Source organism: Ruditapes philippinarum, unplaced genomic scaffold (genome assembly GCF_026571515.1).
Source record: "Ruditapes philippinarum isolate M1 unplaced genomic scaffold, ASM2657151v2 ctg869_1_1_1_1, whole genome shotgun sequence".
NCBI classification, from domain to species: domain Eukaryota; kingdom Metazoa; phylum Mollusca; class Bivalvia; order Venerida; family Veneridae; genus Ruditapes; species Ruditapes philippinarum.
In genome coordinates, this window is record NW_026853920.1 from 2,554 (window position 1) to 146,732 (window position 144,179).

General features: G+C 31.5%; 9 protein-coding genes and 1 long non-coding RNA gene across 14 annotated transcripts in view; 6 read left to right on the top strand and 4 right to left on the bottom strand.

Annotated features, from left to right (window-relative positions):
* Positions 1 to 3,923: 3,923 nt before the first annotated feature.
* Positions 3,924 to 10,741, top strand: LOC132738365 (protein inturned-like). Its single transcript, XM_060725851.1, has 3 exons — positions 3,924 to 4,107; positions 5,697 to 5,818; positions 6,606 to 10,741. Exons 1-3 carry the CDS (start codon positions 3,985 to 3,987, stop codon positions 6,706 to 6,708), a joined length of 348 nt encoding a protein of 115 aa, XP_060581834.1. The 5' UTR covers positions 3,924 to 3,984; the 3' UTR covers positions 6,709 to 10,741.
* A 3,925-nt stretch (positions 10,742 to 14,666) lies between these two features.
* Positions 14,667 to 30,417, bottom strand: LOC132738366 (uncharacterized). Of its 2 annotated transcripts, none has more exons than XM_060725852.1 (3): positions 30,218 to 30,417; positions 17,036 to 19,255; positions 14,667 to 16,764 (listed from the first exon to the last, which is right to left on the bottom strand). In XM_060725852.1, exons 2-3 carry the CDS (start codon positions 19,148 to 19,150, stop codon positions 15,778 to 15,780), a joined length of 3,102 nt encoding a protein of 1,033 aa, XP_060581835.1. In that variant the 5' UTR covers positions 19,151 to 19,255; positions 30,218 to 30,417; the 3' UTR covers positions 14,667 to 15,777. The 2 variants fall into 2 exon arrangements, with proteins under 2 accessions (XP_060581835.1, XP_060581836.1); XM_060725853.1 differs by lacking the exon at positions 30,218 to 30,417 and adding an exon at positions 23,135 to 23,279.
* A 12,486-nt stretch (positions 30,418 to 42,903) lies between these two features.
* Positions 42,904 to 46,554, top strand: LOC132738375 (uncharacterized). The gene is made up of 7 exons (XM_060725865.1): positions 42,904 to 42,908; positions 43,561 to 43,688; positions 44,068 to 44,433; positions 44,939 to 45,040; positions 45,397 to 45,500; positions 45,998 to 46,139; positions 46,418 to 46,554. The coding sequence occupies exons 1-7, from the start codon at positions 42,904 to 42,906 to the stop codon at positions 46,552 to 46,554; spliced, it is 984 nt and encodes a 327-aa protein (XP_060581848.1).
* A 258-nt stretch (positions 46,555 to 46,812) lies between these two features.
* LOC132738367 (uncharacterized) lies at positions 46,813 to 47,988 on the top strand. The gene is made up of 3 exons (XR_009626864.1): positions 46,813 to 46,888; positions 47,414 to 47,524; positions 47,847 to 47,988. It is a non-coding gene; the product is annotated as an uncharacterized LOC132738367 (long non-coding RNA).
* Positions 47,989 to 48,445: 457 nt separating this feature from the next.
* On the top strand, positions 48,446 to 50,145 carry LOC132738356 (coagulation factor VIII-like). Its single transcript, XM_060725842.1, has 3 exons — positions 48,446 to 48,545; positions 49,556 to 49,719; positions 49,966 to 50,145. The coding sequence occupies exons 1-3, from the start codon at positions 48,446 to 48,448 to the stop codon at positions 50,143 to 50,145; spliced, it is 444 nt and encodes a 147-aa protein (XP_060581825.1).
* A 2,016-nt stretch (positions 50,146 to 52,161) lies between these two features.
* On the top strand, positions 52,162 to 82,476 carry LOC132738357 (uncharacterized). The gene is made up of 35 exons (XM_060725843.1): positions 52,162 to 52,362; positions 52,484 to 52,706; positions 53,370 to 53,573; positions 53,735 to 53,965; positions 54,273 to 54,503; positions 55,018 to 55,215; positions 55,868 to 55,918; positions 56,805 to 56,972; positions 57,768 to 57,977; positions 58,143 to 58,334; positions 59,111 to 59,164; positions 59,546 to 59,719; positions 60,232 to 60,459; positions 60,911 to 60,989; positions 61,454 to 61,599; positions 62,188 to 62,496; positions 62,626 to 62,874; positions 64,886 to 65,131; positions 65,296 to 65,451; positions 65,742 to 65,924; positions 66,388 to 66,501; positions 67,066 to 67,182; positions 72,523 to 72,708; positions 73,158 to 73,351; positions 73,844 to 73,962; positions 74,466 to 74,635; positions 75,488 to 75,625; positions 76,004 to 76,120; positions 76,443 to 76,964; positions 77,342 to 78,389; positions 78,656 to 79,185; positions 79,489 to 79,616; positions 79,837 to 79,885; positions 81,445 to 81,686; positions 82,336 to 82,476. Exons 1-35 carry the CDS (start codon positions 52,174 to 52,176, stop codon positions 82,465 to 82,467), a joined length of 7,527 nt encoding a protein of 2,508 aa, XP_060581826.1. The 5' UTR covers positions 52,162 to 52,173; the 3' UTR covers positions 82,468 to 82,476.
* LOC132738368 (proton-coupled amino acid transporter 2-like) lies at positions 82,464 to 89,439 on the bottom strand. The gene is made up of 9 exons (XM_060725854.1): positions 88,689 to 89,439; positions 86,969 to 87,059; positions 86,621 to 86,709; positions 86,176 to 86,268; positions 85,873 to 85,957; positions 85,384 to 85,659; positions 84,283 to 84,461; positions 83,628 to 83,806; positions 82,464 to 83,352 (listed from the first exon to the last, which is right to left on the bottom strand). The coding sequence occupies exons 1-9, from the start codon at positions 88,922 to 88,924 to the stop codon at positions 83,129 to 83,131; spliced, it is 1,452 nt and encodes a 483-aa protein (XP_060581837.1). The 5' UTR covers positions 88,925 to 89,439; the 3' UTR covers positions 82,464 to 83,128.
* A 233-nt stretch (positions 89,440 to 89,672) lies between these two features.
* LOC132738369 (proton-coupled amino acid transporter 2-like) lies at positions 89,673 to 99,080 on the bottom strand. 3 transcript variants are annotated; one of them, XM_060725855.1, is made up of 10 exons: positions 98,928 to 99,080; positions 97,683 to 97,860; positions 94,851 to 94,941; positions 94,236 to 94,324; positions 93,874 to 93,963; positions 93,236 to 93,320; positions 92,349 to 92,627; positions 91,532 to 91,710; positions 90,792 to 90,958; positions 89,673 to 90,045 (listed from the first exon to the last, which is right to left on the bottom strand). In XM_060725855.1, the coding sequence occupies exons 2-10, from the start codon at positions 97,802 to 97,804 to the stop codon at positions 89,822 to 89,824; spliced, it is 1,326 nt and encodes a 441-aa protein (XP_060581838.1). In that variant the 5' UTR covers positions 97,805 to 97,860; positions 98,928 to 99,080; the 3' UTR covers positions 89,673 to 89,821. The 3 variants fall into 3 exon arrangements, with proteins under 3 accessions (XP_060581838.1, XP_060581839.1, XP_060581840.1); XM_060725856.1 differs by lacking the exon at positions 98,928 to 99,080 and having other exon boundaries at positions 94,847 to 94,941; positions 97,683 to 97,698; XM_060725857.1 differs by lacking the exon at positions 89,673 to 90,045 and having other exon boundaries at positions 90,798 to 90,958; positions 91,566 to 91,710.
* Positions 99,081 to 103,272: 4,192 nt separating this feature from the next.
* On the bottom strand, positions 103,273 to 121,430 carry LOC132738358 (proton-coupled amino acid transporter 1-like). The gene is made up of 11 exons (XM_060725845.1): positions 121,337 to 121,430; positions 116,268 to 117,082; positions 115,534 to 115,626; positions 115,158 to 115,221; positions 113,855 to 113,943; positions 113,255 to 113,347; positions 112,017 to 112,101; positions 110,240 to 110,524; positions 109,241 to 109,419; positions 108,373 to 108,551; positions 103,273 to 106,756 (listed from the first exon to the last, which is right to left on the bottom strand). Exons 2-11 carry the CDS (start codon positions 116,531 to 116,533, stop codon positions 106,533 to 106,535), a joined length of 1,557 nt encoding a protein of 518 aa, XP_060581828.1. The 5' UTR covers positions 116,534 to 117,082; positions 121,337 to 121,430; the 3' UTR covers positions 103,273 to 106,532.
* A 758-nt stretch (positions 121,431 to 122,188) lies between these two features.
* LOC132738371 (E3 ubiquitin-protein ligase SH3RF3-like) overlaps positions 122,189 to 144,179 on the top strand; it is a 22,587-nt gene continuing 596 nt past the window's right edge. Inside the window, exons 1-16 of one of the 2 annotated variants that reach the window (XM_060725859.1) lie at positions 122,189 to 122,344; positions 128,720 to 128,899; positions 129,875 to 130,069; positions 130,534 to 130,595; positions 131,086 to 131,200; positions 132,556 to 132,654; positions 134,394 to 134,489; positions 135,007 to 135,050; positions 135,308 to 135,645; positions 135,885 to 136,026; positions 136,623 to 136,790; positions 137,709 to 137,923; positions 139,982 to 140,214; positions 140,358 to 140,482; positions 141,298 to 141,432; positions 141,945 to 144,179. The exon at positions 141,945 to 144,179 is cut by the window's right edge and continues 595 nt beyond it. In XM_060725859.1, the coding sequence (XP_060581842.1) occupies positions 128,735 to 128,899; positions 129,875 to 130,069; positions 130,534 to 130,595; positions 131,086 to 131,200; positions 132,556 to 132,654; positions 134,394 to 134,489; positions 135,007 to 135,050; positions 135,308 to 135,645; positions 135,885 to 136,026; positions 136,623 to 136,790; positions 137,709 to 137,923; positions 139,982 to 140,214; positions 140,358 to 140,482; positions 141,298 to 141,432; positions 141,945 to 142,116 (2,304 nt within the window). In that variant the 5' untranslated portion in view covers positions 122,189 to 122,344; positions 128,720 to 128,734 and the 3' untranslated portion in view covers positions 142,117 to 144,179. Of the gene's footprint in view, positions 122,383 to 128,719; positions 128,900 to 129,874; positions 130,070 to 130,533; positions 130,596 to 131,085; positions 131,201 to 132,555; positions 132,655 to 134,393; positions 134,490 to 135,006; positions 135,051 to 135,307; positions 135,646 to 135,884; positions 136,027 to 136,622; positions 136,791 to 137,708; positions 137,924 to 139,981; positions 140,215 to 140,357; positions 140,483 to 141,297; positions 141,433 to 141,944 lie in introns of both variants that reach the window. The other variant, XM_060725860.1, reaches the window with a different exon arrangement.

The following is a 144,179-nucleotide window of genomic DNA, read 5'->3' on the forward strand; positions in this document are numbered from 1 at the left end:
ATTGATTTTCCTTATATGTGTATAGCAAAAACTTAAAAAATCTTCTTTGAATAAACCCAAATAGCTTGAGTTTAGATATTATACATGAAACATCTTTAAGTAAATATCTACAAAGTTTGTTCAAATTAAAGCCCGGGGGTCAAAACTGGCCCTGCCCCAGGGGTGTCTTTCCAAATGATAGTTTGAACAATTATACTTTTATTTCTGTATTTAATGTTTTTATTTTTTATCATGTGTTATATGTATTTCATTGTATCATGATTATTTGCCTCTAAAGTTACAGATAAAGTCAGGAAGTAAAAAAGGATCTATGTATCTATGTCATTGATTTTCCCTATATGCATATAGTAAAACTTAAAAAATCTTCTTTTAAAGAACCCAAAGAGCTAGAGCTAAGATATTTGGCATGAAACATCTTCTAGTGAGTGTCTACCAAGTTTGTTCAAATAAAAGCCTTGGGGTCAAAATTGGCCCCGGGTCGGGGGGTCATTGATTTTCCCTATATGCATATAGTAAAAACTTAAAAAATCTGCTTTTAAAGAACTGTAAAAGCTAGAGCTTAGATATTTGGCATGAAACATCTTCTAGTGAATGTCTACCAAGTTTGTTCAAATAAAAGCCCTGGGGTCAAAATTGGCCCTGCCCCAGGGGGTCATTGATTTTCCCTATATGCATATAGTAAAAACTTAAAAAATCTTCTTTTAAAGAACCCAAAGAGCTAGAGCTAAGATATTTAGCATGAAACATCTTTTAATGAGTGTCTACCAAGTTTGTTCAAATAAAAGCCCTGAGGTCAAAATTGGCCCTGCCTCAGGGGGTCATAGATTTTCCCTATATGCATATAGTAAAAACTTAAAAAATCTTCTTTTAAAGAACAAAAAGAGCTAGAGCTAAGATATTTGACATGAAATATCTTCTAGTGAGTGTCTACCAAGTTTGTTCAAATAAAAGCCCTGGGGTCAAAACTGGCCCCGCCCCGGGGGGTCATTGATTTTCCCTATATGCATATAGTAAAAACTTAAAAAATCTTCTTTTAAAGAACCCAAAGAGCTAGAGCTTAGATATTTGGCATGAAACATCTTCTAGTGAATGTCTACCAAGTTTGTTCAAATAAAAGCCCTGGGGTCAAAATTGATCCCCGCCCCAGGGGGTCATAGATTTTCCCTATATGCATATAGTAAAAACTTAAAAAATCTTCTTTTAAAGAACCCAAAGAGCTAGAGCTAAGATATTTAGCATGAAACATCTTCTAATGAGTGTCTACCAAGTTTGTTCAAATAAAAGCCCTGGGGTCAAAATTGGCCCCGCCCCAGGGGGTCATTGATTTTCCCTATATGCATATAGTAAAAACTTAAAAAATCTTCTTTTAAAGAACTCAAAGAGCTAGAGCTAAGATATTTAGCATGAAACATGTTCTAATGGGTGTCTACCAAGTATGTGCAAATAAAAGCCCTGGGGTCAAAACTGGCCCCGCCCCGGGTGTCATTGATTTTCCTTATATGTGTATAGCAAAAACTTAAAAATCTTCTTTGAATAAACCCAAATAGCTTGAGTTTAGATATTATACATGAAACATCTTTAAGTAAATATCTACAAAGTTTGTTCAAATTAAAGCCCGGGGGTCAAAACTGGCCCTGCCCCAGGGGTGTCTTTCCAAATGATAGTTTGAACAATTATACTTTTATTTCTGTATTTAATGTTTTATTTTTTATCATGTGTTATATGTATTTCATTGTATCATGATTATTTGCCTCTAAAGTTACAGATAAAGTCAGGAAGTAAAAAAGGATCTATGTATCTATGTCATTGATTTTCCCTATATGCATATAGTAAAAACTTAAAAAATCTTCTTTTAAAGAACCCAAAGAGCTAGAGCTAAGATATTTGGCATGAAACATCTTCTAGTGAGTGTCTACCAAGTTTGTTCAAATAAAAGCCTTGGGGTCAAAATTGGCCCCGGGTCGGGGGGTCATTGATTTTCCCTATATGCATATAGTAAAAACTTAAAAAATCTGCTTTTAAAGAACTGTAAAAGCTAGAGCTTAGATATTTGGCATGAAACATCTTCTAGTGAATGTCTACCAAGTTTGTTCAAATAAAAGCCCTGGGGTCAAAATTGGCCCCGCCCCAGGGGGGTCTTTGATTTACCCTATATGCATATAGTAAAAACTTAAAAAATCTTCTTTTAAAGAACCAAAAGAGTTAAAGCTAAGATATTTAGCATGAAACATGTTCTAATAAGTGTCTACCAAGTTTGTTCAAATAAAAGCCCTGGGGTCAAAATTGGCCCCGCCCCCGGGGGTCATTGATTTTCCCTATATGCATATAGTAACAACTTAAAAAAATCTTCTTTTAAAGAACCCAAAGAGCTAGAGCTTAGATTTTTAGCATGAAACATGTTCTAATAAGTTTGTTCAAATAAAAGCCCTGGGGTCAAAATTGGCCCCGCCCTGGGGGGTCATTGATTTTCCCTATATGCATATAGTAAAAACTTAAGAAATCTTCTTTTAAAGAACTAAAAGAGCTAGAACTGAAAAAACCCAAATAGCTAGAGTTAAGATATTAAGCATGAAACATCTTTTAGTGAGTGTCTACAAAGTTTGTTCAAATAAAAGGCCTGGGGTCAAAATTGGCCGGCCCCGGGGGTCATTGATTTTCTTTTTATGTGTATAGCAAAAACTTAAAAATCTTCTTTGAAAAAACCCAAATAGCTAGAGTTTAGATATTAAGCATGAAACATCTTCTAGTAAATGTCTACAAAGTTTGTTCAAATAAAAGCCCTGGGGTCAAAACTGGCCTGGCCCCAGGGGTGTCATTGTTTTTAACTATATGTGTATAGTAAAAACTAAAAAAAAATCTTCTTTCAATAAAGCCCAATGAGCTAGAGCTTAGATGTTTAGCATGAAACATCTTCTTATGGGTGTCTACCGAGTTTGCAAATAAAAGCCCTTGGTTAAATTGGCCCTGCAACATTGGGGGGGGGGGGGGGCGGGGGTGCGGGTTAGGGGGCCTATATACAGGTGAGCGACCTCAGGGCCATCATGGCCCTCTTGTTTTTATAAACTCATTTGAAAAAAATGGGTCTTATAATGGGATTGCCACTGGCATTCCAGTATTACTTGAGACATATTGTCACATGCGTTTAAAACAAGTCCCTAGGGCAAATGCTTCTACACATATGGAAGGATTTTAATATAGCTTGGCACAAATTTTACAACTATAATGCAGAGTTGCAGATGTCAAATGTCAGATGATAATAATGACAATGTTTGTATGAACTATTTAGTCATCAAGACTGCTTCATATAATTATCAATTAATTTCTGTATTCATCAAAGGAACCATTGTTCAGTATTATTTAGTTATAATGAGTTAAACATTTGATTGATGCATAATCCTTGCCTAACAATAAGCTTTCAACCATTTATACTGGGTCTTGTCACTGTCAAAGAAATTATGAATTAGATATGAATGGTTATTTGATCTTAACAAGACTCTGAAAGTGGTCAAGTTTGGTGATTTTTTAACAAGTTAAGAGTGGAATTATTGTTTTAAAAAAAAAATGTCTGTAAACACACCATATATGTCTGTAAACACTTCATATAATGTCTGTTAACACATTGTTTATGTCATTACACACATCATACATGTCCCAAAATGGCAAGTATATATCTCAAAACACATCATACTATGTCTGTTTTCACATTGTTTACACACTGTAAATGTCTGTTAACACATCATACTATGTCTGTTTTCACATTGTTTACACACTGTAAATGTCTGTTAACACATCATATATGTCTCAAAACACATCATATATGTCTCTAAATGCATTACATATGTTTGTCAACACATTGTATGTACATGTCTAATGAGTCTATAAACATATCATATATGTTTAAATGATTCTTATTTTAGATGGACTAGAGGATTAGGTAATCAGCTGTTTCACTATGTAAATTTTGACCAGTTTGAGTGTGTTTACATGAGTCCAACACCATATGATCTTGCCTCCACACAAGGTTCAACACATCAACATTTATTGTTTAACTTTTATGGTGGATGCTTGAGGATACATGAATCTTTTGAAAAGACTGTTAAGAAAAAGGTATGTAGCTTTGTTTGTTAGTATTTTGGTTAAAAGACCTACTACCCTTCGACTTCCGTATATCAGGTTTAGAACTTATATAACTTTTCATATATATTTATTTCACATACTTAAAATTGTCAATGTTATGATGCTAATTTGATCAATATATTACTATTATGAAGTATGAATAGCTGCAGTTATTTGAAGTATGAAATGTAAACATTTCTCATATGATGCTTATGAGATATATGTCAGAATAATCATGAAGTTTATATGTAGATATGTATCTTACAACGAGTTAATATTTCCCTACAGTGATATATTGTTGTAGATGAAACAACGAGTTAATATTTTTTTTACAGTGATACATTGTTTTCAATAGAGTGTAAATATCATGTTTAAACCAGTCGCTGTATGTATACATGTTTAAAGGTCAGATCGTTTAAGCTAGCAAATATGCGCGTTTTGAGAGAGATTTTACATCAGTTAGGAGAGACACGCTGATAGTGTGTAGCGGTTATTTTTTTATTGAGAAGAGAATTTTGTTGTTTTGAAGGGATTTTGTTTTGTTGAAGTTGGTTGAATATAATTGTGGTGATCTTAATTGATCAGGGTTTATTGGTTGTAATTAGTTGTTTTGGTTGTTGAGTTATATCTGTTTGTGAAGATATAATTGGTTGATATTGGTTGAATGTTTGTCTGATCAAGATTATATTAGTTGATGCTTTGTTTTGAGGATATATGTAAATATTGGGTGCTTTAGTTTGCTTTTCTGATGCTGATTAGATTGTGTGAAGTTAATATTGTTGGATGAATGTTTGTGGTTTATACTGTATCTTAGAGTTGTAAAAATATTCATTTTTGTGTTCTTCATTTTGTGGTGATTTTATTGTTTTGTTTGATCATAAGTTGTTTAGAGCTTGGGCTCGCCAGGTGTCTAGTATTGTTTCGTATAAAAGACGTATACGTGAAAAGATATTTCGTATAAGTGGCTGATAAATGATGTGTGTTTGTTTTGGGTGTAAATAATGATCAGAGTTCTGTGTTTTGGGTGTAAATAATAGTCAGAGGTTGTTGTTTAAATGTATATATTGATTTGAGACAGAAAAAGATAAAAAAACCTAAAAAAATAGTGTTAACTAAACAATTACATGCTAGTTTTCATACTGAGAATATTTCAATTTTATGTCAGGCGGTGCTGCCCAGCCTCCATATCTTGGAAATTGGTTCCAGTACTATTACTGAATCTTTCCTTAGATTAAATAACATCAAGGCAGACATTTCTCCTGACAATGTATTGCTTACAAAATACAAAAACTATAACTTTTCTAATAGCCAACAATCAGAAGACAGTAACATGTGTTTGTTTTGGAAACTGAAAGAGACCATCAAAAATAAAATGCTTTTGAGAAATGAAAATAAATGTATTTCAACTCTTAATGAGCCTTTAAAGAATTTATTTATTGCTGACCACAACAATGCAAATGTTAAAAAAGGAGAAGATATCAGAAGTTGATAGCAGATATGAGTAGTTAACTTTACCATTGTAAAAGTATTGTATTACATGTATGTATACATTATTGAACATTTATTTGTTGTTTATGTAGGTATCAGAAGAGAATATGTTTCCAGTGTGTAGTTTAGAAGAAGGTGTAATGTTTACTAGTCAGCTACCTGCATCCCCAGATCCTAAGAAACAACCACCATTGATTATGTATTGGGTCATAGGGTGAGTAAATGATGTTTGCCATTTTGTTTTTCTTTGCTACTTGGGGCGTCCGTGGCCGAGTGGTTAAGGTTGATGACTTCAAACCACTTGCCCCTCACCGCTGTGGGTTCGAATCCCGACAGGGACTTTGGATTCTTTCATGTGAGGAAGCTATCCAGCTAGCTGAGGGAACGTCTGCGGTTCTACTCAGGTGCTCGTTCCTGCCTGAAATAATGCACAGAAGGACACCTGTGGTCTTCCTCCACCAGTAAAGCTGGAGCGTCGCGATATTACCTATACTGTGTCGATGTGAGTAAAACCTAAAACAAACCAAAAATTCTTTGCTTCTTAACTATCCGTTTTTATACATCAATATTTATTTTCTGTAAAAAAACCCATATTACTAACTTTAATGGAAAGGTGCAAATATTATAATTAAAGTAAGTAAGATCTAGATAGGTAGGGCACATGTCTTGGTCTGATTGTGAATTTCATTTTTCTCCTGAAAAATCATCAAAAAGTACCCACCAAAATAACTCAACTAAAATTCACATACATATATATAGAATGTATGAAGACAGTGTGTATAGTAGAAATAAAAATTGAAATAGTTTTATCTTTCAGTGATAGATATTCTTCTCAAAAAATGTATAGATTTAACTTTCAGATTTTGAACTAGGAAATTCTCCTGTGTACCAGGAAAATTAAAAGTTGCTTAGTTAACATAAATGAGAGTCCTCCAAAATGAAAGTTGAATTTTTTAATTGTTTTGTAAGTAATTAGATTTCATATTACTTTGAACTTTCAGACGGAGATTTCCTGATGGTCATGAAATGTTTGTATGTTTAGAAGATGGTGTACCACAGTCGCTGTTAGAACTGGCATTTACCTACAACTTTGGATTGACTTGATCACTACTACATGTAATATATGTGTTATCTAAGAACTGGTGCTCAATGTGAAATGTAACAACTAGTCTTGTTATAACTATGCTGATAGAAGAGATTAAAGTTAAGTAGGTGAATTGTGAGGTATCTGTTACAGGATTTTTATGAAGAGATGGCTATGAAATATTTGCGTAAATGTAGTCAAAATAATTTTTCAAGCTGCATTTATATTGGGATTGCTTGAAGGATTCTTTTCAGGAAGAACACAAAGAAGGATAAACAGATGAAAATAACTGATTCAGGTTAATGTTTGGTTTATGTAATTGTAACATGAAGCTATAGAAATGGAAGGCCTGTATAACTAGTATAAAGTCATGGCCAGTATACACATTTATGTAACCTACATACACTCTATACGTTAGCAATGCAAAAAGTGTACTTTAATTTTATGAAAATAACTGAAAAGTATTCAAGATTAAATATACAGAACAATCTTTAAAATAAAATTAGCAGGGAAAGAAAACATGCTAAATGATAAGTCCTCTATTATGATTAAGTTAAACCCTACTGAGTTAACTTAAAATAATGATGTATAATCAATTAACTTTGTATATCTAAATAAAATTATTTGCAAATTTAAACACATAATGTAAGAACATTGCTAAAACCTTAGCTTAGAATAATATAGATTAATTTTCAATTATGCCATATATATTTCACCTTATGTTCTATGTACAGTGCATAAGAGATCAACAATAATTCTAGTTTGCCATTCCTTAAACTCAAAGTAACCAACAAAATAATTTGTCCTGAAACAAGACTGACAAATATTAAAACAGCCAGTGGGACTAGTATAGTTTTATAACAATGTACAAGGTGGATAGTGTGTGCATACACCTGATACCAGACTGTGCAGCTTGAATTGTAGCTAAAATATATGAGCTGTGTCACGACAAAACCAACATAATGCATTTGCGACCAGCATGGATCCAGACCAGCCTGCGCATCTGCGCAGGCTGATCAGGATCCATGCTGTTCGCTTACCAAAATCTATAACAAGTAGAGAAACTGAAAGCGAACAGCATGGATCCTGATCAGACTGTGCGGATGCGCAGGCTGGTCAGGATCCATGCTGGTCACAACCGCACTATGTTGGTTTTGTCATGACACGGCTCATATTGTAGTTCTCTAGCTAAAATAGCCAAAAACTTGCCACATACATCATCCAACAGAGATTGTAGTTAGTGATTTAAATACCAATGTGCAAATTTATAGTTTTCACAATGTTTTTGTAAAGAGAACAAAATGTATTTCTATAGATGTAAGTGAAATTTTACACTTACGTTTTATGTAGCTTAGTTCATATGTGAAGAAAAAGTAATCTACTTCAGATTCCTTTAAATTGCTATCCAATTACCAGACTGGCTAAAAGGGCTTTTATAAAATGATTAATTTAATTTTTCTTAAACATTTGTAGTAAATAGCTTTGATTAATGGTAGCTGATGTGAAATTGTATACATTGCATTTTTTGCTTTTACAATTTTAATTCACTACAAGTTGAAATTATTTTTTACAAAAAAAGGCAATTTGATATTCCTATGTACCATGAAGTAACGTAACTTTTTTATCAAATAGAAGGTATAATTATAATATAATACCAGATAACCTTTTCACAAAAAATTGTCTGTCTGAAATTACAGATAGATTTGACAAGACTATGTTGATAATTAAGATACACAAAAGAATAACACAAAGTATACAATGTAAATTTGAAAATAAACACCATCAAATTAATATTTTGTACAATATGATAAATTACATTTGGTATGGTCATGGATGTCTGGTTACAGAAGGCCCATCATATTTACTTTAACTTTATCTGCTATAAATGGATATACAAATTTGTTTGTAGAGAGAGACGAAATGATGTTTATTCTATGTTTTATATTTGGTTTATACAGAATTTCTTTTATTTGATTGTATAAGAAGCTATAAGCTTATAGACACACTCTTGAATCTGTTCCTGGAACTTTCCTAGGTAATGAGAATATTTTTCATTTGCAATCTTATTAAACATTATACCATGTGCCGCTCAATTTTTTCAATACCAGCTATTTGGTATGGAAACCCCTTAGAATTAGACAGTCCCCAATACAAAGCAGGGAAAGTCCCTTTTACAAATTGAATATGATAGTTTAGTTATGTTCCAGTCCCGAATATTAATGGAACAGATGGAAGTTAAAATTTAACAGTTTTTTATACAGTAAATGTGTTTATTCATGTAAGGGCTTATTATTGTCAGTAATCATATTTAATATTACTGTATTAAAATGCTACCATGTAGCCATCTATAAAAGGGTAGTTATAATTATATATTTGACATATCATATTTATATGTACAATACTTAAAACATCATACTCATTATGTCACACCGTCCAGTTGTTTTATTTAGTATAGTAAACACTAGTTCTTATATATCAATATACCATATTTTGTCTAGACTGTTAGTACATACTTAGATAAATGTTCTGTTGTTTTTTTACAATTACATGATAACATTAATGTGCCATTTTTATTTGACTAATTCCTGGCATGGTATATGCCCCTGATAATAGTTTTAATAATCTTATGTTAATAATTACAGCGTTTGGCACCGCACAGTAATTCGGTATGGCCAGTAATGTGTTGGTTTGCCGTTAAACCCAAACAAACAAACAAATTAATTTTTTGATTCTCTACCTGGAATGTATGTAAATCAGTATCAAATAATAAAGTTTTGAACAAGAGTACAAAAACTTTCAATGGGACCAACAATTAAACTTGATAAAACATTCCACTTTTATTTTGCAGTAAAATTTATTGAATGGTTGGCTAATAATCAGTTATTGTAGGCTTCAGGTGACAAAAATGCATTTATTTTTTTAAAATTTGTTTGATAGTGTTATTTATTCGTTATTTACATTTTCAATATCCAATAAGCCAAGTATAATCTTCACTTATTTTTATTTATTGCACTTTGTTAAAATGTAATTATTAATTCTAAAATATACATTGTTAAAAAGCACTAGATTTTTTTTTCTTCTAGACTTCTTAAATATTTCTATCTTTGTCTGAACATGATTATACTTGTAAGAAAGGAAAATGATGTAGGAGAAATATTTCCAGCAATTGGTCTAAATGATGTTATAATTGTATTTGTTATTTTGGTGTTTGAAATGAATTTTTAGCCATAATACCTTAAAAGATTGAATAACTGTATTAACTTGTTCATTAGTAAAGAATATTAAAAGTTAAATAAATAAAGCATGATACAGGATTAAGTAATATACATTTGTACCAGAGTATCTCCAATATCTTGTACAAGTGTATTTCTTTATGTAAGTATTATATCCATCATTATTTTGCCAAACACAAATACTTGAAAAGTTGTAAATATTTTCATGCAGGAATTGATGAATTATTTAAATACAACATTCCACATTGTTGCCTTAATTTAAAGGAAGATTTTACTTACAGATTGTGATAATATATATTTGTGCTGTTTATATACTTATATATACAATGTTTTCTTTGTGTTTGTAGTTATATTCATGTGTATAACCATGGTGCCAAACTATTTTAGAGCTTTAACCATCTAATATTTTGTAGTGTTTTTGTTCTAACATTGTTAATTTTAATGTTATTTGTTTTGTTTCTATATTTATATATATAATTTTGTCACTTATATTACCTCAGTTGATTTGAGCATTTACACTGATTCTGTTCCCTATACATGTATGTTTAGTTTTTAATTGTAATTTAAAACACTAGATGCATTGTATGGTTAAATAAATGGATTTTTTTTCTTGTAATGCCATAGACATACTTTTAAATGAAATAACTTTCTTTCTTTAGATTACCACAGACCTAGTAATTAATCCTCCTGACTAATATCCAAATATATATTGTGAATTCAAATCAGGGGGACCAAAAGGCATGTTATACAATTATTTCTGAAACAAAGGCCAATGATTCAAACTTAATAAGTTTAAGACCTGTATTGCAATAAAACCAAGAACAAGTACAAAATAAGTACTCATTTTACACTCTTAACTTTTCAAGACCTTTATCATTTTTTTCTCTTTATTTCATGATATATACAGAAACTGTACTGCCACGGATGTGCCAGTCAAATAACAGAGAAATGACAAGACTAATAAAGTTCTGTTTTTGTTGTTTTTAATCTTATCAACTTCGTAAGCAACTATTATGCCTTTATATATAAACATGCACAGTGCGTCCTGCAAATGTTTAACATAGTGTGTCATGTCATGCATAATCAAATAGGGGAAAACAGGGAAAGACTTTCTGGTTCCAAAATATTTGCGGGAATACTTGCGGTGTCAAATATCTTATAGCGTAAGAAAAAATACAAAGGTCCCTCTAAAAACCGCAACCATTATAAAAGCGATTCGGTACAGAAACATTATAAAATCTTGAAGGTCATATAGAACCAATTACAACTTAAATATCTTCTTAATAATTTTATTTATTTTGAATTTTTATTATTTTTTCACACAATTATCTTCACACTAAATTGATCCCAGGTTCATTTTAAATTCCTTCTTGTGTCAGTAAGGTTTAAATTACATTGCTTATTAGTTGTGTTTCCTTTGTGATATAACACAGTATATTTACATTCACATATTGAAACATTCCTTGTTTACATAATTTTATTATTGTCACTTGTTATTTCTTTAATTGAAGGTGGTCAATCTAATAGAATTTTATTCTTACCAATGAAACCCTGGGTTTTATGGTTAAGATGTTATATGATGTGTATCACTGCATGTTGGTCATGGACAAATTTTACTGTTTTTCTGTAATTTATTTGATAATATTGTGAAAAAGTAAAGTTGATTAGTTGAGTAACTATGGATAGCATTTTTCTTGAAAGTGAACATTTGGTGGAAATGGCTGGGGTAGTTTGGTACTTACATATGTTAAAATGTTCTTTTATACAGGTTGATATTAAACAGGTGATAGCTAGTAAAGTAATTCATTTTTTTTTTGCCAATATAGGAAGGTATTTGCTTTCTTTTTTAAAGATTAAATTACTTAGTATCTTTGAGTAAAATATTTTTTTTTCAGAAATTTTTCAAAAGTTCAAAAATTCTTCTACTAGAAAATATGTCTGATTTAAATAAAAAAAAACGTACAAACCATGTATGGGTATCTGCATTCCTTTTTATAGTTCAAGTAAACTGTGTCTTTTCTTACTAGATTTTGGTAATTATCAATATTTTCAAATATCAAATTTGAGCATAAAAATTTATTACTAAAAATGACTAAAAAGATAAACCATTGTTTCATTATCACGGGCTTTGTTTCACACATTAATGGTGTCTCTTGCCAAGCATTTTAAAGTTGCTGACATCAAATGAATTTTCTAGCAGTCATTTAATTTCAAAACTTAACCTTGATTCTTTAGTTAATAAAAGTTTACATACTTTTCTTACATTTCATATTTATACATAGATTATTGACCACATATTTTTTTTAATAATTTTCATTTATTTACATTGTCACATATTTACTGTTCACATGTTAATGATAAATGTATGTGATACATGACACCAAGTTGTTAAAGACTGCACTTTCATATATTTTCAGTTTAATTTTGTTTGATTTGCTTACCTATTTTTAGGAAAGAATAAATTTTGAAAGTATGTTAAATTTAAAACCTGTTTTGCATTTTCAAAATAATTATTATGAGGTTGCAATACAATTGAAATAATGGCACAAGGCACAATTTGTTACTTGCATAGATCTATATCTTTATTTTAAGCGTTTTAAACTTTATCTCTTCTGCATGAAGTGTACAAGTAAATTGTTTGAAATATGAAAAAAAATTGTTTGAAATATGAAAAAAAAAATTGTTTGAAATGTGAAAAAAAATGGTTTCAAATATGAAAAAACAAATTTGTTTGAAATATGAAAAAAATAATTCCAAAATGACTGTATGAAATATGTGAGAAATATGTTAATATAATTCATGAAAACAAAAGTCAAAGCCATACTTAAATGAAATAGCAGCCTATTACTATGACCTAGAACATTTTGTTCTGTTTGACATTTTTGCCATTCAAGGCACTTGTAACTTGATAAATAATCTGAATGTTTTCAGTATTTAGATAGTACCCATTGTTGTAATAAATCATTTACATAATCAATAAGATTTTTGATGAATGTATTATACAGCTTTGTAGAATTTAATATTAGGAGAAAAAACATATTTACAGGCATTTATATTTTGTTGAAATGAAAGATTATATGAAATTTTATTCTGAATAAATATTATCAGGGCTTTTTGCTATCTTCTTCATCATCAAGAATGGCTATGAAGTTATCATAGATTAATTAATTTGCTAGAGTTAAAATGAAATACTTTTTTAGAGAACACAAATATTTGTATTTATTTATAAATAATTTGGAATTATTCTGCTGATATGGTTGTTATTTTTGTACTCTGTTTTTGTATGTATTTATGAAATAAAAGCAAACCACAGAAATATTCTATTGTTGTTAATAGTTATTGTATTATAGTGCACTTGGAATTTAACAATTAGATATCACTGCAGTGAATCACGCATTACATGCATCTGTCATAGATCAGTCTGTTTTCCATACCAAATTTAATTAAATGAGCCGCGTCATAACAAAATCACATAACGCATTTGCAACCAGCATGAATCCAGACCAGCCTGCGCATCCGCGCAGTTTGATTAGGATCCATGCTGTTCGCTTACCAACCCTATTACAACTAGAGAAACTGATGCGCAGGCTGGTCTGGATCCATGCTGGTCGCAAACGCATTATGTTGGTTTTGTCGTGACGGGGCTCAAATGTCTGAATTACTGTTTATTTATGATAGCCCTTAGAATAGTTTTAAAAATAAGGTAGACATCTTTCCTATATTAACTCTGCAGTTACGTTTAATTGTATTGACAAAGATCATCTTTATGCCTCAAACTTCATATAATAAATTTAATTTGATAAAAAAAGTATGATAAGATGGAGGTCGTTATTTTGTATATTGAAAATATTTTACTTCCTTAAGACATTGAAATGACAGGGGCTATGTTAAATGATATTTGAGTTTCTAGTCAAATTGACAAAATACAGGTCAATTGGTGAGTTTCCTGTTCTCAAGATGGATGAAACCCTTGCTAAACCTTTTATTATTGCAAGCATGTATCTAGTATTTCACCCTGTAAAATTTGTAGTGCTTCTTGACTTCAAATCCGCTTGAACCTTGTGATCCGCACAGTGGCATATCTGTGTATTGTGCCGGTTATTTACGCTGTTTTTGCCTTTTATTGAATCACACATGGTGTTATCATTTATCTTAATAGGTAAGCGGGTATGATGCTTTTGCTCGAAAGTCAACAACTCAGAAGATACATGTGTAAGGCAAACGTAGCAAAAATCTACCTCAATGTATTATGACATGCATTTATTTTATTTTCAATCAAAACCAAACGGAAGTGATGAAACGCTGCAATATATTTTCCGGCAGGAGATATGCCGCTTGATGCAGCATAAATTTAATGTTGCTATTTTAAAGGGTTCACGTTTGACGTGCTCGAAGTTACAGTCTACCAATGCAGATAAAGATCAGTCGTGCGGCTTGATCATGGTCTTCAACGTTCACTATTCGGTCGGTATACATTAAAATAAAAATCCCTAAAAATGAATGATGAACGTTTTCATCTTGATAGAAAAATGGACGGGTCCATTTAAAATATTTAGCGCGACATCACCCATTTTATTGCTTTCAATGCGTACTTCATTTCAATCTTTTTGGGCGTATTTCTTTTACACATATATAATTAAACAATGTGTTAAACGGTACATTTAATACAGCTATTAAGAAAATTTGAAAATGATGTAGGTAAACATATAAAGCGATATAACACTCAATTTAGTATAAATGTAAACAGAGATACACTTCAACAGTCCCATCCTTAGCAAACATAAGGCACATTTCAAAATTTAGAACTTCGATTTTTTAAAACGAAAATTTAGAATAAAAATCTCATTAAAATGCGTGGGTTTTATAACATTCATTCACTTAACTTCAACATTATTTTAATTTATGTCAGGACCACGATAAGATAGAGATAACATTTGAAAAATATGTTTTTGAAGCATCCCGTTGACACATAAGTAACGTATTCTCATTGAAATAGGCCACTTATTCAAAAGTCATTCATCGTTATCTACATACGTATCTTTTATTCTACCCCGCCAATTTATAAACCCAGCAGGTATCTACAAATAGGCATAATGTCTGTTAAAACTATTTGCGACATCATTTCATCGTCTGTCACACAAACCCGTCATCTTGTACAAACATTAAATATTGCAAATGATTTTTGGATCATATATCTAAGTTAAGTTAACAATTGTCACTAAGTAACCACTCAAGTGTCTAAACGTTATAAATGAGGTCTAATCTAATCACGACATACTTGACACGTTCATTGTGAAGACACAACCACTGATAACAACTGTTTGAAATCACACTGGTCATATCAGTATCGGCGCTTCTAACGACACTGGTCAGTGTATTCAAAGTAACTTGACCGGGCTAATAGATACAAGAATGCACTCGTGTTATTTACATAGTCCAAAATTAGTAAAGGGATTGATAATTTACAAAACTTGATTGACCAATCATAACTCCTTTAATTCAATATGGGTCTATCCATGTCCATTTGCTAATGACCTTATAGGATGCAATTTATACAAACGAAATAATAAATACATTCTATAGGTTTTATTTAAAACAGAAAGAAAAGAAACGAGCAAAACATATTTAACGCATTAAAGCATGAACTCGTAAATTTGTTAAAAAGTCATAATTTCTTTATGATATATTATGAGATTTTTTTAGCAACAAGGCTTATAAAATATGAAGCAATCAAAAGTGTTAATACTTGATTAACTTACATGTGTATATTCTTAATACGAAAAGCTAATATTGTTTGCAAGATTCTTCTATGAATCATATTTACACAGAAATCTCATTTATGTTATAACTCTTTTTTCAGACAGCCTCAACATTATTGTTTATATGGTTATTTAGCTTCTGATTATATGGCATACGTTTATCTTCATCTGTATCTCCCAATTCATTCATCATCGTTATTGACTCGCCTAATGATTCACTGGAACCATACATCCAGTGCCAAGGCGAGTTTTCTTCTACTTCACTCATGTCAATGAATAAATCAACAAGATTGTCTTCTTGAGGGCAAACAGATAAACGTCGGAACCATTCCGGTCCTTTCTTAGTTGCTCCGATTGGACGTAGATCTTCCGTACTATCATGAAACGGATCAGGTGGTTTTAACATACCGCCTCCATTTGCCGCATTAAGCGCTAGTGTTGATCCAGATCTTGACATGGCAGGCGTGTCCAGATTCTTCTCTGGCTCTTCTTTATTCTGCTTTTCGTTTTCCTTTTCATCATCTGCTGTCTTTTCATTATTTTCAGTCTTACCCTTTTCGTCTTTATCTTTACTTTCTTCTTTTTCCTTTTCCTCCTCTTCTTCAGCTTTTGGATCATATTGTTTTAAAATAAGGTCGTATATCGGCCAGTTTTGTTTATACTCTGACACAATTTCATCTATCTGCCCTTTAAAACTAAGGGTCTTTAGATTAAGTTTTACACCTTTAGAAGATAAAACGTTTTTAAGCAACATAGGAACAAATCCGCCGGCCAGAGTTGCCAGTGTTTGATTAGTTGACGACATCTGTCCAGCACTACCAAAGGCCATAACAACAATCATGACAAAAAAGAGGAAAACTACAATTATTGAAAACTTTCCGGTAGCTTTCAATAGGTTAATATAAACCGGTCCGGGTGCCCCATGAACTCTTACTTCGCAAAGTCTTTTGAATAAATTTAATGGAATTCTCGGTGTATCAAACGAGTCAAAGAACAAGAGTAAATGCCCAATGCGCCATTGAGCCTCCTTCTTCTCTAGGTTTAAACTGGTTGGAATCTCATCGACTGCTTCAACAGGTTTCACCTGGAATAATATCATAATTTGAAATATCAAATACTAGAAGGTAAATTGCATGCAAAACAAAATATAAATTTATTGACAACAATGTCTAACAGTAATCAATAATCGAGTCTTTTTTGTTTAAGATGTTTTGGACAAGGCCTCCGAAAACTTTTGCAAATGTTAATTTAAAAGTATTAAGTTGATGTTTCTGTAATCGTCTCCTTTGAAAAGAAAATATTATATTTCAAACAAAACAGAATTAACAAAAGGGTGACACAATGTTGGATTTTACCTGAAATGCCGCATTTTCTTGCATACTGGAAGGCAAACTAGCAATTTTCTTCAGGTCTTCTACCCTATCCATCACATCGTCGATTATCGTCGCATTAAATTGTAAATAGTTATCATACACATTGTCATAGCAGCTGTGCATATAGACGATGACAAGAAGGACCATACTAACGTAACGTAACGTTGCTCCTGCATTCACTATTATACCCATCATGGTAAATACTAACACTTCTACAATAACACCACATGCTTCCACAAACAATAACACTGACGCTGTTAGAACAACGAGACAGAATATGCTGACAATAATTTGCACAAGTAATCTCCTTAAAGCAGACACCCTGCCGTACCCTGTAATGCATGGACTATGTTTTTCCTCATCAGGAAACGCTGCCCTCTTTATATGAACATTTTTGTCAATTTTAGCTAACTTTTTATGTACTTTGTATACTTTCTGTTTAGCTTTTCCAAATGGTTTGTCGGACTCAAAGAAACTGCTATCACTACCAAGTTTCTTTTTGGAGTGATAAATGAGTCTATACGCAAGATAAATTGTTGGCACCGAGTAGAGTACAAAAACAGAGCACCACAATGGCGCAGTAATTGCGCTGATTATTGGGCATGTTATTAAAGCTAGAAGACCGATCTTTCTGAAAGGCCAGAGCAGAAATCCAAGTACAATTTGAAGAACATTAGTACGGGAAACATTGGACATGTCATGAAATGCTGAACGAACAATAGATTTAAGTTTGTCTTTGATGTAATCCTCGGAAAATCCAATAACTACTCCGGAAATGACGTACATCGAGTATGCGGAGATAAACAGTGGATGTGTTGGAGTGAGGTATTGGACAATATTCATTCTAAAAGGGTTATATCTTTGCTTAAAGCCAAGCTCATGTATAAGGTCTTTACGTTGACTAAGTTCTTCCTCTTCAAACCGGTAGTAAATAAATGTTCTAAGGTAGAAAGGCAATGGTACAAGGAAAAGCACTACAACTTTTATGAAAATAAGGACTAGGTCCTCCCAAGTACATTCATGCCTTATCAATGGTTGCAGTTTTGCATATATGCTCGCACTACAGCAATCCTTAAATGGTTGTAAACCCCTAATTTTGCATCGTATTAGATTGTCATATGCTGTCCTAAGTAGGCCCGTTGGTGGCTCATTTGCTGGAATTATTCGTTTTCCTTTCACCTTGATTCTCAATTCCGGTACTTTAACATCACATATTGTGTCGAGTGGTAACTCAGCAATACTTTCCTTAAATCTATACCAATCTGCGAAATCTTCAGCAGAAAGCCGATTCTTATAACGCACTGAGGTTGTTTTACTCTCACTTACAAACACTTTCATTTTTAAATCTTTTGTCAACTTGACAACATATTCAGATGCCACGTAAGAGGCTGTATACATATTGGCTGGTACCACTAAAGGCGCAAACATAAACAACATGAGTTTGACAAGGAAAATACAGATGTATAGAACTGTTATCCAGAAATTATCTTCATGTTCGGAGCAGGTGACGTTTCCGTCGGAATCTCTGGCACAACATCGGTTAGCAAATTCACCATATCCGTTTTCATCTCTCACAATATTGTTACAAACGTATATGATTTCTGGTTCCTGCTCTACTTCCGATTGTAAATCCTCTTCATTAACGGGACCAGTCTTCTTATGTCTATTTCTTTTAAACTTATCAAACACTTTATCTCGTAAAAGGTCAACTCTTTCCTCCGCTGTCAAATTTCCGAAGCATCCTTCTGGTATGTCTTTTAAGTGAATTTTCACTCTTTCAACTCCTATTGTCAGAATCGATAGGGACAATACATCAAAGTTAAATGAAAGAGTTAGCAGTGTTTTACCATGTTCAGAAGTAGTTCGATACCATTTCCATGGTTTATAAGTTCGCGATATATCCGTTTGAAGAGGATCTGTTGTCTCTTTGTATATACTAATTTCAAAAATTTTCATCACCGAATAATCTCGCAGGAACTGGACATCATCTTTGTCTGATGGTCTGACGCGGCAGTTTTCCTGCGAGCTTCCGGCGGCGAACATCAAACATAAAACGTAGACTACAAAGAACATGGGAGCTCTATGCAAATTTGCCATTTTGCATCAGCGTTTTTTCTTCCTATGCTTCTCCGTCAATGTTCACAACATTGCATCTGTACTTCATTCCTGAACAACGTATCAGTGCAGTGCCACCTGCATGCTCTGCAAAATAGAAAGTAAAATACGTACTTGATTTATATGCGCTTTACTTTATGTGATTACGTTTTATTTACAAAAATGTAATTATACAGTTTATCCAAAACATGCAATTAATTTAACATTGTAAAGCGTTTTAAGCTATGACTTAGATTTTTGCTATTATGTTTATTTTAGGTGAATTTTGTGGTTCTTCTTCATTGAATTTACTTTTTATCCAATTATTTTGCACGATGACTGCAGATTACTAAATCTTACCGGCGGACATGTAAAATATTCATATTTAAATTGAATTTCATTAAGATTTAAGGATTTGCCTATTAAAACGAGATGTCGTATTAAGTTACACATACATTTATGAAAAGATTGAAGTAGCTTGGATGTTTAAATTTTTGATATTCAACAAATTTCTATTCATTCAAAACATTTAAACTAAACTGTAACGAAGGGAAATTCAAAACTTTTTTATTCATTGTATTATAAGACCCCTTAAGATGATAAATGCATGGTGTATTTTAAATATGTTTAGTCTGGAGTTTTTCAATTTTTTATTTGCTTTTTGAAAGCTGTGCAGGCATAATTAGACCCAAATGTTTGCAGAATTCGTCCATGCATATTGCTATTATAATGATATTGTACGGGTAAATGGGATATGTAAAAATATTTATGTAAAGTATTTTAATATTTTGACTTTGACGATAATAAAAGTTTGATGTATAAAAATTCTGACCGACTCTCGTAATGGTTTTTGTCTTTAAAGTGTTCATTTGTACCAGTATTACGTATACTTTAAACATAGTCAAATGTAAGAAACTAGATAAGATAACTGTAAGAATAGATATGCGTTTTTTTTGTAAGACAACGAAATATTTTGAAGTATTAATTTTGTTTCAATCTATGTGATGTCACTGTGTTATAAAACAATGGTCTACGTACATGTATGACGTATTAGACATACCATTCTTATGTAAATTGAAATATGAAACATCTAGTCTTCAGAGTTTCCCTTAATTCAATGAATAGAAATAAAAGCCGGCTAAACTGATAAGATACAAAATTTGCCCAAAACCAGATTGATAAAAGATGCACCATGGGCATGCTGTTAGCATTACATTACATTTATATTTCATATAAATACTTGTATATAGAACTGAATGACTGCTTAATCATTCAACATTCCAAGTAAGGATAAGTCCTTATTGTATGTATTGCATAACTTGATTTAAATACAAGTACTTTTTAAAATATTATATAATAATTGATCGTTGTATTAATTTACATATTGCATTTATAGTCAATGAACTGGAGATAAATTGTTGTACTCATGTCTGATTCATCAAAATCTGACACAATATGATGTGAACATATCATTAAATGGGTCATTATCGTAAGTCTATATCATCTAATGAATTTTGTCGTAAGTTTATAGATAATCGCAACTTTTCTGCCCTTTTCGTCAGTCTTCGCATATAAATAATAACCGAGATGTTCCGATTGTTGAATGGCTGTTGAACAAAAAATGTACGTATTTTGAAAATTAGAACAGCATTTATTTTCACTTGTCATGCTACACACGCAGTGACAGACTATGTTTTTGATTTGGGTCATTCCTTTTCTTCCATTTTTTCAAAATTGCACTAAAATTCTCTTTATATTCACATGCAATATATTAATCGTTTTCCCTATTTAAAGGTAAGAAAGAAAACACAGATAAATTATGGAAGAAAGAATTTACTTGAACATAAAAGGTTTTTAAAAAAGCTCAAATTCGCATACGAATTATGTAATTTAAATTTGTGCGCTGTAGTTAAACATAATATAAACGTTTTGAAGCTAAATCACCTTATCTTTATTGTCAAGGGATTTTTCATACTGACTATATTAAACAGAAGTTGCTGCAATGAACTAATATAAAAAGCGATTTTTAGATAAAAGTGAAAATTTAAATTAACGATAGGTTTAGTAATAACTATTAAACAGTTTTTGATTCACTTTTCTGTTCTTTCCATATCCATATTGCAATTTGCGGCTGTATTTAGCAAGGTGTGAAACGAACAAAAAATGGTTCAGAACTTAAAAGACATTTTATCTCCGGGTTTTAACTTATCGCTAAAACAACATATCATGGTTAATTATTTCCATGTCTTTTACACCCTAGTACTAAAAATAGATGAATAAACGTATCTGTCGGATATAAGTTAATTACAAAATCGATGACTCCCCCACACATGTTTAAAGATTGTGGTAGCTCGCCATGTATATGAGTATGTTTGTTCTTCGAATAGTGATTTTGATTTTAATTGATTTTTTCAAATATTTAGCTAGATTCATAAGTATAATTTTGTTGTTAGAAGAAATGATTTCAGTAAGTTTCCACATAGATGAAACAGTAAAAATATGCCACAGTAATATATACATGTATATTAAAGGCTACGATTATATATATATATACATGTATACATACAAACACTGTAATCTGCTAACTTTGCACGCAGTGCAATTTAAACACAGAAATAAAAGAGAGAAAAACAATAGACATGATAGGGGAAATTTATTAATTTGTCTTCTCTAGTGTAAGACTCAATATTCTCCAATAATTCTCTTTTTAAACATGATTTCATATTTTGTTTCCTGGTTTTAATATCATGATAGCCCTGCTATTTTAAACAGGGTTCTATTATAGTATAAACGGGATACTAGTGTACTTTAAATGGGGGTTCTATTACAGTATAAACGGCTATGGTGTAATTGTATTTTTGTCGTATCCGACATGAGCATCTTTGTCACGAAATTATAATTATATCATAAACGGAATTTGACAAACAATGCAAACGCAATAAAAATAAATTTTACTTGATGCTTTATAAATATCTGATACATTTACGTGTAACAACCATTTTTATCGAGCTCAAATAGTTTTAAAACCACATCAAGTGTTAGGTATAGATAGTACACTTATAGGAAACAACATTACTGCGCTGTAATTTACATTGTGTTTTTGTATGTAAAAGAGTGGTCACAGAAAATAGATGATTCCTGAATAAATTGATTGATACTCCTACTTAACTTGAATAAATTAGGGCACCAACTTAATAATATTTTGGTGTAAAACTTAGATGCATACAATTACAATATTTATTATGATTGATTACTAATAATTAATATATTTATTATAGCATAAACAATTGCTTATTTCGTAATACATTACCTCATGAAGTTTACTTGATACATATATGTACATAAGTGTGTTCCGTGTTAAAAAATACTAAACATTTCCTCCGTATTCACATTATTTCTTGTTTTATATTTTAAAACGAGGCTGAAAAATCTTATATCAAGAAATGACATCGCTTTGAAGTGATTTTCATAGGCTGAGCTTTATTGCATCTAATCCATTACATTACTGTGTATGCATTTATGATAGATATAACATTACCTCACATATAGCTGTCGATGATTAAACAAAAAGTAACTATGAATTATGAACTCAATAATTACTATTTGTTGTTTACTGAATAGATTCAAACGCGTAAAAAGTCATTGACATGTGGTTTGTAAAGGTTAAAGGAATAAGATTTTATTACCGATTTATAACATGTTTGGCACCTTTATATATCTCTTTATTACAACAATTATATAACTTTATAAAAAAAGTAAACATGCCATGAAAAAGAAAGATTTTATGTTGTTTTTTTGTTTTTGTTTTTTTATATAAAATATGTTAAACATTAAAGAAATAATTTTAAAAATGCACCGATGTAAAACAATTTGTTCGTAAATCCAGATTATAAACTCTATTTTGACAACTTGTGATGTATGCTTTTATTGTTACAGTATCTAAAACTTAAAATTAATTAAAAAAATATAGACAGAAAATATAGTCACCATAATCTGTTTAAACATCAACCTTAATTCCGCTTCTTTCTTATGACATCCTCTCAAATCAAAATGAAGAATGGAAGAGTTAGAGTGCATATGTTAAACATATTGACATAATGTTGAGGTATTGACATTAGAAAACCTAATACAAAACTCACGTACCAGAAAATTACGTCTATTCATAGAAACCTTTGTATTTACTGATGATGCGGAAACATTTTGAAAGAAAATTTAGGTATTAAATGAATATTATTTCAGTACCGTACTTACAGTGAATGTTTTTGCGGTTTTTATTCACATTTTTATACATATAATTACCTTCATAAAGCATTGGATCACCTCTCTCTAATAGCTGTTTTTTCCAACATATTTACATTATTTGTATATTTGTTAATGTTAGTTTTGACAGTTTATCTTATATTTATATCTCGATCTTTGTTACCTATTACTTTTATATTCCAACAGTAATATTTCATTACTTAGGAAATATATGTCACTTTTTAATATTTTTTCATATTTGCTTGATCCGAGCTCAGTTGCGCAGTGATATAATTAAAGTGAGTATTTTAGTACAAGCGATAAACCGTAAAATGTTATCAAATTGGCTTATAAAGTTAATAAATGATAAAACGTTTTATTGAACACCTTATAAAATGTTATCTTGTGGAATAGACTTCCAGCGTTTGCGCCTTCATCCAATATACATCATAAATGGATTTAATCTGATGAATTTAGCCTCGTTTTGATTTTTCCAATCCAAAAATTCCATATCAAATCGCTATCGTATTCCGTTTAGCCCCGTTATCATTTTTTAATCCAAAAGTCCCAAAATATTTCACTATTGTACTACGTCAAGTCACCTTACCAAATAATTTATATAAAATTCTAACTGTACTCAAAGTATCAAAGACTAGTCCCTCGTCCAATATAGGCTTGTCAGCTGCGTACTTGTCCAATAAAATTCTCTCAACAATGTATAATAACATCATTATAATTATTAAACTATATTCTCTATACATCGCGTAAGTTAAATTTTTTTGTATTTTGGAGTTATTATTGTTAAGTATGCATGTCATTTTGACATCTTATATAGAGGATATTTGTTTGTCTGTGTGTAAGATGAAATTTTATTTCATCGAGTGAGCTTTAAAAACAGTATTCTCACGAGTGGCGTAGCCACGAGTGAGAATACTGTTTTTAAAGTTCACGAGATGAAATAAAATTACATCTTACACAACAAACAGACAAATTTTCTTTTTATTTTATGCTTAAAAACAAGTTAAAACGAAATTTCCATAATTTTAACGTTAATATTAAAATCTGTTTCCCCATTGAGAGCCCCATTTAGACGGAATTTCTCATTTAAAACAAGAAGTCTTGAGCTGAAAAATAAGTCCGCCAATCAAGGTTAAATGACGGTGATATTTATTCATTTTATTAAAAAAATATGAATGATCGCTTGTTTTAATAATAAAAACAAACAATTCTTGCAGGAGAAAATTCCAACCATCCATCCATATTTCTGTTACTTACTGCGAATTTATATTAGACCTGGCTTTCTAAAATGTAAACGGCAGCCATTTTTTAAAGTTGTGTATTTCATGGGAGGAAAATAATTATGTAAGATTCAGAAGGATATAATTTGGATTTGTTAGTCATACACCTTTTTAAAAGAAAGAAAACTTATTTGAGGATTGTAACAGACAAAAAATAAGTGTTGACAGAAGTGAACACATTCAGAAAAGGCGCTAGGAAAATGGAAAACTTGGAAGCTTGCTGAAGGAACGCTGGGTTTTTTCACAGGCGCTAGTCACATAATCAAATATTTCACATAATCGGTCTATATATGTATATAAAGATATAAGGCCCCCAACGAGACAAAAACATCATGCAGAACAAACAAGAACACTGCTGAAAGAAACGACCAGATCACGGTTATCTCTTTCTGGTCGCCATCTGAAAGGATCAATCCAAGCGTTAAAGCTTTTTATTTCATTAAAATTCTTCAAATAGCAAAGAAATGAGTAAAAGTTTCAGAAAATGCCAATATTTTCAATCCATGTCGTTTTCGACGTCCAATCTATTCATGTATACAAACACGATTTCTGGTCGATTTCTACGAAATAAATGGAAAACATCTAAAATTTCCTCATAAAATTCATAAACAAACTATTTTTCTATCAATCTGCGAAGTCTAAATTGAACTAGAGCCCTCTTTGTACTCAAATATTTAAAAGATATTGGTTGTAGAAGCGGAGGTCAAGTAAAGTGCGCCATTTGTAATTTGAAGTGACAGATAAATGAAGCAAAGAAATAGTATTTTACGATTGGTCAATAGTATTCCGGTAATTATCTTAACCAATCAAATCCTTATATAATATTCAGAGCGGAACAGTATATACATGCGCTATACATGGCGATAAAATACTGTCACAAGCGAGAACCTTGTGTATTTTTTAATGAAATACGTACGATGAGGGCATTTGATCAGTGAAGATTTCGCAGATCGATAGGAAAAGAGTTTGTTTATGGAACGTGCGTGGAAATTCTAGCCGTTTTTTGTTTTTTTCCGTAAAAATCGATCAGAAATTGTGTTTGTATACATGAATGGACTGGACGTCGAAAACGACATGAATTGAAAATATTGGCATTTTTCGAAACTTTTTCCAATTTCTTTGCTATTTGAGGGATTTTAATGAAATAAAAAGCGTTGGCACTTGGATTGATCCTTTCAGATGGCGACCAGAAAGAGATAACCGTGATCTGGTCGTTTATTGCAGCAGTGTTCTTGTTTGTTCTGCATGATGTTTTTGTTTCGTTGGGGGCCTTATATCTTTATATACATATATAGACCGATTATGTAAAATATTTGATTATGTGACTAGCGCCTGTGGGTTTTTTTACTTATTTTACGAGTGATGGCTGTCAATGCTTTTCATTTTTTCATAAAGCATACGGCAGTTATTGCTCGTAGGATACTTTAATATGCCCAAATGTCATCAAGAGCAGTTTTGCATGGGGAAGGAATGTATTTTTCAGACTGTAAAAACGAAACAAAAAAAATTTAGAGACGAAATTTGGTGATTGGAATTTGAAGGAATAGAAGTAAGTTTTCTCTCTGTGTTACTTTTGACATTTAAGTTATTTATCTATTTCAGCTTTGCTATTTCTTTTAACAGCCTGACATTGTCAGAATTGTCCGTAAAAATAAAATTGAGGTACCACATGGGGAAAATCTTAAAAAAGTAGTTTCGTCATTGAAAAAAGTGAAATTATATTTTGATAATTTTCACTGTGAAATTATCAAATATAATTTTCACGGATAAATCAGTAATCCACTGAAAAGCATAAAATAAATCCTATCTAATATAAAATACATGATATTCAACGTTTGTTTTTATCTTATTTTTGAGGAAATTATGTGCTTTAGATGATAAAAATGATACACAAATTCTGTTATCTGTTGTGTAATATAACAATCCTAGGCATTTTTTTTCAGTTTTCTTATATTAGCTCAAATAAAGAAATGTTTAAATAAACAAGTTTAAAAAACTACTTTGACATATCAAGTGAAAGTCATAAAGCTGATAGATGTTAAGATGTTATACTTTATCAAAGGAACAATATCTAATCTTTAATGGCTTTTTTGTTATTTATTGACTTATTTTTTGCGTATTTGACGAGTTCATATTTAACAAGGGATTATTAGGTCATAAATCGTAGCAGCAATGTCATTAAATCAAAGTAAATTCACTGCACCCCATCCCCGGAAGCGTAATAGACTAGCTCTTCCTGGAAATTAACAATGACTTTTGTCCGCTAAAGAAACATTAGCATTAAAGTGGATTGGTCTACAGATGACACATTTTCAATTTAGATAATTACAATAGAAATGTATCATTTGGATATTCTTAAAATATTGCTTGGAAAAAAAATGTTCTAAATGATTTAGTATCTATTGAACAATTCTATTATGAATAATAATATTTTGTTCTAGAACATTCTATCATCTGCTAAATATCGGATCATGTTACTCACACTTGCCAACACCATCTATATATGAGCCGCGTCATGACAAAACCAATATAATGGGTTTGCGACCATCATGGATCCAGACCAGCCTGCGCATCCGCGCAGTCTGATCAGGATTCATGCTGTTCGCTATCAGTTTCTCTACTTGTAATACAGTTGGCAAGCGAACAGCATGAATCCTGATCAGACTGCGCGGATGCGCAGGCTGGTCTGGATCCATGCTGGTCGCAAACCCACTACGTTGGTTTTGTCATGGCGCGGCTCATATATTTTCCATGGTTTGTTGTTATGTCTGATACTAAATAATATCAACGTAATCATTTATTGTATAACAAACCTTCCATTTTAGACCAATTCACTTTAAGTCCACCAAACAGAAAAGGGATTACTTGAGACATTTCTATCCTTGCTAACGTTTAAATAGAGTTTTTAGGGAACTTGCTACAGACTCAATATTACATAAACAATCCTCGAAAAATGAATAAATCTTTCTCCCCGTTTTGTCTCTATTAGACATTTCATCTTTTATGAAATACAGAATTTTGAACATATTTTTATATAAAGGAATTCATAGCAGTTTTATAAAGCAATACTTCAAAACGAAATAGATAATTAACAGAAATAAAACACTTATTATTTGTGTCCCATTACAAAACTCTTGTATATCTTTCCTTACGTAAATATGAACCGTAAATAGTTATGTTTTTTGTTATGTTAAATTATAAGGTTCTATGCACATGTATAGGTGTTCATCTCTCTATTGTAATGTATTTAAGTTTTATGTTATATAATGATACTTTCACGGCTATATCATATTTCAATAGAGAAGTTTTAAGGCTTTGCTACATTTTTGTTTTAAAATAATGAATATAAACTTTATGTAAACGATCCTCACATTAATTAAAACGGGACGTCCGTGGCCGAGTGGTTAAGGTCGTTTACTTCAAACCACTTGCCTCTCAACGCTGTGGGTTCGAATCCCGACAGGGACTTTGGACTCTTTCATGTGAGGAAGCTATCCAGCTAGCTTACGGAACGTCCGTGGTTCTACTCAGGTGCCCTTTCGTGCCTGAAATAATGCACGGAATGGCACCTGAGGTCTTCCTCCACAAGTAAAGCTGGAACGTCGCGATATGACCTATACTGTGTCGATGTGACGTAAAACCCAATCAAAACAAAACAAAACAAACATTGATTAAAAATTTAATTGGTCAATTTAACTTTCTTAAAGGTCAACGCACCTCCCTAACAGACGCTTAATGCGATATGTGGGCATCATTTAAAGCATAGTATATATACTGATAGTAAGAGATATCTTGTAATTTATCAATCAATTGTTTAAACATCATCGATATACTGTCAATATAATTGATTTTCTGTTAACATACCCTTCTATTGACCTTTAAAGTCCCCTCAAGATAAAACTTCACTTTCTACTTTTCATTATGCTTTACTTGATTTAACAACTTGACTCGTCAATATAGTCACGTTACATTTTGTTGATTTTATAATGAATATATGCTGAATGTTTTTTTCTATTAAACTATATAATCAAATACTATATAATCCAATACTATATAATCAAATACTATATAATCAAATAATTTTTAAAAAATGTTATAAATATTAATTAACCAAGAGAACATTATTACATTTCGAAGTAAGCAAGTTTCATTGCAAGACGTGCGAGTTTAAAGGGTTGATGGAAAGTGCGTGTATGTACATAAACAGATAACTGAAAGAGGACATCTGTGTAGGAAACACGCACTTTCAATTACATTTAAAATGATTATTCGTGAGAGAAATTATATTTTCATTCACAAAACACCTATACAAGCTTGCACGGTACTTCAAAATAACACGGACATTGTCTACTGGCCATTTGACTTTCATCAAGTGAAACGAAGTATGGTCGAAAACCTCATGTCATGAATAATTTGTAACATACATAATAGAATTTAATTTGTTCACGCGGTAAGAAAGTAAAACTATTCTTCCGTTGAATTCATCTCACAATTTGTAATTCAATTATTTATCAACTATGTTTACCTAAACATGGTTCATTGAATGTAAATTGAAAAAAAGAAGGTAGACCCTCTTTTTATATATTTTTGTGTGTGTTTTCTTTTTATTTATTAAAATAATGCGTGCACATTCACTTTTTAAACATACAAATGAAAACACACTGTTAGCTTTTCCATCATATTGAATCAGGAAAATAAAATGCTAGTAAGATTTGTAAATTTGTCTTCTACTACAAGTTTCATTAACAGACATGTTAAATTTGTCTTTGATTTCACGATTATACCTTTTGCACTCATTTCAATTCTAATCCATACTCGCTACTTGATTCATCAACTGAAATCCGATGAATATTAACTATATGAGTGACTATTAAATCCCCTGAAATATCAATTTCCAAAATATTACACACTGGCCATATATATATATATATAGCTGTTGTATTTTTTTTGTTCTTCAAATCAAAACATAAATTTGTTTAAATTTTTCAACTTTTATGACAATTAATTTCACATTCAACAATACATGTAATTTTTTAGGTTATTAGTATCTCACATGTTCTAAATACATGTACATTATAACAACGTTATGAAACAATATTTGTCTTATCTGCAGAAGAAAAGAAGTTATTGATTTCTGAGATATAACCAGCCTTTAAACGCACTGTCGACGAAACAGAAAATAAAAAAAACAAATTAACTTATTCTATTATAATTAGGCCTGTCCGTCAGCTATTATAAGTGAACCCACTTCCAAATATGTTGAATAACTTTTCACAGTAAAATTAGTTGTAAAACACTAACTAGTGTAACTAGTATATTTGCAATTCAATGCTAAGTATCAAATTTTATTATTATATTGAATCATAATAATATAGTAACAAGCTTGTTACATACCTATCTTATTTGCATTTTAATTTTGAAACATTTTATCAAAATTTCATCTCCAGCAAAAATCATCAGAATAAATCTCATCAAAACAACAAATAAATTGATTCAAAAATATATTATAGCAAAATTGAAGTAATTGTCTCACCTGATTTCGGTTAGAGCCCTATAAAAATGCACACTATCACTCACACATATATTGAACTACTGATTTTAGTGTCCCCTCAATCATAATTTTACGAGTTCATTCCACTTTGTACCAAATAGTCAAATCATAATATCAATATTAAGTATCATGACAATATACAATGTAATAACCTTAACATTCACTATCTATTTATGATGAGTTTTAGGTGTGTTTGTAATACCTTACTCAGGCCCCTCATACATAAACCTCTTTTTCAAAGATGTTAATTCTTCTTTTTAAATAAAATTTATACAAACAATTTTGAGAAGAGCGCCTTTATTAAAGCGGCCCGTCTCATCTCTTAGATATAAGTTATCAAATAATTTCTTCTTCATTGGGACTCTAATATATCTGTTACTGTTATGAATCAAGAGATCTATATCTAGATACATTCGCTTAATTATTGTCGATCCAACGCGATTATGACAATTTCTTGGTGAAATATATTTCACAACAAGATATAGAAATGCAAGCTACACCTAATCCTCGTAGTTTTTGTTAAACAGCCTTCATATTGCATGTTAATGGTACGAAAAATGTATTGCCAATAAATTGTAAAAACGACTGATTTTCACCTTGTTTTAGTTACATTAAGTAAATAATATGGACGTTAATTTAAGTCGTGTGGGCTGATTTTAAGACGAAATAAAAGTGTCATGTCATTTATGCATATTAAATGGAACACGCTACAAAGTTAAAGCAAATATGAATTTCCATCTCTGTTAAAATTCAACACAGTGATAATTTTCCGTTGTTGCTGATGTTTATAACACCCTCTTTTCTTTCTGTTATTATCTATATGGTTGCATGGCTTTAAGGTTTTTGCAGGTTTATTATTATATTGTAGTGTATGTTTCAACCGCTTTCATTTACTCAGTTACAATACCATAGATATCTGTGTTACCAAGGGCTGTCCTACTCAGGTTTAATATTTACACATATTTATATAAGATTATAACGCAATTTGACATCATAAAGGCGGAACATTGTTTGCTTTCATTTCATAATTCAGTTCATTGAATTCAGAGACCGCCTACTAGCCCACTGCAATTCAATGGTTATATTCTATTAATATTTTTTTATATTTTTACGACGGGGTACAGCAAGTTTTTAGGTATTAAGTACGTTCCACTTAAAGCATGAACTGCACGAAATATCAAATTATAAAGAGATGAAAAAACCGGATAGGAATGAAATGCACTTGCGATGACAGTGATGAATCAACGTTATTAAGTTCTTATTTAACTATGTCAACTATGTTTAAATGTTCAAAATGCAATTTGCGCTATTGTAATTAATCACTTTCACAAAATGATGGAGTATTTGCATTATCATGAATGAAAAGAATTTATACGCTTGTTTTGTAAATATATGGACTGTGTGTAGGTTGTATCAGGAATGGAATGTGAGAGACTATAATGAGTTTCTGATAATAAACGGAAACAAGATGAAAATGAATAACACATGGACGGCGTTTATTTTTATTGGAACGGAAGCTGTCAGCAACTAGAGAAGTGTAGCACAAAAGAAATTAATATATTTTTTTTTGTTTGATTGGGTTTTAGGTCACACCGACACAGTAAAGGTCATATGGCGACGTTCCAGCTTTACTGGCGGAGGAAAACCTCAAGTGCCCTTCCGTGCATTATTTCAGGCACGAACGGTCACCTGAGTAGAACCACCGACGTTCCGTAAGCTAACCTCTCGGCCACGGACGTCCCAATTGATATTTGTGGTAATAAGATCGAATCATAACATTGTATAAGATATATTGGTGCCTTCTTAGACGAATCTTTGAATTCTAAAGATCATAAACGAAAATGTAAAACTGTTATGCTTAACTATCTTAAGATCAAGAGCATCCGACATTATTTGTCTTTCTGATGCCTCTGAAACATTTGTCTTAGCTCCTTAATACCTCATTTAGACATCATATTGTAAGGAATTTTGCAATCTGAGCTAGCGAAACTTCAACATATCCAAATCATTTGTGCTAAACTTGTATTGATCAAAATTGGATAGCTGGAAGCAAGCAATTTCCTGTTCATATTGCCTTCCCATTAAAGCTCGTATAAATTTAAGATCCTAGTGTATATGCACAATTGTTCTGTAGGAAATGCACCAACATCTCAAACCTCACCTCGCGATCAAAAGCTGGGTGATGTAGTAGTGCCATTAAATAGAAATAAGACCTGTTCAGCACAATAGGTTCATTATTGTGACATAAGCTTCTTAGTGACATTAGACGAAGGAAACCTGTAGAAAATTTCAAAAGACAAAAAGTCCCCTTTAGTTCAGAACTTCTTCTTCTTCCCTATTCTAAGTACGTTTGATCGTTGTTTTTTTTTCAAGTTTCAATTACAGAGATTTTGTGTCGTTATTGCGGAAATAAAGGAAACCAAAATGGAGATTCAATACATCTTAATATTACAATTATTCTTTTCTTTGATATGCATTTTGTTTCACCGCATTTTTGAAATAGTGAGATAAAAAGTGCTTAAAAATCAACCGTTTAGAATGCTGAAAAACTTGGTTTTACCAAATTTTCATCAAATTTCTATGTAATAGTTGATATTTCAGTCATCATCTCATGATGTTACATACACAGGTAAAATTTAAAACCATTTAGAATTTACGTAACATGTACAGTTACACATTCGAAAAAATCAGATTTTGTTACTTATGCCATAAGCTTTCACTAATGTGTGTTACAATGTAACACAAAGAACGTATCTTCATTAATGCTATTGAAATTTTTAGTTTATTATCATTTTCCTTATTTCGAGCACATTGAAATCGAAAATTTCATTAATAAATCATTCTCCAATCATTTCTTTTGTAACAGTTCAGTGAGACAAATGAGATATTTTTCAGGACTTATGTATAACGTATGTTGAAAACGTGAACCCATGCAAAGTTATCCAAAGAATAGTGTGATTCAATTTCTGTTTTGAACAAACATTAAATATAAAAGCAAATATAAACATAGGAGAGCGGCGTTTACGGAACGCAGCCCCCAACAATATGACACTGACTAATCACGAAGCAAATGTGCGTCCTTGTATGATATCATTATGTAAACCAATTAAGGCTTCAAGTTTGCAATCACATTAACCAATTTTATGTTTGATTAAGTAATAGTTTTAATGTAATACTTTCATTTTTTATAGCGATGATAAATAGAATGTAATGAAATGTCAATACATATTAGACATTTCGTTTTTGTGATGTAACTTGTTTTAAATTACATTTGATTTTTCTCACAAAATAAGCAAAATGTTATGAAGAACGTACAAAGAATAGCTTCAATTCAATTGATGCTCACTAAATACGTGCACTTATAAATGTGTTAACTCATTTGGAATAATTCACAAGTAATCGGATGCTCTGGGGCCTATTGTTGAGGTTTTATGATTTATGCATCATTGTTGTAAAAACTGGTTTTGTGACAATTTTCTGTTGTTTGCTAGAGTTGGATTCAATAATGATTTAGTTCAAAAGAAAATATTTAGGCATCGGAATACCTCTTCACTCAATAAAAGTATAAAAGCTCTCCTAAGCGTGACGCTGTAACTGTTGTTTTCAAGATAGGCCTAAACATGCTTGATAACAAAAAATAACAATAAAGTAAACATCAACTTTGAAAACTTACACTATATTATTTATAAACGTCATGGAAACTCGTAAATAGTAGAAAATCTCTCTGAAGAAATTTTCCACTCATTTCTTATAAATATCAATTCCAACAGACCAAGTGAGATGTGAGATTCATATGCTTAGATTTCAATTAAGTTCTCCGAGAACAGTTTTGAAAGTTGCCCTTTTGAAGTGCGGTTTTTCAGGTTGTTCTGATTTTATATTTTAACGGAGTTTTTTCAAGGTTTATATGTTATGTACTTCAGCAATACATCGATTAAACAAAGACTGGCTGGCTTCAATCCTTTTTTTTCTTTTTTTCTTTAGTCCTTAATTTATAGTTTGATAAGTGTCAGAAACATCAATTAACATGTCGATATTATTTCAGACAACGATTAAGAAGAGTGTATTAGTCTCCAAGGGATCATGAATTGTTATCACTACCTTAGAGATTACAACAGGTACAATATATGAAGCCATGCATAAGTAAAGATAATATCATTCTGAACCTTTCCACTTTATGATGTTTTCACAAGGGACTTGAAACTGTAATGAGTGACAAGGGATTGGAATGGAATAGCACATACGACGAAAATCATATTTTATTGTGATTGAAAGTATCACTGTACATTGTTACATAGTTAATATTTCTTTTTGAAGGGCCAATAATTTTAAGACTGATACCGTATAGAATTATTTATTTTTAATGCTTATCTGATGGACATCGCTTTATCAGAACCAATTATTGTAAGTAATATGAACTAAGGAAAATAAAATAAAATTATTTTAGCTAATAAACCTGAATAAAAATAAGACACATTCTAGAAAAAAGGGTCGGTCACAAAAATAACAAAATCTTATCACTAAAGCTTCTTGCGATCCATGCTACTATAGACATTCCAATGGGAACATTTGCTTTTTTCTGCTTACTATGTTTGATTTTGTTGATAAGATGTCAAATTATTTAAGGTATTGTGAAGTGCCGTGTAGCAACTGCAGAAAAAGTTTACCAGTACTTCACTTCAGTGTTATTATATTTTCCAGGTCCTTTGGGATCATTGATTACAGCCGTGTAAACAGTTGCCCCGTAATTCATTTAACTGTTATTTTTTTCTCTTTTTTTTTCTCTTTTTATTTTTTTTCTTGGTGGATGGGGGTCATTGGTTTCAGCACTTTTAAATATTGAAAACTGAGTAATTTGTTTTTGTCATAAATACTCATGTACAGACTTTACCTTTTACCACATGAGCATATTGTTTTCATTGAAAAGCCTCCTGTTAATAGTTCAAACTGCTATAAAACTATGACAAATACTGATGAAACTTGGCACAAATATTGACTTAACCATAAACTCTGTAACATCATGCTCAATATTAAATTTCCTGTTACCATGGCAACGGGGGACGTCTCAAAATTGTGAAAAATCACTATTTTGTATTGTTTTTTCCATCAAAACTACATCAAAACTGTAATTTCAAAGCGCTGCAAATTCTCAATGCATTGAGATAGAGTAAAAGGCTTTTCAGCGTTGGTTACACGTTACCTTAAGATCGACCTTGGGCCATTTTTAGCCTGTCGCATGTCCAAAACTTTCTTGGCGATGACGGGGACTGCCGCCCCCTTCAAACCCCCGAAACAGAATGGGGCACATCTTCCATCTGGCAAGCCTTGATGTGTCATTTTGATGGGGGCCTCACCGAAAAATCGATCACTTTTTTAAACAACATTTCTCAAACGAAAAACACTGTCTGTGACCTCAAACAGAGGGACAAAAAGCCGCCAAAACACGTCTATATGAGGGAAAATGTTAATCTAACAGAGTCTGCAACTTTTATGTAATTTTGTTTTGATAAATGCTGCTTTTTTCCTGATCATTTTTTTCAGTTGGCTTTCCATTGAAAGTCGGCTAAGGTTCTGGTAGCTCTAATTGGCAAACATTTTCAAAAGTATAGGATGCTATTTAAGTTTTTTCGTTTAACAGAATCCAGATATGATTTACCCTAAGCGATGATAACTGTTACAATCTTAAAATATGAATTTTAAGCTGTTAAGGACCAACCTTTTTTTGAAATCAAAATATAACTTGCTAAAAGTCAATCACATCACTCCTTGATTTTCAGTCTTTCCTCAATTCAAAATATACAAAAATTAATGATACTAAGAGCATGGTTCTAACAATTTACTGCCGCATTGTGACCAATAATCAGTTATGTTTATTACCGTATAATTATCATATTCACTCAGAAAAATGAACATTAAGTGATATCAATCTAAATAAAGTTGATCTTAGCAAAACAACAAGCATTTGATTTTAATCTTGCAAAGAAATGACCAAATTACTTTTACATTTTGAAATAAAAACATACAGAGTTATAATCTTAAAGAATCAGTAAGGAAATTGATGACAAAACTGAATACAAATTTTCTTTTGGTAATGTTGAATAAACATAGCTTGGTTTCATATGTTACTTTTTTCTGTATAAGATTTCATAAAACATGTACCATTTATCTAATCCAATATATTTTTTCTCTTTTCTTAATTAAGCAATAAAGTAATAATATACGAAATTCAAATATTTTGAAATGTCTTTTTAACAATTCTTCATCAATGCAGGAAAAGAAAATGCTAATATCTTAACATATTAGTAGCATTTCAAATGCTTTCGGGTTAATATCGACAAATATGATAATGGCTAAGTAATGATGTTAAACAATTGAATGGAAATACAAACATAAAATCGTTTTTATGACTATAGACTTTATTTTATTTTACTACGTTTCGGAATCAGAATATGTATTACAAAATGCTTCATGTTACATGTGTTTAGTTATATCTACTTGCTGATATTTCACATGACTCTTTCACCTCTATCACTTGGCCTTAACGGCTTTAGGCTTAAATCTTGTACAGGACTTTGATTTTCCTTAACTAGAGGAGGCTATTAAGTTAGGTAATGGAATGCTGATCATTCTACTCAAATGTCCATCTTTCCCGGAATATTGCACGCTCTGTCACTGAGGACCACACATGAACTCCTGAAAATCGCCGAAAAACCATTGCATTGTCGGTCTGACTTTAAACCAACTATGAATAGAAATTCACATATAATTCTATTTTAGGAGATTCTGTGAAAGTGAATACTTAATACTTATTTCATTCATTTCACATATTAATTCTTGAATAATTTATTTCCAAAACATAATGTCATTGACTTTTGACTACAGTTAAATTAATTATCTTTCTTTCTAGGTTAATGTTGTAAAACATTGTCAATAATTTAAATTTCTTTTATCAATTCAAGAATTGAAAGGCATTTACATATATTAATTATATATATATATAAAGAATATAATAGCTTTAAGTTATGAGATATTTTAATGCACCAAATATAAGAACTATCTGTTAAATAGAAAATGATAAATATAAAATTATTTTCTAATGTAACTTTAAGATTATTATAACAATATTGTAGAAGCTGTAGAAATATTTCAATTGTACGTAACCTATCGCATGTCGTGTATTATAAACATACATTTACGGTGACTTTCTACAAACTTAGACAACAGATATCGAACAATTTCAAAAAATATTTTGAGTAACGAAAAGTATTAAAATAACCAAAAGAAGTTTAAGGTCCATGGTCCATTATTTAATGAATCAGTTGCTTCACAGTTTCAACGTTGTATCACCTTTTTCCTTATTTAATTATATATCAACTGATAGCCCCACCCTTACATTGAGATATCCAATAGTTGTTATCCTGTGTTAAGTCGCTATATCATCCGCGCATAAATGGACCAATTTGAGAGATTCAGAAAACATCATTACCGAAGAACAGTTTGCGATAAAACAATATGTTTGCTATTTCGTGGATAATTATCTTGATAATGTGCTTCCTCAAAACAGGTAAAAGACTTTTTCCCAGATATAATCGAACATTATTGTATGAATTTATCTAAACAGATTATTTCGTTGTTGATAAATAAATCGATAAAATGATTGAAAATTAAATCAAACAAATTTTCTGAAGCTCTCTTTACTCAAGAAAAGTAAGGTTCTCGTTTGCCTTTTGTTTCCACTCGTCAAAAATATTTTGTCTTGTTATACGTCAATACAAATACATTTAGAACGTTAACTAATATTACAATAACTGCTAAAGTTTGAAACATTTTACCAGAGTAATTTCAAAATCAAAGGACGAAAATGATATATTTGATCACGATAATCAATATTGAGTTTGTTTATCAAAAGGTCGACAGGGATACTTCATCTTCATAAAGATGTGGTTTCTTTACCAAACACTAAACTTACTTATCTATCAATTTCAACGGCAACGTTTCTTTGAGCTCGTCCTTTTCATTAATTAGTAACACAGTAATAAACATCTTGTGACTACGGTTTCGTTTATATCATCCATATCTATTTTATTCAGTTTCATACTTAACATACATATTACTTTCATGTAAAGTCACATACCTATACATGTAGAATTTATACACATGTAACTACATATTGATCAAACAATTGCTTTGTTCAATAAATATCTGTATAAATTGACGATTCTTGATAATACGTCAATTAGTATAAAATACTATATTCACTGTAATAGCTGGCACTTTATCTATAGATGAGAGACTCGAATCTAATTGTTGTATTGTTATGAACAATTCAAACTCAATTGCAAGTTAATTATCTGATTTGATATCATACTATTTTTCAACAATATATGCTGTTGAAAAAGTGTTCTGGAATGGGGAAATCCTTTGAGAGAAAGTAAAACAGAGACAAATAGTTTAGAATCGATCATTGATCACGAAACTCCAAATAACTAACCAATTGTGATACCTAATACTGACAACAGTACTGAACTTACGTATGTTCAAACATCAATGTGAACGCATTTAGGCTTTAATCCTAGTAAGTAACTATTTATTTGTCGCATTTATTTAAGAACATTTACATAACAAACATTTATCAATATTATAAAAAAAAAAGAAAAAAAGATAAGAAGTGTTAGGAAAGAAAACCTGTTGTAACTTCTTGAGGTAAAATACTAAAAGAGGCAAAAGTTATTCACTGCAGATCTAAATTCTTTGTCTTCATTGATCAAGCATAAATTTGTATATGTTGCAAATACGGTTTGTGGTGTTTGCGTTATTATCACCTATTTAGCACAATTATTTTCAAATACTGAACACTTTTGTGAGCATATCAATGTAATTGGGGAAATAAACGTTTTTTTTTCAGTTGCATAAAATTTACGTCATACTCTAATCGTAGTTTCATTTAGGTGATTTGAATATCATACAGATAACAAATTTGTTGATAGTCTTAGAAATGAACTGATGTCGTCACAATTTAATTAATTATGTGATTATTGCTGAATGACGCATTAGTTTGATGCAAACATAAACGTTTGCGTGATAAAGATAAAGGGTTAGAAGGAATGATTTTAAATGAAAGCCACATACATGTTGTTGTTTTCATTTAAATCGATAATACCACAATATTATGAACGTTTTGCTTCATTTAAATTCTTTACATCAGATGTACTAGTACATTTTACAAAGTTTTATTGCAATATTTATAAGATCCTTATGCCAAGCTGAGCTTCTTTGAATATATTTAGTTTAAGTCGTTTCGGTATGATGTAACGAAGTTTATTTCTATCATGCTACAATCCAGTCCCTAGAACAAGCTAGTATTGGTATCTTTTAAGGAAACTTAATGTTTAGAATAATTTGAATAGCTTTAACGTAGATGGAACATATTGCTTCATGACAAATATTTACATATATAACTAACATGGCAATAATAATGACCAAAGCTGATATGTTTAATAGTAATAACTATTTAACTCAGACTAAACTTCCTTAAAAGTTGATAATTATTGCCATGACTTACAATTCGTGTACAATTAAGGAATTTGATTTTACAGTCTGATAAATACCATGCCAGGTATCAAGGTAACTAATGAAACAAATGAATTGTTTATCAGTGTAATGATACATACATTTAATTGGACATCATTAACTCTCTCCGAGGGAATTATTTGTGATATATGTGATCACGCATTTCTGAATGTGATTTTTTTTCTAAATGGAAAGGGTTTTGAAACAAAAAGGATGCTTTGTATTATCATTTATAGAGCTATAAGAGATGCATGTAGATATTGCTTGTATTGTGTCCATTTCTTCCTATTCTACAGTGATTGGCATTTCATATGTTAATGTCAATCGTAATAGCTCCACGAAGAACACTTTTATGGTTATTAAAACAATCAGTTACAGAAGGAATGATTGCCTTTGCTTTGAACTTTTATCAATAACTTTAATGAAAAGTTCAATTTGTTTAATCAATGACGAACATAAAAATCAATTTTATTTTTTTCAGATGAATAATTTCTTTCTGTTGAAAGCATTTCTGTGAAATTAAATCAAATTCAATATACAGCTTTATTTTACTTTAATCAACTACAAGTAAATGAAACAAGTTTTACCCATCAATGGATAGTTTATAACATGACTACTTGCATGATAATCGGTTGTTTTATACAGAATCGATTAACTTTGTAGCATTGAATGATTAGGGCTGAAAATAACATTTCCAAATGTATTGCATTATGATGTTGCTAAGTGTCCCACAGGAAAAAGGTTCACCATGACGAACTGAAGGTGATAGATATTTATGTAAAGCCATGTAAAGACTTTGTGGCGCCGTTATGGACACGGCCCAGTCAATTCTCGTCCTTCTGTATTCTATAGTAAATCTGTGTCATTTAAAGCTTCATTCTGGACTTCTATTAAACTCAGCAGAATTCTGTATTTCATAGCTTTAAACATCAACACTAGACAAGTTAGTCGAAGCCCGAGTTGTCCTATGTTAGCCATCTAGATTTCACAATATTTCTTAATTTGTTATGTCACTGTCAAATTATCAAAGTTTCAAATGTCATGTATGCTGGCGTGTAGTACTCGAATCCTTCCAACAAGAAATAAGATCCTGCATATACAAAAAGTATACAAAAAAAAACAACTTTTTAAGTCATCAGAAATTACACTTAATGTACACTGTTACAATAAATACACTTAAAATGTAACCAGTCACATAAAAAAAGACTTGAAATAGGGCACTTCAAAATGTCAAAGAACTATTATCTAGCCTACAACGGGCTGGGTCTTATTCCGTACCGGGTGAGACCTTATAAGTCGCAACGCCGCGAAATGTCGCACCTGCCGTTAAATGTCGCACCATTGCCGCTAAATGTCGCAACCGCCACAATATGTCTCAAAATTGTCTGCCCTTAAATGTCGCAATGGTAACTTTAAATGTCGCGCGAGTTTCACTTTCCGTTAAATGTCACAACCCTACCGTTAAATATCGCAAGATGTAAATTCATGTTATATATAATAAACTAATAGCTAATGATATTGCATTAGATTTGTCCGTATGTTATAGTTATCTGTTACTTATCATTAGTAAAGCAAAAATGAATGAGTTCATATTCAAAAGTGGGGGGGGGGGATTCCCAACTATCTTCTAGAAAAGGCTTTGAGGGGTATTCTAAAATGATTGGTTGAAATAAGAGTTTTCTTATTTGATTTTAAAATCTATAACTATCATTCATGCCACTTTATCTTTTGCACACATACGTGTGTTCATCTATGTGCCAAGGTTTTGAGCTACGATATAACCTATAGATAGATCTAAAAGACTAGAAAGCAAATTCTAGAAAGATTAGATAGAGATTTTATATTATGTCAGCATTTTCCCTAAATCTTCACCTTGAAAGGTTTTATGATATTGTCACTATCAACTTACGAATTACAATCTTTAAAATGTCTTTGATGCAAAAACCTGTTTATTTTTACTCCTGTTTTTTTTCTTTCATTACAATTTGAAATAGTGTTTCAATCATACACCTGCACCTACGGTATGTTAAAGATATTCAATAAATAATGTCAATAGCTTCAGTTAATTTATTTCATTATAAGAAATTAAAATGACAATTGTGTTATATGTTTTCTCAACACAGTGTAAGATGACGACATTAAATTAAATCTCGCTGATAAATAATTAAAATATTATTTTATATTATTAAGATCTTTGTGAACAACTTTTCCTGTTTTTACTCATTGGTTCCGGCTCGTGAAAATTTATCGAATTTTAGCGCATATTTCGTCAAAATATATTCCATATTTCACTCACACGAAATAATATCCTCTCAGTAGTATTTGCCAACAATGGCAACATATTTATGTCAGTCTCATTGCCGCGTATGAGATTGTTCAGTTTGAAATGTCTTTAATGATTCTTATCAACACTCTTTGGTCAAGGTACTATTAATTTAAAATACTTTGCAGCATACAACAATTGATTCTATAACAAAATTACGCATTATACAGGATCTGTTTATATTCATTTTCTATTGGGTTTTTGTACAATCTTAATCAGTTTTACAGGTGTTTTTACTTTATTTTTGTTATTTAACTGCTCTTTTAAAAAATATATTGCATCAACTCAATGTTGTCAATGACTATTACAAAAAAAGCCTGTTTATGTTTTGACGTCTTTGCTATTTACGTCATCTGACGTTGACATAATGTTCCTGTTTATTGTTTATAATTTGTTTACGTACTCTGAAAAAGGTTGTTTAGCTGAAACGTTGTTACTTGAAAGGGATGTTGTTTAAGAATTGTAATTGACTACTCTTTTTTACTATTACATATTTACAGTTCGTGAAGATTACTTTTTAGTCAAATACTTGTGCACAGAAATATATTTGTACTTCTCACTTATTAGCAGATTCGGCCAATAATTGTTTATAGCGAGGCCGAGACGATTTTTTGCAGAAACATCCCGAGATGTCGCCCAGCCTGTGTTATACCCCGTTACTAACGGGTTTTATATACTATAACTGTTTTATTGCAATTTCAAAAAATTGTTTTGTAATAGAAATCAGCAACAAAAAAACGAAACCCCAGATAAAATGAACCAATACCATGTAATGATGTCGTAAGCTTTTTCACAGCTTTTTTTATTTTAAGGTGTTTTCGCAGCCGCTAATAAAAGAAAACAGGGGGAAAAAACAGAAAAAAAAGATTTAAGGACTTTTCAAGAGAAAGTAATTCATTCAGTAGATGTACCTTTTGATTTTAGCGAATAAATTGTATTTAATTGATTATCTTTGTTGGTATTTTTCGTAATGTTCGTAACCATTGGAGCCTTTGTAAAAAAAATCAAACCATATATAGCAGGTGCAAAGAAACACAATTGCGATATAGTAGTCGAGTTTTTTCCCTATATGAATCAATGGAAAAGCTGTACTGCTATATATCAATACAGTTTTCAAATGTTCAGTGAAAGTGTACTGAGTATAATGGGTTAGTAAGAACAAAGAAAATGTTTCAAACCATGCGATAATAAAGTAAAAAGTCAAAATATTATGAAATATGGTAGAATATGCAAAAAAAAGCAAATCTGATACATGTTTGCTTTTCGGATCGGAATATCCGTCCCTCGGGAACCCACACATTGGCGGCAACTCGATATGCCTCGTTACCGCCCAATGAACAGGTCCCTTCGGGACGGATATTTTTATCCGAACCGCAACATATAACAGATATTATTATTCTTGCACGTTGTCAATTGTTCTGTATGATTGCAGATACTCAATTAGATTAATTGTTTATATTATAGATATAGCAAGCGGGGAAAGTACTAAAACGTTCAGACAAGCAACATGTAAACAGACAAAAGAGGGAGTGCAATGCGATGACATTACTCAAAATAACGGTTTGTTCCTCCATTACAGAAACCGGCATAACTTGTTATAAAATAGACATTAATTGTTTATTTGCTTAATGTATTTACAATTTTCCGTAACAAGAACTTCTCAAAGGTCCTTCCATGCATAATGACATGTACCATACATACATATAATTATAATGTATATAAATTTACTTCATTGTTTTCGTATTCAATCTTTAATAATAAGATATAGGCAATTGTCTTTATCAATGCTATGTCATTCAGTATTTTGTCATTGATACATTTCATCATTTTCAGTTCTTTTATATTAAAATTGTTTTCTTTTCTCATGAAAAAATTAAATTTTGTAAATGCGCCTTGCCTTGTAAAATAAACATGTTTTTGAATAAAGTTATTGTTTCAGTGCCTGAGACAAGTGATTGGCCACCAGGTGTGTACTCAATACCAATGCCAATTACCGGATGCCCTGAATCAGACAATAAAGGCTGGGATGTTGGCTTTATTTCTGTGAAATGGAAGTCTCTCCGTACACCTTATTCGGTGACATTCAATGTCTCTGATTTAGATCAAAGTGACAACGTAACAGACTCAAAGCGAATAACCGACGAAGAATGGCCTAAATTGGAAACCTATTTATTTGGACCGTTCAGGGACTACAATTTCAGATTGAATTTCTGTACGAAACAAAGAAAGTCCGATTCTATCGATATCGGCAAATGGCCTGATGGGAATTACAGTATTTATGGGGATATCGCAGGTTGTCCTGCAGGTAAACACTGTTATGATTTATTTATTAGTGTCTTCCAACCGCACAAATTATACAAAAGTCCTATTTGACATAAATTGAATGAATCATGAAAGATTATGATAAGTGCATGTATTGCTAAACCTAATTTCCATCACACCATTGAAATTATTATTTTGTTTTCTATATGCAAACGTGTCCAACTTAATACATTAACAAATGTTTGCGTTTATGAAATGTTTTAAACAACACATTTAACAAATTTAGGTCAGTTGAAAAACAACAACAACAGCAACAGCAAAATAAATGTTGAATCTTTTCGATTTGATTGGCGAAAAATGGAGTTGGTCTTAGATATTTAAAAAATGTGTATCAATCATTTCCAGACGATGGCCGATCGCTATTGTTGTAAGAACTTGGGCTCAACCCTTTTGTTATTTCGAAATCTTTTTTCTCTCTCTTTATATTTACATGTACACGAATATATTAGCAAAAAATATGGTTAGAAATCATTTTCATTTTTTTCAAGGATTTACAAACAAGACGATGACATTACATTTAGGCAATATTGAATATTGGACAAGTGGTGGCTATATTCCGGAGTTTACAGTGGAAACATTTCTTGATTCGGGTAAATATATCTATAGAATATTACGTAAATGGTACTAATGTTTGATCATTTGAAGTCATAGGAAACCTTAAGTTAACATTAAGATACATTAAACAATGGTGTGACGTTGATATAATATGCAACTTCGTTGGTTCATGTTTTAAAGCAATATCATTTATAGCCTTAATAATATATATATAATAAGTGCGTTATAAAACCCTCATGACGACAACGTTGTGTTAGTTTTACATAACCATCTTTTACTATATTACTGTATTCCGGTATATTGTAAATATAAAATCTGAATCTCTATAAAAAGTGAGTTACAGTAATTGTTTACATAGTTTGAGGCAATTTAATTTTCTTTTCTCCTTTAGTTACGCTACGCTTAACACTGTGCTCTCGAGATAGCTTATCAACTGATACAACAGATTCTGCAGAAACTGTTACCATGGCAAATAATGCTTTCTTGCTTATAAAGGTAAAGATGAGTACATATGTATGTATTTGATAATGATAATATCACATATTATGGGAATAAATGTTATGACAGAGAAAAGCATTGAAATGAGGTAAAAAAAATCTGGAAAGAAAGTGATCCCTCGGAAGCATTAATCACAACAAATTTACTTGAAAATTGCAGACCCAAAAAAAATTCTTGTTAGATAATGTTTTAAACTAAACTTTCCTCACCAAATGTTTACTTATATATATTTAAGGATAAAGTAATATGTTTATGTTTGTCATGTTTATTTATCTGCACTAATATCATGAAAAGTGAATCTACACTAAACCACATATATCATACAATTATGTTTCAAACATATCTTTTTCTTGGATAGAGTTTGTCTCATGTATGACACAAATATAATTATAGAGAAAACATGTACATTTGTATATCAAATACAGCACAAAACAAGCAATTGTCATGACATAAAGTCCTGAAAGTAATTTATCAACAACTTTTATGATTGGTAGGAGAGTTATTCGTCATGTCCGAGATTTAGTAGTTTTACCTTGACCGAGGAGAGCGTGTACCTAGATGGCTTTCCTGACAATCATACAGACTTTACACTTGTCCAATCACATTGCTTCTACATGCCAAAGATATGGAGTACAGGTTTATATTTTCCAATTGTTCATTACTCATTGTTGAATTACAAATAACGGAATTTCTGTTCATACACACTGGCAGATGATAACATATTACTAATACTGCTTGTATGTTTTTCTAATTTGAATAATCATATTTGAAGACAAGAATTTCGTGTATTATCATTTTTGTTATTTGAAACTCTCCTTAAGATTTAAAATCACTGTCAATTTCTTTTTATTCTATAAGTTCATAGTAGTAAGTGAATTACCAACCTTTTATGTGTCATTTATGTTCTCTTTCAGGAACTTATAAAGAACAACTGTCAGACCGTTTTGAGAGTTATGGTGGGCACATATTAACATTTTTATTGAAACATATTTTATTCGTCATATACAATACCAACTTTTACATGACATTTACAATCAATACAAAGAATTAGACTGGACGCAACCTTATGTTTTTTGAAGTTTTTTTCCAATTGCAATTTTGGTGACTTATGGTCACTTCTGTAGTGACTGTTTTAAGAATCTTGCTTTTCAATGAGACATTAACATTTCATGTGAAATTTAACAATAAAAAATGTTTGTTATGTGATTATCAATTTAAAACTTATAAATGCAGATGTACACACTTTAAATGAAATTATCCTGTAATTCCCTTGAAATTGTTTGATGATTTGTATGATTTGTATACTTCAGGAAACCTTGTATTAAATACAAATTTGTTGGAAGGAAATAAAACTATTGGTCAGCAGTCGAATACAAATAACTGGAGTGAGGCATTATTTCAATAACATATTTTGTTTAAAAAGCTCCAATACATTAATATATGATATGCAATGATAATATAAAATTATATTTTTAAATTTTAAATTATATAAAGAAATCAACCTGGACATAATTTGTTTTGTTGAGAGAGAAAATTTATCACTAAAGTGTGAAAATAGCTTTGAAAGGTTAAAGCTATAAAATATCCTAACAGAGTAATCCTTAGAGAGTAATGAAAACATATATTTCAGACACAAACTAATTGTTTCTGTTACTGTCATGTATGAACACATTAATTAGTACTTAGTCATCAAAAGGAATAATATACATGCTAACAACAGTCGATGACTTTAGACAAATATCGCAGTTCTTTACTTAATCAGGTATGGGACACATAATAGAAAAGTATATGTTTTGATATAAGATATTACAGTATTTATAATAATCATATCAATGCTTCTTTTCTCTGGAAAACACGCAACAGTGTAATGTGTTAAATGTTTAATTTTGAAAAGAATTATATAATTGAAGGTCTCTTGAAGGCAATAGAATCACAGGTTCAAACCTCAAGTTTGCCGTGGAAGTTGTTTGACTTGGGAAGATCCCTATCAATAACTGCAGTTTGGATCAAATTTTCCGATGGTGAGTAACTCAGTCAAAATGTTTTGAAAGTTTATATTCAGTCTGTATACCTATAAACGGCCAAGAAAAGTAAGTTATTTTGTTGTGTTTTTTTGCATTTTATGTACATATCAAATAGATAATAAATATGAAAAGGTTTTTATTTGCTTGTTTTTTTCAGTTATTTTACGTTATATTTGTAATGTATTAATTGTTTTTTATGATAAAACAAGAGCTTCTTTCCAAAGTAGACGACTAAATGTTTATTAAATGTTTTTGAGTCATTGTCATACTTACGATTATTCGAAATGTTATTTTATTTATATAATTTATTAAATTACAGCGGCATCGTACTTCAGTTTATCAGACGCGATACCAACATGCTTTATAAGTAACGACAAGTGGTGTTTTCTTCACTCATGTGCACTCAAATGTATTTTTTTCCCATATTACAAAACTGACACAAGCACTTTACAGTTACTGCTCGTTAGGTAAGTTCGGAAAGAAATGTTGATTGAATAATAAAGCACGCATGGTTGTGCATGTGAACATGGACATCCTATTGAACAGCTACGTTATCATGTAAATTATGTGTCTTTGCTACATATTGTGCGGTTTTCTTTGCTTAATTTTTTGTTCCGCTATTTATCATTTGATCAGTTAGTTAACGAAATGATAAATTATTTTGTTCGTAGAATTGTAAGAATATTTATTATATATTTTATTTTTGTCGAAAGTTGACCTTGCCTTTTTAATTTCTTTTAAAATAGTGTATTTGTTAGGATTTCATTTTATGTCATATATTCCTGGGAAAGGCTTAGTGTAATGTTGTTAGAACTTGTTGTCCAACCCATTTGCATTCGTTTTATTTTTTTCTATTTTGTGTGCATATTTGCATTTATAGGCAATTTAATATGCGTAAAGTAAATATTTTTCAGATCAATGACGGGAAGATATATCGCACTTGCTGCGGATGATCCAGATGATCATATACTTCATATTTCTACAGGCATCGATGTCTTTTCAGATAAGCTCATATACAGTAAGCAAATCATCTTAAATATATGTAACACTTATTTCAAACATTAATTATTAGATTCTGATTGTCTTTATTTCACGGCTGTGATATTATAAATGCAAGTGCACCATATGCGTTGTTAACTCTCCTTTTTTACAAATATTTTAAATTAAAAATGGGCATAACTCCAAAAATATATGTTTCATAATTATGTCCCTTCTTTTACAACTGCTTCTTGTCATGATAAGCAATCATTCCAATGTTTATATTGTTACCTTTAGAATTTTTCAAGTAATGACATACATTAAAGTTTTTGCAGGATGACACCGACAACGATGCTGCAGCGATCATTACAGTTTGACTTTTTCTTCTAAACAGACTAGCTGATAATATTTCTTTTCTCGTATTTAAATGTTTTTAATTTTTTATCTTTATAAGTATGTGTATAAGACATTATCATTTATGGAAAAAGACTTTATGCTTATGATTTCATAAAGTCTTGAAATCTTAGATATGGTTTATTATTCGTAATGGGATAACTATGATATGTGAACAAGTATCGGCTTTTAAATTTTCAAAACAAATGCCATGCGAAATTACAGGTATACATCCACGGCTTGACATAATTATGTCTTAAAAGAAATACATGATATATGGGCATTTGATATTATCTTTCGTTTGACATTGTTCGTGTTATATCTATTCTGCATGAAATAAAAAAATATGGTCATTATCTGAAATCTAATTTCATGACCGTAGCATGAATCAGAAAGAAAGTTTAACATATTTCATAAATCAAACAAATATCCGTGAAACTAAAAGCTAAAGCTAACTATTATTTTAAAAATTTTCATTAAGTCACAACAGAGTGAATAAATATTTTTATCATAAATAGTTCTTATGAGATAAGTGATTTTTGCCTAAATTAATGGAAAATAAATCAATAAAATAAAATCATAACAATAACAAGTAATTTGTATATTGTACAATGTTTATTTTTCTCCAAACTATTCTTCAATATTTATTTATTTCAGATGATAGTAGTGTTTGTAACATAGATCTTGGCATGACTGATGGCGGAATTCTTGATATGCAAATATCTGCATCGTCATTTCAGCGCATGTTTCCACCTTCACATTCACGACCTTTCTATAATGGTTGGTGTTCCGATTTAAACGATGCCAATCCTTTCATCCAGGTATCATATTAGACTTTATATCATATTTTACTATTTACAATATTGATATTATGGTTAACCATGACGCCTTTGACGAACATGTGCCCATTTTGCAAGACGAAATTTGCTTCAACCTTTTGTAATTTTAAGATGAAATACAATATTACTGCTGACGCCTTGTAAATGATCACAGATTTGTCAGGCCATGTTAACTTGTAAATGAGAAATCTAAGACATATATATTCTATCAGTCATCTTGTATTTTAGGTTGATTTGCTTGTTGAAACTAAAGTAGAAGGTATCAGTGTGTGGAATTGGCAAAAAACTATTACCACTATGAATGAAGTAATCTGGGACACTGTTGTGCATTTTGGTGTAGATGTACTAAATGTTTCATTTGGAAAGACTGAGAAGGATCTCCGTCTATACAAACAGGTCGGTCAATAATTTTTAAACAAAACACCTCCCCCCCCCCCCAAAAAAAAAAAAGTTCTTACATGTTGTTTAAGCAATAATATATTTTTAACATTTTAACTATATGATATTTTTATCAATGGAAGCCGATATTCTTAAATCAATATGTTTGGATAATCCAGTAAACTTTTATGCAAAGGTTAGGATACATTCAACAATTGCAAAGACGAAAACCCATACATTATCATTTCTTATAATAAGCATTTGTGGTATATTTCATAATGTTATTAATAACGATAAAAGAAATAGTCATAACCTCAAAAAGTAGCCGATTTTCACATCGAACTCAATGAATTACTGTCATATCTCAGCAGTAAGTCTACCTAGCAAGATTTCCTCCTGGATAACTAACCAGTAATTACCAATTTCTCCGCAAGTGTTAGGATACTAATATGATTTTTGCATCAGCGTTGACAGAACAATGACCATTAGACTTAATGTTTGATATCAATTGTCGTCATTCTCGCCCAAGAATCGAAAGTAAAATATTCAACCAGATGAAAGTCAATGTATGAATGAATTTATGATTGTACTCGACTGCAATATACTATCGACAAAAAAAACACCAATGTTAAAATTATTTGCAGGATTTCCAGTTTGATATGACCAGACCTTTGGATGAACCCCAAACATTTTGGTTCATGAAACCTGTCAAAGCACGTTTTGTAACACTACATATAATCAAAGCAATAACTGAAGGTCTCAATTGTCTACGGTTTGAGCTACATGGTTGCAGAGTATCAGGTGTGTTTTAGTCTTTCTTAAAGGAAAAAATATTAACACGATAATCAACTCTCATGATGGTTACAATTACTTCACAACAAAGTTAGGGACCGAATAGTACTGAGCTTTTTTATTTGTATATATCGTAAATATTACGCTACAATGGGATTCATATCTCAATTTATGCAATAAAGCAAGTAACTGTATTCAGTTAAGAGATAATTGTGTACAATAAGAGGAAGTATAACGTTGTTCGTACGTCTATAACGTAGTATTGCAACTACGTTGTATCAATGTATTGCACCGTTCGTTACTTTTTCTTTGTGATTCTTATCCAGGAATCCCTTCATTAAAGTGCACAAAGGATGTTGAGATGTTTCCTTTATCAAGAATTCCTATCTCGTCAAGATATCATGAGTTGCAAAACGTATCAACGTTCGAAGAATGTTCAACTTTATGCTTGCAGTCCAAGCTTTGTAGCTCTGCGTCATTTTCACCGATCTCGACCCACTGCTCATTTTACAGACAAACAAAAGACGAGAAATATCAAATTCACAACCAACAAACTGATGCCTTGTACTGGTCAACAAAACTCTGTTATCAAGGTATACTAGTTTTACAAATACAATTGTAGGTTAAATAATTAATTTCTATCTTTTATTTTACTGATTTACATGTAAGCTGGAAAAAAAACCAAGTCAGAGCCAATTTGTATATAAATATTTTCTAAATGAATTCTAAGGAGAAATGAATATCGTTTAGTTCAATAATTTTAGCTTAATATATATCTATCTATAGTTTTTACTTTAATGTGTAAGCAATCGGATTTATTCCAAATAAAATCTTTCAAATACATGAAGTCGCCTAGAAGAGAGCGATTATAAGTTATTTAATATATGAAACATTTGTCTTTTGACATGTCATGAACATCGTATACTAGAAAACTGTTTTTATGTTTACACTATATTTAAATTTAGAATTTACATGTCTTATGAACACATCTGCGGATGTTTCAAAATTCCAAATTTCACCAGTTCATGTTAAATGTTGAATACTGCTTAGGCCGGTGCTAGGGGGCGTGTACTGTAACTTGCACATTCCATTACTTCCATGAACAGGCTCAATCAAACCGAGCCTGCAACATTTTCAGATTTGTCGTTTTGTGCGTTTTTAAGGGATTCTATATTTCTCTCTATTTTATTGTTTATTATAATATAATACATTTTCTATACACCATATACATATTTCTGTCCAGACCAGTTTATTTCCGGACCCCGAATGCATGACTTTCAACAAGGAGACATAGCTAGTGCAAACATCTATGAGGTCGATGAAGAAAGCATAATTACAAGCCCAGTATATCCCTTTACATATGAAAGTGGTTATAATTGCAAGTGGATCATAACGTTTGAGCCGCAGTTTTACGTTAAACTTATCTTCACAAACATTTCACTCAATGTGTACGAGGTACGAATCTAATTGTCATTTCAATTAATTAATGATATATTAACATGTCTGAAATGTATTTTATTAAACCTGCACACTATTGAATCAATGATAATTAATTTCTCTATTTTTGATACTTTAGGATTCTACAAGTATTGAAAATGACTGTGAGGATTCAATTCTGATTTCTAATTCTATACGAAACACCATCGAGGTTGCCAGAGTGTTGGATAATAGGTTTAATGGAGCTTTGTCTGCCATTGAAACAAGTGAATCGGTGCTTATTGTCACCTTGAAAACTTGCCTACCACGATCTAAACGAAGAGTTGATGGCCATGGCTTCAGGGCAATCGTCGCAAAAAATTGTAATTTTTCTATTGTAATTTGTCTCCGATTTAAGTCATTTCAATTCCATTACAAAACTCTTTCAAGTCATGGTATTTATTACATTGGCATAAAATTAAGAGAACTGATAATGTTTTTAGATTTGTACTTTGTACATCATCTTATGTTTACATATAAATACATACATGTATATTTGTCTATGTAAGAAGTAATAAGACTAATGGTTTACATTGTTGTTAGATTGATAATAGGCAATGACATTATGTAAAATGGTCTTGTTGTGCATAAATGATATGATTGGTTTCAAAGATTGCTTATTATTGTAGGTGTTTTTATCGCGTTCAGTTCGTAACGTAATTTTTATCTCATTTGATACATTTTACAGCTTTGTTATGTTGGAAAAAAATGTTAGCAATTGTTAATATCCAATTTGAATTGATTGAGAATATTACATCTTGTTTATTTCAAATTATGACTTAATCATAGTCTGTTTCAATACAAAAATTGGAAATGAATTTAAAGCTTTAATAGCAACGGAAAAATATATAAAAGAAATCAGCCATTTATACGCTTTATATAAAATATTTTTTTCGATTAAATACATGTTCTTATTCCACAAGAAATGATCATCCGATGTTTGTTGTTTGAAGATTTCTAGTATAAAGTACAATTCATTTTTGCAGCTATTCCGGCATGTTTTACTCTTGATTCTACATTGGCATGGGAGAAGGGCAGAGAGGAAAGATGCACTCGGTCAAAAATGTCATTGACGTCAATGTCTTTACTCGGACTTCCTTTTTCTGAAACAACTGAAAGATGGACGATAACGTCTCAAGGAAAGAGGATCTTGATATCCTTTGTAGAATTCCTGGTCAAATGTAAAACTGGTTAGTAAATTAGACTTTATATGAACATGTTCTTCTCATTTATTTATGAACGAACTTGTGGTGAGTGATGCAGTAAATAATTTAACAAAAGAGACCCAGTAATAAATCTTTAAGTATAGTATACATACAAACCTTTTATTTTCATAATATTTTTTATTCAGACGAAGATGGTTCCGAATTTCTCATTCGTGACCTGGGAGTTGAGAAATCCTATTGCAACTTGAATAAACCTCCGTTAAAGATTTATTCTGCCTCCGATACTGTGACAGTTAGCTTCTATAAAGGTGTCGATCCACCATTTATAACATTCAAAGAGGGATTTCGGCTTACTTACATCATCGAGAGAGTTTCGATGGAGAATTTGATTTCATACCAAGCTTATCGATCAAACAGTAAGTAATTCTCTTCATATTTTACTATGTTTACCATTCAATTTGGATGTTGATGATTTGACTTTATGATTACTTTTTGATATATTGTTAGATCTAGTTGTATATTAAAATGAAGGCACCTTATGGAATTTTATCATGTTTTATTTGCATTATAATATTCAAACTTTTAAATTTGTAAATATTTTTTGAATGCTATCTTATTCTGTACGACTGACGATAGTAACACTTTCAAAGTGTATATCAATATATACTTTTGTGTGTTTTATTAACATATTTTAAGTTTATGAAAAATGATTTCTCCTTTAAGTTACAAATGTTGCCCTTGGTAAACCAGCAATTATGTCTAGTCTGTACATATACCAGTCGAAAGAATTTCTATCTGCTAATAAGGCAACTGACGGAACTGTTCATTTGGATGCCGCGTATGGGGCATGTTTCCATACGAAGTTGGAACCTGAGCCATGGTGGATGGTAGATTTACAAGGTATCTACATCATCGACCGGATAGTTCTTTATAATAAACAGGAAAATAGTGCAGGTAATTATGGTTTTATTTTTATCCTATATTATTGTTACCATTCTTTACAATCTTATACCGTTCCTTTACAACCTTATGATTCTAAAATGAATAACAAGTCTAATAATAAACTTATCATTTCTAAATTTGGTTTTATACACTTACTACTGATTATTTAATTGCATACTGTTTCAAAGTGCATGAAGCTATATCTCTGCAACCTGCAGCTTACAAAATTTATATTTAAATTTCGAGTACAATAATTCCGAAATGCCTGCATGAATATCTTGAAATATTTCCGTAAAAGGAATGTCGCAATGCAGAAATCATTGCATTATGGCTGAAAATTGGAAACAACAAATTGTACAATCTTTCAATTTTAATAAAATATTTCATTAGATATAGGTTTTTAAAGTCTGAAAATAATAAAGTAAAAACATAGTCAGAATATCTTCGTTTAAACTTGATATCACTTTTGTTGTTTCAACTGTTTAATACATTCAGTGAACCCACATTTTATGGTTTTATAACTTAGGGAGCCTTGCACGAAATATCGAGATATCTGTAGGAACAAGTACTGCTGATTTAAGAGTTACTAGCTATTTGTGCCGAAGTATGGCTTTTAGAAAATCATTTGACCAACATAACGTCAGAGGTAGATATGTTAAGCTGCAAGTGAGGCATTATATACAAAAGTTTCATCTTTGTGAAGTGGAGGTCTACGGTGTACTTGGTACGCATTTTATATTTGTCATTATTTTATTGATTTATTTTTGCCTTGTTTTTTAACAATGCGTAATGATATTGAGATTCTGACAATGTTCTAGAGAGAGACATAATATCTTTAGATTTAAGATTTGGATTTTACAGCGTGTCGCTTCCTGGGATACATAATGTTACATTATTCTACTATCAAAACGTAAAGAAACAGGGTCCGAACCCTTTTTACATTTTATTTTGACCTGAGGAAAAAACTGCAAAGCTATTGCATCTATCTTATCTAAATGATGTTAAATGTTATAATATCAATTAAGACTACACAGCTAATTTATATTATTATGCTGCATTTACATATAGACATATAGGTGACCTTCAATTTTGAATAAACTTTTACTGTTATAGTCTAAGGTGATGCAAAGTTTAAATAAATTATATTAGACTACATCGTTTTATTATGTCTATATGCATATGCTCTAAGGCAATAAAGGATCTTCAAATAATATTCCTCGAATAACCGTATCATCACTTATCTAGTTTTAATAGTTTGTATTATGTTCAGGATCAGCTGTTTTTTTCTGTTTTGTTCTTTATTTTATTGTACAGTTATGAACATAAATTAAAGACATTATGTATCTAACATAATTTCTTTTTTTTTTACTACGCAGAAACTGATATAGAACAAAAATTAAAGAAGGATTTCCCATTTCCTGACCCAGGTTTGTATGCTTAAAACATAAACATAACCTAATAAAAACAAATATATTAAGATCAGTTGACAGCTACATTTATATGTAATTAATGGAAGTTATATTATGTTTATAATTTAAACATTTAACATCAGTATTAGAGGCATGATGTTGCTATGCTAATCACATCAACAATAACTCTTTGGTATTTATAATTGCCTTAATTTCAGTTTTGATTCAATCAGTTATGTTATATTTCTCATCCCTGAAGGTCGTTCAGCCGACCTACTTCACTACTGTATAATCACCGACTGGATATGTTGCTTGCTTTCTGAATTTGTCTTTTGATGGCTTGTATGCGATGTGCATGCTTTATATCCTCTGAATCCCTTTAAGAATGTTTTACTGAGCTTTCGCCCATTGTTTAGCCGTTAAGTGCAGACGCACTTTTTTCATGGGCACCATCGCTAATTCTCCACGAAAGACCTGAAAGTGTCAAATTGAAAGTTCCACAAGCAAAGATGTATGTCATATCGGCGGAAATAAATGAAAAAATACTTTACGAATCAGATCATAGGTTATAAAAATGAGTGTCACAGGTACTTGAAAAGCAAGCAATCGATACTGTTTGGTTATAGAAACAGGAACCACCAAATTAGAAAAAATCAAATAGAAAAATGCAAAATGCCGTGTAGAGCGCTCTCCAATGATTGAAATAAAAATCTCCTTTTTGACATTTGCGGCAGTCGAAATGGGAATCTTATATGTCTTCCAATATGGCATAACTAAATTTGAATTTAAAGCTTAGATGCATTTGAAATTTAGTTCTTGTATCATTAATATCAGTCGCATTACAAAATTAATTATATTCAAGCTTTTACTAAAGTAGACACCTTTTTTATCTCCATTTTTAAAGTTCAAGGTAACTGGGGACTTTGGAGTGCATGGAGCAACTTATGTTATTGTGATGGTAAACAACCAAGAATAAGAGAATGTGACAATCCACCCCCTTCGTTTGGTGGACGTTCGTGTGCAGGCTCAAATATTGGTAACAGAGCGTGTTTACCAGACTTGAATTGCACATGTAAGTTGTAAACACATAGTAAAATGTAAAGGATCCATATGCCGTTCCTGTAAATGTAAATTAAGAATTATTTCATCAAAAATAGTTGCCAAAATCACCTACAAATAGAAGAAGACAAACTTTCTAACGAGTGTAATACTGAGACAACATCAGATATTTTGTACTTACACTAGAGCAACTATTTGTATTTGTAGATTGAATATTTCAAGTACTTTTCTCAAGTTTTTAATAGTTTTGCTACTCACACAGTGGCAGTGCAAATTGGACATTTGTATGGTACAAATGTATACTCAAGTTTAGAAGAAAAGAAAAAACATTCTTCACCTTCATGTCTCAATGTTAACAAAAGGGTGTAATTATTTTTCGATGTATATTTCGATGTTACTGGAATTGTTTATTAATTTACAATGCTTTATACTCTTATTACATAAGGCTGAAGTAGTTGTCTTTTACACGTTTAAGTATATTCATGTACATGTTTATGTTCATTAAAATGTAATATCGCCTTATTGTTAAGACTACTTGTGTTTGATATTAAAGTATAATGGTAGTATAAAGTATAATTGCAGACTTATTCATTCGCCTTTAAATGTATGACCTACTTGGTTGGTTTTTAACTGAAAGATAGTTGAGTAATTTGAAATTTAAATACAGTCACGGAGTACATTGTACTTTCTTAATCTCAATAATTATTAAAGTGTTTAATTGAAACTTCCAACTGTTTATAAAATGTACATTGTATTTTATGTATAAAATCAAATGTTACAGTAAAACAAACTATTTATTAATTTGCAGTGTCTAATGTTGCATTTGGTAAGCCTTCAAGCATCTCAAGTCAAGAATACAGTTGGTCAAGCCCTAACCTGGCAACGGATGGTTCAACTCGTCAAACAAAATTATCATGCTTTCAGACAAATTTCGAATATCAGCCATGGTGGAGAATTGATCTACAAGGAAACTACGAATTGGAAAGAATGAAAATTTTCTCAAGCACCGATTGTTGTCGTATGTTTAAATATGATTTTTGTGTGTGTTTTAATATTCCTAAATTAATTATATCTATATCTTGCAATTAGAAATTTCAATAAAGATTTAAATAACAATTATTATGTTATACTTTAAACAATTCTAGGAATTATATAGGTATGTATTATTATGTATATATTGCAGCTACAATAAATGCTGCAGTTTCTCTGGGAATTTCCTGTCCGTTATCAGTTGTTCACTATAAATGTGGAGCTGGATTGGGTAGTCAGAGAAATATTTGGTTAATTGGACACACTGCTAGATACGTAAAAATACAACTTATAGGAAGACACGAGTATCTTAGCTTATGTGAAATAGAAATCTATGGTCAACCAGGTACTTCATTGTTTTTATTTTAGAATTCAAACACACGTAATTTGCAAATGTATTACTAGATAATTATCTGAAATACATTACAGGTTACCAACATTAAATGCAAGTTTGCTCGTTAATTTTTGTTAATATACTTTTATATAGTATAATACAATAGCGGTTATAGTAGTGAAACCTTTTATACCTTTGAGTGATGTGATACTTTTTTTATTTTCAAAGGAATTTTTTTTACAATAAAACAACGAGAAAATTTCGTGACTTGGGCGGCCAATCCTGTTATATTTACTTAGTATATATTTATATATATTTATGGCTAATAAATAAACAATTAAGGAATCAATGTTTTATGTTTTTCTGCACTATTTATGGCCAATAAATAATTAGAAATCAATGATAATCGTTTTTTTTTTCAAAATGTAATTTTGAAGGATATAAAGCGATATCTTATTAAATATTAAAAAAAGACAAAATTATATGAATGCTCCAATAATCTTATGTTCGAATATCGAAAGAGTTTCGGATATCGAAATGGTTGTAACATAGAATGTTTCTGTCATTTATAACACATATGAATTATGAATATTGTAAATAAACAGGATCAAATGTTCTTGAACAAAATATTATTTTGCAATTTTAAGTAGGGATTTATCAGTTAAACAATGGTTTTGTATATGCGCCATTCTCCTTCACGGCCATATTTCTTTCATACAAACAGTTTGGAAGTATTATTACCTTTTAAAATTCAAACGATAATAGAGATCTATACACTTTTATTGCAGCAGTGAATTTCAATGCAACAGTTCCATTTGATGAAGCATGTGACGGCGCGCAAGGTACTTTTCTATTTCTCTATTGCTTAAAACAGTTTAAACAGTTTTATTAATCGAACGAAACCTTTTCGAATATGACGTGCTTCACCTTATACATCAGTGAACTATAACGTTTATTTGTTTGAGATTATATTGCCAGCAAACAAATGATAATCTTAATAAAACAGGAAAATTCAATTTTAACGCTGACCTTAAGCATAAGGTTTAACTAAAGAAATAAGTTCGTTACAAAAACAACAAAAACAACAACAACAACAGAAGCAAATGATTAAAAAACGAATTGCATGTACAGTTATGAAATATAAACATAAATAAGTATGCTTTAAATTCTATAAACTTAAACTGATCAATATTTGACTTTTTGTTTCTGTTTAAAATTCTTAGAAGACGGTCATTATAGTCCTTGGTCACAATGGAGTAGTTGTTCTGAAAAATGTGGAATAGGAAAGATGACTCGAACAAGAGTTTGTGACAGCCCTGCACCGTCTAATGGTGGTATAACGTGTTATGGGGATGATGTTGAAATACAAAATTGTGTTGGGAGAGGAATTTGTCCAAGCAAGTATTTACGCTTTTTCCGCAAAATTTTAGATGTCCTTGAAAACGAATGTGTGCGGTACACCGACCACATTGTCCATGAACATGTATTAATAGGAGTTTGATTATCTTATCCAAACATTACCATAAAATATATTGTAATTTATTGTTAAATAGGAATAATAAAGTTCACTTATTGTTACTAACTAAAACATTATTATCGTAACTGAAACTATAAACGTAACTGATTATATAATAGCCATTAATTACAAAATAATAAGTAACAAGAAAGTCATAAGAAATTGGAGTAAATGATGTGTAATGAAATTCATTTATTAAATACAAGTGCTTGAGAAAATTACTATGTTGCAACTGTAGTCCAATTATAATTCCCAATTCATTTTAGCATCATTGCCAATAGAATCACTTCTATCTGTGTTCCAAGATTCTTAATGTATAATTTTGAAACTATTACATTAAACATTCAAGGTTTGTTCAATTATAATAAGTTTACATATTTTTCCACATTATAGTATGCTCTGAGACCTTTGGTAAATGCTATAGTCTGTTTGCGAAGCTAACAAACTGGAAAGACGCAGGATTGGAATGTTGGGAAAGAAACCTGAAGCTAGTCTCAGTGAGGTCCAAACAAGAATTCCGTTTTGTCAAGTATTTGTTACGAGATCATAGATACGCAGATAAACAGCCATTGGCAACATTTGATAGTGTGTTTAGAAACGCCAGTTATTATGCTCATTTAGGTATAAATATACTTTAGTTAATGATGACAATTAGAAACATATTATTGGTTTAGATAATAATTCAATGACATCAGTGTTGTTCTGGAGAATGATTAGCTTATTGGTAATAACGATTTTGTTTCATCTTAACAAACATAGTATTTATAGAAATAATGATGATGATGATTACTGCTTACAAAAAAGATCAAGCTCATGCATACTCTTTTCTACTTGATCGACACAACTAATAAACGGCAATATTTATCTCTGTTTCATTTTCTTTTGCAATTTATTTATGCATACAGGTATATTTGTATAGGATTTTAAGACACAATATTTTTTATTATAAATATAGATTATACTTTAGTAAGTAATAATGAATCACCAGTGCCTATATACCGAACAGATGTTGGTAGCAAAGGAATTATTAGAAGTTTTGTGATGAAATGGTTCTCACCTTCTTTTTAAAAAGGTCTATATAGATATCCTATGGCTGATGGTTCAAAATTCGATGTATGGGAGGATATGACACCAGTTACATTTTCAGCTTGGTAAATAATATGACATTCCAATTTCTATGACATATTTATTGAACAAACGTTACACAGACACATACATAATAAATTGTAATTTTGGTTTAAAAAACAATATTTTCGTGTTAACAATTTGCGTTTGTTCATTCCTGATTTTGATTCTACTTAATATATTTAGAATACTATATAATATGTTTAAGGTTCTTTTTTAAATCTATAACATATTGCGATATGAAAACTTCATGCAATATGAATATATCATAATAATCCAAAGCAGTTATAACCTTCAAAGCATATTAGTCATATTTAATCTATACCATATTTTTAAATGATAAACAGTTCAAAGTCGTATAACTAATATGCTTTGTGATTTATTACTGCTTTGGATTATAATGTTATTGATGAAGCAGGGAAGTAGAGTATGTATCTCAATATTTTGTGATTTGATTAAGATTAAACTTTGTGTGTTTTTCCTTCTTAAGGAAAGTAGGCGAACCATCTGTGGGAAACTGTGTACGTATGAATTATGAATCATTTGAAGATATAGACACATGGGAATCAGAAGATTGTGAGAGTGTGTTAGCTGAATACTTCATCTGTGAACAAAAAATAATAAACGAGTCAATGGGTAAATATGATACATATATAATTATTGTCTGATATAACAATGTAAAAAAGCTTGTATGGTTGTGTGAAAATACTTGAAGTTTACAAATTAAAGTTGTCACCATTGACAGAGTAACTGTGTAAATGGAACAAATTGTTATCTTATAATTGTGTTTTTTATTGTATAAGCATTAGTAGACAAAATCGAAGACACCACGAAATTTATAACACTGCCTTTGTCGTGATTTTGTTAATGTCCAAACTTTTTGGTTACACTAAAAAGCAAATGTTGTTGTTTTTAAAAAAAATCGTTTGTAAAAGATTAGCATTTCTCTTTTTCATCTCATATAACTAATTCATCATTTGAAATTTTCCCACGCTTCATCTTGAACAAATCAGCAGTAATAACTTGCAATACATTCTAAGAAGTGTATTGACAAATATTGCACTTTGATTAAGAACTTTGTTTATGAACAGTTCAAAGTTGTATAATGTCGTTAATGATTGACGGAAATTGTTACTTAGACATCAAGAAAACTAGCTTAGTATTAGAGGTTTTCTTTGCATTCATATTGTCAACATATTTTATGTTCTTGCATTTTGCATACAGTGTTGCTAGACAAAGAAGTACCAAAAGTTCATGGTAGGGATTGGCAACGTGTCCCTGAACAAATTAAGTCGGGCCAGTATTCTGGGACAGCATCAACAACAAGATCTGGTTATAAGTGTATGTCTTGGGAAAAGCAAGCTAGCGAGAATTCTGTACTGTGGTGGCAAGCCTATACTGACAGATGGTGGCTGACCGAGAATACAAAAGAAGCTAAAAACTACTGCCGGGACCCGGCATGGGAAAATTTCATTTGGTGTCATTACAAAACATCTTCAAACATTACAAGTCGAGAGGAATGCAGTGTGACGCGTAAGTTTTGAATTATTTCATCCATATTTTTGATGTCTTATTCCCAAATTATTCCGTTATTAAATTAAAGTAGTATGGACGTATTATGTAAAATAATTGTATAAAGGAAACTTCTTAACTTTGTTCCAGTACCTGTAGTTGCAAACACTCAGCAATATCAATGGCGTTATTTGGGAAATAGGAATACGACATTCTCGGGCAAAACTTGTCAGTATTGGGATACCCTTTCTCCACATAGTCACCACACAACTGGTTATAATTTTCCTGGCGAGAACCTCAATAGTGTTGACAACTTCTGTCGCGATATTTGGAATAGCGGCTATCTTTGGTGTTATACCACAGATCAAGACACGCGGTGGGAAATGTGTATAGTTGAAGGTATGTTTTGTGTTATTTTCACGATATCATACCCCTGTCAATTTGAAATTCATTAAGGAAAATTAATTATTTGACAAAGTCGTTAAATATAAACTTTAATGATAGGCCTTTAGCTCACCCGGTCACAAAGTCCTCGTGGTGAGCTTTTGCGATCGAAATTGATCGATGAATGTCCGTTGGACTGTTAGTCGTCAACTTCTTATTCATACTAAATTTATGAAACTTGCCTTAAATGTTCCTAGACGAAGTCAGATGGACTTAAATATATTTTTAAAGTTTTCGATAGCACCACAATACATAGAGCTTAGATATATAGTACCCGCCACATTTAGTTTTCAGGTAGCTGCAATATTTACATTAAAATACGCACCTATATAATTGCTACAAATTGTTTAAAGTATAACTGAATTATTTTTATTATTATTATTATTTTGATCTTTATCGAAATTCTTAATTTCAAGACAAAGACATGAAGTCATCAAAGAAAACTGTAAGGTCTTTATCTCTATATTTTGTGTGTAACAACATATAGTAGACCTCCTCTTAGTTCGATAAAATCAAGTGACACTTTGGGTCAAATTTTACCTGCCCAAAGCGTTTTATGAGTTTTAGGAAAATATTATTAAATCGCATGTTTAAAGCCTCAATGCTTAGAACCTAAATATTTGAGTTAAACTAATTGGCCCTGAGGCGCCAGATGGGCCCGCCATTAGGTCACTTTTACACATTATCATTAAGAAAAGGCTTCCTCTACCAATCCAATGCCTGGAGCTTAGATATTAGGTATTTAACATTGTTTTGTAGACCCTTACCATTTTTGCCCGAATCGTGAACCGTAGGGCACTTGATTTATAAAGAATAATATAGGAAAATCTTAAATAAAACATTCACCTTTATATTATGTACAATGTCTAGATCTTAGATATTTTGTATGTATCATTGTCAAAAGGACCTTTACTCAGTTTGTTCAAATTATGATACGGGGCTAAAGATTGTTCCGAACAAAGATCGTTTTCTTTTACACGGAGTAATATAGGAAAACATTAAAAGGTTTCTTCTTTAGAGCTTTTTTGAAGCATTGACAATTGTACCGTTACAAAAGTGGTTTTAAATCATGCACATAAGTTCAGAATTGAATTAGCTCCTCCAAGGGTCATTTGATTTTACATGGAGTAGAAAAGTCCCATCAATCATACACGTAGTCAAGATTGGTCTCATTTCTGGGCTGCATTTATTAAGAATTTTTTTCCTCTGACACAATAAGGCCTAAACATGTAATTTTTCGGAAGGACCTTTATTTTGATTGTTCGAAACAATACCCCATTTTATATAATTAGACCAAGATATCTTGTCACAGTGACCTTGAAATTTGAACAACTAACACAGTATGAAATGCCATTAAATTTGATACCAGTTTGATTTGATTTTAACTTTCATTTTGTATTTTGATACACAGCTATGAAATGTAGACAATGTGCACATTTTCAGATTCAGTCTAAAATGTAACTTTATTTAACCTAGATTTCGATCTAATGCCCTACTCATATGTGATAGAAGGTACAACCTTCAAATTTTGGCAAGATAGTTAATTTGAAATGTTATTTCAGTTTAATATAACTTGACCAATAATTTGACTTTTTGGCGTTCTTATTGAATTTTGAGATAGAGTATTAAACTTTGGACCTTGTTAAACACAGTTTCAGAGATATAATTGAACTTAACTTCAGTCCTAGGCTCTAACGTTGTTCCTTCTTTTCATTTATAAATATCAATATCATACAACCTTTGTAATTAGAGATTTTAAAAACAGGTAAGCGGTCTTTGGTCATCATTTCCCTCTTATGTATCGTAATGTGGTTTGCCAAACACTTTAATTAAGACATTAGCATGAAATGCTTAAAAGATAATAATTATCATGTCGTAAATTTTATTTTTCGTTGAACTTCAGGAAGAAAAAAGTACAAAATGCAATCATATAAAAATCATATAAATCTTGCATTTATTTAATTAGATAATCCTGAAGAAAGATGCTTACATACACATAAGTTATATAACGGGAAATGGAACACAACTTACAGCGGTAAAGGGTGCTTACGTTGGGACGAAATGAAAGGTCACCTGAGAGGTCATCAGGGAGATTATAAGTTCCCAGATCAATCTGTGAGTGCTGCAGAAAATTCATGCCGGGATCCTTTCGGTGACGGATATTTGTGGTGTTATGTTACAGAATATTCTTGGGAACCTTGTCTTTTCATAGGTAAATCTTTAATTGAAAAATGACATCAGTAAAAAATAATGTATTCAATACAGCCATAAGAATGAAAGACATCTTTATAGTTATTGAAAAGGCAAATTTATATGTTTACTAAACTCAAAGTAATTTATATTTTCTTTACTTGTATCTTATATGTACTTTTTCAGACATCAAGCAAACGATAGTATTTCCGAGGGAATTTGAAGTTAGAGATGATGACCCGTTTACTTGCGCAAACGGAGACCTGTTATCTACAGAAAATGTTTGTGACGAAAAGTTTGACTGTCCTGATTTGTCCGATGAAACAGATTGTTCATACAAAGGTTATAATAGTTCTCTCATTTATTTTAGATAATATAAGAAGAAACAATTACATAATAAACTATACGATTAAGAAGCAAGAACCTCAACTTAAATTCCTATATACACACGGTATTGAGTGTAAACGTCTAGAAAATTAAAAGTAAAGGTGCCAATTCTTTTAAATAATTCCTTAGACATCCTCATATTTCGGTCGGATTTCTGGTGGACATATATTTATATTGAATCTGATGCCCGTAGTTCTATTTAATTGTTTTCTCTCAATAGAAGAGTTGATATACATGTATTGTAGAACATCGATTGACAGCTAATGCAGGCAGCTCTATTAGAGATATGCCGATGCCTGAAAGTTTTGTGTCGAGTTCGTATTTTCAATGTGGTACAAGTGACTGGGTATCTGTCACAGTAAGATGCGATGGTGTCAAAGATTGCATAGATGCAACAGATGAAATTAATTGTACAGAATCACATACCTGTAAGAAAGTATTGTATCATATGTGCTTATTTCGCAGATATTTTCGGGTTTATATGCCATATAGTTTAAATGTGCATGTGATATTATAACTAAACAAATACAAGAAGAATGTTAAGGTATAAAAACTTTTAATGATTATTAATTTTCATAAATGTGCCGCTGAACTAGATTTTATTTCCCCAGGAGATATTTAAATTGAATTCATAATATTCTGTCAATAATTTCAAAAATGGCATCAATTATATTAATCATTTATCGTTACATAATTTACTAGTATCAACATTTGCATAATTAATTTTGAACTTTACTATCAAAAGCGTTATTTCAAGTTAAAGTTTAAAAAGTTTATTTGATTTAAGTCTCATCACATGTAAACAGAATTATATTATACGAGTAAGTAAGGCGTACAGAAGTTAATGTACTAAACATCATATTGAGATAATTTTGCTTTTTAATATTTAAGTTATATCCGAATGTTCCAATGACCAATTTCGTTGTGATGATGGAGACTGTATTCATATCAGTCAAGTATGTAACTTCATCGAAGATTGTATAGATGGTTCCGATGAATATTGTGGTAAGTACATTAACCATTTAATTTCTGTAATAGTATTGAGATAATTGGTAGTACACTTAAAAATGTTGATTTCACGGGACAGGAGCGTGCTACAGAAATGTGGCAAATTGCATATCTGAATTTCATACAACATTTCTGGACATATATTGTAATCGTTCCGGTAATAGAGAAATATTATATATATAACTGTTTATTAAGTTTTGTAACCCTTGTTTTGAGTAGGATAAGGTTCATGAAATTTCCTTATGATGTTTATGTGCTAATTGCTTGTTTCTCATATAACAAAAAATATCACCCTGATATTTCATTCGGTATTATCAGAGAAATATTGTGGGTATGTAAAAGAAAAAAATAGTAAAGACTTTTACCATATCGACAGAAATAAGTTAAATGTCGATTAACTCCGTCCAAAAATTTAATATTTCTGTTTTATTAAGCTTTGTAGTTTTGAATTTAAACTGGAGTTTGGTCCTTCTTGAAACAATCATTTCGTAGGTAACGATAAATTGATTTTAAAGTGTTATATTGAATGAATACCATTAGGTCTTTGATATATTTCTCAAGATATTGATGAATGTGCGAAGACAGAGTTTTCATGTGATAACGGTCAGTGCGTTCCTCTTAGTGTACGTTGTAACGGGTCCCCGCAGTGTTTGGATGGCAGTGACGAGACATACTGTGGTAAATGCTTATGTTGATGAAATATATTAAGTAATCAATGCTTTTAAAGATTAACTGTTTTCAATGAGTTGAAAAAGTCCTTCTTAACAAACAGACATGACTTTGAACTATAGTCTAAAATATAAATTAAATAGAAATATCAAACTTCAAATTGCAGTATGGATGTTGTTTATGTTGTTGATGTTGCAATGAAATACATTCCTCATACGAAATAGCGGATATCTTCATACCACAATTGAAAAATATACATGGAAATTGATTTTATCCGCATTATGTTTGAACGAGCTGGTATGAAGTCACAGTCACGTGCATAATAAAGTGATAGAACGATGGTATCATTCTTTTAAATTCAAAAAATTTTTTATAGTTACTCGAATAAATTAATCGTTACAACAACGAATGCTCATTGAAATAGTTTAATGCACGTATGCTTAAAAATTTACGAACATATGTTAAAAGGTATATTAACACATTTTCTTCATGTCTGTGGAAACGAAAAATCAAAATAAAAAGCAAAATAAGAAGAAAAAGCGAAAACAAATTTCGCCATTATTTGACATATGTGTTGAACGCACGGATGAACATACTGACCATTCTAAAACCGGTCTAACTAGTGCGTCGATATCAGATTTGAACGATAGTGCGGACGACAATACACACAAACGTGTAAAGAACCAAAACAAAAACAATTTACAACCAGAGTACTTTGTTTATGGTTCTCCATTAACTAACATGAATAATATGAGTAACATGACCAATATTGGATATTCACCGGCTTTTCCAGGACAATACATGCAACCGTCACCAACTCAGTTCGGGATAACACCAGCTGCCACTCCACCTCAGTGGGCAATTGATATGATGGAAGACATTAAAATCATGTCAGATGACATAAAAAACATAAAAACAAGTGTTTCTAAAATCGATGGAATTGAAAAATCAGTTAATTTGATGACCGCTCAACTCAGTGATTTATCGATAAAAGTCAGTGACATAGACAAGCGGGTCAGTGATACGGAACAGCTCAACTCGTTTATTAATTCAGAATACGAAAGGCAATCATTAGAATTGAGTACAACAACAACAGATGTGAACTCTCTTAAAGAAAAATGTAACTCTATGAAACATACTATAAAAAGCCTTGAATGCACCAACGCTCAAATCCAAGCTAAGGTGGCCGAGAATGAATTCCGTAGTATGAGGGATAATCTCATATTTTATGGCATATCAGAAACTGCACCAATCCCAGTCTTGTCTACACAAAGTAACACGGATACTTTCAACGGAGCTACAAGTGATGACAACATCGGCATGGAACCTGACGAACAAGAAATATCACATATGGCAGCAAGTACAGACCTTGAAACGCAAGCGTGCGAGATTCTTGTCAAACAATTCATTAAGGACGTATTGAAAGTTAAAGCTGATAATATAGTGTTCGACCGAGCACACAGGCTAGGCAATGATCGCAAATCCAAGAAACCTCGACCCATAATTGTGAAATTCCACTATTATAATGACCGGAATACGAAAGGCATCTTTAGGACGTTAAGACTACATGAAAGCAAATAATGTTGGAGTTGGGGTGCAGCTTCTAAAAGAATGGCGCGAAGCTCGACAAAAATTATATCCTATCTTTAACGCTGAGAAACGGAAGGGAAATAATGTTAAATTCATAGGAGAAAAGCTTTTCATCAATGGCATTGAATTTAAATCACAGTCTACCAACAACACATCATAGGGAAGTCGTGAAGAGAACCCACTTTATTTATTGTCATGGAATGTCAACGGGTTAGTACGGAAAATCGCTGATCCAGATTTTGTGGATTTAATCAAAAAACATGACATAAACATCTTAACTGAAACTTGGTTATCACAAAAAACACATTACAACCTGAATATTCAAGGATATAATGCACATCATTTGTACGGAAACAAATCTGTAACCACACGTAAAGGACGCTACTCTGGTGGAATTACAATATATTATAAATCTGAATTGTGTGACAAGATTAACTTTATAGAAGAACATCAGTGTGGTATTATGTGGTTTAAACTATGTAAATCTATATTTAACTCTAATACGGATGTATTCATTTGCTGAACATATATTCCTCTTTTTGATTCAAATCTTCTTAATCGTTATCAAGAAGATTTATTTGAACTGATTGAAATAGGCATTGAAAAGTATAGCATTCAACGTCAAGTCTTCGTAACTGGCGACTTAAACACTAGAACATCTAAGGAATCTGATTTTATAGTATATGATAAATTAATAGATGACAATACTGATCTGATAGATAATGAGTATAACATTTTAATAAGAGCAAACAAAGACACAGTATTAGATAATCATGGTAAGCGATTGATACAAATGTATAAAACAACAAATTTATTAATATGTAACGGCCGACTTCACAGCGACAAGAATATAGGTGACTTTTCTTTTATCGGTAATAATGGATTGTCAACAGTTGATTACTTATTAACACATCGGGTAAACTTTGATATGATATCCCTCTTTGATATTATAAAACCGACCGAGTTTTCAGACCATAACGCTATACATATACATTTGCGATGTAAACCACGCCTTCGTCCGAATCGTGATGACGTAGTACCGAATAGCGAGTCGTATATTGCATGGGATAACACGCGTGTTGAATTATTTAGGAATGCTTTAATAGATAACAAAACGAATATAGATCAAATCGTGCAAAACTTACATTTGACAAGCGTTGATCAATCGGTCGAACAATTCACAGTTTATATGCAAGAACATGCTTTCAGTGTTTTTGGTAAAAACAGAAAAATAAATAAGCCGAGTTTATGTAAATTTTCAAAAGAAAAAAAGAAATGGTTTAATCAAGAGTGTTACAATGCCCGCAATGAATTCAATGTAGCGAGAAACTACTATTTAAGACATAAAACAACAGAAAATAAAAATAATGATTTGAATAAAAAATAAAATATAACAGTGTAAAGAATAAATGTAAAAAACTTTTTAAACGTAACGAGGGTAAACGTGTTTCAAAATTAGCAAGTTCAAATCCAAAGGCTTTTTGGAAGGACGTTAAATCGCAATATAAACAAAATAACGGAGGTCCAAATAATATATCTATTGATGATTTTTATATCCATTTTAATAATTTATATGGAACGCAACCTGTGTCAGATTATAACTTGAATGATCAACAAGAACAGATTGTCCAAAATGATTGTTTAGATGCGTTATTCACTATCTCAGAATTGAAATATGCTGTTTACAGTCAAAATAATTCAAAAAGTCCGGGTGAAGATCACTTGATAGCCGAAGTATTTAAACACTCTTTTGATATTATTTCCCCTTTCTTACTTCAATTATATAACAAATTATTCACCGAAGGTATCTTCCCTGAAACTTGGCAACAAGGCATTATAGTTCCGATTTTCAAAGGCGGAACAGCTGAAGCAAAAAACTTTCGAGGAATCACATTGAATAATATTTTATCTAAAATTTATTCTAAAATGCTAATAACTAGACTTACTAAATGGGCAGACGAAAATTCAATATTAATAGATAACCAATATGGTTTTCAAAAATCAAAATCAACCCATGATTGTGTATTCATTCTTCATGCTATTATATCGAAAACATTATCAATGAAAAAGAAGCTATATGTAGCATTTTTAGACTGGGAAAAAATGTTTGATCGAATAGATCGAGTAATGTTGTGGCAAAAATTAATTACTGCAAACGTAAGCACTAAACTTATGACAGCTTTTAAATCCATGTACTTAGTTGTAAAATCAGTAATTCGATATGAATCTAAGAATTCAGATCCCATAACATCCTTTATTGGAGTAAAGCAGGGAGACCCAGCTAGTAGCATACTCTGTCTTTTTTTCCTAAATGATATTGTAGAAAATATAAATAGTAACTTAAATGGTATTTTAAGTATTGATGACGTAAAAATATTTTTATTATTGTTCGCTGACGACGGTGCATTATTTGCTTATGACCCTCAATCTTTACAGTCAATGTTAAATGATGTACAAACTTACTGTAATACATGGAGACTTCGATTGAACGTCAGTAAGACAAAAATAATGATATTTGAAAACGGTCGTCATACATCATATGATTTTTATATATGTAACTCGCGTATTGACATCGTTCAGTCATTTAAATATCTTGGTGTTCATTTGTTTAAAAACGGGAATTGGAATCGCACGCAACAGAGAATCGCTCAACATGCTCAGTTTTCACTTCACAATTTATTTATTTATTGTTTACAACCAATTAGAACTACCTGTATCCCAAAAAATATATCTTTTTGATTCTCTTGTAATGTCTACTCTTAATTACTGTGCGGAGGTATGGGGTCATCACGCTGGACCAGATATTGAGATTGTACATACGAAATTTTGTAGGAAAGTCCTAAGCGTAAAACGCTCAACAAACGTAGATGCTCTATACGGCGAATTAGGGAGGACACCAATGAATGTGTATCGAAAAATTATATTGATAAAATACTGGGTTAAACTAATTACTTTGGATAATCAATCACTACTATTTAAAACTTATAATATGTTGATGAGGGATGTTGAATTAGGAAATACATATAATGGTAATAACTGGGCTGGTCAGATTAAAGAAATACTTTATAATCACGGTTTAATGTACTTATGGCAAAATCAATTTAACAGTCAAATTAACGTAAATATGATTAAACAACGGATATTGGATGTGTATTATCAACAGTGGTGCTCATCAATAAATAACTCTCCTCGTCTCGAAACGTATTGTTTATTTAAACATGAATGTAAATTAGAAAGTTATCTCGACTTTATTCAGGAAACAAAGTTCAGAATATCTTTAACGAAATTTCGTACATCCTCACATGATTTGGCAATAGAACGCGGACGCTACATAAATATTCCTAGGACGGAGAGAATCTGTTTAAATTGTAATTCTAATATGATCGAAAATGAATATCATTTTTTACTTATATGTCCAAAATTTAGAGAACTACGTAGAAAATATCTAAAACGTTATTATTATACCTGGCCTAACTTACAAAAATTCAAAAACTTGTTAAGTGAAACTAACCGAAAAATTATTCAGAATCTATGTAAATTTATATATTATGCTAATGTAATGAGAAACTAACAAACATTCTTTTATGTAATAAGCTCTTCAGAAAACTTTTGTTAATACTTTTTTCTATAAACATATAGGTAAAACCCATACATTTCCATTGTATTTTATATATTTTGTTTGCTATAGATATGTCACATGTTTTATGCAATAAATATATTGAATTGAATTGAACTTTACCTTTCATGTCATTTTAAAAGACACGTGCATCGAGGGTGTCGCATTTCATTGTGACATTGTAATGTGTATACCCGAGAGACTTGTGTGTGATAAATACAGAGACTGTCAAGACGGAAGTGACGAAATGTCGTGTAAGGAACCAGATTTCACTTCCTGTGAGCAATGGTGGGAAGCTGGCTATAGGGAGTCTAGAAATTATATTATCGGTAAAATTTTCTTTCTTTCTTTCTAAATTTACTCTTACGATAATACAAACTTATCTTAGCTAAATAACGTTTGCTTTCATCTGCAAAATAAGAATAGATGTGATACGTATTAGAACTTGGATAGGATTAAAGCTAAGATACATTTCTACACTGTGTGTGCGATAATTGGCAGATATTTGTTTTGTTGCAATTGAACACATAATTATAGAGAAAATTTAGTAATAATTCTAATAACGTTTCAGAATATTAGATAGAGATTGTATTAACTCGATATATACTGGTTATACTTGCGATTTTTTGTGTGAAAAATTCAGTGTAATAAACGAATTTAGAAAATTCATCGTAGAAGGATGCTGCAAAGGATTGTGTTGTTGTTGTTGTGATAAAAAAGCAATTATTGTTAAAACATGATATACATAACATATGTAAGACATTGTTATATTAAAAAGGTGGCCTAACCGTATTCTGTGATTTCGACTCGGTAGTGAAAAGCAAGAAAATGTCAACAATAATTAGAAACTTTGACATCCTTTGGCGGGATGGAGATGGGGTCGGATATTTGTATTCTAGAGACACGCTTCGGGAAGAGGATGTAAGGCTAGATGAAATAATTAGAAGAACAAACTATAACTGTGTTCAGGCGGTATTTGATTTTTGTTTTTCTTAATAACGCAGAGCAATTTTTTCCACATCAAAAGGTTTACATTTGTTGGTTTATAAAAGGCACATCGATGTATCAAATTACGTGTACTAAGGATAAAGTTTAATTTCACTGAAAAGTTGTTAATTTATGCCGATTTCTCTTTTTCATAACACATATTTTGTCTAAAGGTCTTATACTCTTATCATGTGGTATGGCATTGAAAATTTAAAATATTTGCATTTTTATACTAAGCCGGCATACAAAAATGATTGGGTGGTCAGTTGTATTTCTAATTTTATTATATCCATGAACATTTTCATGTTCATATAGATTGGTATTAACAATTATAATTAAATACAATCATTGAAAATGTAAACTTTTCAAATGTTGTGTATTGTTTCTTTACTGTTATAAATATTTTGTATCATGAAAAGTTCGAAAATGCTTCAGCGTTAGACTTGAAAAAATGACAACAAAATTACTGAATTTCAGGTAACACAAAGTTGTATTTCTTCCCATAAAACTGTAGCAGCGTATGATGATCCTCAATACTCGAATAGTTTCAAACATTGCAAGTGCTTTGACCACATCATTTCCATAGGCTTGTACAGGTACTTAAGTTCTCATTCTGTAAAAAGAACATTACATTGTATTTTGTATTGTTAATTCCAATGATTGGATTCTTTACAAACTTCAAATAGAATCGTGTTTAAATGTGGAATATTTCAATAACAGTTTATCTTGAACAAATATAAATCACGTGATCGTACCGTACTATGCAGTTGTTCCGTCACAGATAGTTCGTCCATGGACGCGTTGGTGCTTCTACTTTGGTACACATTCGTGCCTGAAATAATGAACAGAAAAGCTCCACAAACAATGCTAGAAAGTCGCTATATAACCTTTTAGTGTAACTGCATCTTAACACCAAATCGACAAAAATAATTGATATACTAAGATTGAACTTTGAATAAATAAATTGTACATACAAAATATTTATGTAAATGAATACAATAAACATAATATTTAATATTCAAATGGATAATGTCGATTTTCACAATTTTAATTTAACAATATCTCTTTTTTATTACAACCAACCAAATATTTTTTACAGCAAACTCGAGCGTTGTGACACAAATAGTGCAATACCTTTGAACTACAATAATTTAATATACACATACAACAACACAATAACTTTGTATCGAAAGATTGTCATTCAAAATAACATCAACTATGTGGAGCAAGGATATCAGTTAGTGCCTGGTGAGGCATATTGCGAATATGGTAAGTAGAGACATTGATATAGGTAAGCTTGTGATCTAAGTGTCTACATCCAAACCTAGTGACTGTTCGTTCCAGTTTTGATAGGACATGCTTGACAATATTTGCTAGACCAAATATTCTGTTCTTAGAGAGATTCAAATCAGGTAAAATAGTATATGCAAGTTTTTACACTGATATTTTAACAAGCATTAAGAAACAAAAACATCTTGCTTATTCCGATATGAATGTTGTGAAATGTTTTAACAGTTAACTTCACATAATATATGAAATCTAAAAAAATTTAACAATTCCAAAATTGCAAATCTTACCAAAGAATACATTTAGTTTCTCAATTGTTTCCTATGTAATATCATTAACCGCCTTGGGTGTTATTCCAGCTAACGGGTTGCTAATATGCACTATTATCCTTAGTGGTGTGTGTGTACTCAACGAAAATTTGAATGTAATTTGTCACCGCTATGTATCATTATTCATTACCCAGAGAGCCATTCATGTTTGACGTCACATTTGGCTATATAGTAAAAGGTTTACGTGACGTATACTAAATGATGATATTGATATTCATTTAAAATCTTCAATGTGAAATGTGGTTACATTGGATGGATAGATAGAAGAAAGAAAGAATTTTTACAGCTGGATATTATTTTGCTGGTAATGATTAAAAGTCTTCTTATAATGATGTGAAACCGGTTTTATTATCAAACCATTTGCGTATAATTAATTATCATAGCAGCATTATGTCATTTGTGCAAAGCTAAGTTAGTTGGCTCAGTGAGATTGTCGCACATTTAAAATTCATTGTGTATTCCTTTTTTAAACGCAATAAAATAGTGTTCTTATACTTCATTTTAGATTACGACTATCAGCTTAATGTTACAACTTGTGAAGGGGATGTAAAGATGATTGAAAGTTCTATGTATTGTGTCTACGACGTTGATGCTTCTGGGTATAAACTTGGCTGTAGATCTGGGAGTCATCTGCAGGATTGTGGTAATAACATCGTATCGATTTATTCCGGGAAAAATACATAAACACATAATATATTGTCACATATATCAGCATACATATAAAACACATCAAAATGCAAAAAGAAATTAATTATCAAATTAAGTAATATATTTTATGTTTCCCAAGAATTGCCCATTACGCTAAAAGTTTATTTCCATCAGAGCCAATTACTGAAATTTCAATACACTAAATTATATAATATTATATTTAATATATGAATTATTACGTACTTGAAATAAATGACATAATTATATGATTATTATAATGGACAACGTGTTTAACATAACTTTTTCAAATCTAGAATTTATAATTTTAGGTAACTCATTTACCATTCATTACAGTCATTGCCATTCATTACAGAAACGCATATTTGTCAGGAGGGTACGGTAAAATGTCCCGGCAGTTATTGTATACCTCTAAGATTTGTCTGCGACGGAGAACCGCAATGTCCAAAAGGAGAAGATGAGGAAGATTGTGGTTAGTAAAGCCGATGATTTTTATTATTTAATAAAATGTATTAATCCTGTTAGATTTGAAGAAAATAAAAGAAGTATTAAAGAGGAAACACAAATTATATAGAAGAATCCATACAACCTCTTTATTGATTTCACAAATTCAAAATAAATAATCATATCACTAAAACGACTTGTTCTTTGAAGTCTTTACTTTTGCTGATATTTCGTTTGTATTTTACACACACATTTACATACGTATAAATGATATGTAATTCAGAAAATGTATTGAAGTCATTGTTTATCATTACATGATAACTGTTGTTATTAAATCTAATTATTCATAGGTTGTAAAGAGAATGAACATGAGATATTAATACTGTATGATTCTGAGAGAACCTCCCAGACATTGGATGTTTACAATTTTGCAAAACAGTTTTCTACAACACACAATACCGTAAGGATGCTGAGCTTTGTTGTCACTCAACCATTGCTAGAATTCAATCTTGACGATGCAGTTTTACAGATTACCGATACAGTCATACAACCAATGTCCGCTTTAAATCGGATTCAAGAATGCCGTTATAACATCATGGCAAAAGACGTTATAGAAAGTATTCACTTCTCAACAAAAAAGACAAAAGGGATCATTTTTATACAAGACAGAAGCGCTTTCTCATTAGACCTTTCTAATACTATGTTTACAAATGTTGAGTGGAACAGTAAAAACATAACCGTATACAGAATAAGAGAATCCTGGAAAAATGATTCAGATATAATATCCACAACTAATGTTATAGAAGTAGGTGTCAGACGATGGAACATATTAAATACTATTGGAGCAGAATTTCTACCTAAGTTTTGTAAAGGTAAAATAGAAAACTTTTATATATTCATAATTTTATAATTATAGTTACATTTGTGTTAAGTTTTACTTATCTTTGCGATACTTGTAATGGTGCCGTTGTAGGCAAATAAAACAAATGTATTTTTATTTTATTATTCATATTTATGTATCATTATGTAACTGGAACTTACATGTATTCCGCCACAGAAGGGGTTGTATTTAAGTATTCAACATTTGTTTCGATGATTTGCACGTATTTAATGACCCTTTAATAAAGTTATAAAAATAATATTATAAGTAGAATTATGTTTATGATAACCAGAATAAAAATGTTATTGACAGTGATTTAATGGAGAAAAGTAACCATTTCTAATAATATTTTTGATTTAAATATTTCAGCAACAACAAAGGTTGGGTGCATTAACAAGTACAGATGTAAATGGAGCAAGATATGTTTACCACTGAATCAGATTTGCGATGGACTTTTACAATGTCCTCAAGGCGATGATGAACTATTGTGTAATTTTGAATGTCCAAATGATTGTTCATGTGTCGGATATAAAGTTAACTGCACGAACAATAATTTCACTTTGACCAGATTACAGTCAATACCAGTGACAACCCGACTGCTAGATCTGAGTTTTAATGCTAATCTACAAGATATATTTACAGGTTCATATCTTAATATTGTGATACTTGCAAAATTGAATCTTTCTTCTTGCGATATTACTGATGTTATCAAATACTCGTTCAGGAAAATCAGAAATCTTGTAAGTCTCGATTTAAGTTTCAACTCTATAAAGGTTCTTAAAAAACAAACATTTTCATACTTGAAACACCTACGTGTTCTAAGACTTGAAGGTAATTCTGATCTGTATAAAATTGAGCCTGGGGCTTTTGATGCGTTATCTCAAATATATGATCTAAACCTGGCTGAAGCACGACTCAAAATAATAAGATCAGATACATTTTCTGGACTTGTTTTACAAAGTATTGATTTATCGAACAACAGCATAGAAGAAATAGAAAATTTTGCATTCAGACATCTTTCCGTTAAAAGTATAAACTTTGAAAGTAATAAAATTGTAGTATTCAGAAAAGAAATATTTACTGGAGTTGACGGATTGGATACGCTTCGGACACCTGCATTTAAATTTTGTTGCATCAGACCAAACTACCTGCCAGAAGAAGGATGTTATCCTCCAAAAGACGAATTTTCATCATGTGAGGATCTGATGAGATTATCTGCTCTTCAGACCATGCTTTGGTTAATTGGCTTATCAGCTTTGGTTGGAAATGCTTTAACAATTTTGTACCGACTTGTCTATGACCGTTCAAGATTAAGACTCGGCTATGGAATCTTTGTAACAAACCTGGCTTTGGCGGATTTTCTGATGGGTATTTACCTTCTTATTATTGCCGTCGCAGACGCTTTCTTCAGGAAAAGGTATAGTTATTTTAAAAAGCTAAGATAATAATTTTAACATTTTAATTGTATTTGTGCTTGATATTATTCCAAACAAGTGAAATAGTTCTTCATCAGATAAAAATAAGTTTCTTTAAAAAATATTGTTTCATGCATATTTTTGGAAGTTTCTGCTTGAGGTATATCATTTTGTTTTGTTTCTCAATTATCCTTACTTTTCAACAGTTAATACTTTTGTTTTTGAAATTGTTAATCTAATGACGATTTGAAAATTTACTACATTATAGATATATATTTATGGACGAATACTGGAGAAACAGTGCATGGTGCAATCTTGCAGGCGTTCTTTCCACAATATCATCAGAGGCGAGCGTATTTTTTCTATGCCTTATTACTCTGGACAGGCTTTTTGTTATCAAATTTCCTTTTGGACAAATCAGATTTGACAAACGCAAGTCTCTTATTTGCGCTGGTGTAGTTTGGGTTGTTTCTACATGTCTCGCTGTATTGCCTATTCTGTACAAAAGCTACTTCCAAAACAAGTTCTATACTAAGTCTGGAGTGTGTATAGCTCTGCCACTGACTCGAGATCGACCACCAGGATGGGTGTATTCCGTTGCAATTTTTGTCGGACTGAACTTTGCAACATTTGTCTTGGTGGCATTTGGTCAATGGTCTATATTCATGGAAATAAGAAGTGTTAGTGGCGGGATGGAGATAACAAGTGCAGGAAGGAAGAATGACTTGACAGTTGCTCGTAATCTATTGCTGGTGGTACTCACTGACTTCCTTTGCTGGTTCCCGATCGGTGTAATGGGTAGGAGTATTTTGTTTTGATAATCCGTGCAATTCAAAATATCGTGGTTTTTTTTGTAGAGTTTCTAATTCGCTGAAATATTTCTATGAAAATTGTCAATACTAGTGTTAAACATTTTAACAATGTCAAAGCGGAAAAAAAAGTTTGATAAATTGAAATCATAGTTTGAATTTCAAAACTTTTAATGTAATCTTGATACACGAGATTTTTGTACTTATTTAATAAAATCGAATGAAATTCAATGTTTTTAAATCTAACTTTAAATCACAGTCAACATTCATAGTACATCTTATTTCTCTACAGGGATGATGGCTTTATACGGTCACGTGATTTCTGGCGATGTTTACGCATGGTCTGCAGTCTTCATATTACCAGTAAATTCTGCCCTGAATCCAATATTGTACACCGTCAGCTCGATCATTGGAAGAAAGGTTTATTTTTCCGCAATTCTTTTTTTTAATTTTCGCTTGCAATGATTTATTTTCATTGTAAATATTGAATAATTAATTATTTGTTATTATTTATAAATGATTATTACTCATATTTCCCTTAAACAAGGATTGTTTCATGTCGAAAATTATTTTGTGTTAGAATCGTTAAATTCAAATAGGGCTAGTTTGAATCTATATAACAATATATATTACATTATAGACATTCAACCCCAACACCGACGAGCAATCGAGAACTGAGATGACAAAAGGCAAGTCGAAGCTATTGAATTTAAAGTCAATTTTAATAATTTCGTAAAACCGTTGATATGATCTGTGCTGTGCTTGGCGTTAGTGGGACAGCTGAAAAAAAAAGAAATAAGTATCCCTAAAGAAAGCCCAACACGGCAAAATTGAAAATGTTGCAGGCTCGGTTTAATTGAGCCTGTTCATGGACGGTACTGTCAAGTGCAAACTACCGTCCACGCCCCCTAGCACCGGCTTAAGCAGAGTTCAACATTTAACATGAACTGGTCAATTTAGAATTTTGAAACATCCGCAGATGTATTCATATGGCGGTTATCATGGAACCTTCAATGTGACACGTAAGTGCCATTCCATGAAAAGCGGCATATGGTCCCCAAGTAAAAAAATGCGTGTGCAGCCCTAAACGAGAAAACAATGGGCGGAACTAAATAAAATGAAATTTTGAAAGGGGATCTGAGGTTATGAAGCCTGCATATCACAGATATTACGTCAAAAGACAAATTTAAAAAGCAGGCCACATATCCTAAGGGTGATTCAACAGTATTCAAGTTCGGAATACTGAAACCACCCAACTAGAAAGATGCCGAATAGAAAGAACTAAAATAAGACAAGCACAACAATTATGTCGTGCTGAACGATCTTTAAAGGTCGGAAATATAACATCCCTGATTGAATGTACGGGGCGACTTTTACGGCCTCCGCACGGCATAAACAACGCTGATGTGGCGATTAAATAGAGAAATAAGAATCCCTAAAGAAAGCCCAACACGGCAAAATTGAAAATGTTGCAGGCTCGGTTTGATTGAGCCTGTTCATGGACGGTACTGTCAAGTGCAAACTACCGTCCACGCCCGCTAGCACCGGCTTAAGCAGAATTCAACATTTAACATGAACTGGTAAATTTAGAATTTTGAAACATCCTCAGATGTATTGATATGGCGGTTATCATGGAACCTTCAATGTGACACGTTAGTGCCATTCCATGAAAAGCGGCATATGGTCCCCAAGTAATTCGTTGCCACCGTAATTTATCTAAATGTTTTCTGGTCCCTTGGGACAATTGATACGTTGAGAATTGAATGCCGATTAAGCCGATGAAAGGGTGTCGTGAGAATGATATTAATCATTACACTATCTGTCTTGAACAGGCTAAAAAAATCTCATATTCCACTATTTCTTTATCTTTTTTGTGTTGTTCTTTCATTGCGCTGAGTGATTTCAACTTCTTTCCAGTAATTTAATGGATTTTGACAATTATTTCGTATCACTGTTTTAATTGTTCTTATATTTATCCGTTTATTTCTTTTACGATGTCTGATAAACAGGTAAATTAGATAATTTGTTAAAATGTTAAATTTATAACTGTGTAAGGTATTGTATATTCAATAAGGAAATAACAATAAAAAAGGGTTTGTTTGTGGAATAGTTCTTCTATTGTATGAATTGATGTAAATGGAACTGTATAAACCCTACAGATAGATAGATACGTTTTAATATTGGATAATATTTAAATGGTTTAAAAATACTTACTTTTTGATCATAGTTTTTTTTTTCCTGTTTTCAGAGTTTGGTACTCAAATTCTTAAATTCCAGCGAATTAGTCGTCATTTTAGTGTTATTAAAAGATCACGAACAACGTACAAAGACATAGGCTCTTTACTGCAAACAGATGACATATTAAAACCGAAGATTGTCACGAAAGCTGTGTACCAACTGGTCAAATGTTTAAATGTTCTTCATAGCAGTTCGTTGGTGATCGGAGATTTGAGCACAAATAATGTATGTCTTGGTGTGGTTAAAGGGAAGGTATGATTATACATTTTACTCTAGCTATAGATAACCACATAATAAGTGTTATGTCAAAGTCCATTAAAAACAACAGTCACGGAAATGTTTTGAAAATCGATGACTGAGTAGTCCGGTGCTAGCGGGGACGTGTATAGTTGATATTATGATTGCGAAGTGACTAAATTTGTTTCTATTGAAACTGCAAATCTCATCATCTGATGAGAATGATAGTAACAGCATGAAAGTAAAATCGGTTCGTGTTCGATTCATGAAGAGTAAGTTGAAAACAAACTAGAACAATATAGAACAGTTGCTTATATTTTGGTCCGATTTTAAGTATTTAAAACTATCTGAGATAATTATCAAGCGATGTCCCAGACATCTTGTAAGGTCATGTGTGTAATTATCAATAAGCATGTTAAGCATAAATTATAATTATACAGCCGTAATTCCCCTTCGTAGTTTTTGCCATTTGCACAGTATTAAATATTTTATAAAAATTAATAATAATACAAGATTTAGACTCAACATGACATAAGTCTCATGTGATAGCAACTATAACACCAGGCAGTCACGTTCACACAAAGTTGTTCTCGATACTAGCCTACCTATCATCGATTGCTTAAAATTGATAATAATCACATTTATTCAATTTTGCACATTTCAGGTTACTGGTGACGTTCAGATAGAAAAGGAACCGCAAATTGCAAATACCTCGGAGGATGCACAAGACGAAATGTTCAACGTTGGGAAAATTGTTAGAGTTATGCTGTCAAAATGTCAGCAATCAAATAATTAACATTTGTTTATTGTTCATTGTTGTTATAATTATTAACATATCAAACGTTTTATTCTACTGAACATTTTCAACAATGTTTAAACAATTTTCGATTTTATTTAATGTAACTGCTTTTTATTATTAGCCTAAAACGACTAAATATTTCAGTATTCTAAGTAGCACTGTTATCAATAAGTTAAATTGCACAACCTTCTAAAACTATGATATGTAAATGTATACAAAATGATTAAGAAAACAGATCGAAAGAATGCTCATCAGCTACAATGTGTTCCATTGTTATTGTTGTAAACTTGCACATCTATTTTGTGGTATTCTTTATTGTTTTCTTAATTGCAATGTTTTTCTGATTAAACTAATGTATTCTATTGTAAAGTTATTTATAAGTTATATATCATGACTGAATCAGTCAATATACCTTGTACAAATAAACCTTGCTATGTCTACGAAGAAAGGTTATCACTCTATTCCATTATAAGGTCCACTGCGTATCCTGTGGACATGTAAATTAATTTAATAAGTTATCGGTTTTATTCTTTGTTTCGGTGATATATCATTTTGCTGCTTGATATCCAATCTGTGTAGCATTAGTACGCTGCATACCACAAATCATTCACTTTATCATATTGTGCTATTCTGTAACCATTGATTCACATTTACGTGTCTAAAATGTTCTACTTATTTCAAGAATACTGGTGTACGTTCCTGTTGTAAATCCAGTTAGTCCTACAAAAATTATAAGCCCGTTTTTTATCCAAACTTGCAGACGACATTGAAAGGTCAAAAGTTCTATAACTGCTGGAAGAATTATTGCTAAAAACGTACCAGCAAAAGCTCCAATTAATGCAATAAGGAGATCTAGATGAGGTATTAATGCAGATAAACCACCTGTCATACAAAATGTACAGATTTACTACAATAATTATAACAATTAAATTGCGAAACAAAAATTCATTTCAACTTTCCAAATTGTCTCTACGATAAAAACAGTACATATTATTTAACTCCTTATAACTAATTGTATGAAGGAAATGACACCTTTTTTATATATTACATTTCAGAAGATGAAAAATATATTTTACTAAACAGTTATAAATTAAGATTGTAATATAGAAAATGTTAGGTAAATTTATGTCATAGGAAATTTGACATTTGTCACTCACATGTCAGTAAAACAAGTGAAAATCGAAACAGATAATCACTATGTTTTGGTACCATTTTCCCGTTTTCTTTGGCTTTGTTTTCAATAATAGACCATAGAATTGTGACTGGAACATAAAACTGTAGTGGGTATGTGATATATACCGAAACAGAAAACACTACTTTCACAGAAAGGTATAACCTGAAATGTACAAATCAAAATTTATCTAATATAATTTCTTTATAAATCATTAATAAATTAGTTTCAGTAAACATTAATATGGTGAATAATGATATTTTGTTCCAGAATAATTTAGTATCTGCTATATAAAGACATGTCAAGATTTGATAAAATATCTCACATCGACATCCATACATGATTTCTTCTTGGTAAGGGTTCATGTTTGATACTTGTGGACCAATTCACTAAAAGCACTTTTTTACGGCGACATTCTATATCATTTCCTTTTCACTTCTTTAATTTACAGTCTGTTACACTTAATGTAATTTAGTGATTTCCAACTTTCTGATTGAGGCACCCAGTGACTGTACGTGAATACATGCACGAGTAACATGAAATCGTACAAAACTGATATCAGACATCCAATATTTGGTTATTAAGCTAACAAATAGGCAATATTGTAAAATAATTGTTTTATTAAAGTATTTTATACTAACCAATCGTCAGACGGTAAATTCACAGTTATGCTCGGTTGGGTATCCTCTCCAAATTTAAGGTAACCATAGAAACCGACAGCATTATATAACGCTACCGTTATAGTTAATCCGAGATTTAAAACACCTGCTTTACCAAGAAATGCTGGTTTGTCTATCATTTTCATATGCAACGGTAAAACCTGAAAGAAAGAAATCGTGGGCTTGCCTTTTAGAATGTATATCGTGATATCCTTGGATGAACATATTAACAAATGTACAAATAGTTTCAGAATGACATTAAATGTAATAGTTTGTACAATGGTTAATTTTATGCTTATGTATGACAGTATATTGTTACTTTTACTCATTGCTTAATACGTAATACAAGGACTGTTCATATATAAGCATGTAGAACGTTATTCTGCTGCATAATATAGAAATATGGATATCATGAGATAATCAAATTATTGATTCGATATACAAGTAAGCTTTACATAGATACCACATCCTCAAAATTCATTTAGTTGTAGCCCTTGCAAAACGTTGCCTACCATATTCTGATAACAAAAATCGGAGAGCGCCGTTTACGTACGGTCCTTTATACAGAATCGTTGTATTCTTGACAAAGGGTTTACATACAATTTTGGTTAGATATTTTCTTTTTATCGGCATTAGGCATTAAGTCATTAAAATGTGTGTTAATTTCAACAAAAGATGCATCAAATGACTGTCAGCCAAACACAGCAACGTTGCAAGGTTGGTAAAAGAAATGGTTGTTAATAATGAAAATAATATGCCAGGTAATAGGCTGGTATAGTTGCCGTATTATTAGGAGCAACTCATACAATTGTTTTAAGCGTTATTTGAAAATGAGATCGAATTGTGCTAAGTCGATTTCCCATCTTCTGACAGATGAGCAGGAAAAGTTACGCGTTTATTGCGCAAAAATGGTTCATATTAAATTGTTTCCAAATTTAAAAATGTCTTTTGCAAACGAAATATTCAGAATATATATGGACTTTTAAGATTATGCAAAGTGTATCATAAATCTCAAGAAGGTTATTTATTGTTAGGTAAATTTGCTGCTTCATATTGTTACACATTCAATCAAACTAGTCTTACCATGCCAATGGCTTCAAATGCAAACAGAGCTTGAGCAAAAAAGAGCGGAATGGTCTCAATATCAGCAACAGCTGGGCGTTCTCTAGTGTCTGGTAAATCTTGAAACAAATTTACCAAAATTACCAAGAATCCGATAAAGTTTAAGACATTTGCAAATGCTGAAAATGGTGCTAGTGTTTTTAATTTCTTCACCATCACAAGAGGTACAATAAGAGCTGTAATTATCACAACATAAACTCTGGAGTCCAACACCGTTAGTCCAGCTGTTTCCAAAACCTGAAATAAATAAATAACCAATAATAATTATGTCAATGTATATGCAAATATTATCTTTGGAACCTAATTTCAATTTTAAACAACGTTAAATCGAGATCGTTATGGCAGAAATTTTGCAAATGTCCAATTTTGTGTTTCACTCATAGTAGAGTATTTTACGACAGTATTTAACAATTTAAAATAAATAATTTTATAACTTAATAACTACTATACCTGTTTCATATTGTCGGTGATAAACACAATATATGTACAACAGATTCCAAGCTGTGTTATCACTAACAGCGTATTCACCAGATTCCTACAATTTAAGCTTATAAGATAAAAATGGCAATTCTTTGTCAACATATAGGAGAAAAATGATCCAAGAAACTTTTCCGTCAAAAGTGAATAACTCGTATCATAACAGAAATACATTAGAACTGTTTTAAATACAATAACTAAGAATATATTAGAAAAGAAAAAAATCAACTTTTAGATTGAAAGTCATATGAACATTAATTAAGCCATTTGTTTTACTCAGAACTTTTGCTCCAGTTTTTCAGCCAATCATTCCTAGTAGCACATGCTGTGGACATAACATTTGCATAATCAAGACCTTTAATCTTTGTTCTGAAAATAGAATAGTAAAGCACTAAATCATTTCTTACTTCCTTTAAAATAGATTTTTTCAAGCATTAATTGTGTGTTTGTTTTGTTTGGTTTAACGTCAAACAAACAGAGTAAAGGTAATGTTTCTGTTTGAGGTAGAGATCAGGTGCCCCTCCATGAATTTTTCCGGCACGAGCGGGCGCCTTAGAATAATCATTAACGTTCCGTAAACACGCTAGATAGCTTTAACATATAAAATAATCCAAAGATTCAAGCTCACATCTGTGAGGGACAAATCAGCTTCATGTGTATCTATTGGAATTGACATTTAAATATTTTTTTTCAGAAAGTGTGTGTGTAAAACAATGAATACCTGGCACATAATTCGTTCTCGGACTGTACAAGAATATGCATGCAGTGTGTACAAATTATTCCCATCAGTGTCACAACAGCCAGTCCCATCTATATTAAAACACATATAAGAAAATATTAACGTTCTAACTATGCATACTTACATGTTTTGATTGAACGTTAGAAATCAATTTAACCAGCCTAGTTGAGAATCTTTTTTTCTTCATATTATGTAAAGCAAAACCAAAAGACAAAACCAAATATTATCCATAATTCTGTCAAAGGCGGTCTGTTGCCTGTTTCAAAAATTCAAAATACCATGCACTGCATTTCTAAAAATATTTATCCATTTTCGAAATTAATTTGTTACCCACAATCCACCATTTTTATAAGCCATCGGAAGTCCCATGACCCCAGTTCCAATCATGCACTTTAAAAGATGCATTAGGCATTCTGTATTTCTGTAATATAACAATGTAACGTATATCTTACTACTTACTGAGTCCGACGTCCTGTTATAACCGTTAAATAAAGCTTTCATTTCTGTTCGCTTTTTAGTAAAAGCCGATAAATTCATTTACATTAATTAGGTTTTTGAGCCGTCATAACGTTATTTGTACATCTTATCAAAGCTATAGCTCATTCCATGCTAATAGAGATACAAATCAAACAAAGTGGGCTGCTAAAATTAAGCAATTGCTTCAACAATCAGGATTTAATGATGTTTGGTTATTTTCCAGAATCTGGAAATGTTGTTTTTTTTTCCAAATATTTAGAACAAGATTTATAGGTATTAATGCCAGCAATTTGCAGACAATATGTTAGTGATAAAAGCTCACTCTCTTTGTTTAAAGAACCTAAAAATTAACTTTGAAGTATCAAATTACTAAAATAGAATGCATGGCACGAAATTGAGAAATACTAATTGTCTATATAGAGACTGGCAGACATAGAAACATTGCGAGATCGGAAAGAAAATCAACATTTTGTAACCTTAACGATATGGAAGATGAATACCATTTCGTTAAATTTTGTCATATTTACTCTGACTTAAGAATATTGTATATACCACGTTATTACTATATGCATCCTAGTATGGTTGAATTTATTGATCTTTTAAATATATGTAGAATAAATAAGCAATATTTTGTAATTAATCATCTAGTATCATACAAGGAAATATGAAGAATGTATCAATGTATGAATGATAATACCAATGTTAAATTTGTATGTATGTATTTTCACTCCGCTTTATCAAATGTATGCTGTAAAAGATGGCTCAGTTATATGGCTCATTAGTTAAAGTTTGGAAGCTCTTATAGGGTTTCAAAATAAAAGGCTATTGAAAAGTAAAAATGTAAGCAATTTTAGGCTTAATGAACCTTGAATCTTATTGGACCAAGTACAAAATATTTCACTCAATAAAATGAAAGTTGGAATTATACGATCTGCGTTAATTCATAAAGACATTTATTTTGACCACACCATCGTAAATAAATGACTTATGCCGTCTTATTTATAAAATTTGAAATACAGTTTGCACATTTTCATTTCAGTGAATGTTAATTTACTAATACAATAAGTGACCAGTAAAAATACACCAGTGTTATCAGATTAAACATATAGTTTTTGAAGATTTACATAGAAATGTTTATCTACTTTTTGTACATTTATTTTTCCTTGACAAGTGAGAAGAGTTCAAAATCTGGCAGCGAACCTGCGGTAACTATATACACGTTCTGTGTTTTGTCCTTTTAATTAACCTTTCGTATTGCCTGTATAACAAATAAACGATTAGATGTGAACGGTAGTAATTGATATTCCACAAACACTTTAGAAAATATGACCTGAATTTTTTTTCTTTCTTGAGTCGACACCAAAACAAAAAGATTGCAGAACATGAACAATGATTTAGTTATGTTGATTTATTTGAAGAAGGGATGAAACGTTTCAATCTTGTCTTTATAAATTCATAAATATTTTAATGTATACTTTTTAAATTACTAAGCTCGGTGATCAAAATCGACAATTATGCTAAATTTTATATAAGACATGAGCATGAAATAGTTATTGCACTAACTAAAGCTTACGTCGTTCCAGTTGAAATTTCTTCTGGTTTTGTAACCATATGATTTCCAGACGCTGTGAAAATTTCATATTCTACCACTTCTGTTTTTAACAAATTCCCTTTAAACGTTACAATATCATCTGTGTCATCTTTCGTTTCATGATGTTTTAATTCTGTTTCATACTTTCCATGTTCAAATGATGAGCTATTTGATATAAGTGGTGTAGATTCCTCCATTAAAAATTCCCTGACAGGCATTTTATTCAGTTAAAATTTCTACACAAGATGACATCTAGATATTCTTTATTACCCGAATATATACTTCAGAATACTTATAAGTCACACAACATATTTAAAAACTGTTATCCTCGTAGTATATATAAGTCTGTAAGAATTAATATGACCTGTTTATTCACTCATAATGGCGTCTGACTATGCATATATGATATTTTATCTGAGAGTCGATTCAACACAGCTCATAATGACCGAAAGTTTGTGTATATCATGCTTGTCTATGAATTAACTACACACAAATGTTATTTTGACATTCATCAGTTACGTTTCATGCATAATTGTTATTTGGTATTTATTATGGAATTAAGTCCTACACTATTGAAATGGAAAGAAAATGAACGCATACATTTTTGGATTATTAAGATAATATGGTTTACAGTGGCTATAAGGCCTACTATTCAATTAGTTTTTCAATATTCAAAAAAGAGTTTCACCTACTTTCGCCGCTACAAACAAAATTAAATATCACTATCAGTAAAATAAACAAAAAGCAAAGTATTATAAAACAATTTTCAATAATGTACATGGTATATACAAAAGCAAAACATCACTGCATGTTCGTATCATTTAAAATTCAATTCTATTACGCAACAATATACGAAACAAAATTTTATATCTGAACTATTGAAAAAACACCAAAAAACATTATTTCAATAACATCTTTAACATCTATTTATGTAATCTAGAAGAAAATTTGATGTTCCAGCTAAAACAGAACAGAATATCAGTTAAAGAATAAGGAATTGAACATAAGTTCATTTACCTTCGTTTAATACAAACAGCACAAAGAATATAACTTTAATATCAGTTACGATTTCACGCATCACACATATTTCATTAAAATAACAAAGTCAGCATATATTAGAATGTTTTTGCTATTGCTGCAAGTGACGTGTATGTTCCCGTAACAAACCCTACAAGTCCCAGTAATATAATTATGACATCTTTGATAATGGCGAGTTTATTCAGTTTAAATGTGACTAGATGTATTGTTGCCGGTAGAATGAGCGCCAAAAACGAGCTTGCAAACGCTCCAATCAACGATATCAGAAGATCTAGATGAGGTACAAGAGCTGATAGTCCACCTGTAATATATCAATATATCATCAGTTTTAGGCTGTCTTCAGAAACAAATAGTTGATCAACAGGTAATTCAATGTGTAAATTTTTGTGAGATTTTTTAAATAGTAATTTCACTTCATAAGTATAAAAACTCTTGGGAAATATCGGCTACTAATTTGTTCTCATTACAATATTTTATACTTTGCAAGCTGGTAACGCCATTTCATTTTAGTAATGAATTGTACCTTATGGATAACTTTACCTGATTATTTATTGTAATAAAGTACTTCATTACTCAATGTAGCATAAGATATAATGATTAATTTCACATCATATAAGATATTACCGATGAACTTCAGGTATTTGCACCATGCGATGTTCCAATAAAAATCATGATTTGGTCGTAGCATCTTTCTCATAAGTCCAAAACAAACACAAAAAACACGTTTAATCTTGTTCTACATTTAACATTTTATTTTCATTTACAGAGTCAAAATAAAACCCATATCAAAACCATAATAGCCGGATCGCAGTAATTATTCTTTTTACTAGTTATCTCTCTTATATATGCGAGACTTAACATATTAATACAAAACAATATCAAGAGGTCAATATTGAGAACATTACTCCATTGTCACTGTTGGACTTGTAAAATCCATATTGGACGTACAGCTGTGCACTCGTCTCATAGAATCTCGTATTGTACTTAACAATTTGTAATAAGCTCATAGTATCGAAACAGTAAGTAAATAACACTGAATATACTTACAAATCATAAGAACAAACGCAAAACGAAGAACGTACTCCACTTTGTCAGGTATAAAATACCATTTATTTTTTATAAATGGCCAAATGATATGTACTGGTACATATAACATGAGGCCATACGATATGAATATAGCTACAGCAAACATCAGCTTCACTGATAAATATAACCTGTGGATAAAAATGCAATACACACAATTCAATTTATTTAAAAAAGGATTTCAGAATATATATTGATATAAATATTGCATATGAACAACAAAGTAATGGCTTGTCAAACGGTAGCACTCTACAAGAGTGAGACAGGCATACTATTGTAAACATGTACGTCAAACATGTACGGCACACATACTCTGTCAGTGAAAAACTAGCTCAGCACCGAGAGTGGTTTATGCCCTTACATAGTTATGGAATACTTTCCTATGTGTTAAGTCACCGCCTTTAGTTTTTTGCTTATTATGAGTATTATGACGTTCTACCAACGTTGTTACATTATCACTAGCAATTACAATGTGCAGTTTGTATAATTTTGTCGAGCACTGCTAAAAGTAAAACACAGTGACATATAATTTCCAATATTGCTGATAATGACAATATAGATATTTTACAGAGAATATGAAGGTAGATATGAAAAATAATGCGAATTGATTATATTTGAATGATCTAATTTTTTACAATTTGTGGATATTTTTAATTATAATTATAATTCGAAGAAGTTTAATCATGGTATTTCCTTCAACTAACCATTGATCGTTTGGTAAGTTTAAAGTGACACTACCTCTAGTATCATCTCCAAATTTAAGGTAACCATAGAAACCCACTGCACAATACAGTGAAATTGTTATTGTCAGACCCAGATTTAACACCCCTGCTTTACCCAGAAAAGCAGACTGGTCTCTCATCTGTCCATGTAGAGGGAGAATCTAGAAAATAAAAAAAACAACAAATTATTGCAAAGTTTAGCATGTTCTGTACATTAGGATTGTACAGACATTTATTTTTGTTTAATGTTCTGGTTCAGTCCAAACATTGCCACAATTTATGGCCCTAAATATGCGTTTCTTCTTTTTTTTGTTTGGACATTTCCAAACCAAACTATCATACACAAAAAAACAAAACTTTATCTTATACAAAGTGAACGTTGCTTTAAGGCTTGTAGCAACAGTTAGTTGTTACAATGTTCAATAATGCTTTATAACAATATCTGAAACTTTTAGTTTTCAACTCACTCGGCATGCAATCTTTAAAACTTTAGGTAAAGGAGGTAACTTATTCCTACAATTGTACAAAATGAAATGTGTTTTTTTTATATTTCTTTTAAACAAAACAACAGCAAAAACACAAGTGTCCATTGTTAGTGGATCTAATTCATTTTCTGTAGCGGGAATTCTCTTTCTAAGTTATATTAATTAAGTTGTGATAACTATCCAAGCATCTCCATTACAATTTAAAGAACTCAGATCTTTACACAAGGTCCCATTTCAAATCGAAAGCTTTCGTCAAATATTGTACAGATAACTTGCAATAATCCATTGAACCAAGATTTTATTATTTATCTTACCAAACCTATTCCTTCAAAAGAGAAAATAGCTTGTCCAAAGAAGAGCGGCATCGTTCCAAAGCTTGCAACTGATGGTCTGATACTTGTTGTCCCCGGAAGTCCTTGAAGCAAATTCACGATTACCAATGTTAGTCCAAGAAAATTGAGCACATTTGCGAATGATGAAAATGGCACAAGTGCTTTCAGACTTTTAATCATAACATAAGGTGAAAGGAGAGCCGATACCATCACGATATAAATCTTAATGTCCAATGAAACGAGGCCAGCGTGTTCCACTACCTTTAACAATAAAAAATATGAATTAAAAATGAATTTACAGCAAACCATGAAACATGACCCATATGACAAATAATTGCAATACTCAACATGTTTATAAAAAAAGAAAAGAGACATTTTTTCGAAGAAACAACATAAGGCCATGTTAGCATGAGCAAGATAAAATTCTATGAAAGTTGTTTGATAGATTTACGACTTGACTTGCATGAAATATCCCCTCCATCTAACATTTTCTTGGTTTTAACATATTTATTTTAGCTCGATTGCAAAACACTTTCTTGCAACTTATATTTATCACTTTCAAGTCCACTTCCTGGAGCCAACCAGTACTGGTGCCATATGAAGATACATGGTCGTGACCCGTTTAGGGCTAGAACCAATTATCCCTGGGTTGAGAGGCAGACACCTTAGCTACTAAGCGACAAATAGTTTTAATGTCCAGTAAATCTAATTGAAGATTGTCATTCCTTGCAGATATATGCACAAGACAAGATCAGGAGTTAGTAATACAAGATGTTTATATATACAAAAAGGTAAAACTGTCGATTCTAGGTTGTATATACCGTAAAGTAAAAAGATTCATGCTTAAACGATATAAGCAAACACTTCACCTGTTTCACATTTTCGGCTACAAACACAGCATATACACAGCAGAATCCAATCTGCGTGATGATCAAAAACATGTTGACCATGTTCCTGCGAATAAACATAATGAAAACATAGCAATAGCAAAAATGTTATATTTATAGAAAATATTACGCTAACTTGTTTATGGCTTTACATTTTTAACTAATACGTTCCGAATGTATGAAATTATATTATTATTACTGTTTAGACTTTGATTTTTTCATTATCATCGTAAGTGAAAAATATATTTATATCCAACTAAATATTTTATATTAACTTGGCTATTTATAATAGTCAATGTAATTTCTTTGATATAAATCCTGTTTCAGATTTTAAGACCAAGTGCTATGAAACTGACTTTTTTGTTTGTTACTTTTTGTGTAGATATCGTCATGATACAGTTACAAGCGAACATGTCCACAATGAATGATACTTTTCTATAGTTTTGAAATTATAAATTATAGAAAATAGTGAAAGTATAGCCAAGCAGTATGAAGCGTTATGTGCACCTTTTGCAAGTGAAATGAAAAATAATCATATTTTGATCAAAGTAATTATTGTAAATAAGTGTACACAAGTTTATATTCGTAATGAAAGTACTGGTTCTTTTGTATTTTTTTACCTGGCAAAATTTCCCCATTTTTCATATTTTACGAGTATTGCAGCCTCCATAACACTCGCGTAGTCCACTTGCTTTTTGTTGCTTTTAATACTAGAATAAACAACATATAATAATTTTAAATATTGAATAATTTTATATGTGCTAGATATCAATTCTATAATCATTTGTTTGAGAATAGATAGTATTTTGAAAATCAAAATGATAATCAGGTGTAATTTTCGAACAGTACAATAAAATTTAAGATTTTAAAACTAATGGTATATATAGTAGTTTAGCAGCCTAGCTCTGTTTGCTAAATAACCTTTGTTACCCATTAAGCTCGTAAGTTCAACAGGAAGAAGTCTCGATAAAACAAGAATTACCTGTCAGACAATTTATTCCCAGATAGAACAAGGAGATGCATACAATGTGTACAAATGAAGCCTATAACCAGTACCACGGTAATACTCAGCTGAAATTATAACAATAATTCCCGCTCTAATGATAAAATCAGTATAAGATCTTAAAAAAATAATAGTCGATGTGAATGATGCATACATCATATTTTGGACTTCATAACACAACTGTTGTCGCAGAAAATAATTATATTCCCTGGTTTGAATATGTATTCTACAGTTAAAATTGACATATTCCTCCCCCTCCTTCATCATGCATATCCGGTAACTACGAACCGCAGCGGTACAATATGAATTTGGTAGTTATATACTTTCATTCCAGTGTACACAATGATAAGTGAAGTTTCATTTACCCGGCAAAGTCTACTATTAAATCGTTTTTTTTAAAAGCAAACAAGAAACTGCTATTCGTAAAAATTTACATCTGTAGACGAATGGCCTGTTATTTAGACGAAATTTAGAGCACTTTCATACTGATAAATATCACATCTTCACTAAAGAACATAAGAACTCCAAACAAAAGTAGCAACCAATTTATCATAACTAACTTTTTAAACTTAGGAGTAACAACAACCTACCTACCCAAATACCTCCATTTTTGAAAGCTACGGGCATTGCTAGAATGCCCGTTCCTAACATTCCCTTGAGAAGATGCATGAGACATTCTGTATTTCTGTAATATGTTAAACCAATTCACTTATATTCTGTGGTTGCCATGAAAATACGTCTTTTAATTTTACTTTATAAAATTCATGACTTGCAATGCTTTGTAGGAGCACATTTGTCTCGGAGCATATTTGTCTCACGAAGTGTGACCGATGTGTTCGTAAACATTCATATTTGCGACAAATAGGAAATGAGACAGATGTGTTCGACACACAAAAGAAAGGACACTCGAAGCACATTTGTCTCACATTTTTCCATAAAATTCTTAAAAGGTAATAATTATGCCCGTCCGTTTACCGGCAACCAGCCATTGTTCTGTGTTTTCTGTATTTATAAAACCGTTTTTAGGTCACTTCCGGTCAGTCAAAAACTTCCTGCCTCTGCATAGGAGTCATATATTAAATTAAAGAATATCCCTGTTCTGCATGTCACAATGAAAATTTCTACAAGTGCAGCATCCAGAACCTAAACACATATGCAGCAAGTCTATTCTTATCGTTATCAATTGTGATACGTTTATTTTCAATGCTTAAAGTTTTATAAATGATTTATGGCACTAGAAATATTCTTAGCAAAAACAAGGTAGTATCTACGGTGGCATAAAGGGGACATACAATTTTCTTATTTATTACGTGCGCACACGATAGCTTTTACGTGGCCACGCGATACTATTACGTGCGCACGCGATAGCTATGACGTGCGCACGCGGATATGTATTCCGCATTTGGACACTGACCGGGATCCTCGCAAAGTTCGATGAATAGTTCGATGCCCCGTGTATATGTCGAACCTACAGCGGTTAGGGACAAGTGTTTTTTTTTTAATCAATCGGCCACGGAGGCCCTTAAATGATCTATGGAAGAAAATAAGAAGACCATTACACACGTAATTTGTTTTCATCAGAAATATATGTATGTAAAAATCGTCATTTTCCAAGAATTGCGGCTTTCAGATCCGCTATTGAAAAAGCACTTACAACATGTACGAGTTCCTAAAATAACCCGGGTAATGCCATAATTATGGAATATCGGACCACTCAGAATTGTGCGCCGATGAGACACGAAGCGAGGCACGATATTGTAACACGAGATCTCGCAATGTCGAAGTATCCCGTACCACGAGATTTCAGAAATAAATAAAAATTTCTTCTTTAGATAGAGCAAGTGTGAATTAATTGATATATAAATAATGTTTTCTGAGGGGTTAGATGCTTGTAATCTAAAGAAATTCGCGAAACATGTGAAATAATGCGGCATAAAAGTAGCAAAATGTAAACAATGTAGTATTTTGACTTCAATACAAAATTCTAAATCACTTCAACTGTACAAACTGCAAAAAAGCAGCAGGTGAAAAATGCTTTAGGTAATTAGTCAATGATTACTTTTTTGGAGCTATAAAAGTATACCAAAAATACAAAGCTTTTAAGGAATACAAATGAAAGCATTTCTCAGGCATAATGGGCCTTTAAGTGATTTTATGTAGACTATAAAGGGAATACTACTTAGCGGTATATGACCTGGAATCAATTTCTTGTCTCGCGTCGACGAATGAGATGCGAAGCGAGACGCGAGATTTCGGCGAGATGCGAAACGAGTCACGATATTGTATCATTCAATATCAACCGATTACGGTGTTCCGTTTGGACAAAAGTAACATTTTTGACTCCCTGAACAGCTATGCGCAATGGTACAAAGGTGAAATTGAGATGGTACGATGAATAAAACACGATGGTGAAGTCACGATGATGCGATGACACGATAGAGAAAATAATATCGCGTTTTCATCATCATGCCATCGCAGTTTCATCATATCGTACTATCGTATTTTCGCCATCGTAAACATCGTCTTTCACCATAGTATCATCACGTTTTCATCATCGAACCTTCGTTGTTTCACCATCGTACAATCGTTGTTTCACCATCGTACAGTCGTTGTTTCACGTTCGTACCATTATGTTTTCACCATCGCACCATCGCGTTTTCATCAACGTAACATCGTGCCACCGCGCTGTCACCATTGTACCATCGTGAACGGGATTTAGTTTGTTTCAGTGTACGCTTTCAGGTTAAGCCAATCAATTACTTGAATTAAAGATATTATGATTAATAGTTGTCTTTAGGTTTTCATAAAGAAAGCATAAGCAAACCTATTGATGATTACACTTGACATGACGTAAAACGGCGAACCTCGATTCTAAAAAAGAATTTCTGCCTTGGGAATAATGTGACAAATAATTCATAAAAATGACATGAGACAAATGTGCTTTCTTGTCCCTTAAAAACACATGAGACAAATGTGCTTTCTTGTCCCTTAAAAAACTTGATCGGAGCACATTTGTCACACAAATGAGTTTTTTGGGGTAGACATTTGAGGTCCCATTTGCCTCATGTAGGACAAATGCGACCGCATTGGTCTTACGTAAGACAAATGTGCTGCGAGACAAATGTGCTCCTACAATGCTTGGTTGGAATTCTAATAGTTTATCTGGGAGTGTAAGAAAATATGTCTATTTAAACAATTTACCTAAAACTTTATGCGACTGAATGGCCGTTTTTCTTTCGTATGAAAATGAATACACACAACTTAAATAAAAAGATAAATATTCCAGTGAAATAATAATATAATAATAATAATAAAAATAATAAATATAATAATAATAAAATCATAGATAATAACAATGAATTTATAATAATGAATTAATAATTATGGTAACTACAATAATTATAATAATATAAATATGTTACCTACGTCGTTTTTAACTTATCCTGATCTTGATCCGATATGTCCTGTACATGTGGGGCTAATTGAACATCTGTTGACATTGTTACATTTGTACTAGGATCTTCAAATCTTACATGTTTGGTTGCCATAGTTTAGATATATGTCTTTAATTTACATGGATATTCTACCTTAATTTGCAAGAAATCTGAAAGAATTATTTTCAATATTTTAATAAAAAATATATGATATCAAAAATTCTTATATGTATTTAAAACAAAGAAAATTGTATATTGGTATAAGATCAAACCGGCCAATTAGGTAACATTGGAACTTTGAGAAGCTAAGCAATAGTTGTAGTGGCACAGTCGTTACACGTTTTTAATTATTTTTTCTCTCTCTCTTTCTTAAAATAAGCAAAGTTACTAGGGCCCGTTTTAATAACATTTCGTAAGTTTTTCGTAAGTATTCTTTATGCAAATCTTGAGCGGAAATATACGTTTATGAAACGGGCCTCTGATGTGGAATATTTAAAGTAAATGACTAAAAGTAATTAAATAATGTCATGAAGTTATGTATGTCATTATCTATATGATAATTTCACTTGTCTAACATGTAATTATTTGATATTATCCTCTATCTCTGATTCAACTTTGTTATTATTCAATTATATGTTTACAATAGATGTTAACTTATATTCAAGGGTGCAGTATTAAATGATAACCTATAAATAGTATATCAGCTCTAATCTGTTAAAAACTGACAAAGTGCGCAAAGTTTATTCAGTTGTTTGACATACATGTTGAACTATGACAAATTGTTCTTGGAGAATAACATAGGACTCAGTTTACTTCATGATAAGTTTTGTTTGAATTATAAATGCATTAGAGGTGCATAAGAGGTATTGTAATTATGGAGTATTAAGGAACTGACTAGTTTTTGTTTATAGACATCCTGCATGGTAAGTTATATAACCGTTTTTAACAAAGTAAAGAAATTCTTGAAGTGGTTTATTTATTTATATTTTTTATTTTTTTTTTTTTGTATTGTCAAATTACCACCGCTAGTAATACCAATATTTCATATCTACTTGAATATTTAACTTTGAGAAGACTGTTTCGAATGAACATTGCATAGCAAAAGATCAACGCTACATTGTAGTAATCATATTCCAATTACAAGCTGTATATTACATAAAGTATATAACATTAACATTATTAGTTACATTATTAGATATTCATTTGTTACAATATCTTAACAATAAACTAATCATACCAATGTGACAAGTAGTGTTATCTTCCATAACTTCCTTGATTCCGTACAACTTTAAAACTGACAGCAACATAAACTAGTTACATCCTATCGCATGAGTAAATTACAATATAACAATTCCCTTACATGTAATCTATATAGTCAACAGATAACATTGTCAACATGATTAGGACTGATGTCACATTTTTTATTTATATCATAAGGTGAATCATATATGTGATACGTTGAATCTCTAACAATAGGAGAGTATTTTAGGTTTCATGTAGTTTCTGACAATTAAGAAGCTAACCTGACGACTGTCTTCGCTGAATTCAAATCTAATGTAAGTGGCAAGTGATTGACGGCAAAAAATACTTATTCATAAACAAGAAATGTGTCCAAAGGACACGGATGTCCCCAAAGTCGGCTGTATTGTCAAAAGAATTCTGTACATTTACTATTATTATATTACCAAGACACGTAAATGGCATAATTATGCGACAGTTTCATCTCTCTAGCAGATATTCTTTTAAACAAGAGTTGTCACCCAAGTGACGAATGCCCCCGAAAAGGTTTCTTAAGCATGCAGGTATTATGAAAAGAAAAGAGAATGAAAGTAACTACTTGCTTAATATTGTTCTTTGTATTATTGTACCTGTAATCTCTAATTGTGATAGCGTGAACCTTCAAAATATAAGAGTGATGTTGACCTTTGAAAAAGGGGCTGGTTCCTGGACGCGACATAATGTTGTTAAGAGATAGACATCTGTACCAAGTTATTTCAAAATCCCTCAATGCATGACAAAGTTACAGTCTGGACATGATTGTTGTGTAATTTTATGGGGACACACGGACGGACATGAGCCTTAATCGCAACACATTGTCTTGATGTGGTAGACATTTGTGTCAAGTAATTTTAAAATCCTTCCATGTATGACAAAGTGACAGTCCGGGCAAGAAAGTATATCTTCACACTCTTCTTCAAACAGTAAGTGTGACCATGGACTTGAAGGTAAGGGACATGGGTCTAAGTCGCGACATGTCGTCTTCTTGATGCGGTAGACATTTATGCCAAGTTGTTTTAAAATCCTTTGATGCATAACAAAGTTACAGTCCGGACACGAATGTGTGTACATATAAACTCTAATTGTGATAAAGTAAAGTGAACTTCAAAATGGCAGTGTGACGACCTTTGAGGTAGGTACGTGATTATTGGACGCGACACGTCGTCTTGATGTGGTAGACACTAATGCCAAGTTATTCTAAAATCCTTCCATGCATGACAAAGTTCGGTCCGGACACAAATGTGTGTACCTGTGATAAAGTGACACTTAAAAATGTTAGTGTGACCTTGACTTTTGAGGTAGGGGCGTGATTAATCAATAAATTAGTACTTAGATAGTTTACATACAATGGATATGGTCAATTTTGGCCTCTTCTTATGATAAGGTATAATAATTATAACATAAATAATTACTGTAACGCATTTTATCACTACTGTAACATATGAATGTAGGACAAAACCCCACCAGTTAAAACCCCACCACTCAAAATTTTATAGAGTGGACAAAACCCCAACACTAAATTTTATAGAGTGGACAAAACCCCACCACTTAATTTTATAGAGTGGACAAAACCCCACCACTCAAAATTTTATAGAGTGGACAAAACCCCAACACTAAATTTTATAGAGTGGACAAAACCCCACCACTTAATTTTATAGAGTGGACAAAACCCCACCACTTCAGTTTTATAGAGTGGACAAAACTTTCTTGTAAACATGTTAAAAAACAAACAATTGTGCAGCAGATGAAACTCAAAAGAATGTGTGAACAACTCATCAATAAGGAGACAACTGTACCCGAGTTTCTTCAGGCTATCAGCCACAGTATCCACTTAAACTAAGTACAATGAAGTACAATGAAGGAAAATTGTCTGAACTGAATAAATTAGAAATGTGCTATTAAAATGTGCTATTTTCTAATCATTAATTGATGAAAATGTGCTACATTCTTGATTAATAGTAAGTAGTTTATTTTTTATATAAATAAATTGAAGACATGAATTTGAAGAAACTTAAAATAATGGATAATTCAAGGTCATAAATGTGACACAGTCTCAAATAAATGACTACTCTTTGATGTTGATTTAACAGTTTGTAAATTATTTGTATAATCTCTTATACCAGTATTACACAAATGTTATATTGAAATTAAAAAATAAAATGTGAAAATGTGTACTGTATATTATATATATTTTAATTCATCAAATCTTGCCCAATAATTGGTAAGTGGTGGGGTTTTGTCCACTCTGTAAAATTTAGTGGTGGGGTTTTGTCCACTCTATAAAATTTAGTGGTGGGGTTTTGTTCACTCTATAAAATTTTGAGTGGTGGGGTTTTAACTGGTGGGGTTTTGTCCGTCTTCCGTAACATATATTATGCAAAATGGGTATCATTTATATCATATGATTTAAAAAGTAAACCATTATTTCTAATGTATAATCTATAGATTTTAATAGGTTTGTACAGTAAATTTCAAGGACTTTTCTACAAAATACACTTTTTAATCAACTGATGTTTATTTTATATATATTTACTGTAACTTATTTGGTCACTACGTACTGTTACAAAATTAGTTGTAACAGAAGTGACTGTTACATGAGTGACATATTCAATGTAAATCTCAGTAAAAGTAATAACAAGTGTATCCCTTATAGATGTGAATCGTTCTTAATGACTTTTACCACATATTTTACAAAATTCTCAGTGGGACTGTTAATGCACAGTACTGACAATTAAAACATACTACTCGTTACAGGAGTGACGGGAATAAAAATTACACATTTACTTGCGTACAGAAGTATGCATTTTCCAAAATATACAAACGAGACAATCCCCTGTGGCACCTCGTGTGTTACTATTTAGATACTTCTCTTTATATTAGAGGCTTTGTTTTATTCTTAATAGCTAGGGATCAGTTATTACTTTTACTGATCATGACTATGTTACAGGAGTGACATAAACTTTAGGGACAGATTTCAAATTTTAAAAAATAATACAAAAACTGTTGTAAATGTGCGTTTTACATCATAGTTGACTGGCTTAAACATAAGATAATGCAAAAAGGGTATGTTTTTGACATTTAAATTGTCAATAGATTTGTAACATTTTCACAAATGCTATTATTTTTGTATACGGACAGCACTAATTGGCACTTCTGATATTTTTTTCAAGGGTTTATATAACCGTTAAAGAACTGGAAACTGTTGAAAATATGAGATTTCAGCTACACATTTCGTGTCCATTTGCATTTTCAGTAAAATATCTTAAATATACAAAGTTTTGGCCGTAGGACAGAAAATGCTACGAAAATATAGAATGACTCATATACGACATGTTTAGGATGAGGAATCCTTAGGATAATGATGCCGAAATATATATAGAAAATTAAATAGCAATGTTTAATTTGAAAATATGCATGGTCCTCCTCGTCTCGAGTCACGGTCCGCCCTGTCCCAATATATGGTCCGCCCCGTCCAAACATACGGTCCGCCTGGTACGGTCCGTCCTGTCCCACGGTCCGCCCTGACGTACGTCCATTTATGCCAATGTTATTCTAAAATTCTTCAATGCATGACAAAATTACAGTCCGGACATAATTGTGTGTACCTATTAATTTTAATTCTGATAATGTGAAACTTCAAAATGTTATTGTGACCTTGATCTTTGAGGTAGGGAAGTAATTCTTAGACGCGACACATCGTCTTGATGTTGTAAACTTCATGTTGTCATGATGTTGTAGACATTTATGCCTAGTAATTTTAAAATCAGTCGATGCATGACAAAGTTATAGTCCCGACACCATTTACCATTTTACTCTTATTGCGACAATGTGAAACTTCAAAATGATAGTGTGACCTTGACCTTTGAGCGAGGGACGTGTTACTTGGACGCGACACGTCGTCTTGGTGTGGTAGACATTTGTGCCAAGTTATTTCAAAATCCCTCAATGTATGACAAAGTTACAGACCGGACAATAATGAAGCGGGACGCACAGACGGACGGACAGACGGCGCGATTTTAATATGCCTGGGGTGGGGCATAAAAATATACGCGTCATGTCTAAAGTGCGATATATTTTTGCTTTATAACGGAAATAACTAGGCTTATCTTCAAACAAATTGCTTAGTATATTTACCTCTAAGTCACCTGTTATGACCACGATGGGATAAATGTAGACTGCAATTCCGATGTCTCAAACCCTTAAGTCAACCCCTCAACCTAAAGGGGGATAGATGTCAGCACCAAATGCCAGACATCATGTTAATGGACCTGTTGTCAGGAACCAAGACAGATGAAAACAAAAAGTAATATCAACAGTTTAATCTTTAATTTATCATTGAATGCTTCATATAAACTACTAAAATATCATTGTTACCTAGTAAAACGCAAAAAATATCAATGATAATTAAAGAATGTTTACATATAATGGCAATTTTTAATATATATTCTTAAAAATGCTCTAAATAATCTCTATACTGAAAGAGATTATTTGACAATACTAACTACTTACAGGGATACAAATAGTATCTTCAACACCAAACAAAGTGTGGAGTTATAATAACAGAAAAAAGGTGATCACTTTCAGCACCTTGTGCTAAGGTGAGCTACAAAAGACCATGTTAAAACTAAGAGAAACATAATGACAAGCTTGCATAAAAGGTAAATCAAATATATTGAAAGGTAGAAAAGTGTGGTATGAATTCATTTGAGCAGTATTTCAGGTATCTACACAAATAAAATGTACCTATTTTTAGGTGCAAAAACCCATATAATAGCATTTTTGCTTTAAATAGCATTTTCACTTCCGCCTATCAATGAGATTCTCCAGAAAGTTGATCTTAATAAAAGTTATTAACAGCCAAACATGTCATAACATAATATTTACATGTCTAAATTTAAGCAGATACCAAAGGTCAATATGTCAAGTTGAAAGAATTGATATGTGGAATTCATCGAAATGTATTTAACATTTGAGACGCGTCACGACAAAACCAACATAGTGCGTTTGCGACCAGCATGGATCCAGACCAGCCTGCCATCCGCGCAGTCTGATCAGGATCCATGCTGTTCGCTATCAGTTTCTCTACTTGTAAAAGAGTTGGTAAGCGAACAGCATGGATCCTGATCAGACGGCGCGGATGCGCAGGCTGGTCTGGATCCATGCTGGTCGCAAATGCATTACGTTGGTTTTGTCATGACGCGGCTCAAATGTGTTACTTTGTTGAATCATAAAAGAAAATGTATGCAAATTAATATCAGAATAAATGTCCATATCAAACAATCTACATTTACCCATAAAATATCAGAATCAAGATATCACAGTTTGGTATATTATATAACAAAAAGAATATCACTAAAGCTGACAGATGCTTCAAAATACTGCAAATTTGTCAAGGTATTTCTATGCAAATCGGTCAATAAATAAAGGCTGTGTAAGTAAGTACATATATTGCCTGATTTTCTGTTTGACCAAACTCATTAATGAGACCAACCCGCTATTAAGACCAGATTTGTAAAGTCCCTTCATTGGTCTCATTAGCGAGTTTTTACTGTATAATTTATTTTCTGCAAAGGTGACCTTGAGGACAGTGACCTGTGTGACCTACTGATTAACAAGGTGGTGTATATTATGCTCACCTTTTGGGGAGCTTAAAATATAACAACTGATGAAGAATGTATATTTCTTATATCTCTATAAATGAGCTGCGCATCCGCGCAGACTGATCAGGATCCATGCTTTTCGCTCACAAACCCTATAACAAGTAGAGACACTGATAGCGAACAGTATGGATCCTGATCAGACTGCGCGGATGCGCAGGCTGGTCTGGATCCATGCTGGTCGCAAACCCATTATGTTGGTTTTGTCATGGCACGGCTCAAATAACAATTACTAGTAACACTGTAAGTTTTTAACATGTCATGCAGTATTTAAGATAATATAAATAATATACAAGGAATTTATATGGTGAAATATATTCAATATGTAACAACTATACAATTTAATATAAGTGTAAACATTTGTCAAGCAAAGAAAGTGTAAAGACAAATTGCAACATAGAAGTCATGTTCATATACGCTCATCAACAATAACGTAAAAGATGTGTAAAGAAGAATTTAAACTTGTACATCAAGTGATTTTTTTTTTACTTTCTTTTTCTCTAAAATGCATGTACCTTCAAAATTTGGAAAATATCATTAAGTAACCAGTTAAATTGGGAAATTTTAACAAAACATTTTAAAACAATTAGTTTTAGCCTGATGAAAATAAGCATAAAAGATTGTGGTTTTCATAAGCAAGCATATAGTCTAGCTAATTGGGATAAGATTAAGATTCACATTTTCAAGGTTTAATTGGGAATTTTTACCTATTTTATCAGTTAGGAAAATATCAACTTTCTACATGTCATGTGCAAAGTAATCATCGTTATCTAACAACTTTTAATACAGCTTTATAAATATTGTCCAGTTTTTATATAAATCATTCTAAACAAAAAGCAAATTTAAAGTAAAACAAAAATGACTCATTCACAAATTCAAATTAATTGCTACAGTATAGGCATGATAACGTTATCACTAAAATAATTTTATATCACAGACATTTTACCAGTTACAGTCAAGCTAAATAAAAGTGTCATTCTCCACACACCTATAGCTCTAAAACATTACTTTGTTAATTTAAAGGAACTCCACTGAGGTCAAAAGGCCTAACAACAAAAAATTTGAAAATCTGAAAAATATCAAATGAAGCACTTAAAATGGAAATTTATGCTAAGGAGAACAAAGAAATATAATAAGAATTAAATTGAACATCAAGTTTTTTTTGCAAGACTTTTAGCAAAATTGGAGTGAAAAGAGTTGCAACGCTTTCAATGTTTGGGTCAATTTGCGCAATTAAAATGATTATTGTGGAAACACAGGGTAAGGGAATGACCTGAAATTTAGCACACAAGTTATTGGTTCAGACCATCATCAAATGGTACACAAATCTCGGAAAAATATTTTCAGTCTCGACAAGGCAGTGGAGTCTCCTTAGATATCTTACATAAGACATGGGTAAAAATAACTCTACTATATAAAAATATAAAAGTGTGGCATAAAATAGATAACATGCAATAACATACACAATATATAATGTTATAAACTAAAACAATTTTCATGGTCAACATATGGTAAAATATTCATATCTAGTCTAAGAAAGATATGTAAACCTTAGCACAGCAATAATAAAGTTATTCAGCATTATAAAGTACATATGAAATGGAATACAAGCGAGATCTTAAGCAGTAACAACAATATTAGCAAGATCAATATGCTACCTGGTACAGAATCTGGCAAGTTTATATAACAGTGTAATCTTATTAGACTCTGGATATATGACAAATAGTTGCTTGTTTCGGTGAATAAGATCATAATATCCCTGAATATTTTACAACTGGTTCGTCACCACATTACACAAAGCGTATGGTTTCAATATTGGAATGTCCTTCAACATTAGCAACACAAATTGCGCGGCAAAATCAAAGTAGTAGAAGTCCGTTATAACTAAAATCAGAGCAGGTAAAAGATTAAAATGTTTTAGCTATTTCAACAAGTGAGGAATAAGTGCCTGTGGCAAATCCAACCAGGCCCATCACTATAATGAACCAGTTTTTAAAACATATAAGTTTATTGGCTGGAAATGTGACCAGATCTATGACTGCTGGAAGAATCAGAGCCAGGAATGAGCTGGCAAATGCTCCTATAAGTGATATCAGAAGATCAAGATGTGGTACAAGAGCAGATAATCCACCTGAAATGAAAATTAAACAAGAATAATGATTATAATCATTATAATAGGCTACATGTCAAACAGCTAGATACATAGATTTATGTTTCATCATTTGTTAATTAGGAGGATGTATAGTCCAAATGTCAGTAGTTAGGTTTATATAACACTGCTTTTTAAGTTTTCATGATGAAGAAAAGAATATCAAGACAAGTTAGCTTTACAGAATGTTCAAATGAAAGATTAGAAGAACATCATATTAGAAGCTGGTACAGATGTGAATATCTGGGTTGATGGCAACTGATTAAAGCAGTAACAAGCTCTGCAGTTACCTAGAAGCCAAATATACCAGTCTGTACTAGTAGACAGACAGTGTTTGATCCTCTTTTTTATATGTAATTATTTACTTTTATTTCTCATGTTCATTGCGCTTTAAAATGTTTTAAATGTTAAGAAACAAAGTTTGTTTTATAAGTAAATGTTAAGAAGATAAAATATGAGATGTTATTCAACTTCTATGAAAGAAATGTACTTTAAACCTTTTGTCTTGATGGAATAAAGGTCAAAGGTCTAAGAACAATAAACTTTTAAACAAGTCAAAGTTAGTCACACATCAAGGGTCAATAGCGTTTATTCCTTTTTATAAATTTACAAAAATAAAACAGGATTTCTTTATACATAAAATCATATTCAAGGGGTGAAAAGGAACATTTAAAAATAGAAACAGTAATTGAGAATGTAGTTTGCCACATAGGCTCAAGTCTAAAGCCCTATATGAGCATTTTTTATTATTGGTTTAGCACTTAAATTTCATGAAGAGACTCACCTTCTCCTGTCGCATAGGTCAAGTTATGAGTTCAAGTATTTATGTATCTAGTATTTTGGAGTACATGTACTTATAAGTTTTGAGTACTGAACTTAATTTGTTGCAGTGCTAGAGAAGTATTTAAGTGCTAAAGAAGAATTTAAGTACTATTGAGTATTTATAAGTACTGTGATTATTTACTGTTGATAAAAAAAATTACAGCTCAAATTTAATACTGATTTCTTAACTAGATATCATTGTGAAAATATTCATACACTATTACTATAATATTATGCTATAATATAAGCAATAAAAAGTTTATGGCATCATTATTATACACTGTACATATTCAGAATAAACTTTTCAGATTTTTGAATATTTTTTTACCAGTCAAGTCTTGTCCCACTTTAATACATTTACTCTTCTAAAAATGCTCCAAGGTTTAAATACAACTAATTTAACATTAAACAAAAAAATTGTCAAGTCAAAATTTAAAACCTAAAAAAGGTCTTAGAATTGCCCAATGAACAATATTTAAATGATTTTATGAAACTGAAAATGTACAATATCAACTGGGTTATAAATTTGCTTTTCAAACATTGTCACACGCTCAATTTTTCTGTAAACTATTACACACATTTTTTCACAAAATACATTTTGTATCTTGAAATCTTATTGACAATCCTGCAATTGTAAATGTACTAAATTTATAAGTTTAGCCATTTACCAATCAATAAGGTTTTACAAAATTAAAAGCAAAATTTACAAATTCTTGCTTAAAATATAGAAAGTAAAATCTATGAAAGTAAAATCAATTTTTTTTTTAAACACTTACATGTGAAAACAACTAAACCGATTCGAAAAAAATATTCAGCAATTTTTGGCACTTCTTTTCCTCTTTGTTCCGCTTTCTCCAATATAAATGGCCATATAATGTTGATAGGTACATAGAACTGTAGACCGTAAGAGATAAACAATGATACTGCAAACATCAGCTTCACTGATAAATACAACCTGAAATGTATGAAAACATTGTTTAGAATTTTCAAATTTTGTGTATTTAGTCTTTGGACCTCAGTGGAGTTCCTTCTTTATCAGGTTGAAGAAGCAACATAATACTAGACTTCTAATTTGCAGTATACTTTAAGCACAATAATATTCCAGTTACTGTTAGCTCTAAATTTCACAGAACTGAGAAATGCCCAACAGAAATTCACTAAGCACTAATAAATTTACACACATGTGTCAAGCCTTTATAAGTAGTATAAAAGGCAAAAATTAAATTCATACTTTTTAAATTTTTTTTAGATTTTGAAGTTTGTTTTGTTGGGTTTTATGTCAAAGGTCATACAGTAATTTTTCAGGTATACTGGTTAAGGAAACTGTACGGTGCCCCTCCATGCATTATTTCAGGCACAAGTCAGCACCAAAGTAGAACTACCAATGTTCTATAAGCCAGCTAAATAGCTTCCTCACATGAAAGAATACAAAGTCCCTGGTGGTATTCTTACCCATAGTGGTAACGGGCAAGTGAGTCAACAACCTTGACCATACTGACCACAGACGTCACATTTTATAGAGGAGATACTTAACAGAAGATGCTAACAATTTTCTATTATATTTATTAATAAACTTATTTCTATTGCTTCACTTCAAAATTATGAAACCTATTCAATTTGTTTTGAGGAGAAAAGAAACTTTACCAATCATCATTGGGTAAATTTAAGGTTACACTGCCTCTTGTTTCATCTCCAAACTTCAGGTAACCATAGAAACCCACAGCATTATATAGTGCAATTGTTATTGTTAGCCCTAGATTCAATACTCCAGCTTTTCCCAGAAATGCTGGTTTGTCTGCCATCTTATTGTGTAATGGAAGGACCTAAAATAAAACAAACATAAATTCAATAATTCATTTTGTCAAAATTTTGAAAATAAGTGCAAAACCACTAAATTGTTGCATATGTAGGAACTTATGGTATAATCATACACGCCATACTGTCCCGTATGTATGGGAAAGTCCTGGAAATAAGGTGTCTGTCCCGGAGATGATTTATGTCACGGAAAAAAAACAAACTAAAATAATCTACTTTGAAGCAAGAAATTTTACTTTTTTATATAATTTTATTGTCAAAATTTTATAAACTAGTCTAGAAAGCTTATAATGAATGATTATCCCCTTACAGCATTGCAATGGTGACGCTAATTAATCCTTTGATTGGTATATCTATGTGCCCCTTCCAACAAACAATTATCGGCAATAATTTTGAACAATTAAAAGATTAATTGTTTACCCCCTGTGGCTTCCTGGGTGAAGGTGTCATACACTGTAATTAACAACTGGCCAGTATAAATTTAATCTTCCCTACAGGCAGTTGTTAGTTTATTAGTGGTCAAAGTTTATGGCCATGAACTTCACAGTATTATGAATATTAATAGTCTTTAATTTATTGCTAGTATATACATTTTGTACAATTTTGTTCAATTCCCATTATACATGTTTAATACATTATGTGTCAAAAAATTATAATTGAAAACGGACCAAATATCATGATTGTTCTATAATTAGATCATAATGTCTAGTCTATCAGATAAACAATAAACTAAAATGGGAGTTTCTTTGAGGTCAGTAAATAAGTTTCTTCAATGATGTGGCATGCTGTGCATTTTTATTGACATTTCGTAGAAATAAAGTTTCTTACCAGTCCTATTCCTTCAAATGCAAATATTGCCTGACCGAAGAACAAGGGAATTGTTTTCAGTTCTCCAACAGAAGCCCGTTCTTTTATATCATGAAGTCCCTGTAGTAAGTTGACAATGATCAATGTTAGTCCTACAAAGTTGAGCAAGTTAGCGAAGGTCGAGAATGGTGCAAGAGCTTTCAAACTTTTCACCATCACATATGGTATAAGGAATGCTGATACGATGATGATGTATATCTTCGGATCTAGTGCATGTAGTGATTGAGTATCTTTATACTCAGCAACCTGCAATGGTAATATGGCATATTTAAATCACAAATTAAATTTCCTTTAAACCATGGGTATGTTATATAGGTCAACTAAACTGTTGGACATCTAAAGTCCCTCCATGAATTAATTCAGGCACATAACGGCACCTAAGTAGAACCATCAAACTTCAGTGTGCGTGGTATACAATTTTCACCAATGAAAAATAACAACAACAAAAAGAGTTTCATGCAAGATTCAAATTCACAACAGTGGGGGCAAGCATTTAGATGTCAGAAATCTAAAAGAAGAGGACAACTCTCACGCTTGTAACGTTGAAAACTAAATGTATTTTTTGTTTGTTTGTTAACTGTGTAGATAGTTTATTATATTTCTTTTATCAATGTACAGTAAAGTGCAGGGATGATAGCAAACTGAGTGTTTCTCCCTCTCAATGTCTGAACCACATACTTTACAAACACTTAAAATGTTCAAGGATTTAATCTGTAGCTTATAAGCATACAGTATGGTTGAAGCATGTCAGAGAAGTATTAAGTTTGTGGCCAAGATATTTTAAGAAATACACTCACTTCGCTGTGTTATCTGCAATTTATCTCTCAGAATCAAAGTTACATAACTCAGCTTTAGTAGAAGGGGCAACAATGAAATGGACCATACACTAGCCTCACAAGCACAGTGAACCACCATTTTTTTCTTTGCTTAAAAATGTTTCTGCTATCATATTCTAAGATCATGCTAATTCTAAATTAATTCTATGATACAGTTTTTATTCTGCTTATAAATTATGTAAATATGTAACTGCAGAATATGCAAAGAAGTGGTAATGCATTGTCAAAATTTCTTAAGCCAATGAGCAACTTTTTAACATAATTAATCAATGTCCTATCTATATGTAAGGAAAATTCATTTACATTAGAATTAACGAGTAAAGTTTGAAAAAATTAAGACCAAAGACATTTATTTTCCTTTTCATCTTTTTCTCCCTCCTTTTTTATACTAAGATGTAACTTTGCTTGCAACTGTATGTATTTTTTTGTAAAATATAAAACAAATATTGTGTAAAACAGGAATATCTAAACACTATGACCCAACCAGAAGCAGCTTAACTGTAATTACCCCTCACTATTTTAGTAACATTAATTTCCCATAGACCAATAGGTGTCGTCCTACTGTTAATTCATGTGTACCATGTGACTAAAAATTTTGTACTGTTACAAAGGTAACAGTAATTTTTCACAGTACAAATTTGAAAAATAAAAACCTATAGAAACAGTGTCCAAGTGAAGTATTTGTTGAGGGTAATAAAATAAATGATGCCCCAGGTAACAGTATTTTCCTTTGGTGGTATTTTTTACCTTTACTCACAAATCTATGCATAATTTATATAATAACAGCAATAGGTGGGCTAAATCAAAGGTTCACACCAGCAGTCCATACTGACAGTAAATAGTTCAATAATTTCTACTTGATAATTTATATTATACAATTGAAAAAATGAATTTAAACTCACTTGTTTTATGTTTTGAGCAACAAACACTGTGTAAACACAACAAAAGCCATACTGAGTGATGATCAAGAAGGCATTTACAAGATTTCTGCAAAATTAAAATATAAATGTACACTGTGCAGCTAAATCAACAGATAGTAAATCTAACATTGGTGTAAAACTAGTTAAGACTATCCAAAATGTATTTATAATCCTAGTACATGTAACACTAATATAAGCCAGTGAAGACTTTCTAAATTCATTTATAAGTTTTATTTTTTGGAAAATCAGTGTAAGAATTGACCTACAGGTTACTTTTTTTTCAGTGTAGGAAATGACCTTCAGGTTGTTATTTTCTGGATTTTCAATGTAAGAACTGACCTTCAGGTTGTTATTTTCTGGATTTTCAGTGTAAGAACTGACCTACAGGTTGTTGTTTTCTGGATTTTCAGTGTAAGAACTGACCTTCAGGTTGTTATTTTCTGGATTTTCAGTGTAAGAACTGACCTACAGGTTGTTATTTTCTGGATTTTCAGTGTAAAAACTGACCTACAGGTTGTTATTTTCTGGATTTTCAGTGTAAGAACTGACCTACAGGTTGTTATTTTCTGGATTTTCAGTGTAAGAACTGACCTTCAGGTTGTTATTTTCTGGATTTTCAGTGTAAGAACTGACCTACAGGTTGTTGTTTTCTGGATTTTCAGTGTAAGAACTGACCTACAGGTTGTTATTTTCTGGATTTTCAGTGTAAGAACTGACCTACAGGTTGTTATTTTCTGGATTTTCAGTGTGAAAACTGACCTACAGGTTGTTATTTTCTGGATTTTCAGTGTAAGAACTGACCTTCAGGCTGATATTTTCTGGATTTTTAGTGTAAGAACTGACCTTCAGGTTTTTGATATGAGTACATATAATTATATGACCTTCACTTTATATTGCTATATATTTGAAGACAACATGTCAATAGCCATCAAACACCTTGAACCTATTCAAGAAGTTCATACATATAGAAAGAACACAATTACTTAGGGTAAACAGTAAAGTACTTATATATACTTATATACATGTAATGGTAGAAATTCATGTCCAAAACAAAGTTCAAATCTGCATTTGTGAAATTTAAAAGATTACAGACTAGAATCATAGAATACAATTTTTCATTGCTACAGAAAGTCTTGATATACAAGTAATAAAATTGATATTGATTGATATTAACACTGTTGATTAATTAGACTAAACACTGAACACTGAACTACAAGTACCTTGCAAATTTACTCCAATTTTTCAACCTATCTTCTCTGGTTTCAAATGCCTTTTCCATCACACTGGCATAGTCTAAATGAGAGTTTTGGGTTCTGAAATTAAAGCTCATACTAATTAACAATTAAAGTTAGGCACAGTATACTATTATAAAAGTATATTGCGGGGGTTATTTTAAGATACAGTGTTATAACATTTTAGCAATCTAAATCCTCTCTAACATTTATACCGGAGGATAGTGAGGATATAAATTTTGAGTACCTGGAAGGATGTACATGATAGCCATACAATGCTCACCTGAGATCCAGCGTTAAAAAATGTCATTATTATTCAGGCAACAGTGGGAAGGGCAATTTTCGACCCAAGGTAATGATAGATATAATTTTGTAGAAGTCCACATTTTTGTAAGCATCATTTCTGTGAAGTTTGTTCAAAATTGATGTTGTTTAAAAAAATGTTTGGATAACAACAACCATTATGCTATCATAAAAGCTCACCTTTGACAAAAACAAGTTACATCAAAAACATTTCAAGCCCTATTGTGTCATGGCAGAATTTTAGGAAGTGTATCAATGAATTTAATAGAAAAATAGAAAACTTACCTCCTACAAAGCTCATTACCAGACAGTACCAGTATATGCATACAGTGTGTACAAATGATACCAATAATAGACACAACTGCCAGACTCACCTAAAATATATAATACAGCTTTATCCAACTGACAATATAATGAACTTACCATACTCTTAATTGAAAATGTCCATTGTTAATACTGGAGATTTTAAAATCAAATACAAGATGTATATGAAATTAAACAGTGAATAGTATTCAGTGCGAGAAATCTGGCGATGTATGTAAGTACAGATTGACTTGTTATGTATACTTATGATTGGCCTGTTTATGTCTGAAGGTATGACTGCTGACCACTAAAAGCTAGTTTCTTCTAACATGGAAATAAAACCAAGAAAAAAAATTACATGTGACTTTCCCTCTTTTATTACTTTCACTATAATTTGGTTTTTTTATGGGGTTATAGTCAAACTGTCTATTTGGGTATAATGAACCTTTGGAAAGAACATATATTGTCAAAGCCCCAATTAACAATCATTCCCTTTAACCTGTTTTCATCGAAAATAAAAAAAATTACTTTAATATTTTGTTTAAAATTAAAATAGTTTTTTTTCTGCAAAAATTGGTTGATTTAAACGACGAAATGTCATTTATCACATTAAATTTTCAAGAAAAACATAATTTTTTGAATTTTTTAATTTTGCTGAAACATGCAAAGTTAAAATAGGTAAAGTAATGTGACTTAGACTTTGATAAGATGAGCCGCAGAATTTAAATCACATTTTGTCCAAAGAATGTGCCGCAGAAATTAAGTCCGCAGAAATAAAAACATGCCAAAATTTTGAAAAACCGCAGAATTTGGAGCCCGCAGAAAAAACCACTTATACGGTATTAAGGTATAGTGACACCTGCAATCATAAATTAATTGTTAAATAATTCAATAAAATTTAATGAGAAATGACAACGCAATGGATTGCACGATACATTTTTGCCAGATACTGGCATCATAAACAACGCAATGGATTGCATGATACATTTTTGCCAGATACTGGCATCATAAACAATGCAATGAATTGCATGATACATTTTTGCTAGATACTGGCATCATAAACAACGCAATGGATTGCATGATACATTTTTGCCAGATACTGGCATCATAAACAACGCAATGGATTGCATGATACATTTTTGCCAGATACTGGCATCATAAACAATGCAATGGATTGCATGATGCATTTTTGCTAGATACTGGCATCATAAACAATGCAATGGATTGCATGATACATTTTTGCCAGATACTGGCATCATAAACAACACAATGGATTGCATGATACATTTTTGCCAGATACTGGCATCATAAACAATGCAATGGATTGCATGATACATTTTTGCCAGATACTGGCATCATAAACAATGCAATGGATAAAAACATTAAGCATGTATAGTTCCAGTTTTTGATTCGCCTAGTTTAATTATTAATATTCTGTCCTTTGATCACACAATGGCTTAACGAAATGTGCAGATCATGTGTAATTTTGAATACAAGTAAAGTTGGCATATTAAATTAATAGATAAGTAGATTAAAATGCTAAATTAAGCATACAAACTGTGACCCTTAAAAATACTGTCGGTCCCCAGAATAAATTCATAAGCTCAGTATGATGCCATACCAACAATTCACTACTTATGCAATCTCACAATTCAACTTACGCCAAAAGTCCTCCATTTTTGTATGCAACTGGCATAGCAAGTATTCCAGTGCCTATCATTCCTTTTAGCAGATGCATCAGACACTCCATATTTCTAGAAAAATACAACAAAAATCATTGCTCAAGCAATGATGCAATGTTCTGAATAAAAAAAAGAAAATAAAGTTTCTATTTAAATTTAAAATCATTAACTCATCTTTTGTATTATTTTTATTTACATTTTAACACAAAAATAATAACATCTAGGCCTTCAAGTAAAATCAGACCTTTAGATATAATAAACTTAAAGGTCAGATCAAATCCCTTAATTTGTCCACAATTATCACTTTTAAATTGTGCAAAATGACCTAAACTTGCACTACTGATTTTCAGTGTAATTCTTAGTATATTTCTTTATAAACATTTTCATAAATTTGTTTATAAGGCCCCAGGAGAACTTTATAATTTTAATTTTCAAAGCTTTTAACCCCAATGGAGCTTGATCTTTCATTATGTAGAAAAATTAGATAAAGAAATAAACACCAGAATCTGGAATTTAAGTTTTGAGAAAGTTAAGATTTTCAAGAGGTTAATGAAACACATTGAATTGAAACATTTCAATTAAATAATTTGATTTAGTTCTGTCAGTGCTGTTTTTATTAAGGCAAAAAAAAAAGAATTTTCTCTTTGAGGAAATTAATATATTAAGGCATCAATATGTTGCAGAGCCTTAAGTTTTTCAAACTGAACACTTACGTTGTTGTTGCTCCTAAAGCATCTGTAGGTATATCAGATTTCACTACAATATGACTCCCAGAAGCTGTCAGTAAATGGTACTCCATATCCTTCTTGCTTGATTCATCAGGACATGATATCTGTCTATCAGCTGGCACTGTATTCACAGAATCTTCTGGCTGCAAGTCACCTATCGCGGTTTCATTCTCTATCGGTGACCCGCTTGACAGTAGCGGTGATGACTCTCCAGCTTTCTCGAGACTTTGTTCCGGCGTTCTTAGAGGCATTTTCTGTTTTAAATCTAGCTTATACTATCAGATAACAGCTAATGTACTCAAATAATGTTGTGAAATATTAATCCAAAAATTAAATATTGTATCTAAATTTTCACTAATATATGTGTACTCTTTTTCAGACACAATTAAATAAAATATTGTATCTTAATTGTCACTAATATGTGTGTACTCATTTTTGGACACATTTACAGCATACAGGTCTATATAAGCTAGTTGTTATATTATCATGATGAGGACTGTTACTAAAATTACCACAAATTAAAAAAATTTACCACAGATAAATAATCTCAACGTCACTGATATAAACAGTCCCTCTATTTCTTACTGATTTTATAAATATATCACCTACACTGTCAGTAAATACTTTTGTCACCAATCCAGGACAACATGTTTAAATCAAAGCATGTTATACACTGTATGATCCTATATGTAATATTACACAAACATTGATAATTAAAAGTTTTCCCACATAGGGTATTTTCAAATATCCACTTTAATTAATGAACCGTATAAACTTCAGTCCGCCTTTAATATCACCATCTGTAAGTATACAACAAGAGATAAAATATTTGATAGATACTTGTATTAATATGACTTATCCCACTTTAGGTAGTGATTGTCACATTTTAAGGATTTCCTGTCAAAAAAATAGGACAAAGGCCACTGACTTTCAACACTAATTTAAGGCAATACTATGTTAATTATTTGTTTGTACAATCAAATGCAAATGATATTATGTTAACCTACAATGCATATGAATACTAAATTATTATAGCGAAAAAAAACCCATTGATTATCCTTCTCAGTTGACAATCAATTTTAGACATTATAAAATATTTAAATAATAAATTATTAACTTCAATACTTATTGGGGGCCAAGTGCTATATTTATTGTTACTTGTCTTTGATAATACAAATGTCACAAAGTTAAAAAAAAATACTGACTTAAAGTCACTTTGTATAGTAAAACTGGGTTTAATTTAATTAAATGACCAATATTTAATGAACCAGTTATTCCTGCATAAGACTACTTAAAATATTTTTTTTTAAAAACTAGGACTGTCATTGAATATCACAATATCTATATATCATCAATATCCATCATCTGATACAATACTGAAACACATTTTCAAATATCGATACATAAGCTAAAATTGTATACCTCTCTTTTTTGCCTAATAAGATAAATCACTTTTTTCCAGTTTTCTTGGTAAACTTGACCTTTAAACTTCCTTTTCAACTTTCTGTTAGTTTTTAGTATTTGTAATGTCTAATACAAGCATGCATTACACATAGACTTTAATTTATAACACTTATTTAAATGTATTTAATTGTATCTATTGTCCAAGTCGATATATCGATTTATCGTTTATATTTGTCTCTTGATATATCGATACAAAATTTTCCATCAATGACAGCCCTAAAAAAAAACACCACAACATGGACAGAAGCCAACTTGAAATCAAAACAAAGATTTTAGAACATAATGAAGATAATATTGTCTTACCAAAATTTTACACCTGAATGATAAGGATTACAAGAGTAAAGAATGAGAACATTATAAAGGACTTTAAATTTTCACTCACTTTCCCTTAGATGTGATTCCTGCATATCTAAATTAAAGTTCATCAATTCATTATTTTTATAGTATTCAACGCTAGATAATCGTACTTTATTAGTTTATTACAGTTGTATTCATCGCAATATTTTCTATTACAGTTTGAATAACTACATGAATTTTCTTTTTTAATTCTGACCTAACCTCTGCAAAATTTATGCAAAAATATGTGTAATAGTGACTCTTTTTTATTAAATCGACTAACTAAAAGTCAGGTTTAAGTTCTTACAGACTGAACAAAACAATTGAAGAGTTAATGAAGTTTTGAAAAAAAAGATATTTTAATATAAATATAGTATAAATACAATGTAGTTAACATTTAATACTTCAATATTTTTAAATACAATTGGAAATCTGAGAGTTTTTCAGCAATTTTGGAAAAGGCTCCTGGCTAAAAAAAATTTTTGTTTTTGCTTTTTATGAAAATTAGAAATTTAAAATAAAGTTATTAATTAACCTACCTTTAAATCATGAATTAGTATTACAATTTTTATTCATGTGAATATCATATACATGTAATCTGTAACTTTTTTCAATACCTATTTCTTTCCTCAGAAGTTGAAATAGGTTTTAATTTAATTACATATCCTATATCAAGATAGCTGTTTAATATAGAATATAGTATTTATAATAATCTTAAAGATATCTGATCACAAAAATATTATGTCAGTTCAAATACTACAAAATGTAGCTGATAATATTAAACTATGATGATATGTAAACCATTTGAGAATGTGAATGAGTTTATGTGCTATCTACCATGTATATGTTAGCTTAAAACAGAAATCAATTATCATGAAGTGTGCATGATTCAAATGTAATTATGCTGGTATTTACAATTGGAATGAAAAGAGAATTATTATCAATCTAATCTTAGAGTCAAAAGCATTTCATTAGTAACAGCAAAATGCTTAGCTTTATTGTATGCCTACAGCTAGTACAACTGTCAGTTTCAGTGTCATCAGAAAATTAAGAGTCAGGGCACAGTATGTGATCTAATGTTAATGTAACCCATTACTTCATGAGCATTTTGTGAAAAATGGCTGTTTTCATTGAAAAGTCTCCCGTTACAAGTTCAAATTGCTATAAAACTATAAAAACTGCTTCAATACTAATCAAACTTGGCACAAATGTTGACTGGACCATTGCCTTTGCAACAACATGCTCAGGCTTAAAATTCCTGTTACCAGGGCAACGAGGGGACATCTCAAAATTGATTTTTTCCATCAAAATTGATTTCAAAGTGCAACTTCTCAATGGATTGAGATCATAGAGTCAAATGCTTTCAGTGTTGGTTAAGTCCAAAATTTTCTTGGCAAAATTTTCTTGGCAATGAGGGGGACTGCCGCCCCCCTTCAAAACTCCCCAAACAGAAGGGGGCACATGGGGCCCCTTCTGGCAACCCCCTGATGTATCTTTTGGTTGGGGGGTTGCGCCGAAAAAGTGGTCACTTTTTTAAACAACATTTCTCAAACAAAAACAAGTGTTGGGGGCCTAAATAAGGCATTTTTCACCATTTGAGACAACAAAAAAAGGGGGGTGAAAAAGGCGTTAAAAGGCGTATATATTGTGTAATGGGAAATAACACATCCTCACTTAAAATCAAGTTACAAGTTTGACCCCCCACATTAAAAATAATACATATCTATATATAATACAGGGCTACAGATAATGTTTTGTGTATATTGGGTAATTACCCCTTGTTTTGTGATCTATTGGGTTTTTTCTATTTTCTTTGAGTTATTTCTGTATTTTTTACCCTACCCCCTCTAACCAATTTGGGTTATATGAAGCACGAGTTTTTGTATTTTAACCAAAATTTCTGACCTTCGTTGTAGACCTTTGTAGGTTTTGTATGGTTATAAAAAAGCTACTAATACTACTTTGCGTTATAGTTTGTTGGCCTGGGAGATTTCCAAGCTGCCTGATATAATTTAAAGGTTAAACAGTCTGAAACAGTATGATCTGCCTGATGTACGTGTTAAGTAATAATTTACGTCATTACCCACCAGTTTAAATGTAGTTTGCATAAATAAGAATTTCATTTACTTTTTCTTACCCTGAGTTAAATAATTAATTTCTATTGGGTTTTTAGACATTTTAATTGGGTAATAACGCAAATACGCATGTTATCTGCAGCCCTGTAATATGTGCACATAATTATACATATTTACTGTTGAATATTAGGTGTAACATTTTTTTACACATAGTTTATGTTTTTAACCCATTTAATAACATTGCAAAATTTTACTAGTATTTTACTAGTAAATAATATCAAGTCTGTACTGGTGTACTGGTAAGAAATCCAGGTAATCCTCGCATGTATCAGTGCTATACACTGGGCATGTAAAAGAACCAAGGGGTCTATTCAATAAGAGCTAGGGACTGGTTCCCGGATTCCCTTGTATCTTAAAGCTGTTTCTTAAATGTATACAATGTATACCTGCCTGTAACACTCGTAAGAGGGGTTGGCAGTATCCAGAGATAGATAGATAGATAGAAGTCTGCTGCCATATGAATATTATATATTGTTATTTATATATGTGGGCATTATTATCCTTGTAGACTCAATGATTGTCCCATAAATGGCCATGAAATATATTACTATAGTGAATTAAGTGACTGAACTGTCTTCTAAACCGAAGTTAATGAAGTTGTAAAGCTCCATTTGTTTATGGTATTTCTTTAGTGGTATGATATCTTGTGGATTCAAAGTTTAAGTATATTAGTAATAAATTACTATTTCATTATATCATTGACAAATACACCCTTTTAAGGTTTCAAAGTTTAATTTGATTTTAAGTGAATTACAAGTTGTTAGACAGTTAGAGAATTGTTACAGTGGCAGTCTACCCAAAACGTCATTCTCGCGGTTAATACTTTTTACTATTATATTTATATTCTATGTTTATTTATATATACAGTAAATATTTTTTCTAGATTTACTTTTTTTACACTATCCCAACACTGTGCCGGGTCCTTGTGTGTTTCTTGTATCACAACAGCACAAAACTGCAAAACACTTGTGTGAGTGTGTTGGAACTGAATTTGAAAAGTAACAGTTCCAATCAAATGCTCATAAAATCATAATTAATGTAAAAAGGCTAAAAAATGTGTAAGTTTAAAAACACAAATAGCTAAATTACTCAATTTATGTAATGTCAACAGAGATTTACCATTCATTCAACAAAACGAAAGTAAGGCGTCTGTATGTTGTGGGTTGGCACGTGCTTATTCCTCCGCATATTATGAATACACTATATCGGCCATGATTTCGAGACGTTTCGGCCCCAAGACGTATCGGCCCCAAATTACCCAAGACGGTTCGGCCCCAGACGTTTCGGCCCTTTACCAAATCGGCCCCAGAATAAGTACTGTGTTTTAAACCGGTATATTAAAATTTCATAGTTATAATAATCATAAATGACAATTTTCATGAAGTGGAACGCCAATTTCCAAGTACCTTGAAAGATTTACGATACGTCTTATATATTTTACGTAAAAGATTAAATCTTTACCAAAACCATCAACGATTAGATACTTGTTACATAAAGCTATAAACAGTTAATTAGTTACACTTTGAAAAAAATACGTAGGCCTATAGTTTAATTAAGATAAAAAATAATGTTTTCTAAGGAATAATTGTAATTAACTTTCTTAATCAAGAAGTTTTAGTGGTTTGTTTTATAAATTAAGGATTAACCTGCCTTTATTGTTTGTTAAAAACCTTTAAAAACATTAACGTATATCTAAATGGTTCAAGAGATCAAAAGATAATAAATAATTATTTAAAGAATTAAAGGGTAATAATTGTTTAATTGTAATTAAATCAATTGTTGTTAATTAATTGTCTGTACTATATAGTAGGGCCGAAACGTCTCGCGGAAAAGGGCCGAAACGTCCAGGGGCCGATTTTTCTACTGGGGCCGATTTGGTTTGGGGCCGAAACGTCCTGTTTGCTCGGCCATTCCGTTTACGTCTTGACTGAAACTGATTCTTTAATAACACAAAATAAATATTTTAACTGTAATACAGGTATTCGATTATATAAATCATTGTTTCACTATTTGGAACAAATAAAACAGGTACTACTTTTTACCTGACTCATGCAAAATCCAAGATGGACGACTGCCTGCGAAAGGAAGTAAATTTGGAGATTTATTAAGTTGTATGGCGTTTGTGAGGTAACGAAAAAGTTTTTAACGGATGCAATTACTTCATTGTAATGTTTGGTTTTGAATTTTAGATATGTATGTCAATATATAAAATACACAAAAAATAATATACTCGGAAACTATAATCGGATATGAAATTTCGGATGCATACACATCTTAAGAAATTTGTAGGCCTAATGGTCTGATGATAGTAATTACAAGATACGTAACCTATTTCATTTTTATCTTTCATTTATGCAATTTTCATTTTCCATTTCAGTTGAAAAAGCCTTGATTATAATATAAAATGAAAACAGAACAGTCAGACCAATTTTTTTTATCTTTTGGTGAAATAACGTTAACTTTGGTTTCTATAGCAAATATATACTGTTTTTTTGGAGATATTTTGACAAAATCATGACATATTCATCGGTTTTACCGATTCAGAGTCAACTCGTCCCCTGGTCAACTCGTCCTCTGGTCAACTCGTCCCTTGGACAACTCGGCCCCTGGTCAACTCGTCCCCAACTCGTCCCCTATATTTCATTATTATTTGTTTTTCATATATTCCATAAATTATTATAGACTGTTAAAATATATTATAAAATGACTGAATTGGACATATTTTGACGCTTTTTGTATGCGAATATTTGGAGTTTTTTTTTATCTAATAATAAGTATATTTATGCATAAATCTGATTAAATTACGTACAGAAAAAAACAACACGAAGACGATCAATAGCAACAATATTTACTGTATAAAAACATGTTTCATATGCAATGATGAAATATCATTGTTGTATTATGGGTATATTTATTAATATGTACACAGAGCGTGCACTTGTAATATATAACACAGACACGTGTTACTAGTTCTAATTAGGATATGAAATACAAAAATTTCAAATTTTCACTGAACAAAGACGTGTCTATCAAAACTGTAAGGAAAAAACCGCGAGAAGACTATATAAAGCTGTACGCGTAGTGATATACAAATCAGTGAAGCAGAAAAATATTAACCAATGAAAAATTATGTAACATTCAATAATTAGAAGATTTTGTAAGTAAACAAAATGCTATATATCGTTTAATGATAACTGAATATCCCAAGTATATAAGTGGCGGGAAGATAATGGACATGCGCATTACAGTATAAGATATTATTAAGATGAAACATATGTTTACAATATACAACATTCCCCTTGTTTAAAAATATAAGCACATTTAGTATATTTCAAATTAATCTGTAAAAAACAATTATTTAAGTATATCAAATATAATTAATGATCTTTTAATTATGACATTGAAATATACATGTATTATTAATATATACAAGTAAATTTTTTTATCCTTTCTAAATGTAACTGATTTACAGTTTTACTAATGGCTATTTCAACAATTCAACAATTGTTATCACTTTGTCCAATCTTTTCCACAGTAATGCTTATTCGGTTTCACCTCTCTACCTGACCTAGTGATTGTGAATGGTCTCGATTTACCTGGCACATTTGCAAGAGATGGGGACTCTGTAGGGGTATTTTGACTTGTTTGTTCACTTAAAATAGATTCCTGGTGTTCATCGACTTTAGATGGTTGCTGTGTTTGTTTTGACAGGTCAGATAATTCAGGAGCTTTGTTTAGGAAACGGCGATTTCTACGATAAACAGCACCGTCAGGGGTCTGCACGTGAAATGAGTGTTCATTATGCTGGGTTATAACCTTGGCTGGTTCCCAGTACTTATCTTTTCGAATTCTGACAGATTCACCGATTTTTAGAGGTTTCATTTTTATCGTAATGATTCTTGCTAATAAATTGTAATTCTTCCATTTTCTTTCTTGCTTCACAATGATTTACTGTTTGTGGCAGAAGCTGATTGTTAGTTGTTGGGAGAAGCGACTTGAGGCGTCTGCCCATTAAAAGTTGAGCGGGTGACCATCCACATTTAAGTGGTGTATTCCTATATTCTAAAAGGGGCAAATAAGGATCTTTATTATCATCCTTAGCTTTCTGAAGAATGCGTTTTGCAATTTTAACATATACTTCACTAAGTCCATTTGAACTTGCATGCGTGGGACTTGAAGTTTCGTGTTTAATGTTCCATTGTTTAAGGAAGTTCTGAAATTGTTCGCTAGTAAAGCATGTCCCATTGTCAGTTTTTAACTTCTCACAGATACCAAATCTGCTGAGATGTACCTTAAGTTTTCTTAAAATACAAGTACTAGAAGTGCTAGTCAATAGGTCGAACTCAAAATATCGACTGTAAGCGTCAACAAGAACCATAAAATCTTGACCATTCCACGTAAATAAATCACATGATAAATATTGCCATGGTCTTTGGGGTGTATCATGAGGATGTAATGGTTCTTTTTTATTTGAGTCTCTATGTTTACAACAAATCTGGCACTTAAGTACATAATCTGTAATTTGTTTTGACATTGATGGCCAAAACATTATATCCCTAGCCCGTCTTGTCGTTTTTTCTACACCAAAATGACCCACATGTACTGCGTTAGTCATGTCCTGTCTTAATGATTTTGGTATTACAATTTTTTGACCCTTGAACACAATATTGTCTTCAAAAGCCAATTCTTCTCTATGATTCCAGTATTCTGATACAGTCGTAGGGCAATTTTGTCTGTCGTCAGGCCATCCGTTAGAAATGACACTAATAAGCGTTTGTAACTGAGCATCATTTTGCGTTGCTGTTTGAATTTCCTGCAATTTTAAATCACTTATCGGTAGTGATTTCAGTACAGTGTGTACATGTGTTTCTAAGCCGTCAATCAGATTAGGAAAAGTGTCAGTTACGTAATTCCGGCTGAGAGCATCTCCAAACTGAATATCCCAAGTATATAAGTGGCGGGAAGATAATGGACATGCGCATTACAGTATAAGATATTATTAAGATGAAACATATGTTTACAATATACAACAATCATATAGTATGTCTTTTTTGTCAATATTATATCATATATATTCACTTTCACTTTCATTGTTTTTTTGCATGCACATATTTCATTGTCTTTTTTTTTTGACATCTTGCGACTCTTGGGGATTATATAAGTTCCCGAATTCTCTTAGAAGTCCCGTTGATGACAACTCCCCATTCCTGTACCTGTCCCACAGCTGGTGCGTCTGTCCCTGGAGAAAGGTGTATTTTTTACCGTTGGTAGCGGCATTGGTCAACTATAAAAGATATATTTATCTCTTTAATGCTACAAATTTGTCTAAGACATATACAGTCTAAAAATCAAAGAGTTGGACCTAATTTAAGTTTTAATTAACATTAAAAATCCGATTGATTAAACATTAATTGAATGTTTGCAAATTTTAAAATTTTACGTAAAAAAGACGTTATTTTATTAATATTTCGATATCAATCAAATTCATTATTAATTCTACATAAAAAGAACTATTTAAAGACATTGGTTTACAACATAATAGTGACGAATAGATCGAAAGTAGGGGACGAGTTGACCATATTAGGGACGAGTTGACTCTTTGAGGACGAGTTGACCAAAAGTAGGGGACGAGTTGACCAAAAAGGTGACGAGTTGACCAGAGGACGAGTTGACCAGGGGACGAGTTGACCGGATTGCGGTTTTACCTGCTTCTGTCTCATTTTCTTTCTTGTACTATCGAATAACAATGAGTGCAAAAAAGTTGATGCGTTTCTGGATATCCGAGTTGGTCACCAGCGTGGATTCCTTCCATTTTTACTCAATCACGAGAAAATGAGAAACCCCAAGAATTTGAGAAATAGGGATACTGAAAAAAAAATCTGCCCCTATGTAGTCTATAGCAGGGCATGCCAAAGCCCTGGCCCACTCTACAGTCCAGACTTTGACTTCCCCGTATTCAAGGGCCTTGAAATTAGTAGAAAATTATGTTTTCTTTTCATAATTAATTTTTAGAAGTTCTGAAGAATGTTTTCAGATTTTAACAATTTTATCAGTTTATATAGATCATAGCTACCTACAGTGTTGCCTATTAATATTTTTTGCATAAAAATATTGTTAAAATTAGCATAATGGGTTAGCACCAAGGAAATAAACAGTCTGTAAAATGGGTTGAATCTTCCTCATTTGATTACTTAGACTACTGAGTACTGGTCACATGGTCAACAGTAGTCCTATAAAGTTGACATAATGCTTTAACTAGTTTCTATCTTATAATCTTCCGTTAATGTCAAACCCCTCATGGGGACGTAGACATGTGAAGTTAAAAATATTAACTGTTTTTGCTTCCCAAAGATGTCAGTAAAACCATTCACAATTACATAAAATCTCATCTTTTGGACTTGGTTGGAGCAGTCTGAACAAAAATGAATTGACCTACATGTAGATTAGCGCCTAAATGTTTCAAAATAATTTGCAAAATAAGGTGGCCATTTTTTCTTTTCAGACTACCATACGATTAACTGGAAATTTCAATTATCATACTTATGAGCACTATTTTATACTTTAGTCAGTTAGAGGGGTATGCTGGGCCAGCTACCTTAGAAAAATGAAAATTGTGTCATGAAGGGAAAAATATTGGAAAATTTAGAAATGGAGAAAACAGTCTGATTTTTATGTTACATGGTGACATAACGAAATACATAGAACCTTCCTTTCCTTTGATACAGTGTCAAACAAAAATCTTTTTATATGCCCGAAAGAATTTCAGGCATATTATGTTATACCCCCTAGCGTCCGTCCGTTAGCAATTTGGTTTCCAGAGCATAACTTAAGTTCCATTTGGCCCACAATATTCAAACTTCATAGTATGATTGCCCATATTGGGTAGAAGACCCCTATTGATTTTGGGGTCACAAGGTCAAAGGTCAAGGTCACTATTACCTTAAAACTGAAAATGGTTTCCGGAGCATAACTTAAGTTCCATTTGGCCCACAGTCTGCAAACTTCATAGGATGATTGTCCATATTGGGTAGAAGACCCCTACTGATTTTGGGGTCACAAGGTCAAAGGTCAAGGTCACTATTGCCCTAATACTGAAAATGGTTTCTGGAGCATAACTTAAGGTCCATTTGGCCCACAGTATCCAAACTTCATAGGATGATTGTCCATATTGGGTAGAAGACCACTATTGATTTTGGAATCACAAGGTCAAAGAATAAGGTCACTATAACCCTAAAACTGAAAACAGTTTCTGCTCAATAACTTAAGAATAAATCAACCTACAGCTGTAAAATTTTATAGGATGAACAGCCATGTTCAATACATGACCCCTATTGATTTTAGGGTCATAAGGTCAAAGGTCAGGGTCACAATGATCTTTACACTGAAAGTTGTGGTTTCTGGAGCATAACTACAACTTGATGCTGGTGCTTTGAAAACAGCAACTGTATATATATGAAGGTTCTTCAGCTATAAAGGAGGATTGCTTTTTGAAGGAGGTAATACTGTATTTAATTCCCATGTCTTACAAATGTTTCATCCTTACTAACAAAAAAACACTTTCGGGCATATAATGCTCCGCCTAGCGGTGCTCTTGTTTTTTTTTAGTGATGGAGTGAGGAGAGGAATATTTTTCAGAAATAGGGTAAAATTATATACCTTTTACAGACAGGATTGAAAAGAATATCATTTCTTTAACCCATTACTTCATGAGCATTTTGTGAAAAATGGCTGTTTTCATTGAAAAGTCTCCCGTTACAAGTTCAAATTGCTATAATACTATAAAAACTGCTTCAACACTAATCAAACTTGGCACAAATGTTGACTGGACCATTGCCCTTGCAAAAACATGCTCAGGCTTAAATTTTCTGTTACCATGGCAACGAGGGGACATCTCAAAATTGCCAAAAATCACTATTTTGCGTTGATTTTTTCCATCAAAATTGATTTCAAAGTGCTGCAACTTCTCAATGGATTGAGATACAGTCAAATGCTTTTCAGCGTTGGTTACACGTTACCTTATGATCAATCTGGGGTCATTTACAGCCTCTGACAAGTACAAAATTTTCTTGGCGATGAGGGGGACTCCGCCCCCCTTCAAACCCCCCAAACAGAAGGGGGCACATCCCCCTTCTGGCAACCCCCTGATGCATCTTTTGGTTGGGGGGCCGCGCCGAAAAAGAGGTCACTTTTTTTAACAACATTTCTCAAACAAAAGCAAGTGTTTGGGGCCTAAATAAGGCATTTTTTCATCATTTGAGACAACAAAAAGGGGGGGGGGGTGAAAAAGGCGTTAAAAGGCGTGTATATGAAGTAATGGGTTAAAGGCAGTACTTTCTAACTACTGACTGTTAACAAAATACTCCTTTATCCTCATGACCATCTATCACTGGAATGCCTTGTATGAATTTGCTCCACAGTTCAAATAAATTTAATAATTCAATTAAACTATAATTCTTTGACAAGTGTATTTTGCATGTTTTATTTGTTTTCTACAATTTATAGATGATGGTGTAATAGATGGATGAACAGGCACTGAATGAGTTACTGGAGTGTTCAGTATGTCTAGACCAACTAGATGACACCAGTAAAGTGCTTCCTTGTCAACATACATTTTGTAAACGGTGCTTGGAGGAAATAGTCAGTACAAAACATGAGCTCCGCTGTCCAGAGTGCCGCTTTCTGGTATGTTTGTCTATTATTTAAATAGGCACCTATAAACGTACAACTGTATTCGGTAATAAGAATAAAGATCATCAGATTACCGGTAGCTTAGTTGACAGCTACAATAAAATTTAATTAAATCTATCTTTTCATTTAAATTGCTTATTAAGTAAAATTTAGTGTTAGTTCTTTATATGAATTTGTGTTGTTTATTGTACCGAACAGGGAAATTTAAAGTTTGCTTACTACACTATGTTACACCTGTTTCATATGATTATATGACATAATGTGTATTATATTAAAAAAAAATTTTGGTATTTTTTAATCTTTGATTTGTCAGATCTTTCAAGTTGTTATAAATTTTCTTTTTATAAACATTTGTAATAATCTAAGGGACAGTCATGTATCTTTTTAAGATAACAATAGAATTTAAATGATCCTCGTGTATATAATCTTGCATTGTTAACTATTGTATCAACAGGAAGTCATATTAGATCAGTGACTGATTAATTGTAATATAACACCAAGTTGTTTTTTTTAATGACTGTCATATTGACTATATGATAAAAAATAATGTTTAAGGAAGTTATATATTTTGTTTAACTCTGTACATTAAAAACTAATGTTTAGAATTCAATGCAACTTCATACAATGGGAGGAAGTGCAGTGCTCAAGAAGGGTAACTCTTTCTGGACTTATTACAGAGTAATTCAATAAAACTTCACCGATGGTCAACCTCATTGAAAGGAAATGCAACATACAAGAACCACAACTATCTTTAATTGCCCACAGCCATAATTCTATTTCAATTCTTTTACAAGGTATTCTGTTACTAGTAACAGCCTCATTTCCTAAGCAGTCTTGCGAGGGAATTTATCACATTTAATGATAGTTCTAGTTAGGTATTAGTCTGTAAATTGATACATACTAAATTAGCGGAGTAGTCTCTCTAAATTAAAAAAATTAAGTGTATACTTTTGTAGTAATGTTTTCCAGGTTGAGATGCGGGTGGAAGACCTGCCATCCAATATTCTGCTAATCCGTCTTCTGGAGGGCTTGAAATCTCAGACTCGTATAGGTGGTACACAGGGCCCTGGGCGTAGAAGAGAGCTAGGTTCACCAGGGGCTAGTAAGGCAGACAACCCAAATCAGGCAGTAGCAGCTTTTGCTAGACAACAACAACAGAGACAGGTATTGCTTTTAGATGTTGGTGTTAATCAATTTAAATTGCACTTATTCTCTTGACTGATAAGGTATTTTAGTATTAAACTGCCACTTTAGTACACTTGTATGTCCATGTTTAATTCATCCACTCTTTTCCACCTTAAGCTAAGCGTCCATGAAATACACTCTCTTACACTTACTCCAGTTTGAAAGTACAAAAAACAAAACAGAAAATCATTTTAGAATAAATAATTGAAAAGATTAAAATGTGATTTTCTGTTTTGCTACACTTAAAAAGAATGCATTCTAAGTTGTTCATTCACTCCATTGTATGTGTATATATATAATATACACAAGTGATTATTAATGTATTCTTCTCTAAATAAAGTGTATGAACCATAGATAAATATGATTTAATATTGACATGCTTGATAAAAATCTTGCAGTACAAATTATATACAGTTAATATTATTGTATTTTTCTATTTGCAGGCTAGCACCAGCAACAGACCTTGTGCTAAAGCTTTATTTACTTACGATGCTAAAGAAGCAGGGTATGAATTTTGAATCATATTTTGCTTTACATTATTATTTTTCTCTCTATATATCATATGGTTAAATTTACATAAATATATTATATGAAATTTTAGATAATACTGTACATGCACTTACTTAGACATAGTGCCTCCTTCCCCGACACAAAAACAATTAAGCACTTCATATTTTTCATCTTTTAAAGTAATTAGTACATTTTTGTTGTGTTTTGAAAATATTTTTAAAAGTATATTACCATATATTCTCAAATAAACACCCCAGGAGATTTACATTTTCCAAGGCGGGGTAGGGGGGGATTAAAAAAGTACATGTAAAAGATAATTATTATCAAAAGTCACAAAAGTGGAATGTTTACTGTTTTTATGTTATTTTTTATATAGATTTAAGCACCAGCTGTATTACAATTTGTGATAAAAGTTTACCCCAATTTATAATAAACTTATATTATTGTCTTGGCATATACTCACTGTTAATTTGTTGTCTTTTAAGGGATCTGTCATTTAAAAAAGGAGATGTTGTGTATCTATGGAAACAAGTAGATGAAAATTGGTTTCAGGGAGAGCTAAATGGACAACATGGCTTCTTTCCAGTTAATTATGTTCAGGTTAGTTATGATAATACAGATTGACTTACATGCTACTGTAAAACACTTATTATTCGCGAGAAATTTATTTTCGCTAATATTCACGAGTTTTCTAAGACGCGAATTCATATTTCTCGCGAAAATTTCACTTTGTCTATATATATATGTCCGAAAATGAACACTATCCAAAATGCGTACACATAGGTATATATCTGCGGGGAAAGGGTCGAAACCAGTTCTAGTTACATCAAGTACAGATTACTAGTATGAAATATTTACCTGTAACAATTTGGTATTATTGAGGAATTGTGTCAAGGAAGGTAACTGCGACTTGCACTAGAATTAAGTATAAACAAATTAATGCGTATCACAAAATTTTAATGGTATTTTTACAGATTGTTCTAATTAATGTGAAAATCTGTCCAACAATTTGGTACAAATACTTTAGCACCTGAGAGTTGTTTGTAACATTTCTATTTATTGTATCCTATTGTATTGTACTACAGTTTAAGCCGGAGGGTAAACATAATCGTTTACTACAGGTTAGGCAAATTACAGTACCATTTAATTGAGTTTCGTTTGCTTGCCTTTGAATGGCTAATCAGTGAAACTTATCACTTGCTAGGGAAATTATCGTCTTTTAAAGATGTCGTCTGCTTCGTTTTAAAATTTATAATAATTATGAAATTTGTAATAAATACCTCTCCATCGAATCAACATTGGACCAATGACTCTCAGTGTGCACATTTTTCGGGAAGACGCGAATTCATGTTGACGCGAAATAATTATTTTGGACATTTTGCCTCAAATTCGCGAAATAAGGTTCTCGCGAAAAATAAGTGTTTTACAGTAAGTTACATCATTCTTCAGAACTTTAAGGACATGTCTTTAAAACACATATCATGCCTGTTCTTCAAAACTGATAATAATTTACCTGGAGATGCTGGTCCTGTTAGTGTCATACTTGCATGTCATATCACAGATATCATACTACAAATGTAGTTGTTCTGCATGATTAAGTTGTTGTGGATTCCATGTTTTTGTGAGCACGGTACAACTGCTTTCATGAATTTTATTTAAGATAAACAGATAATAAATGTTATATGTGGTTGACGTTTCAGACTAGTAATTTAAGGATCGCTTACTAGATTGAAACCCCTTCCGGGGCAAGCAGTTGTTTTCTAAACAAGTAACTTTACACTCATTCCGGGAACAGATTCAAGTGTTTATAAGCTTATAGAGAAACCTACACGGGAATTACCATTGTATATTTCAATTTATTTTGTTTGCAGCTAAAGCCGACATGTCTGATCATTCATTTTTAATAAATTAGTATTGTGTCTGTAAATAATGGGTATAATGTGTTGTATCTGTAGGTTATAACAGCATTACCAGAAAAAATACCTCAATGCAAAGGACTGTATGATTTTATTGTGGATGATGATAAAGAAGGAGATTGTCTGCCATTTAAAAAGGTATATTTAAATAATTTATGATACAAAATGTATAGAATTAAATCAATGGTGGCGTTAGTAGTTTACCGCTTGAATGACAGTAGTTAGCCACATAGAATTTACCAGAACACAGTTCAGCCACGGCATACATTCATGGAAGGCTGTCATATTCAATCACAGTGAAAGTGACCTGTACTGTCCGGCATTCAAACTAGGGTCATCTGATTCACAGTTCAATGCTGTACCTGTTGAGTTACACGGTTATAGAATTATCCTTAAATCGACGTTTATCAACCTTTTTAAAAGTATATTCCTTTTATCAATTGTTAAACATGAAAATACAATATCGTTTCGGGCTTTATTTTCTATTACATTATAGAGCTGTAACATAATACATTGTAAAATCATTACATAACACAATAAGGAAAAAAAAAACTGACAAGGTAAATGTAAATTGATCTCAACTTGAGCCTGAAATAACACACATGACCATCCCAACAATGGCAGGGACATTGAAACTAATACTAAATCAGTGCTTTTAAGTTTTGGCTTTCACCAGGTGAAACTAAATTTTGTAATGTATGACAGTGACTCAGATACAGGTGACATTTATTATGGGGTATTATTAACTTTAATGCATTACTTTTGTGAAGTTTTGGCGTGTTATTAGCAAGTAAAGTTCTGGCCACTTTACTGACTGCTACTTATCTACCAACATTCATAAACCACTTGCCAAACTTTAAATCTGCATGCCTCCAGATGAGCCAAATAAATTTTAAACATATAACTTGAGAAAAATGTACTAAGATTTTAACTAAAGTAAAAGATTCAAGTAATATTTTATATGCATTTAACGATTGATTTTGCAGTATTTACTGCCATATTTGTACTGCGTTATCAACGCAGAAATGACTATTTTCACATATACCTATTTTTATGCCCCCACAAAGTGGGAGCATATAGCGTTGCACTTGTCCGTACGTACGTACGTCCGTCCATCCATCTGTCCGTACGTCCTGAAATCTTGTGAACGCAACTCCTCTTAAACAGGTGGGCAGATTTTGCTTAAACTTCCAGGGATGATCAACCTTTATGTGTAGATGGTAGTAAAGGAAGGATTTTTTGCTGCGATCAAATTTAACAGAATTATGGCCCTTTGTTGATTTTTCACCATGTACCATATAGAAATTTTGTGAACGCAACTCCTCTTAAACCGGTGGGCAGATTTTGCTTAAACTTCCAGGGATGAACAACCTTAATGTGTAGATGGTAGTAAAGGAAGGAATTTTTGCTGCGACCAAATTTAACAGAATTATGGCCCTTTGTTGATTTTTTCACTATATATAAGTTGTCAGTGGGGGCATCCGTGTCCTTTGGACACAGTTCTAGTTTAACTGCTGTTTGCAATGTGCAAATATCTTTCAATTGTCTTATTAAGTTGCATTCCTAATCCCTTTCAATTTATGTAACAATTATTCACATATAAAATGTAATATATGTAAAATATTGAAATAAATATGTTTAAACTAAATATCTTTCACTGTTTACTTGACAGTATTTAACTTTGTAATATATTTTAAATATGTCCATGAAAATTAGCATGAATCTGAAGGCATGCTGCATTAAAACTGTAAAAGTTAAATAAACCTTTATATGTTTTACCAGTTGGTATGTGTGAAAAAGTCCAGTAACTTTGTTCTATCAAGTTTTGTAATTATTTGAAGAAGAGAAATTTATGACATTAATGTGTATATTTTAAGGATGAAACTATGACTGTTATACGAAGAGTAGATGATAACTGGTTAGAAGTGAAGAAAGGTGATAAGATTGGTATTTTACCTATTTCATTTGTCGAGGTATGTATTACATATGTATTAAAACATTTTACTTTACTATAGCTATTTTATAAGGAAGTGAAACGGGACAAGTATTACAAGGTTGAGAAAGTTTTCTTTTCTTTCATTTTCAATGTGATTTAGGTGAACAAAACAGAAAAAATGTATATTATTCAATTTATGTACTTAATGTATGCTATTTATGTATTTGGAATTAAAAGTACACACTTAATGTTGATGATGCCAAACTGTAGTACTAAAGTCTAAAATAGTTTTTCTGTTCTTTTGTGTTAAAAAAAGGTATGATTTTATTTTATGTTTTATATCTTAAAATTCTTTCAAACAAAAGACCTTTAGGAAAAACTCTTGTCTCATTTTGTTTATCTATACTTTTTTAAAGAAAGAAAAGGAGAAAATAATCTCACTGACTCGTACATGCAGGTAACATTCTAAATGTTTATATATTTTACTATCTGATTATGAAACTGTTGAATATTACGTAGCTACAAATTGATTAACTGTATTATTTATTTTCCAGTTAAATGACCCAGCCAAGGAACTCTTACGATTAACAGATAAAAAGTATAAGTTACATTTTATTTTGTTGGTAATGTTTGTAAGGTTCACTTAAAATTACTATTTTTTCATAAAGGTGCATTTTCAATAGATTTGTTTTCTCACCAGTATAGCAATGTAAACTTTCTGGATGATATATGTAGTAAACAAGGGTATATTTGTTGCAAAAGTCTTTCACTGATTGATGTAACACTGAATTAGTTACTCTTTTATGTTTCTATATATGTATGAATTTTGTGGAAAAAAAAATATTTAAATTTCAGTGCAATAGCAGTAGCTGGATCTGACCCGCCTGTTACCCCAGCTCACCCAGTGAGAGCAGTGAAAGAGGGCTCTCCTAACTCTGTAGCCACAGTGAACAACAAACGTCATTCACTCACTTCCATTCCCCTTACAGTCACCACTCCTGCCAGTGCTTTACAGCGACGCTCTTTAGATAGTAATACTGACCCTGACCTTTTGGCTAGTGGAGGTCAGCCAATTGCCATGGCAGCACCATTGACAGCTTCCATGACGACAGATTTGCCTGTTGCCATGGCAGTGCAACCAAAAATGCCAGCCAATCAGGCTGTTGCAATTCCTCCCAGAAAAATTGAAACAGGTTTGTTAAAGTGCTGGTATTGAGCTCGGATTTAAAGCATTTTCTCTTCAGCATTTTTTCTTTGAATTACGTAAACTGTATAGGAAATTGGTGTTAGTTTCTAGAAAAGTAATTCAGTGACAAGAGCATATACTGTGTTTAGTTTTAACAGTTTATTCTGATGTCTAATACAACTTTTTAGTCTGCTGGAGTGGGCATTATGTGATACATGTACAAATGTTGATATGGTTAAATTTTAGAATCCACATTGGTGCCTTCCTTGAACAAACATGAGAACTCCCTATCGTTAGATCAGCCAGCTGTGACATCACGTCATACTGGTGATTTGATGTCATCAAGTTTTGCCAGCAACAATATAGAAGATGGTGCAACAGCTTCCATGTAAATATATTACTTATATTGCCAGTAAGAATTGACAAGATATCCATCCAAACATACATAAGGTTCATGGTACTACCTGACAAGGGCAATTAGAGGACTTCCCTTGTCATTAGTCTCTATTTAACATTGTAGGCCTGAAATACAAATTGCAAAAAACTGATTTGAGTGATGATGGTTGTGGCTCCATATCTTTCTTCACATTTTAAGCCAGTAAAGCAATTTCTTTGAGTGTTAATTAAGGAGTTATCAATATTGAAATCAGAGGTGAAGTAAGACGGGGATCTTTCCTGCTAAACTGATTTATCTTGCAATATAAATATTTATCAATATTTACCTATCTCATAAAATATACCATTCATAAAATATCTGTTAGATCAACATCATAATGGGTTCTTCTTTAGTATTTAATCATCATGGAAAATTTAATATACATCCTGTGAAAATTTAATATACATCATGTAAAAAAACATTTACATTGTATCTCAGCATCATAAATGTTGGATTTGGTAATATTGGATGTACTATTTGCAACATTTGCATTTAAGATCAGAATATGTTAATATCAATGTTAGAATGATTATTTTGTTTGTATACAGATATATAGCATTGTACAACTATAAACCTCAGAAGGGAGATGAGTTGGAGCTAATCAAGGGAGATTACTACTCTGTATCAGAGAAATGCCTTGATGGCTGGTATAAAGGTGTAGCTGTAAAATCTAACCTCTCAGGCGTGTTCCCAGGAAATTATGTACAGTCTGTAAAGTAAGGTTTTATTTTATATAAACTTTAAAGAGGCTGTGTGATCATCTTGATTTCTTGTTAGGTTTATAACAAGCAACATAGCAAATTATAAATCCAGGACATGACTTACGTTAAGAAAATCTCCCATTTCTGATTCTTGTGATTTACATGGAGTTATCAAACACTCCAAACAATATCATTGCTAATATAAAATGCTGTAAGATTAATGAAGTAACAGCTTTATAAACTTAATGCTAAATATTTTATTAACAATTGTTAGTTATAAACAATATTTTTTTGCAGACTAATTCATTATTTAATACTTAGAGAACTGGAACTCAAAGTGACAATCATATGTTATCAGTGTAATGTCAGGCCTGTCAGAATGCCTGTAGTGGCAGACAAGGCTTTACATTGTAAGCTGCTCAATATTAGAATCCCTGAACTGTTTCAAAGCAAGGTTGTTTCATTACATGAAAATATGAATATAAAGTGATCATTTTCACTTATATTCTTTAGCTTCAATTTTCAAATAAAAAAAGTGAAACAAGTGTCATGACCCACTAATTGGCAATGGCATTGGCTAACCTTTTTGATAAGGTCTATTTTCACAGAAACTATACTGAAAGCTGTTCACTTCAACTTGGTATACATGTTTATTGTCATAAAATGAGGCAGATAATCCTATAATTATTTTTTTGCAAATTGATGTCCCTTTTTCTATGTTGCTTTTATTAAATTATCCAGTACTGAGGAAAATGGAGTGTGCTGTCTTTGGACAAGTCTTGATTTTATCAAGTCATGAAAAAGTTTCAGTAAGACTGATATCTCATTATGTATAATGATATTGGCCCTGAAAGTTAACAAATTGACTATATTTCATTAATGCAGTATTGATAGATCTACTAAAACAATATGTGATGAAACAATACTTTTCAGGACTCATACAAGTTCAAATAAGTCATCGAGCAAGCCAATGGTAACAAAACCAAAACTGCCTCCACCTGATCCAGGTGTATCAGCCACTCCAACTGTCAGTCCACCTAGACCGAAAACCAGCAGCTCTGAAGCACTTGGCAGGGCACGGGCAAATGAAAGAAGGTCAGCAGTGGCTCAAAGGATTTCTCAGAATTTAGCACCAACCACTAGCAAAGGTCTGTTTTGTGTTTTGTTTTATTTTGTACTTCAGTCACAATTTTACCTATATATATGAAAGCTAGTCAGTGAAATGTTTATGTAAGATTTTGTAACTATGTACATAAATGATTTTGTATTGATAGTGTCACAATAAATCAAGTGTTTGTGGGTTTTTTTGTGAGACATGAATTGAATGTTTTTAACAAAGTGTCATACTGATCTGATCTATCACCTGCAAGTTAAAAGCTTTGAAATGCTTTTTTTGTTGACAATGAACAAAATTACATTTTCTATCTAAATCTTATATGATTTTCTGTCATGTGATTTAAGAACAATGTAGTTGATGCTTTGCCACTGTCTTCTTCACCTTTGTAATATTGTTAGCAGAAAAGCAGATAATGACACAGAGAACTGTTGGTATATCTGGAGAAATTCATTGCTTATTCACATATGAATGAAAAATGAGCAAATAAAACATTCAATTGAAAAATTGCATTAAATTTATTTATATAAATTTCAAAAGATGATTGAAAAAAGGAAATATTGGCATATGGCCTTGTCCTTTTTCTTAAAATTACTAAAATTTCATTATAATTTTGTTATCTACAGATTTCAAACATTTAAGAATTGTTGATATTTATCTAGTCTACTTAAATATGGAATTCATTTTTAGCTCGACTATTCGAAGAATATGAGAGCTATTGTAGTCGCCCCGGCGTCGACGTCAGCGTCCACGTCGGCGTCTGCGTTGGTTAAAGTTTTTTGTAAAGTCAAATATCTCAATTATTACTTGAGATATTCAATTGAAACTTACAATACTTATTTATAGTAACAAGGTACATCAGATTGACAAGTTGGATAACTCTGCCTACAATATTGACAGAATTATGCCCCTTTTTAACTTAGAAATTTTGGTTAAAGTTTTTTGTAAAGTCAAATATCTCAATGATTGCTTGAGATATTCAATTGAAACTTACAATACTTATTTATAGTAACAAGGTACATCAGATTGACAAGTTGGATAACTCTGCCTACAATATTGACAGAATTATGCCCCTTTTTAACTTAGAAATTTTGGTTAAAGTTTTTTGTAAAGTCAAATATCTCAATTATTGCTTGAGATATTCAATTGAAACTTACAATACTTATTTATAGTAACAAGGTACATCAGATTGACAAGTTGGATAACTCTGCCTACAATATTGACAGAATTATGCCCCTTTGGAACTTAGAAATTTTGGTTTAAGTTTTTTTGTAAAGATAAATATCTCAATGATTGCTTGAGATATTCAATTGAAATTTAAAATACTTTTTTATAGTAACAATGTACATCAGTTTGCAAAATTGCATAACTCTGCCTAAAATATTTGCAGAAAAGGTCTTCAAAGATATTTACTTGAAACTTTACACATGCACTTAGGGTCATAATTGGAGGGTCATGATTGTATGTCACTGACCAAGTTCCATAACTCTATCTTGCATTAAGGCTGATTCATATCCCCTTTTCTACTTAGTCTCTTGGTTAATGTTTACATGCAAGTTTTACATATCTCAATAACTATTAAAGATATTTATTTAAAACTTCACATATGCATTTAGGGTCATAATTGTAGGTCACTGACAAAGATCCATAATTCTATCTTGCATTTAGGCTGATTTTTCTCCCCTTTTTCAACTTAGAAACTCATGGTAAAGTTTTGCTTGTAAGCTGTTATCTCAATAACTACTGAAGGGTTTGTGCCTTTTTTGGGACAATTTTATGCATTCATAATAATAAAGCAGTGATTGACTTGATAACAAGCCTTTGTACCTTTTCTGTCAAATTTATTTATTCATAGGTAATTAGTATTATTATACTCAATAAAACACCCTTGTGACATTACTGTATAATTAGACTCTCTCTTAGGCCTATAACATGAATTTATAAAAAAAAATTAGCCCTTTTGTGAACTTAAAAAATTTAACATTATCAAGGCTCTTTTACTATCAAGCACTTAGAATAGTTGAGCGTGCTGTCCTACCGACAGCTCTTGTTCTATATACAAAATGTAAATTAAAACTGTTTTCTTATTTAGGTCATGCAGCACCAAACCCCAATAGTCCAATACTCCTTACGTCCAAAACAACACGATATGTCCGAGCCCCAAAATCATCAAGTCCAAGCAACGGTGCTAAACCTGAAAGCAGCAAAAGTTCAAGCAGTCCCGTGTGGAAACATTCTATGTCAGCAAGTGCTAATATCACACCACCTAATGTTGTTGTCGGAGCCACAGCCAGTCAAGTTCCTGCTGTCAAAGAGAAAGAGAAGGTTTGATTAAATTTTAGTGCCATATTTGATATATAGAATATGTTCTGAAGATTGCACACTTAATTAAGGAGTTTATGATATTGTATAATTCTTTCAAATTTTTTAAGGCAGTTACAGATGATGAAATTTTGTTTCTATTGAAGAAAAAGGATAAGAAAAAATTGGGTGGTTTGATGGATAGGATAGCATCAGCAAGTAAACTGAAGAAACCAAGATCCTCTGATGTAGAAGCTGCCTCTCTTAGTGACTCAAGTATTTCACACAGCAGGTATATAGTATATACAGTTATATTTTGTCACATTAAGTAAATCCTGCGTAATTTTTGTTGAACTTTAGTGATGTTATTTAGTTAGTTCACAAAAATAAGATGTCATGGATTCTAGTTATACTTTATAAGATATTTCCAGTTTAGTTCTTCTGTAATCTGGTTATGTTTCAGTTTATATTTCACAAGCGACACTTTAGTGGGACCATTCAACTTTCGTTTATACAAATTTATTTTAGTTTGATTGTGTTGGATGCTATAAGCTTTTTGAAACACTCTCGAATCCATTCCTTGAACCAACCAGTAGCAAGAAATGAATTTAAAGTTTCTTGATGAAGGAGACAGCGGCTCGCCCCTGGCAGGGTTTAAACCCTGGATGGTTATACCAAAATTATAAGGGAGGCTATTCATGTAGTTCATGTCATGATGGATGGTTCTGCTTTATGATGAAGTAGTTTTTGAACCATATTGTATAATTCTACTCAGAAGCTTTCCATGATGTTGACCAACAAACAATTTTTGAGAATTGACAAGTTGCATGATGGTAAATAATCGTAAATGAAACAAATTCAGGGGGATGAGTTTAATGCAAACTTAAAGAAAAAATCCCTGCACAAGTAAAAATTTTATTTCTTTGCCTTTGGAAAAAAAATGCAGTTCTATAGAAATACCTTTAAAATCTAGACAAACAAACTTACTAAGTTTTCTTTATTTTTTAAAGGCATGTCCCATAGGGCAGACTTGTTTTAAACTTTTCCTTTTATTTTGAACTTTTATAGGAACGTGAAACTGTACCAATTTGCTTTCTTTGCTTGTAGATCAGGATCATACCCCTCTGAGAGTTCACCCCTTGTACCTGTGGAGCCCAATCATAAAAAGTCCGGATCATTTGACTCATCTTCACCTAAATCACAACATCGGCCTGCCAGGCCAAAACCCCTTCCTAGAGAAAAGTAAGTCATATTTATACAGGTAAAAGTTACTGTATGATAAATTTGCTGTAAAAGAAAAGTTTTCATTTTACAGAATTAAGGAAACAGTTTGATCATTGGATTACTTTCTTATTGTATTATCGTATAGCTAGCTGTAGAGATAAGCAAATAACTTTAAAGAAGATGGTTCAACACCTTTTTGTGCCATTGGTTTATGTCATAACTGTTTCCTTTTCATTTGTGCTGGTAAACCTTTTTGTTAAGGTTCATTTTCCTTAGAAACATCACAGAGAAATATCTGCCAAATACTTTCACTGAAGCATGCCCCATTTTATGCTTTGCTTTAATCATACTATCCTTAACTAAGAAAAATGGAACATGTTGCCTTCAGAAATGTCTTGCTATTACTAATTTCTCAGTTTTTAATGCATATATTAGAATAGGTCAAAATTAAATGTCATTTTGTACCGAATGGAAAGTCGTTTGTGTAAATGTATCGTGTTATTCATATTTTATTTGTCTGTATATTATAGATACAGATGTGTAGAAACCTACCCTGCACAAAGTGAAATTGAGCTGGATCTCAAGATAGGCGATGTTATTTATGTACACAAGAAGCGCGATGATGGATGGTTTAAAGGTACACTTCAACGTTCCGGTAAAACCGGACTGTTTCCAGGTAGTTTTGTAGAGAAAGTGTCTTGAATGACTGCTTTTTTATTGTGATAGTTAATAATTCAGCTTGCCATTGTTGGCGTAGACCAAATACTTGAAGTATTAGTGTGGTTTTATTTAGTTAATGGCTCACTAGCACATTGTGTTATGCTTTGTGTAGAGATTGTTACAATATTTTGAAGGTTGTGATTGTTAAAGGGGGTAAATATACATGTATATGCAATACATGTAGGTGCTGATTGTCGAGTGGTGACCATCCATATGTAACATTGTGGTGGGAAAATATTGGAACTTTATCAGTTAAAAGAGTTCATTTTTAATTTGAAATAAATTGATAACATTGTTGATAAATGAATATACCAGTAAGAAACAATCTAGACACAAGCTTTTAATTATATGTTTTTGGAATATTTTGTGGATAAGAAGTTAGAAGTCTGAATTTGAACTTGCAAGTTATTAGTTTTAGTGTTATGATCAGACATGAAAAAAATTACTTCTCATTATTCGTACACCAAAGTAATAATTCATGAAAAGATTGTTTATTTCTTTTATTAAACTATTATTAAAACTTAAAAGTCTTTTTTTTTGCTCAGCTGTTCAGAAAAATGTTATATTATTATTGTTAGTAATTCTTTCTTCATGTTTATTGTGACCCTTAATAGAGGCATATAGACTCAGTATAATATATGGTTGTTGATTTAAATCAACAGTCCGAGTACTTTTTGCAGTGCAATACAAGCAGTTATAGATAAATATAGAAGCATCCCTTTAAGAGGAATTTATGTGTTTCCTTTATCTTTTCAACAAGAAATAAATCTTTTCAGTTTTCTAAGTATAAAAAGACTAAGGTTTTAAACTTGCAGTTGTCTGTATTATTTCATAAAGAAGCTTTGTCTTGTGTTTTGCCAGAAATTTTATTATGCTGGTTATATGGTGCAACAAAATTTTCATTAAAGTTAAAACCAAAAAACCTTTGATACTGAGATAGAACAAAGTTTTCATAAAAATTTATGTCCAAAAATCTCTGACACTGAAATATAAGTAAGTTTTCATTAAAATTTACAACCAAAATAAACTCTGGTAAAAAATATCAGCAAGTCTGTGTGTATGGTGAAATGTTGTTATTATGAGTATAACATGTAAAAGTTCTTATAATTTTGTTGAGAAATAAGTTTTTAATTGTCAATAAAATTGACAAATATATATATACACTGTTGATTTTTATTTTATATTGATATGCAAAGACGAACCACATAGATATGTGATATATGTTGACTTGAAGTAATATAATAATTTTTTTGTTAATAACTTGGAATGTATATAGGCTTAATTATGTTGTAAAAACTGCTACAGATATAATTTGCAATGCAAGGAGATGCTGAATGAGTAATGTTGGAATCATTAATTTGTTAATTAGCTGATTTATAGTACATTGATTATTAGATATGTTATGACACCAGATATATTTTATAAATAATTCTGTCCATTATTGTGAAATTATTATTGTATGACATAGTGCTATTGGTTGAAATATTGATATTATTTTATACTTTTACATACATGTTTTGTGGAATCACTTGAAATTCTATAGTTACTGCTTTGACATAATATGTAATTTCATGTAAAAGTAAAAAATAGACCATTAAGACAGGGTTTAGAATTTCGTATAACTTTATATAATATAATATATTATAAAGTCATTATAAAATAGATGTAAGAGGTTGGTGTCTTACTTTTGTTAAGCTTTTGCATGCAGGTTGGGATATTCAAAACTACAGAAAGGAATGGCTTGAAGCTTGGAACACTAATTTAAGAGCATAATAGGAGGTCTATGTCTAAGGCCCATAACTCTAATATAGATTTTGACAGAATTTTGGTCCTTTTTTAGCTCGACTTTTCTATGAAAAGGGGAGCTATCCTACTCGCCCCGGCGTCGGCGTTGGCGTCACACCTTGGTTAAGTTTTTCGTACCACCCCACTTTATTTCAGAAGTATTACAAGTATGGCTTTGAAACTTACCATACTTGTTCACCATCATAACCTCCATCTACAGACAAGAGTACATAACTCTGTCAAGGTTTTTGACAGAATTA

Excerpts from the sequence above, each read along its gene's own strand:
- LOC132738357 (XM_060725843.1), top strand. The coding sequence starts at position 52,174 with ATGCATGACTTTCAACAAGGAGACATAGCTAGTGCAAACATCTATGAG. Across the intron at positions 52,707-53,369 it reads GGCAATCGTCGCAAAAAATT|CTATTCCGGCATGTTTTACT; the intron begins GTAATTTTTCTA and ends TCATTTTTGCAG. Across the intron at positions 79,617-79,836 it reads GCTCGATCATTGGAAGAAAG|ACATTCAACCCCAACACCGA; the intron begins GTTTATTTTTCC and ends ATTACATTATAG.
- LOC132738358 (XM_060725845.1), bottom strand. The coding sequence starts at position 116,533 with ATGCCTCTAAGAACGCCGGAACAAAGTCTCGAGAAAGCTGGAGAGTCA. Across the intron at positions 115,627-116,267 it reads GCTTTAGGAGCAACAACAAC|AAATATGGAGTGTCTGATGC; the intron begins GTAAGTGTTCAG and ends GTATTTTTCTAG. Across the intron at positions 113,348-113,854 it reads GGTAATGAGCTTTGTAGGAG|AACCCAAAACTCTCATTTAG; the intron begins GTAAGTTTTCTA and ends CTTTAATTTCAG.
- LOC132738369 (XM_060725855.1), bottom strand. The coding sequence starts at position 97,804 with ATGGCAACCAAACATGTAAGATTTGAAGATCCTAGTACAAATGTAACA. Across the intron at positions 93,321-93,873 it reads AAATGGGGAAATTTTGCCAG|GAACATGGTCAACATGTTTT; the intron begins GTAAAAAAATAC and ends GTTTATTCGCAG. Across the intron at positions 90,959-91,531 it reads AACTTACCAAACGATCAATG|GTTATATTTATCAGTGAAGC; the intron begins GTTAGTTGAAGG and ends TTTTATCCACAG.
- LOC132738365 (XM_060725851.1), top strand. The coding sequence starts at position 3,985 with ATGAGTCCAACACCATATGATCTTGCCTCCACACAAGGTTCAACACAT. Across the intron at positions 4,108-5,696 it reads AAAAGACTGTTAAGAAAAAG|GTATCAGAAGAGAATATGTT; the intron begins GTATGTAGCTTT and ends TTGTTTATGTAG. Across the intron at positions 5,819-6,605 it reads ATTATGTATTGGGTCATAGG|ACGGAGATTTCCTGATGGTC; the intron begins GTGAGTAAATGA and ends TTGAACTTTCAG.
- LOC132738366 (XM_060725852.1), bottom strand. The coding sequence starts at position 19,150 with ATGGCAAATTTGCATAGAGCTCCCATGTTCTTTGTAGTCTACGTTTTA. Across the intron at positions 16,765-17,035 it reads AAGAAAATGCGGCATTTCAG|GTGAAACCTGTTGAAGCAGT; the intron begins GTAAAATCCAAC and ends ATATTATTCCAG.
- LOC132738368 (XM_060725854.1), bottom strand. The coding sequence starts at position 88,924 with ATGCCTGTCAGGGAATTTTTAATGGAGGAATCTACACCACTTATATCA. Across the intron at positions 87,060-88,688 it reads GAAATTTCAACTGGAACGAC|AAATACAGAATGCCTAATGC; the intron begins GTAAGCTTTAGT and ends GTTATATTACAG. Across the intron at positions 85,660-85,872 it reads TCACCGACAATATGAAACAG|GTTTTGGAAACAGCTGGACT; the intron begins GTATAGTAGTTA and ends TATTTATTTCAG.
- LOC132738356 (XM_060725842.1), top strand. The coding sequence starts at position 48,446 with ATGACGGGAAGATATATCGCACTTGCTGCGGATGATCCAGATGATCAT. Across the intron at positions 48,546-49,555 it reads TTCAGATAAGCTCATATACA|ATGATAGTAGTGTTTGTAAC; the intron begins GTAAGCAAATCA and ends TATTTATTTCAG. Across the intron at positions 49,720-49,965 it reads ATGCCAATCCTTTCATCCAG|GTTGATTTGCTTGTTGAAAC; the intron begins GTATCATATTAG and ends CTTGTATTTTAG.
- LOC132738375 (XM_060725865.1), top strand. Across the intron at positions 44,434-44,938 it reads TATCGCAGGTTGTCCTGCAG|GATTTACAAACAAGACGATG; the intron begins GTAAACACTGTT and ends ATTTTTTTCAAG. Across the intron at positions 45,041-45,396 it reads GGAAACATTTCTTGATTCGG|TTACGCTACGCTTAACACTG; the intron begins GTAAATATATCT and ends TTTCTCCTTTAG.